The sequence below is a fragment of the Streptopelia decaocto genome (assembly GCF_964273445.1).
Source record: "Streptopelia decaocto genome assembly, chromosome: 15".
NCBI lineage: Eukaryota > Metazoa > Chordata > Aves > Columbiformes > Columbidae > Streptopelia > Streptopelia decaocto.
Window position 1 is genome coordinate 8172089 of NC_138670.1, and position 143855 is coordinate 8315943.

The 143855-nt window shown below is 44.4% G+C and overlaps 4 protein-coding genes across 11 annotated transcripts in view; 2 read left to right on the plus strand and 2 right to left on the minus strand.

The window, feature by feature from the left end:
* Nucleotides 1-10788: 10788 nt before the first annotated feature.
* SDF2L1 (stromal cell derived factor 2 like 1) lies at nt 10789-13470 on the minus strand. The gene is made up of 3 exons (XM_082066437.1): nt 13240-13470; nt 12171-12367; nt 10789-11471 (listed from the first exon to the last, which is right to left on the minus strand). Exons 1-3 carry the CDS (start codon nt 13406-13408, stop codon nt 11193-11195), a joined length of 645 nt encoding a protein of 214 aa, XP_081922563.1. The 5' UTR covers nt 13409-13470; the 3' UTR covers nt 10789-11192.
* A 6348-nt stretch (nt 13471-19818) lies between these two features.
* Nucleotides 19819-35009, plus strand: YDJC (YdjC chitooligosaccharide deacetylase homolog). 2 transcript variants are annotated; one of them, XM_082066110.1, is made up of 6 exons: nt 19819-20043; nt 20684-20856; nt 29418-29577; nt 30276-30375; nt 31773-31950; nt 33942-35009. In XM_082066110.1, the coding sequence occupies exons 2-6, from the start codon at nt 20699-20701 to the stop codon at nt 34270-34272; spliced, it is 927 nt and encodes a 308-aa protein (XP_081922236.1). In that variant the 5' UTR covers nt 19819-20043; nt 20684-20698; the 3' UTR covers nt 34273-35009. The 2 variants fall into 2 exon arrangements, with proteins under 2 accessions (XP_081922236.1, XP_081922237.1); XM_082066111.1 differs by lacking the exon at nt 19819-20043 and having other exon boundaries at nt 20230-20856.
* A 1608-nt stretch (nt 35010-36617) lies between these two features.
* Nucleotides 36618-54710, minus strand: UBE2L3 (ubiquitin conjugating enzyme E2 L3). Its single transcript, XM_082066112.1, has 4 exons — nt 54640-54710; nt 46123-46218; nt 42065-42251; nt 36618-38693 (listed from the first exon to the last, which is right to left on the minus strand). The coding sequence occupies exons 1-4, from the start codon at nt 54664-54666 to the stop codon at nt 38539-38541; spliced, it is 465 nt and encodes a 154-aa protein (XP_081922238.1). The 5' UTR covers nt 54667-54710; the 3' UTR covers nt 36618-38538.
* Nucleotides 54711-99006: 44296 nt separating this feature from the next.
* The window catches only part of HIC2 (HIC ZBTB transcriptional repressor 2), a 75655-nt gene continuing 30806 nt past the window's right edge, over nt 99007-143855 (plus strand). For 3 of the 7 annotated variants that reach the window (XM_082066211.1, XM_082066212.1, XM_082066213.1), the window contains exon 1: nt 99007-99182. The gene's annotated coding sequence lies outside the window, so the exon portion shown is untranslated. Of the gene's footprint in view, nt 99183-100154; nt 101010-140533; nt 140604-143855 lie in introns of those variants that run through there. The other 4 variants (XM_082066214.1, XM_082066209.1, XM_082066207.1 and 1 more) reach the window with 4 other exon arrangements.

Sequence of the window (143855 nt, forward strand, 5' to 3'; positions counted from 1 at the left end):
GTGGGTGGCTAATTGAGAATGGAAGTTCTTTGGGGCAAACCAAAATAGTCTCTGTAGCACTGCACAGAACTAGGTATGCTGCCTGGGCTTAGCATCAAACACTGACTCAGTAAAAATCCTGCTTACTCACCTGGGAGGCAAGTGAGCCCTTGTCTTGTAAACCTCCTTAGACACACAGAGTAATCAGGTGACAACGATAAGCTGTGGTGCGTAGTGCAAACTCAAATATACCATTTTGCATGAGTGTAACAAGTCGGATATTTTAAAGTGTCACCCTGCTACTACTACAACAAATGGCAGGCCCCTGCCTCCCTCAAACACTGATCTGCTGAGAAGCAACCCCATTGCCAGGAGCTGCTACCACTTCACGAGCAGTTCACGCAATTAAAATCAAAGGGAGTTAAACCAATTACGAAAGCCACCATCACATAGCACTAGGAGACAAACTGGTTTGTTCCTCCACTATGAATCCCCCTCATATTTCAGAACAAGTTCATGGTGACAGCAATCTAGTTTTACACAGCCCACTAGCAGAAAGTTCTGTTGTTTAGTTTTCCATTTACAGTGGCTACACTTTTGACACACCTCTAAATTATTATGAAAAATTCAAATAAAAGGGAGGCTCTGCTCTGACAGAAGCAGAAAATGAAAGACTTCCTGATCTGAAGGAAAAGGGGACCTCTCAACAGCCCTGTAGAAATATAGAGGCCACCTTCACATGCAAGCAGTTACGAACACCATACCAGCAAAGCTAAGGTTTTCTCACTGCCTACCCCCAAACACCAAGGGATTAATTTAGGGCATTTATAGAAGCGTTTGGAGTAAGTAAAAGTTTTGGTGTTCCCCTGTTGAATTTCTGGCCAAATTATCTGATCAGAATAAATCCCTTATTCCCCTCCTTTCCCTCTTTTGGCACAGACATCCCTACTGAAAGGTAAATGTTTACAAGAGAAACACACCAAAACCAACCACTCATCGACCCCCCAAAAGAACACCTCACACATACACAAAGAAATTAAATAGAGGTGGAGGGAATCAGGATAATATTTAAATCGGGAAAAGTGAAGCCGAACTGTTTTTCATTTGTACCATGTCTAAGGGAGACAGTGGGGTAATGGGTCGTCTTTAAAGCCTCAAGCAGCTGAATGACTCTTGACACTACAGGAGAAAAACCCTTCGCAGGTGGGTTAAAGCGAACAGCCCGCCTGCCTACCTCCCTCGTCTGGCACAAGAAATAAGACGGTGCCTCTCCAGGGCAGCCGCGCTCCCCAGGGCCGGAGCGGCTCCCCGGAGGGAGACTCTCCCGGGTTCCGTGCGCTCCCGGTGCCCCGACGGCACCGGCGGCATCCGAGCGGCTGGCGGGCCGGACGGGCAGCGCGGAGCCGCCGGCACTGGGAAAGGGTCTCGGTGCCAGGGACTCATCTCCGGTGCTTAGCGAGGGCCAGTGCACCACAGTCGGCCGAGCCCGACAGCTGCTGCCGGGTGAAACCGAGCTCCGCAAGCGGATTGCACGGGGATTTCGGAGGGTCTCTGGCTCGTGGCTCTTGAAAGGCCCCCGCTGCCAGCCAGCCCCGCCGCTTTGTTCGCACGGTTCTGTCCAAAGGGAAGGCGTCCAAGCCGAGGAGCTTCCCTCGCCGAGCTGGAGGGATGCAGAGGGTGGCCGCCCTTCCGTCGGGGGGGAAGGTGTGCTCAAAACCACCGCCTTTCCCTCCGTGGAAGGCTGACGGGAAGAAAAAGAAAAAAATATCATGTCCACCACCCCTAGAAAGATGGGGAGGGGAGGCTCAGGGCAGCGCAAAGGGGACAGCGACTAAAGCCATTTCTCGACATAGACATCTCGAACTATTTTTATTCGCTTGGGGGCACACAATAAGATAGAATGGGGGGTGTGGAGAGAGATATGCAGCAAGAGAGACTTCAATAAGTATTGCTCGGGCTATTCACTCACACGTTTCCGACTATTTCTACCTAAAATAGCCCCGAAATCCAAGCACATCCTTCCCTGGCTGTTCTCTATTGAACTGTAAACCCATTGATAAACATAAATGCCCCGAGGGACCAGCCTGGAAGGAGACCGCTGCTGCTCCGCCGGTGCCGCCGGGAGCGCCCCGCCGGGGCTGCCCGCGGAGCAGAGCCGCGGGGCTCCACACGCAGCCGGCCGGTTCTGGAAGCGGAAAGGCGGAAAGCACCGGGCGGGGAAGGGCTGAGGGGAGCGGGGAACCCGTCACTCCGCAGTGCCAAGCAGGGACCAGAGCAGCCCCGGGAGGGCGGATGACTCCTGGCAGGGCACCCAGCCTCCCTCCGGCCGGGCTGCAGCGGCCGTGCCCTCGGCTCCCTCCTGCGCCCGGTCTCCCCGAAGCCCCTGGGCGGGCGGGCAGGGCCGCACAAAAGCTGCTGCCTTCGAGGAACAGGGTGGCCGTCGCCATTTTAACCTGCTCCGAATAGGCCCATAGGACGGAGGCAGCGGGTGATCTTCCGCCGCGCAGGAAGGACACCGGGGAGGGCAGGGGTTCATCTGCACACCCGGGGCAGGTCACCCAGCCTTCCTGCTGGCTGCTCGGACACCGGCCCCGCGCACTGATCCCAAACAAGGCAAAGAAAACACACCATTTTCTCTTCCAGGTGGGACAACGAGGTAGTGACACATTGCTTGGGATCAATCGATTCTGCAGCTAGGAACGGAGTCCTGGTCATCACTCCCAGTCCAGTCCCTTAAGCATAGCTCCACCTATTCCTATCAAAAGATCCCTCAGCTTTAGCTAACACTTTATTAGAATGGATCGTTTTCTAGGTTAAGTATTAAGCCATCCATTCAATATGAACCACAGTGTCTCAGAACGAACAACAGATAATAAATTTCCATCGGTCTCTTAAGGCAAGAGATTTGAGAAAATGTGATCTAGTGTCAAGGTGATTTTCTGGCAAGAACGGTCTAGACTGGCCAGCTTTCCTATGGAGAAGAGCGCAGAAAACAGCCTGGAAAGAGGAGCTGTTCTGCATTATTGTTTTTCCTCCAAAAACACCTTTTAATGTAGCATCCCACTCGGCATCAGCCTTCCCAGTGCCGCTCCGTGCAGCGTCCCTTCCCCGGCGAGGCCGATGCCGTGACACGCAGCCGGCAGGAGCTCCGCTGCCGGTGCTCGGCTAGGGGGTCCCAGCCAGCGGCTCGCCCAGAGTAGGGCAGAGGATGCTGAGGAACCCTGCTCCCGCCAGCTCTCATCGTCCGTCCCCTCCACGCCTGCGCCCTGCCCCACGCAGCCCCCTCCCACCGCCCCCCGCCCACAGGTCCGCGCCCCTGCCCTGCTGGGGACCGCCGGGCTCGGAAACCCTTGTTCTCTGTCACTGACACGCATGTTGACGTTGTTCTGATATTCTCCACATTTGGGACCCCCCTCCTCACTTCCCCGTTCCCGCAGAACACGAGCCGCCATCCCTTAGTGCTGCGGGGAAACACCGTCCAGCCGGCCTCGCCCTCTGGCAGGGCTTTCGGCTGGTGCCGGAGAGGAACCTATAAAAGTTGCATTGTGAAAGTTCCAGTCTCCGAAAGGTTTTCAAGGCTTTTCTCCACTACCCATCACAGCTCTCCCGGAGGAAGGTGTCCCTTCCACTCCAGCTGCCACTTCCAAAGTCACGATTACCTCTTCCTTTTTGGGTAGGAAGTCGTCCTCTTCTAGCTGAGAATTTACACCTTAAAAAGCAAATGAATCCATTCTGGCCGGTCCAATCACTCCCGCTTGCTGAGCAGCACCGCCTTCCCCCCGCCCTCCAGCGCCCGGCTTTAGCCCCACGAAAGGCACCTGTCCTAAGGGGCGACACGAAGGAACTTTACCCCCAGAACCAAGACCGGGGGCTCTGAGGCTGCTCTCGAGTCACCTTTTAATCAAGGTTTCAGTTAATCACTCACGGTAAACAGCCGCTCATCTCACCAGGGCTATATAGGGGGGCAGACAAAGATTTTAACACCTTAAGTTATTTTGTCCCCGGAAACTGAAGTCTCTAAGCTCTACTGAAAGGCACCCTCAGCACCGTGAGTTTGTATTGCTGAGGAAATGCAGCACAACATAAACGTGTTTTGCTTGCAGCTTTATAGGAAATTGCCTCCAGCTCGCAGTAATCATCTCCACACCCGCATCCAGCAAAGGAAGAGGTAATGCATGCAAAAGTATAATATTTGCAAGAGAGACAGCCAGATAGTGCTCCCTTGGGTGCAATTTCAGGAGAAGCCTCGCATTCTGTACTTTCCAATGTCTATTTTAGCCGCACAGGCTTAATGTTATAACAGCCCCTTTTTTTGGTGCTGGAGTCACAAGCACACACAACACAATCCTGGTATAAATGCTGCTGGGCACGAATCATGAGTCTTTTCATTTTGAACAAGTGGACATGATACGAGTGAAGTTGCCCGGTGACTGAGCAAGTGTCTATGCAATTATTTTATCACACCACACTCCGTGTGCCCATCGAAGTCAGTCACCGAGCTAGATCGGTTTGTAGTAGGATGGGAACTGCTGGAGGTGCACTGAGGCGTGTTCCCTCACAGTGTCAGCAGCGGGACAGGGCTAGAAACCCTCTCACGAGCTCTACAGGAACACAAAGTCTCCACAAGCACGGAGACCTCTACACGTCCTAGATGAGGGACAAGCACTGAGGGCATCCGGGAGTGCCCATGAGCCCCTCGGCTCCCTCTCCCGGGCAGGTACGGGCGCGCTGCTGTGTTTTCTCGGCACAAAGAGGCACCGCTCTCCTGTAATTCCGCAGCCCAGAGCTCCTGTTTGCAGCCTTTCGGGCTCTTGAGCTACTGGGCTTTAAACTTCCCACCTGGCCAGAGGAAGTCGGATGGAGACAGCGGAGGAACCGAGAAGGGACCCCCCCACCCCTCCGCCGGTGCACAGGGCACAGGGGGGCGGCGCTGCCCAGCGTAGCCCCGTTCCCGGGGTTCAGCCCTGCGGCAAAGCACCGCCGCGCCCAGCCAGCGACAAGCTCCCCCACGGGTGCCGTGTCGTGCAGCGCTCGTCCTCCCCAGGGCTCCTGCCAGGAGCCGCGCTCTACCCACTGTCGGGGGCTCCGGTGATAAGCTGACAGCGACGCCGACACACGGGGCTGCGAACATGAGGTAGGACCTCCCCGCTCCCCTCCGCGCCCCGCTGCGGCAGGCGAGGCTGAATAAAGAGATGACGACCGTGCTCGGTGGAGAGGAGAGAGGTGGGAGGGACGAGGGGAGGGGGCAGAATGCGGTGAGGACAGTTTCGGCCACGGGAAAGGGGGTTTAGGAGGAAGCCTTCTGCTGTCACCCGAGGACCGCCGTTAACAAGAGACTGGCTCGCAAATAGTGGTACCCGGGATCGCAGAAAGCGCTTGTTCGAGATCATCTTTCCGCTGGACATGAGGAATATCGGCAGGCAGCTGATGCTGAGAAACAGAAGTTGCAATGCCGGGCGGATTTGCAGAAGAATCTATGTCCACCTGGCGAATTAACGAAATCCTCAGCAATGACTGCGCCGGCAGGGAGGGGACCTGGATCCGCCAGCCCGTGGTGCCCACTGAGGACGGCTGGCGCGGCGCGACGTGGGCGACCCACGCAGCCAGCGGGAGCTGCATCCCCGCAGGATGGCGGGGAGAAGCCGACGGGTGCAGCCACCCAGCTGCAGACCGACCACTGTCTCGGCAAGGGGTAGCAACTCGGCTTTCATCCTGACGCCAAAGAGAGTCCACGGCGGATGGCACAGGATCCGCTTCACGAAACAGCAGAGGAGAGTCGGGCTAGTTACACCGGTGACAAAATGTGTTCATGTAAGTATTACCATGGCGCACAACGTGTCTTACACGGGCGAGAAACAGATCGTTTGATTTTAGCTTTTGCTTTCGAGATCCCGCAAAATACAACGGGATCGTTGGAGATGACGGGAAGAGAAAAGAACTCCCCGTTTAAAGATCCTCTTGTCTTTCCTCCCCCACTGAGCGGAAACGGGTATTTAATTTTAGGATGCAGTTAATTACCTTTAATGTCAACTGTAAGCAAACATACTTCAGCCTTGGCCGCACTTTATCGATCCTACAGAAAGATAGTGAACAGAAACGCCTACAGCATCGCTTTATAGCCTACGTTAATGTTTTAAACCTCCCCTTCAAATAACGGAGCAGTACATGACTTGGCAGAGCGCACTTACGCGAGACGCGGCCGCACAGGAGGTCTTACAGCAGTTGATCGCCTTAGCAGTGTAATGCGGGGGAAGCGGATGTTATTTGTTTCCCCCTGAAGAGTATAAATTTGCAGGCGATCAAAGCTACGCTGCTGAAACCTTGCTGTGCTGCCAAAGGCGCTCGATTCCCCGGGAGCGGCAGGCGGAGGAGCAGCGCTCACTAGCGGCCGCCCGCCCGCTGCCCCGCAACGCTCCGGGCTCAGAGACGGAGATGAGGAGCGAGACGCGCCCGTCCCTTCCTCCTCACAGCGTACCTGCTCGCATCTACGCTACTCAATTTTGGTTTTTACACAGAGCATCTAAAGGGCCGTTTCCCAGGCAGGAAAGAGCGGTCGCCTGGATTTAAGCGAGGAGGAAACCAAGCCGAGTGGAGGGCTCTCTGTGAGGCACATGCAAAGCCAGAGAGCAGCGGGAAGGCAGTTGCAGTCAGCCCGACCCTTCCAGCCGCCAGTGGCCGGGCAGGCAGAGAAGGGGCCAAGAAGGCATCAGCAGAAAAAAAACCCAACAACATCGGGTGCCTATTTTGTTGTATATTTTGCTGTGGTTTGAGTTATACCACATTCATCCCCAAATGCTTCCATTTTCAGCTCAGCACACACCTCCACTACTCATCAGTACTCTCAGAAAATGAAACTTAGGTGAATGAATATATGACCACCATGAAGATAAAGAGCCTTAGATGCAAGTCCAAGCTCAACGGTCTCCAGCCATGCAGAGCTAGCAGCTCCACACTATTTTTATAGTTTGTTTGTTTGTTTTAAAAAAGAAGCATAGAGAAACTAATTAGCTAGCTTTATAGCATCCATACCTTCTGATTAATTAGTAATGTGTTTCATGAGGGTTCGGTACCCTTGAGATATCACACAGCTTCTAATACTTGTAACCATAATGAAGCAAGATACCATTTTCCCCAGGGATTGAAGACATTGTATCCCTCATAGAACAGCAGCTTGAATCAACATCAGAGCTGTCATAGGAGGATTCCACTGTGAACTTTATGCTAATTTAGAATTAGTACAATACAAAATATAGTAAAAGGCTTTTATAATCAGTTTAATTTGCTGCAATTTAAAGAAAAAAACTACATTGAACTGCGTAACTGCTGGAGTCTACTTTAAAGGTGCTCACTATATTCCCTCCCAAAGTAATTCAGTACTATACTCAAATTGGTTGACCATCTCCCAATCAATTCCCACACATCATTGAAAGTGTTGCAAACTGATTAAGCAAACAGATTAGAAGGAGGTAACCCTTCCACTCAGTCTTTTACAGAGTAAAAATAAGTTATTAGGTATAAATCCACTGAAGTTTTCATAAATATGGGAGCACTGAGATACTTGGAATGTTGGCGGGAGGAGAGGAGAAAGTATGAAATATTTATTCCTCTAAGTATTTAAAAATAACTTTAGGACCCTAAAGTTTATTGCAGTTTGTGACTTTAAGACAGAATAAACGCTATATAAGCTAAGGTAAGTTTGAATTGCCTTGTGGTTCCAATGCAAGGCCAGGTTGGTAAGGCTGAACATTTTATTCCTTCTTGAGGAAGCAAACCACCCCCTGTGCTTCCTACCCCGCAGAACAGAACTAAGGAGACTAAGGAAAAAAGCACTTCATTAGCTCTGAGTATTTCTGCTTAAGGGTAACTTGTTTGTTTGTTTCCTATAGAAGCTTAATGACAACTGCAAATGCAGGTGTTCCTGAAAGGCAGCTGATGATGCAGTCAGGTGTGTTTGCAGACATACACACTTGCCCCCAGAATCAATACGTCTAAGGAACTCTTTGTCATTTCACAGTGAGCTAGATATATGTATGTATAAAATGCAGTGTTTGACAGCTTTTTTCAAAGCGAAGAGTTTAAAGTAAGTAGATTGTCTTTAGTAACTATTCCCACTGAGAACTATAAATAAGGATCCCTCTAATTCTTTTCCCAGAAGCCTTTATAGTTTTTTAAAGGAAGAGTAATAATACTGGTGCATCTTTTCAAAGAGTGCTTGTGGTAGTACTGAGTAATAAGTTGGAAAGCACCTGTCAGTTATTTGAAATAATTATTTTCTGCTAGCATGAGAAACCAAAATAAATAGTTTTCACTTAACCTAGAAGTGTATAGAGGACTTTGACAAGAGGTATTACAAAATTTTGTTTATCACCTTGAAATAAAGGGAAAGAAAGAAGCAAAACAGTGTTCTCAACTTTCAGATTTACATTTCTCAGTATTTCATGTTTTACCCATTTTAGGCAGACAAGTCATATGGAAAACAAAAAACAACATAAAAACTGGGATTCTCCAAGTCTCAAGTCCTCAGCTGTGGGGAGAGGACTGAAAAGTTGATTTGCAAGCAAAGTAAATAAAATCACCTGAATCAGTCTCTGAAATCTCAGTACTTCAGTTTAAAGCATAAAATACATCATTAAACAGATACTGATGCAAGTATCATAAGTCTAGAAGTTATAAAGAAAGGAAAGCACATTCACACAAGCTATCATTTTTCACAGCTTTTGCACTTCCTACATTAACTTATGACTCACGTAGTCTGCATTTAGCATGCTATAAGTACCAATAGTTATTTTAGTACTATATTAGACCTTTCCAAAGTAAGATGTACTTTAACTGACCCTAAAGAGTCCTTCAGTACTACTTTTATAGTGATAAAAATTGGAAAAAAAAAATCTACTGTGACACATGCACAAGTGAAATATTAAAGCCAAGTGACTTTTACACTTTGGTCAGAAAAGTGAAGGACACTCGGGCCACAGGAATGTTGTTGAATATGTCTCTAAATAAGGCATTCACTGATACATGTGTGTGGGGAAGCTTAGTTCTTTAGGAACAGGAGGTACAAATATTTTAAAAACTGAGATCATATTAGAAAATAAGCAATAAGAACTACAAGTCAGTTCTTTCTCAGCCTCACCAAACCAATTTGGTTCAAAACCAGAAAAGAAAGAGGAAGGTCCAGTGACATCCTGTTCAAGCATAATAGATAAGACTCTCCCTTTGCTAGGGACAGAAACATCCAGGCTGAGATAAACATTGAGTGGGACAGTACCTGGCACACAGACAGGGATAAGCCGCACAGCTCTACCCCTTCTTACCCAACTCAGTATTCCACAGGTGCGCAAATACTAAGCCCATATGGTTTAGGCATAAAACATTAAGCTTTTCTTGACAGAGATCTCATCGCCCAATATATTTATTCCTTCTGCCAACTGCTACCACTCTTTTTGCGTTTACTTGTATACCAACTTCAAAAAAAAGCCCTCCTTTTTAATAAAGGAAAGGTCAGCTTGTTTATACAGATGGTTTGGTTTGTTTTTAAATAGTTACTCTTTATAGCTACAATTTCAATACCAATTAGTCAGGAATATCAGTGAACCTGAAACATTTACCACACAAAAGTTTACTTCTAATACAAAACAGCAAAAGCTAGTCTACTTACTCTCCAAAATGTCTGTAACCCTTAAATAACCACAGGCAACTAAAATCAATAGAAAAACAGTCTTACCTTTTTCTTCAAAGAAAAATAATCAAGTACGCAAAACAACTGTTACAGAGGTCCCTTGTTCCACTGGTGTGAAGGATCTTCACTAGTAGTAAACCCTTAAATAAAACCTGATACCAGCCTGTATAGCACAACTGCACGAGGCGTCGCAGGGTAGGAAGCACACAGCAGCAGGTATATTTATAAAGCTTTGCTGCAACTGCCTGTTGTAACTTCTCAAGACACCCCTCTCTCGTACAACAGCACGTGACTGGTGCTGTAAAAGCAGCAAATTAGTTTCCTGCTTCTTTAACTGATTGACTAATTAAGACCATAATCAGTAAACTATTTACACATGGAGACAAGAACATCTGAATTTTCTGACCTTTCATACTCCTTTTGTGAGCTTTTCTGTTTAAAGCAAATAGAAAATGTATGATACTTTGAATTTTTATCAGTATTTTCAGCAACACTGTGTAACAAATTCATTCAAGAATTAGGTTTATTCCCTCGTTTTGCAGCAAAAGAGGAACACAGATTCATAACTTGTTAAATAAAGATTCCTTGCTAGCACTCCAGAGCATACCATTCTGTCAAACCATTGTCTAAGGTTCTTTTTTCTCTTCTTCCAGATTCATACAAAAAACCACCACGAGTATTTGCCCCACTATTTACTCATCTGGATTTTCATACTGATCTTGCAGAGTGACACACAAGTACAACGTAAGTCAAATTCAACTGTTCTTTCACACCACATGGAATTTTATAAAATTCTAATATTAATTAAACAAACAGTAGCTTTCTGCAACAGTTCATAGAGCAGAGTAGTCTTACCTTTTGACAATTAGCAGTATCATCATTACCAGAAAATCTGAACTTCTTGTAGAAACTGAATAAATTCAGACTTTCTCTTCTTATTCCAACACACCAAATACTTTCAATTCTTCCAACACAGCACATAATGAAACTCATAGAGGACATTGGAAGCAATTTTCAAAAGGCTGTATAGCTGACTTCAAGCCATTCAAAAGACATCATATTTGAGAAACTATTTTTCCCTATCTAGATTTACTCAGTCTCCTTATTAATAATATGCTCTCACTAAGAAGTAGAAATCAGCTTCCGAATTTTTAATTATAACTGGAAAAAGATTTCAAAATACAAAGTTTTATTTTATTGTACTTGGAACTACAGAAATTTATTACTTCAGTTTTTTCATTTCCTTCAAATTAAAGAAAAAGAAGCAAAACAAATGACAACAAAACCTAACAGATGTTTCAACTAGTTTCACCAATTAAGCTTGAAAATTCAGAAAGAATTTTGCTAAATAAATTTCAATGGCTGAACCTGGCAGACGCCATTCCCCACAGAAGTGCTGCATTCCTAGAATGAACTAATGCCCTTCAGTAACACAGAAAGTCAGTCACTTAGGCAAGGCAGGACTTATAAGAGACCAAGGATTAGCATCTCCGAACACTGGAGTAAGCTGAAGCATTTTGGATCGTCTGTCAATTCAGAGCTCATCATGTTTTGCAGGGTCCACACCGGGTTTGATGAAGACTCCCTCCATTGCTTTCCAATAGTTGTGATGATTAGCAGTAGGCATACCATGAACTTCCCGCTGGCCTCTAATGGGGTGGCCATACTGTTCCCCGGTTATTGAAAGGAACACCTCAGTCCCCACGTGCTTGAAGCGCACTGCGTCCTCCCGCTCCCAGTAAGTCCCACTGCATTGCACAATCCATATATCGAGGTCATCTCCTTCGCCATCATCACCAAAGGCACTTACTTCCTGTTAGAGACACAAACTTCTTGAAGTGAAAATGTAAGCAAACACCTCCAAATACACACAAAAATATCAACCATAAAGTCAGCAGAGTTTAAAGGCAAGGAAAAGAAAGAAAAAGCATTGTTGCACTGCTTTGCCAACAGTTATCAAATCCAGAAGCAGTAACTTTCCACCACTACAATCTGAACAAAGTGTCAAAACCCAACACGTAATCCGAGCAAAAAGTGCCCACAAACCCCAATACACACTACAAATGAAATGAAAGAGGACTTGAGCACAGAGATCAGAACCAACCTTCTGAGAAAAAATTCAAAAGAAACAACACTAATGCTGATGCAGATTTTCTCCACTCAAGAAAGTTTGTAACTCTAGGCATTAGTTTTGTAGTATGACCATCTAAACATTTCAGAACAGTCTTCCCAGTAGCAATGGTGCAGAATTAAAAAAAAGAAAAAAGCAGCAGCAGATTTGTTAAAACTACTGTGAAACACCAATACTGGCACATATTAAATTTTACCTCTGTCAAGAACTGAAACACATTATCCCAAAGTGCAGAAAAGCATATACTTTAACTCTGGATATGCATAGACATACTGTTTCTGGCAGCTGGTAACCTGATTCTTCAAAAACATGAGGAACTGAAACACTACCGTGAATAGCATGCACTATTTATACAAAAGCTTAAGATTTAAAACAACTTACCTGGTTATTGGAGAGTGGTGATGGGAAGTGATGAGTATGTAAATTTTTTCCTGTGTTAACATGAGTAAGTCGTATAGCTTGCCCACATTTCACTGGTGTCCCGCGCTGGCAGCTGCCATCACTCCTCCCTCGAATCCGCCAGTAACTGTTTGCATCATCTGAAGCTTCAACTCCTGTCACTGACTGTTGTCCGCTTCCTGTTTGAATAGAATTAAATGGAAGGAGACTTAACCCACTTCCCCAGTTCAAAAAGTTCTGAAAGAACTAAATAAATTTGCTTTAATGTTCTCATGCCTTCATATTCAAAAGACGCTTAAGCCTCACAGTCCACTTACTTATTGCAATGGGAATGCAGGTAGCAAATAACCTTTCAGATTCAAGAAGTTAAACATATTAGTATGATGCAAACCGTCAAAGTTCACGGTGAACACGAGAAGAAAATCTGATCCATGACAGATACTATTCACTCCATCCCACCCTTCTCAGAAATACTACCAAGTTCTTTGTGTCCCCAGACAAACCAGCACCCTTGTTGTCAGAATAGATATTGGGAAGGGGCTGCTAAGGCCCTAGATACAGAACAGGGGTCACCTCAGGGATGAGAGGAAATCATCCCTGTCACATCCCCGCTCCAGGAGCTGCAGGGCACAGCTGCCATGTCCTCCTGTGCCCCAGGCCTCAGCATCCTCCTCTGCCTGCCCAGCTGCCAGGTCTCCAGTGTACCCCACGACCCCATCCCTGGCCTGCTAGTCCCTCCGCATCAGGGACAAGAACCCTGGGCACCTCCTCCTTCCCTACCACCTCCCGCTGCCGCCCCCCGCCGTTTCTCTGCCATCCCGCCAGCTCCCTGCTCCCCTCATCGCCTGTCCCCCGCCGCTACTTCCCCCCCACAGCCCCTTCCCTGCCTCCCCTCACAGCCTGGCCCCCGCCATTTTCCCGCCTCTCTCACTGCCTGTCCCCTCAGCGCTTCCCAGCTCCCGTCATTTTTCAGCCCCGCTCAGAACTCCCCGCCCGCCATTTCTCAGCCCCCGGCCTCTCAGCGCGGCGCCCCCGGCCCGGCCCTGCTCACCGGAGCCGTACTTGACCTCATGCGAGTGGAGCCGCACGTTGTGGCGGGTGTTGAGCAGCTTCAGCACCGAGCCGCAGGTAACAGCGCCCGGCGCCGGCTCCCTGCCGTGGCACAGCCCGCGCAGCAGCGCCAGGAGCAGGAGCGGGAACAGGCGGCAGCCGTCCCGCATCGCGCCGCAACCCGGCCGGCACCGCCGCCCTCAGCGGAGGCCGCTTCCGCACACCCTCCGTGGGCCCAGCCAATCATCCCGCGCCAGCGCCTCAGCCGGCCAATCCCCGCCCGCCCTCGGCTGGGCCTCGCTCATGCATTGGGTCACCACTTAATGACCTCACCACCAGGAGCCCTCCAGCAGGAGGAGCTCATTGGGCAGAGGGAAAAAAGTGACCAATCAGAGCAAGCGGCGTGGCCGCGAAGGAGGATCGCGGTGCGTTTACCTCAGCGACGCCGCGGGCGGATCCGCGGGCTGGGCTCGCGCACCCCCCAGTGCCTCCGTAGCCAAGCCCGGCGCACCGCCACTGCCGGGCGCTCAGCGGCAGGAGCTCTGAGCACCCCGGGGCAGCACTGACAGGAATCCTCCTGCTTCTCTCACTGGGAGTTTGCTCTTGCAGAGAACTGGTTTATGTCGCAGGCCAGGTTGGTTGCTATAGCCCTCTTGTCTAATGTGTAGCCTGTGCCACAGGAAAAATAGCAGCAGCGTCACTGACTGATTATTAAGGGCCTTGGGAGGAAACGCTGTAAGTAGGACTGGTCGATTAACTATAATCAGAGCCAGGGAGGAAAAAAGTATCTTCACAGTGAGTGCGCTGTCAGATATAAACCAGCTCCAAGGTTACTAGCCCAGGTACGAGTCAGATAACAGTCTAGATACAGCCTTGGGGAGCCAGAATTGGCACAAATAGGTCAATGGGCCTGTGCTGTTGTGTTCAGGCCACTTCTAGCTCAGAGCTGGCAGGTGACACATTTAGGTCCCACCCTCCCTGTAGTTCTGGCTCTTACAGTTGTGTAAATATGTACCCGTTTGGGGGACTTACAGGCAAATGGTAGTGAGCTGTCTTGCATGGTAATACACCACTGGTTCAGGAATTTCTGGATTACGTTAGAGCTTCTGATGATAGGGCATAAATACTGTACAAAGAAGGACTAACAATGCTTGCTGTATCATCAAGCTGTAGTGATCACACTGTTGCTTTTGGATCTGGAAGTTTGCCTTCTGTGATTCAGTCTCTTTTCAGTTCTTCTAACAAAAAGATATTAAGCTCCATTCTGTATAAAAGCTGTATAAATTATCATACATACTGTCCTTCATTGCACAGTTTTGCAGATTGAATAAATCTCCCCCCTCAAAAAAAAAATCCTTTATCAATAGGAAGCAACCACGGACAAAGGACACATAGTCCATTAGCTTTTGCCTCTTGAAACTACTCATGGGATTGGCCCATATATCACATCACAGCCAGTCTGGTGTGAGGCTGGTGTAACACTCCCAGGAATACAAAGTAATTTAACAGAGCAAAAGGTTTTGAACTTCTTAGCAGCAAGGAAACAGGCAGAAGGGCACACGCCTTGAGATGTGTTTGTAACAATACTGTTCTGCCTGTGCAACAGCAAAGAACTGCAACACTGCACTTGCACTTTCTATTATAGGATGATTTAGAAAGCATGTTAGTCTTGCTGGGTAGCAGAAACATTGTAAAATGCTCAGCCCACTCTCTCACCAGTCAGCAGTACTGGATTTGCCAGGCTTTTTACTACCCATGTGGTATCACTCAACTGAATGGTTCGTTTTCTTTATGCTGGCTTTGGCCCATTTTATATACCTATACCTACATCTAAGAAAAATCTCTGACTTAAACATCAGGCTTGCATTTAAAACAAGTCCGAGTACTAAACTCAGTCACATGCACACTCATGTACACACGCAGACTCAGTATGTTTTTCAGAGGACTAAAAACTCATTTTCTAGTGCTGAAAGAGTAAATGTTTGCTCATAGAAAAGCAAAAGATCACTCCCTGATATTCAAATGCCATAGTTCTGTGTCTTTCTAAGAAGCCTTGCTGTTCTAAGAAAGACAACGGTTCACGTTTGCTGCTGTTGTTATAAATGGGGCAAAACCAGATGTCTGTGGTTGCCATTTTAGCCGTGGAAAATCAATCATATGGGGCTTTAGCTGGCACCTGTCTGTCTTTCTGGGAGGTCGCTCAGTCTTGGTGCATTTAGTACCATTTACATGGTGCTCCCTACAATGCTTTTCAGTCCTACTTTAGAAATATAATTGGGTTAGAACGGTTGCCAACAAAGAACCCCATCAATGCCAAACACCCATGGCAATTAACAGCCACCTCATTGCTACAGGGCCTACTATTGTTTCTAGTATACTGCTGTAAGCTACAGGTAAAATTGTCTCAGAAATTACGTGACAGTGCACATTGGTAATAGAAAAATCAGCTTTTTTGATAGGAATCTCATTATGATTCTTGTTTATGCACACAAACAAAATAATTCAACAGTGCTGTAAAAGAAGAAAATGTAAAATGTAACTAGAATGCTTTCTGCCCTCAATCACTGAACCCTGTGGTCCTTGTGCACACTCGATTTTCAAGGATTTTGAAAACACCTACCATTTCCACTCAGGTGCACCTGTAGGTATAACCTGGCCCACCCTGAAAAACAAGGTTTAGTAGATTGGGCAGTGCCAAATGCTTTTATCATACAGGAATCGGAAATCTATGGCACAAGAACATTTCAGAGGGCATATGCTGTCCAAAAGCAATCCATTATAGAAAAGGATTTTCCATCTTGTTATTTTGGCCTTTGCTAAACATGCGCTAAGCTTGCTGTTTGCTTTGCCTGACAAAAGCAGTGCCTGACAACTAAGGTATATACCTATCAACAGGGATGAGCTGTACTGAAATCAAGGGAGTAACAGCAGAGAATCAGGCCTGTAAACAAGTTGTGGTTCTTTCTGTCTCCTCCTTTCACCCCACATTGATGAACTAGTGGTTATAAACCTCACTTCAGATCAAACATTTGTATCCTTCATCATGTCTTAAACAGAGCTCTTCTAACTGTGACCCCTAAGCATAATGCAAATAGCAAACAGTAGTAATAACAATCAAATGCTGTCACCCAAGGAGAAATCAAAATGACTAAAAAAAGATGACTTGCCAAAAATTTATAGAATTACAGTGTCTTATCACTCAGCCCATGTTAAGGACTACAGACCCAAAATCAGCTATTCAGATTTTTGCATTCAGTAGATTTAAACATAAAGTAGGAATAAGCAGAGTAAGTAAATAAGCAGAAGACACCTGACAGAAATTAAAAAGTGTAAACATATACATACTTAAGTTGAATAATTTTTCATCTGGGGGAAGAGTTGATGAAATTTTTATTGCTGTCTTCTGTTTCTAGTGTTTGAGGAAGGGAGGACATCCTGGAACTAGAGTCCTGGTGATCTGTGTCCAGTAATACTGCCAGCATCTCTCAGCTACCCCAACTGATGCTTAGTCCTTCAAGAAGATGGGATTTCCCTTCAGAGCTCCAAAAGGACTATTATCCATTTCCATTCAATCAGCTGAGATATTCCAGGTGCCCCCAGTGATGCTGGGAGACAATAATTGCTGTAAGTGATCTGCCAGATTAATTTACATGTGTAGTAACATTGCTGAGGAGTTCCCAATGTTATAATCGGTAACACGAGCTCTTTTGTAGAAGGGACGCTGAAGGAAATGCAGCAGAGAGAAAACAGCTCTCTGAAAAAGGTGGATTAAAGTTCACTATCAATGAGCAATACATCATCTCACTGAAGACCAAAGGCCTGCTGGCTGCATCAGGGAGGATTTGAGTTTGGTACTTCAACAGTATGCCATAATTTGAGCGAGTGTCAAGTTAGTAACAAAGTCATGAGGGCAAATTTTGCCTCCCATGTTCAGCCACCTCGCTCCCACCAGGTACCTTGTCAGGTGTTGACACTATTTTGTGCTGGTGTAAATTCAGACGATTCCAGAAAAAGGAAGGTGACAGGTATGGCACCCAGCTGGCCTTATGTGTTGTGCAGGGAAGTCTCTTGACTCGTAGCAGGGAGAGGAGCACCGCGCGGGACTCCCCTTGCGCCCTCCCACAAAATGGCGCCCACGTGCCCGGCTGCGCCTGCCCGCGCCGCCGCGCGCCAACCGCCTGGGCGGACACTGCGCAAGCGCAACGGCCTCCGCCGCGCGGCACGCTGGGAGTTGTAGTGCGGGGAGCGCACCTGGGCAGCGCGGGCACGCACCGGCGGGACGGGTCCCACAGCGGGTCTGCCCCCCCACCCGGTGTGCTCATCCCTACCCCGGCTCCACACAGCACCGAAGGTTCCTGAAAGACTGAGGGTGCCTTTCTGTCTCACCCAGGGCTGGTGACATCTGTGAATTTCAGAAAAGGTGAGCACCTGCAGTCCAGTTCTCCTCGTAGTTACATTTCTTCACTTCTATTCAGGTTCACTCAACTCAGATGCTGAAAATACAGCTGATGAACACATGTTCCTACAGCACTCTTACATGTAATCTACCTCAACTTCTACAAAAGCCCATTAATTTTCTTTTCCTTTCTGCACTATGCCTCACCACAGTGCTCTCCATCTCCTGCCCCGGCTGACTGACCAGGCAGTTTTGCACCTAGGCTATAGATTATCTTGGGGACTGCAACAATTTTTTATGTCAACAGATGGCTTGTTGGAAGCATTAATTGTGAGGAACTGGTTTTGTGAAATACAGGAAACCTCTAAATCTGCCACTGAATAACTCAGAGTTAAGGGAAAGAAATTTAAGCTCCATACCAGTGAAGCATTTGAGGATGGAGAGGACTCCTGCTGACTTATGTGACAAAGATATGGTAGGGCTGTGTTTTATTTCAATTAAGCTGGAAGATGCAAACTGTGCTTAGCACATCTTGGCTTACGCAGCTCCACCAGACACTCTGGCCAATATTCTCATTCGTGTGTTCATTGAAGAGGAGAGACCAGTCAGAGGAAGCCTGCCCTGCCTTTCAGCTCCAGGTTGAATTTGTGAGAGACTTTCCAGCAGACTGTGTGAGGGGTTGGCTGCAAGGGCTATTTTGGCAGCCAGCTGGGGTATGCAGCCCGCAAAGGAAACATTGTGCTGGGATCCGAGTGGGATGTGGCACAGTGGCAAGATTTGCGTGCTGGGGAAATTTTGCTTCCAGTCACAGGAAGGAGAGCTGGATAAACAGGAATGAAATTGGAAAAGAAAAGCCTCCAGGAACTGCATTCAATATTTAAGAAGGATGTTACTGTTAATAGCATTAAATGTGTACTACGGTTAAGAAGGCTGAGAAGCCAAGCTTTGGCTAAGATTCTTATGTAGTGCTTCTCACCTGTGCAGAGGCAAGCAGCAGTGGCAGTACTAGAAAGAAGAGAAAACCCCAGTTTGCATTGGCAAAGACAGGAGGTACTTGTTTTTCCTTCATGATATTACTTCAGAGTTGTGCTGTCTTCATCTGTTACAGTAATAGTCCTCATCAGTAAGCGGAGCCCTGGGGGAATGTGGGCAGGCTGAGATTCATCTCCCAGAAGGGGAAGCAAGTAGCAGTTGCACAAATATCCACTCTGAAATGCCAAGGGCACTGCAAACCCTTATGGAGCATCACAACTTTTTCTGTAACAGAGACATACAACTATGAAATGATGGAAATGCTCACAGGAATTGCTCGAATGATCATTTAGCAAGTTCTCTCCCTGCCCCAAGCATCAGTTTGTTGTTTCTCCTACAACAGTAGGAGTGCGTGAGTATTTGGGCATAACACTATAGACCAAGAAGACTTGTGTTGTACTTTGATAGAACTTCATCTCCTTCCACAGGTGAAAATCACAGGCTGATAATACCACCCGTTCAATATTTCTAACTTACTCAGTGCTTTCACTTTCATTCTGGTAGATTGAGAATAGCTTTTCTACAGTAAGAAAAAGCAGCAGTTCAATGCCAAGACAAACAGGATTGTACATATAACCTGATGGAGAACTGGCTTACATCCAGCACTGAACAAGAGCACCTTAGAGGTTGCCCTTCCTGGAGCTCTCATCCGTTCTCCCTGCCCTTTCCCAGCACAGCATCAGGAGCTGTGGAGACTTCCTGACCCGGGTTCACTGAACTGCGTCTCTGAACACACACCAGGTTCACACTGCCAGCAAGGCGAGGGAAAAACAAGCAAGTGGCTGCTACGGAGGTAATGGATTGAGGAATTATATATTCATGACGTTGTTGGGATGATTAATTTTGCACTGCAGGAACCAATGAGCTTATCCCACCTGCAGCTACAGGAGCAAGTCTCACCTCAGGGCTTGAGCAGAAAATCTCCATCTTGCGCTGCTGAGAGCAGCGAACGCGGCGAGCCGGCGGTACAGCAAAGCGCCCGCCCCGCGGCCCTTCCCGGGCTCGGCGCCGGAGCGCCCTGGCCGCGAACCGCCCGCCCGCGCCCGGGTCCTGCCGGCGGCCCGACCGCAGCCGGACGGGCCGGGCTGCGCTTCCAGCCGCGGCCGCCAGGGGCCGCCGGCAGGACAGAGCGGCCGCCCCGGTTCCCGCAGCACTGCGGAGGCGCCGCCGCTCGCCGCGGGTGAGCTGCCGGCTGGGGCTGCTCGGCAGCACCGGGGGAGAGGGGGATGCGCGGCGGGGCGGCGAGGGCAGAGCTCCGCCGCCGGGGTCAGCATCCCCCCCGGGCCGGCGGCGACCGGGATCGCTGCGCGAGCGGCGGCGGCCGGAGCCGCCCACACCTGGCGGCAGCCCCGGGCACGGGAGCGGGCAGGAGCGGAGGTACGGACTGCCCCGGGGGGGCCTGGCGGGGCCTCCTCTGTCCCTGCAGCAGCGGGAGGGCAGGGCCCAAGCTGCGCCACCGGAGGCCGCTCCTTTCCGGTTCTCCCCGGGGCCGCGGGGCCGCCGCGGTACGGCCCGCACCCCCATCCGGCCGCGCTGGATGGGGCCGGGGATCGGGGCCAGAGAGGCGGCACGGCTGCGGGATTCCTCCGGTTCTTCACACTGGTGCCATTACACCGGTGCCATTGCACCGGGCACCGCAGGCGTGCAGCGGGGAAAGGATTTTGAACCCCGGGCGCACCCTGAGTCGATTAAATCAGCCCACGAAGTCCCCGACCTTTCTGCACACTCCTCATCGACAGCACTAGGAAGTGCAGGCAGGCTTTTGCTCCGCAAACAAAGGAAGGTTGCGGTGCCCTCACTGCAGGAGCAGGCAGGTACGGCGTGAGCCAGGCAGCCGCACGCCAATCGGCTGCTGGGCAAACTGCGAGACAGCGGCGGGCTGAGGTGGCGCAGGAGGAGTTAGTCGGGGGCTGAGTCACGGTTGGGTTCGCCCCCATTGAGCCTGTATTTTCCTGTTTGTGATCTGCAGACTGCTGACTGTTCCGATTTTCTCTCCGTTCTTTTTTTTTTTCCCTAGGGATGACCTCTAAGGATGCTTCAGGTGAAGCTCATAGTAACTGGAGATGACTTTGGCTATTGTCCTCGGAGAAACCAAGGCATCGTGGACTGTTTCCTGGCTGGTGCGGTATCTAATGTGTCCCTTCTAGTCAACGGAAGTGCTGCAGCAGATGCAGCCAAGCTGGCAAGGAGGTAAGCTGCTTTCTTTACCTCCTTTGTGGGCAGCCTCCCCAGGCTACCCACAGAAAGCCAAGCCTGTAAAATTAGTATTTTGTAGCCCCAATATAAACAGTATCATAGCCCAGGCTGATATAAGAAAACATATTTACTAAGACTCTTCATAGTAAAACCAGTGACCTGCCAACCATATCCATAATGGCTCTTTCTTTACTATTAGCCACTGCACTACACCTTTTTTAACTCGAGGCAGAAAGCCTCTTGCACAACCTGACTAATAGAGTTTGTGTTTGTTGGACTTTCTTTTCCCAAACTTCTAAAAGACACACCATTAGAAGAAAAGTCCATGCTATATACCCAGACCAAGCTGCTACACCTAAAACTATGAGAGCATAAAAGCAAAGGTCTTTAAATCTCATTTAATTTGATGCATTTCAGCCAGGCTGAACACAGGGTCAGCCAGGTTCATTGCAGAATCAGGGAAAGGTGCGATTCTGCGAGGGCTAAGTTATAAATCTGGGCAGTGGAAAACTTGATTTTTCCACCCCACAAACCTTTTGAAAAAGCACCTCAATGTTTCTATTAATTCTAGGCTTGATAAATCCATTTGTAAAAACTGCATACAGAAAAAGAGGGATGATACTTTGTACCTACCACCTTTGGTCCTTCATGAACTTTTCAGAGGTCGCTGGTAGAGTTGGCTCTGAAGCAAATCAAATGCTGTGTCGTTCTCATGGACTAGCCCAGCAAATCCTTTAATAGGAAGCATTACTTGTATTTAGAAGGTAAAACCCAGCTAATGCTTCAGTTCCAGTGTGGGCAGGCACTTGGAAGCAGGAGTATGTCCTGAAAAAGAGAGCAGCAGGGTTGAGAAACCATTCAGGAAAGCAGAAAAGGAAAGGAGCTGTAATAGTACTAGAAGAACTGAGACCTTATACTCCAAATACAGAGGCTGCAGGGGACAGTTTCTTGAGACTTGCACTGTCCTTGTTCTCCTTGAGCATCTCTCCCTAATTTGGCTGTGATTTTAGGGGTACTTGGAAATTGCTTCTAGCTTTTTAGGTGTTGGGCAGTGCAGGAAAGTCAGGGTGGGGTGTTAGTGGCAAACTGGTCTCCTGTTAAAAAGGTTAGAGATTACACAAACACTGAGAGATGAGCTGCCTCTGGGATGATAAGGGGAGAGGCAGAAGGACACACACTGTTGGAATGCCTAAAATCCTGTTAGTAAATGAAACAAATGATATGTAAAACATGGAGATAAAGCCATCACTTCTCTCAGACACAGAGGCACCCTGAAGCCTTTTAAGCCCCAATGCTGTGGTAATGTTGTCAGCTATTTTAGCTGTGGTCTTTAGCAGGCTTTTAAATATAGAATCCACCTGGCCTCATTTCCATAGCCAGAAAGTAGGCCATGTAATCAGAGGTTTAAAAACCATCTTTGAATCCAGGTCATGACATTTGTGCCAACAGCTGGTACTGGTGTGAAAAGCCAGGGTGGAGGGCAGGTGACAGCAGAAGCTGCAACCTCCTGCGACACCTTCATTTTGGGGGGTAGTTTTGAATTGTAAATGTGAATGAAATGGATTTAAATCTATTTCTGAGAATATAAGCAGGGTGACTTTGGGAACATCTGTTAGCACTGAAGATCAAACGCCCAGGTTCTGCAGTTCCCCGTTTGTGTAACTCTCTGCAGCTGTATTCAGCCCTGCCCAAATGTGGGGGAAACATTTGCAGGTTTGGGGGAAAGGGGCTGGTTGTGTTCTAATGCCAGTCCCACTTCAGGTGCTGCTAATACACATGCACTTAATTGGCACCTGTGCATGTAAATGAACTCCTGTGTCACCCCCAAGATATTTGTTCCTCTGTTGTAAAGGCTGATGCAAACCTTTTTTAGACACAGATGTCTAATAGGTCATACTTACCAGAAGTGTCACTGAATCTTCATCTTTTGTGAAAATGGGCAAGTATCACTGTTACTTGACTGTCTTTCCACTGTTACTCCTGCTTCCTCCTGGCTTGGTGTCATCTCCCACCTCACTGTGAATATTCAGGCTTTGCAACATTTTGTGTTTTATGGGGTGAAAGTCTACCCTGTTTTTTTAATCCCCACGTTTGTCTTCCCCTACAGACATCCAACTAAGCAGGTTCTATATACATACAATATATATACACACATGCATATGTGCTTAATTAGATAGCAGATATTTCAGCCTTGACCAGTGGTGTAAGCAGGGAGACTGGATCTATTATCAGCCGAGAGAAGAAGCCAGAAGCAAGTAGCTTGTTCTTTCCTGTGGTGTATTCCAGTGTTGTGGAATTTGGTCTTTTGCACACATGGTGCCAGGATTGTCAGAGTGCTGGGCTGTTTCTGTGGCTTGTGGAGATTATCTGGGTGTGTCTTGATTAACTGTCTATGACATGGTTGCTTGTCACTGCAGGTCTTGAGCTCTCTCTCCTCATCTGGTCTTCAGTTAATTGGACACAGGCAAAGCTAATTAGCAACAAGACGACTTTTCGTGCAGGATAGTCCTTCTTAAGTACCTCATGCTGCTCTGCAACGTTAGGACTCAGAATCCTTCAGAAAGGAACACAGTTCCTCTGGAATTTCATTCTTCCCTTCATTTTCACAATAGTTCTTTAGACTTCTGGGTATACCATCTGTTGTGCTGTGTTTTGATCAGAAGCCTTGGCAGAAATGTGATAATAGTCAGCAGATCTTTGTACCAGCTCTGACTCAAACTAATTGCAAACCAGCAGAACCAAGCAGTAAATAGTACACCTTCCCTAATTCTAGGCTCTGAATCCTGGGCTTTTCTCATTCACTGTCACAACTGGGCTAAAAGGAGGGACCACTCACTGCAGGCAAAAGAAAAGTTTCAGCAGAGGCCTAATTCACCACCAAACAACAAACCTATTGACAGCAACTGCTGGAGCAGTACAGAACCAGAACAGCAGGTGTGAGAACAGACTTCCATTGCATTGTATTTTTCAGTAACTCAAAACTTTTATCATTGTGAGGTATGGACTGACTGCAGCTTCCTGGTTATCTGTAAAATGTAACCTCAATTTTCTACTTATCAAGCCCACCTTGAAGTCAGCCCATCTTCCTGGTGCTTATTCCAGAGCCTTTCCCAGAGACTGGAATGGTTATTTTGTTACCTGAAGTGAACAGGTGCCTTTATTTTCCTCTAGCAATATGGAGATAGCAGAAATAGAGAGACCTTATGTTGCTGCCATATTTTCCCTCCCTCCCTCCCTCCCTTTTATCAACCAGCTCCATTGTGACTGAGTATTAGGACCAGATGATAATGTCCAAATACTGGATGAAGAGTGACATATTTTAGAACACAGCATCAGTCTTCCTGGGTTTATTTTCGGTTTAAATGCTGAATATCAGCTACACAAAAGCTGAAGCCCCCACAACATCTGGGTACACTTAACAGAAAACTCTAACAAAACCACATTTAATTGCTGTCTATGTTTTCACTTCCTTTCCCATCAACACTAATTGCAAAATGTGCGTGTAAATTGCGACTTAATTCTGACCCTCCCAGTCAACATCTGACTACTCTAGAAGTGTCTCATGCTTTCTCATCACTCTTTTATCTGACTGTGAATCACAAGACAGACGGTTCCACTGCTGAACTGTGTTTGGATTGTGGGTGGGGTCCAATCTGAAGAATCCCAGACCATATTAACTCTTCTGGCAGCAGCACTTTTTGCTGATGTAAGGTCATGGACACAGGAGCTTCAGTTGATACAAAAATATAATTAAAAAGAAAGTCACATCCCTAAGCTATGTGAAAGTACCAGTTCTTAACACTGCAGAGGCTTTGGAGTGTTTCTTCCAGCAGAAATAAGTCCTTAGCAGTAATGGAGCAAGACAAGATGCTGTTTGATGATGAAAGACAGACAGTTAGATCTGAGAGTTTTCTGAAGAGTGTAAGTGGGGGAAGAAAAGTATGCAAATGCCAACATGGAGAAACTAAGAGGTGCGCTTCTTCACACAAAGCACAGCCTTGCTTTGTCTGGCTTCAGACACTTGGATGTTTACTGAAGCAGGATGTCTAGATACAGATATTTACATGAGATGCTTAATTGCATCACACTCAGACAGAAACCCTATGAACCAGTAACTTCCTCAGATAAGGATATAAACAGGATGCTGAAGGTGGGATCTGTTTACCCATCAAGGAAAAGGGTAAGTGCCTTGCTTACCCCAGAGCACGCAGCCTTCAGCAAGACGATTGGGACTGGGCTCAGGGAATCACAAATGCTCCCACAGCCACTACAACTGCTCCCAGCATAGAGTCCATGCCATGGTCAGGCGGGACCCAGGGTGCTGTTACTCATCCACCCAGCTCAGAAATGTGCAAAGCTGGTGGGTATGTAGAGAGTGATTCTGTATAATAACAGTCTCCAGGGGCCCTTTACTGCTAAGGATATGAATTAACAGGGATTGCAACTGCACAAAAGCCCATTGCCTCAGCAGAGACATTAGAGACATTTGTTCAGAGCACTTGTGTGGCAAAACAAGCTACGTGAAAAGGAAGCAGTTTATCTGATTGTATTTCCTCTCTGTATTTTATAACTAGGCTGGGCTTGATGACTCAAAAATCTTTCCAGACGGAAATCCTTGTTGCCCTTGTAGCACTTGTTGTAAAGGTGTATATATGTATATATATTTTTTTTCCTTCTCCTCAACACATCTATGGGGTTGTTGAGCAAAGAACCACAGAGCCAGACTGGTTTTAACAGCCAACTTCTTCTCAGGGAAACAGCTCACTAATGGACTAACCTTAGTGGCTGCAGAAGCCACTGGCCTGAACCTCTTCTCAACAAGCTCACAGGCAGCCCACCCTAATGCTCCATAACGTACAGGAGCACACACTTGTAGACACTGTCCTCTGGCTTTATCAGGAGTGAACCAATTCTTGCTTTGTGTCTCTGCATTCTCCAGGGCAGTGGGACAGACTTGCAAACACCTAGACATGGGCCCTGGAGATTGTGGAACAGTCATTGCTGCTTAAAACATCCCCCAAAATGAGTTTAGAGAGATCAAGCAGATTCCTCAGTATCATTTCATGTTAGCAACATGCTGTTGCTGTGGTGCTTTTACTGCAGAAGCAAAACTGTTGCTTGAAGCTTAGTGCCAATCCTTTTACTTTTAATCTTAGGTGGAACAATTAGCAGTTAGAGTTGACTGGCAATGACTGGCAGGGCTCACCCTGTCCCGTCTATAAAGGATTTTGGCCTTATACCCAATCCTCTGCCTAACCCACAACAGCTGAGCTCTGTTCTCGCTGTGGCATCACATGCTATACAAGCTGCTTGAACTGCTGGTCTCCGCTTCCATATTTCAGCCAATAAAACAGCAGATACTTTACAGCCTTTGAAAAGATGTGGGCAACCCTGAAGTATGTTTGTGTAGCAGAAACAGTCATCTGCCCTCTGAAAAAAGGGGCCCTTCCAGAATATTCCCATAACTTGACTTTTTTCCCTGCTTTTCATTTTTTTACAACACACCATGCCTTGGCATTGTTCTTTGGTTGCAGAAGCTATGTTTCAGTGGTGAGGCAGGCAGGAGCTAGAGTGTGTGTAGTAGTTAGTGGGGAAAAAAGCCTGTTGGTTCAGTCTTGAAGCCCAAGTCTCTGGTCAGGACAGAGAGTGATTGAACCCATATCCCAAAGTACAGTCCAGCTAATTACTATAAGGCTTTAAGATTTGCTCATGTTTTCATCTCATTGCACTTCAGATACTCTTGGAGTGTCAGGACTGTTAGGAATGAACACCCAGCAGCAGAATATTTGGTGCTGGATAGGAGCATCATCTGGCTCATTGAGTCCAAAGGAAACACACATATTTAGGTACAGGAAAATGCTGGCTAGCAGCAGAACCTTGCTGTGCCCGCTCTTGTCGTCCTTCCTATATCCTTACAGCTCTCCCAGCATGCTTGCTTCTGTGCATGTCCCACAGATGAGTATTTCTGAACAAGTTTCTCATGTGCTGCATTTTGAGTTTTGGTTTCGGTCCCTGTATCCCAGAGCTGTTAAACAGTTCCTCTTTAGACGCCTTAGCATGGACAGTCTGTCAAATGAGTCAGGACAAACTCTAAGAGAAAACTATTAAGATATTCAGCTGGTGTTAGCCAAAGCTCCGAAACATGCTCTAACGTTACAGTCAGAGTCTCCCCTTACAGTGAGAACAAGGCCAGCTCTCTCTGCACTTCCACATTCTGCACATTCCTCAGCTCTGGGGCTGGTTTCAGCCCAGGCGGAGAAGCGGCTCCAATGTTACGCAGTGCAGCGCTTGGCTCCTTGGTGTCCCACACCTGTCAGAGAGGCTTGTCTTTTCCTGAAAATAGCTTCCCTCGCAGGATTTGAGGCATTGCACAATTGGAGTTCATTCGATGCTCCTGGGAGACAACACTGAGAGGCTCAGCTGTTCATTTTTTGCCCTCCCACAACACATGAGAAGGAGAGTGCTCAACAAAAGAAGTCTTCCATCTGCTGATTCATGGTAACACATGAATCCTTTTTCTTGCGAACAGCAGTGGCTGTGGTACAAATAATGCTATCAGCTGATGCTGTCAGAGTTTCCCAGAGACATGATAAAGAATCTGGGGTGGACTTCTTCAACAAAATCCAAAACCAAATGAACAAAGAAACACAAAACAAAACCACAGGCTCCCCCTCTGCCTTTGGGGTCACGCAGGGTACCCAACAGGTCACAGAACGGAGGGGAAGCCGTCCTGCCTCAGCACCCCTTGTGCACTGTAGCTGCCTCCTGCCCTGCCACCCTGCCTGCCGAAGGGCCCCCGCTCCCAGTGGCAGCATCTTTCTGTTCTTGTATTAGCAAGGAGTTCGTGTGCACGTGTCATGTGCTCAGGCCCCATGTATGAAAACCAGAGGAACATTTATCATCTATTATACAATCAGGCCCTGCTGCAGAGAAATTGCCAAACCAGAAAAGCCAGAGAGGACCTTTCTCTCCTCAAGCTGTTGTGCTCCGTTAAGCAAACATTCCAGCTCCCTAATCACACAGTGGACTGGAAAGACATGGACTCATTTTGTTTCACAGCGCTGTCTGTACAACTCGACTCATGCTCCTTTGAGAAGGAGCAGTATCTAGCAACAGACTACACCATCCACTTGGAGCACAAGACATCGAAGAGCCAGGAAAAAGGACTTTTCAGTCCTGAAAGGGCCAAAACCTGAGGACCTGAAGGAGCTAAATTACTCTGACTTGGTCCAATCCATCCTCAGTCCTTCTGTCTCCAGGAACTTGGCACTAGTGAGCTTCAGCACAGCGGACAGAAGGGGAAAATCTGTTTTTCACACATTTTGCCTAAATGGAGATTGTTTTTGTTTTCCTCCTTGTAGTACAAAGGTTGTAACAGGGACAAACCATGCCCAGTTTTAGCAGCTCCATGCAGAAGTTCCAGGAAGGATTTATAGCATCACAGACTTGTTGCCTTGAAGTTAACTCTGCACCATGACTCAGACTGGGCGGCAGAGATTCAACATTACAGTTCTGTCATTTGCTTAATGGGTCAGCCAGAGGCCAGGGGTTGTCTTGGAGAAAGTTTCAAAGCATCATTTTGGCCACTGATTCTAGAGGATTTCCAGAAGTGCTAACGAAACTTAGCACAAATCTGAGCACTCACAGGTCCTGTTTTTATTGTAGGGGAATCAACACCAGCACTGTGCAAGGCTGTGTGGCTGAGAGGAGCTCTGCAGATACACTAGCTCCGTAGTTTCTTGCAGAGTGCAACTAGTTACTGAATTGTACCCTTGTGATTCCTTAGCAAGGCTCTACACTTACACAGCCAGCCTCCCTGCCGTAATCCTTAATGTGGGCCAGAGCGATGCTGTTCTGTGCAGCCCAGCCCTGTCACTCAGTGATCATCTGCAGCAGTAGATAGAAACCTGGCTACTGCCAGCAATTTCAGCTGCAGCCTCTTGGACCAGGAAACCCTTAAACTCAGACAGTATTTACACTTGCAGCCTATGCTGTTGCCATAACAGCTGCCTTGGGCACTGTTCATATGTGACGGGATTCTACTTAAGGGCAGCTTTAGAAGTTATCAAGTAAAACTCAAATGTCTCATAAATGTACCATCTTTAATAGTGTGAACAACTCAAGGGAATACCTAGGAAGGGCTAATGAAGTGCTTTAGAAAAGGCTTGCAAGGCCCACATTTTTCTGTTAGTCGCTAGTGACTGCAGGGCAGTTACCAGCAGCGTGCAGTTACAGCATTTAGTGCAGTTATAGCATTTTAATGCAGTTACAGCATTTAGTTCAGTTATAGCATTTTAATGCAGTTACAGCTTTTAGCCTGAGAGTCTCGTGAACTGGCCCTTGGCAGACTGCACAGGTTGTTACCTGGAGATATTCTGCTCTGGTTAGTGTCGTTCTGCTTTCCTTTCTAGAAGAACAGAGATACAAAGATGTACTACAGCGAGTAGAGCACCACTTTTTAGATCAGTCTAGCTCTTCCACTGAAATATCCTGCTTGGATCACAGTAAGGGAGGTAGACGTGCAAAGCTTAACAGATACTTCATTCTTGTTACAGATACAACATCCCAATAGGCCTGCATGCCAACCTCTCCGAGGGCTCTCCTGTATGTGAGGTGCTCAAGACTAATTCTTCTCTGCTCAACCAAGATGGATTCTTCCACGGGAAAATGGGATTCAGAACAGCTCTATCAAAAGGTCTCCTGAATATGTCAGAGGTAGGAGAAAGCCACATAAAAATATGCAACTTGCTTTCCTGATAGAGATCAGCCTGCACTTGTCTCAGCACAGAACAGCTGAAGAGCTTTCCCAGGGCTCAGTTGTGACCTGGGCAGCTGGAGCTGGTTTTGAGTCCTGGGCCTAATTCTGCCAAAGGCTCTGCAGCCTTTGAGAACTCAGTCCTCCCTGCTTCAGTGCCTGCATCCACTAAGGTCCTGTTAACTATGTACTAGAGGGGGCAGAAGCAGCATTGGAACAGATATTTAGAAAGAACCTAGAGATCAGTAAAGGGAAAATGCCGGAGAAGTGCTAAGTAGGCAGTAGGCTTTTCATTGCCTTGTGAGAGGCTTTTGGTCTCTAGAGAAAAGACTGTTTTTGCCCCATGAGCAAGGATGAATGTGTCTAGGTGACCAAAACTGCATATAGGATATGAGCACCCATTTCTCCATTCATTTCAAAGGGAAATGAGTATTCAAATATCCTAAGTATTTTAGAAAATCCCAGTATCAGCACCATCCACATCACCAGTACCGTAAAGAGACCCATGCCTAGGGGAGGTTCTGGGCAACCCAGCAGCACCCCATGTCTGTTTATACATCACAGCACTTCATGCTGCCCAGCAAAGTCTGCAGCAGCCCTGGCCGCTCCCCTGCCCTCAGCCTGCTGACAGGTCTCGCTCTGACTCTCTGCTGTGCAGGTGAAGCAGGAGCTAAAGGCCCAAGTGGAGCTGTTCCACGAGCTGACAGGTCACCTACCTCCTCACATGGATGGACACCAGCACGTCCACGTCCTCCCAGGTAAGAGAGGCCTCCTCTTCTTCCCAGCCCCAAGCAGGCCAGCAGCTCAGAGTCAGCTCAGAGGGGACTTCCCTTGCCACGGGCTCCCTGTTTGGGCAATAACCTCACCCTAAGATACTTGCTCTGCAATTGCAGTTTGAATGTTCCCACCTGGGCCCTGGGGACACAGTCCTGCCCAGGCCCAAATTGGCTGCTTAGTGACCTAGGTCATCCCACAGCAGTACAAGGTACAAATGGCCCAGGTTACACCTTTTCCTCCAGGCATCCTAATTCCACGTTCCCAGCCACATGAAAGGAGGCAGACCAGGGCCAGCAGCAGGCTGGCCAGTTTAAACTGGAATGCTCAAGTTTGCAAATCTGGTAGCTCTTTCAGGTGCTACAAGAACTCCATCCTGTCAGCTGTGTTTCCACATCAATCTCTGTCTGCACATCTCAGCATGCTTTGGAGATATAAGCAAGTATCTTTTGTCCCTGTTATGCAAATAATGTCATTGTGGTACAGAGGTGGGAAACTGAGTGAGTGAAAAAATAGATCCAGATTTCCCCACTCCAGCACTCAGCTGCCTCTGGATGCCATTGCTCTTGGCAGTTGTCACCGTTTAATGCAGGGTGACAATAAAACATGGGAGATGCTCTCTGTTAACCCCCTCCCCACTAAGGAAAGGCAATAGGAGAGCAAAGAGAGGCAAAGAGAGAGAGGACTTGCAAGTTGGAAAAAGTTTAAAATGTTTTACTAATGCTACTAATGAAATAGAGAAAATAATACAAAATATACAAAACCAATCTTGAGTGCCCCGGCACAGCTCAGGCTGCTCCAGCAGCTGCAGGGCAGGCACCCGCAGGTCCTGGGTTGGACTCTGCAGCAAACCGGAACTGGATTCAAGGATGCAGGGTCTGTCACTAGGCCTCAGGTCACAGGGACAGCAGACAGGGTCCTCCCCAGATGCTGGCCATAGTTGAAGAAGAATGAGACCCTTGTGATCGCCCACTTTTATATGGTCTTATGACATGGATGGGATGGAATATTTAGTTGGTCAGTTTTAGTCACCTGTTCAGTTTGCCCCTCCTTGCTTACGGGACGTGCGTTCTTATCAGCGACCTTGCATACTATTGCTATGTCTACCAAAACATGTATCCAACTTCAGAAAAGTGCAGTTACTAAGAAGAACTTAGCTGAAAGGAGAATTCACTAGAAGAGAAACTGGTCTTGTTTTTATCAAAACCAGGACAGCAATTTACCCTCACAACAAATCTGAAAATAGTTTCAGCAGAAGACAAATGGGATTATATTTTCTTACATATGGAAAGGAAAAACATCTCTGTGCTAACAGCTTGCAGGAGACATGATGAGCTGGTTATCTGACTCCTGACTATAGTATCTCTGTTTTCACTTGCAGAGGTCAGGCACATATTTGCAGAGGTGTTAGAGGAATATGGGATTAAGTACACACGAGTCCCTATAGAGCCAGGCCTTCATAACTGTGACTGGATCCCTCCATCCCTGATGGACTTTTATCTGGGAGTAGAAGAAGATTCTTTTAATACAGTGGATGTGTTTACAAGACATGGAATAAGGTAAGACAGGCATTACTCATCCTTTTTGTAGTAAAGCTTTAAGATCTTATTGGCTCCTGATAGCATCTTTTAGAATGTAACACAACCTTTCTCCTTCCACTTTGGGGCTCACAGAAGGTTCAGGAGTACAAAAGTGCTGGGGGCACTGGGTCCTACTAAGAAGTTTTGTTTGAACAGGGATGACTCACTTCTCACCTGAAAGGGATTGTTCTTTTCTGGGTATGTTTCTCAGCCTTTCTAGAGGAGCAGCATTAGCCAGGCGGGAGGCTGAAGTGCTGTATCAACACTGGAATTCTAAAAGTATGATCTAGGGAAAGTTTTCAAGAAACAACACTTCATCTCCCAGGAGTAGTGGAGAAAGGGTTTTAGGTGGCAAGAAAGAGACTAATTAGAAACAAGTGTTTGTTATTAAGAGGAGAAGCTCAGAGAGCTTGCAGTGCCACAGCAGGGATCACTGCTCTAAGCAAACAGACTAGTCGGTGTCCTGCATCTCGGGGGCCAAACCCCAAAAGCTCAGCCCTCCCCCCCAGCAACACACTTTTCTTGAAAGTTTCAGACAGTGCTTTATGGATTAAAGTCATTTCATTTGAGACCCCTGCAGTCACCTGTCCTTTGGGACAGATTTAATTTCATTCTCAGTCTACTGTAAAAGTTATTTTCTTGGATTTTTTTCTTTGTATTGATTAATCTCAACGCTAGCAGCAGGAGGCTGGAATTCCGCGGTGTTCTTTCCTGCTGGAGCACACAGACCGTACCCCCATTTTTGAGTGAGAGAAGGGCACAACTCAGAGCAGTTCATCATCAGAGAGTGACCCTCCTTGTGCGGCAGGTTCAGGACAGGGACAGTGCAGGGCGTTCAGCTGAAAGCCCGCATGCCCCAGGGCTCCCCGCGGTGCCGGAGGGGCAGGGGTGCTGTGGATCTACCTCCAAGCAGCCGCTGTTCCCTCCTCCCATTGCTCTGGCTGCCGGGAGGAACCGGCAGGACCACCCCGGGACCTGCGCGTTTGTACCTGTGTGACCGTCCCCTCTGCGGGGCAGGCGAGGAGGGACCGACTCTTAGAGAAGAAACGTGTTACACAAGGAATCCCTGGAAAATGAGAAGAGCGGGGACAGCTGAAGTCACAGGGAAACCGATTCTGCTACTCAATTTCAGCATCTGTGTGAGGAGGTACTGAGTGCCCGGAGGTCAGTTCATGACACTGGGGAGCACAGGACTGCCCTTCCTGCGTAGTGACAAGGCATTAACAAGTCAGGTTACAGTTTAAAAAAGTTAAACTTCTTTTTTTTCCTAAGTCCTGCAAACTCTCCTCAAGAAGAGCTGAATGTTCAGCTGAGCTCTTCCTTAGTCCTGCAGGTAAAGACCCCAGTCTTGGTTTCTTAAAAAACCCATCTCATTCTGCCCTCACAGACACTTGCAGAGCCCTCCTGGGCCTGCACACACCATGCTAGAAGTCCTTTATTATGGTTCTTTGATACGTTCTAGCAGAATGATTTGTGGCAGAGTGGTTTCCATTTTATAGCATTTTTGTTTGTTTGTTTCCACTTAGTCGAGGGTTATGTGGAAAAGTTTATCATTCAGGTTTTAATTGGCCTAGCAATAGTAAGTTATGTTGCTAATGATGCATTTCTCAGTTTAGCTGTGCTCTTCCCTTTCTGCCAACTAAATGCACCTGTAGGATCACAGATGCCAAGCAACCCTTGTGCTTTGACACAGAATATGTAAATATAGTAATAAAATTGGTACGGGGGCTTTGTTGGGACTTTCTGTCAGACTGAAGAACTGCTGCTTTAATTAGTGTTCTAGTTTTGATAAGGAGAGAAAAAGCATTAGTGACTTGTGGTTCTGGTTTTATTTCTGTTTATAGTTAAGTTTTACATCCCCTCCTACCTAAAGTTGTAGGCACATTTTGATTCCTAATCCACGGGACATAACACACTCTTTTCTAAATACTCATCAGTATTAATATCAGTGTTCCCTCCTCCGGCTATAGGTGGCCAGACATTTACATAGGTTTGAGTACCATGGGCAAGAACATGTCTGTCAGTAACATCTGGAGCGCCATCGACGCTGCCATCGCGGATTTCACAGCCAAGGCGCCCTCACCCGCACACCCGCCACCGGAGAGCAGGACAGTTACCATTGAACTGATGGTGCATCCAGGGTACCCAAGCGTCCCGCCCGTCGGTGGCTGTGGGGAAGGACCAGACGATTTCTCGCAGTCCTGGGAGCGCCTCCACGAACTACAGACATTAATGAAGCCAGAGCTGCAGAGCCACTACAAAACCAGGAACATTCAGCTTTGTTCATTCAAAGATCTTTAAGTAAATAACTATACACGCATACATTTATTTGTACTCTGAAGATACGCAGTTGCTCACGTCCAGAGAAGCCAGACCACAAGTACCAGTGTAATACCTGCTGGTACAGCTGACAGGAGCTGGGAACGGCCTGGGAACGGCATTCTCTGCTCAGAGCAGCCAGATCGGGGGTTTAGCCCAGTGGTCTGTGCAGCCCTGTTGCACATGCAGCCTCTGCCAGAGTAATTACAGCTCTTCCGATTTACATTGGCTCTTGGCATTAAGCCACCATAGGAAAGTAACATCAGCCACAGCCCTTCCAGAGAGGCTTTTCTTACCCCCTTATATTTTTTTTTAATGACTTTGCAAGAACAGCAACTGTTGACCCATCTGCTGTTTCAGTAACTGCTGCATGCGAGCGCTCACCACCAACTGTTCCTGCGCTGCCTCCCACGGCCCCGCGGGGACGGCTGCGCACCAACTGTGAGCAGGTCCTTGATTTGTCCATTTTCATTTCAGTCATCAAAGCATTTGAACTTCAACAAGCCCTGGTAACACTGATACCTTTAACTGTGTTCTTAACTGTAGCCCTGTCACTCACGGATAATGTTTACATAGGAAAGAAGTAATTTAGATTGTTTATACTAATTTTCTGTGCAAAAGTGATCTATTTAACAATATTTTTTGGTTAACCTTTAATATTAAAAATGTCAATAAAATCATCATTCTTTAAATGAAAAATAAACTCAGGCCTTTTCTACTGTAATGCTCCAGGAGGCTTTTGAATTTAGTTATGGCAGGACAAACTAAACCCACTGACCTGTTGGCTCCTACTGCGACCGCCTGCGGGCCAGCTCCTGCTGTCACTAGTGGGAATTGTCTGAGCTTCCCTATAAAACATCTGAGGAAGTTTTTTGTTCTGTACAAATATGAAAAACATCATCAAGGATGCTTTAGGAAATATTTTTGCTGAAGCGTCACAGAGTGAATTTGATGGGTGCCAAGTTTGTTAACTAAAAATCACCCGCTGTACTGTGCAATTGCTACATCCCAGCGAGCTGGAGAAGAGCAGCAGCTCCTGCAGCGCTACGGGAGAGTGAAAACCAGCTGCAGCTGCAGAGCGGTCAGAGCCGGGAGCGCCATCTGGTGACTGGTGATCCTGGAGTCACAACACCGGTTATCTGAGAGCAGATCTCAGCCTTCCAGGTAATGGGACTGTGTTTTGATAGGTATTTTTAAATCTTATTTTTAGCATTTGAATCGCTCCACGTTCTAACCAATGAATTTTCTGAGCAGGACGTTACCGTTACGCACCTTTTGACAGCTGTGTGTGTTTTCTGGCAGCCAGACGCTGCAAGCACGACAGCAGTCTCACCTCAGTTCTCTATTGCAAACAAGCTAAAAAAATAATTTGCAAATTCCATATTTTTAAATGAACAGCATTAAAAAGCCAAATTTTCTTTTAAATTCAAAGTAGTTTTAAATGGAGAAATCAATAAAGAACTACTAAAAGACTTCTAAACAAGGAGCTTTTCAATTGCGTAAAATCTGCAGAGATAACGAAGAAAGTTTCTCAGTGGTTCTATGAAAGCTTTAAAGACAACACCGAGTTCAAATTGCAAACATGTTCAGACCACAGTGACCCAGGAATGTCTTTGTCGCAGGATAGTTAAAAGAATAAGTCTAAACCCCAAATCTCTGAAAATAAAACCATGCCACAAAGCCTTTGAGAGCAATTTTTATTAGGGTAGCAGAATGGAATTGCATAAAGCCTGTACCAGTACTCCCGGGTGTCAGTTCAGCAGTATGTTGTTTTTATTTTGGGTGTTAAACTGAATTCAGTGAGGCTTAGGGAACCAGAGAGAACAAGAGCTTGATTTCCTGAGTTAACATAGGACTTTTGTTCTTTGATTTTTTTCTCTCCTCAAACCTTAACCGTACAGTACAGGATTCGATCTCCGTCTTCTTTCAGCGGGCTGCCCGCAAACACGAGCCATCGCTTCAGTTACATCTCAGAGCTGAGAAACTGAACTCTGGAGAACACGCAAAGGGCTGACAGCAATATCTGTGGGACCCTTGCAGATGGGACTGGGACAGCTGGTGCAGCTGAGCTGCGCACGCGTGGGAGCTCCCGGATTACACGGCCCTTCCCCTTCCCTTCCAACAGCCCCCGCTCGCACCGAGGCAGAGAAACGCCGTCCGCGGCCCGAGAGGCTTACAACCAGGAACTACACCGGGTAGTAGTAATGAGGGATGCAAACTAGCGCTACAGTTTTGTTTTAAATAGAATTTGGAGAATGGCAAATTGCGTGCCAACACACATGATCAAAAGGTACAGTGACTCGTGCTGCGGAAGTTACACACCTCAGTTTGACAGGTAATTTGGCATTACTTTATTATGAATCCGAGTGAGCGTGAATGAAACAAAATCAGTACCAACTTTCTGCAAATGAAGACACAAAGATGTGAAAATCTGGTAATTGACAGTGCTCTCACAAGCCTGAAAACACTTAGGAAATGCAAGTTTCCGTAAATAAGGTGAATGTGGTTTAACTTTATTTACCTGCCAAAGAGTCTGTCTAAGAACACTTAAACATAAAATTTCTTAGCTCCCTAACTTATAAAAAATTTACTTTCAACAGAGGTGAGGTACTGGGCTGTCATTGTTTACGCTAAGTCGGAGATGAAAGCCGGATGAGAGGGATGAAAGAAGAAATAGCAAATATACAAGACATTAGAACCAAAAGAGACCTACCGCTTGACACACTAGCTCGGAAAGGTTGCAAAGGCAGAGGCTGCATTAGAATCGAATTCAGGAGTACAGACAACCAGCTGGGTGTGAGGGATTGTGTAACTCCCCACACATCAAAACGATATGTGCTCCCAGACACCTACGGGTTTCTGGAGATAAATCCATTTACTCAGTGACATAGCCAAGCCTGACGGGCGGGGAGAGTCGGCAGTTTGACTGTGTGGCAGTTTAAGTGCGGAGCTGCGGTCACGCTTTAGACTGGGGAAAAAGGCAGGCAGGAGAAAAGCAACAGACACAGTAAAGGCTGCTCGGTTCTGAACAGAAAGGGCTCTGCAGCACATGCAACGGGAAACAGCTCTGCCTCATCAAGTTAGAATGATACTTGCAGTGCTCATTAAATCATCTAACCTGTGCAGTTTTAAAACACAGGAACAGTAGCAGCGAAGTGTCCTCATTACAGGTTATTGCTTAATCCCGTTCTCATACCATTTGCAGTGAGAACTGTACAGCAGCTGGGCTGGGAAAGGGCACGAGCGCCATCCCATAAACCACAGATGCTTCACGTGCATTCTGATGAAAAAAGGTTCTAAGATTACTTGCAGCACTGTCAGATTTAGTACTTGAATTCAGAATTAGCATTTCCAAAATACCGATTTTTAACTCAAAAAACAGTTTATCACTTTGGTACCTCTTGGTCCCCAGTCTCCGCAACTCTTCTGACCTGCTGCAATGTTGTTCTGTGCACGTTTCCCGAGCTGCTCTGCATAGGTTATTAGGAATAGAAGTGAAAGAAGTTTGTCATCACATTCCAATACTCATTTGCTACAGACTTTTTTTTTCCAAAAGGACATAAGCCATATTTTAATTCAATGACGCAGACAAAAACTTGGGTTTCCCCGTTTAATAAACATTTTGTGGTAACATCAGCCAGATTTACATAAGACCTGGACATTATTTCTGATTGTTTTTGTGGGGTTTGTTTTTAATTATGTTACAAACTGAAGTTAAGGGGAACTTGCAACAAGTCCCACAAAGCACAGTGCAACATTTAAAAAGAAAACAAAACTGCCAAACACTCAATCATTTCCTGCCAGAACTGGGATATTGTTTCTAAGACATCGGTTTGGGGAGGGGGATAAAATTCAATGAAGAATTAAATGAACTTAAGATAGTGGGAACTGCAAGGAAAAATAAGAAATGACAGCCACAACCTTTTCAATTTAAGGGCAGAATATAAGTCTAAGATATTTCTGATAAATTCTGACGAGAAAAAGAAAACAGCATACTTTAAAGTATATTGAAGCAGTGATTTTTAAACAAAGAAAGCAGAACTAGAACATCTTAAATTTTAATCCTTTCTTTGCAGGTTACCTAGCCCACTTTTGATTAAGAAAACTGTAGAAAGTTAGTTAACAGCCACAAGTTAACACCGAAAGGTGGCACTTGTCAATTTTCCAGAGAGTCCTGCTTTACGGGGTGTCTCAAATGCACTGCTCCGATCTTCTAGCATACGTTGCTGACATCAATTGTGTCAGATTTTAGTCCACTGGTCGCTTTTCACCATATTTCTTTGTAAACTCTTCAGCGTTCTTACAGAATTTTTTACGGTCCTTAGAGTATTCTTCAGCTAGGTCAGCCCGCAGGGGGTGCTCGGGCTGTGGATCATTCACCAGCGCTATGAGGGACTGGATTACTGTCAAGAGAAGTATAAATACCGTCAGAGACCAAGATGGTTAGTTTTTAAACATCCAAACATAAGCAAAAGTCCCCAGTAAGTAAGAGCTTTAACTGCATTTAAATACATCCCCGTAAATCTAGGGTCTTGTCAAAAGCAGAGCATGAATAAGCTCTGTGAATGAACACCAGAAAACCATATTTGTAAACAAAATCAACGTAAATAGACTAAAATGCACTACGAATCATCTCCCACGTAACTGGCATCCTATCTGAAATATTCTCCTATGGCTCAGAAAGAAACTAAGTTTCACAGACAAGTTCATCTAAAAGGAATTGGGTAAAGATGGAATTTCCATCAGGAAACATTTTTTCCTAGCACCTGTGACAATGATGCAGTTGTAACTGTGCCTGCTTTTGGAAACTATTTTTTCAACTTATTTTTCTATGACTCTTACTCCCCTATAAGCAGCAGACAGTTCTTCCCTTTATTCTAAACCACCAAACACATCCTCTAGTAGCGACACACAGGGCAAACAAATGGATAAGAACTGCCAGGTGCTTTTCACTCCCCTGTTTACAGCCATTTCATCGATGTTCCCCTGTGACTTTCAAATGAAATGTCATTCCTAAAATAACTGAACCGTGCTTGACAATCACGCAGTGAACCTCGCACACTACAATGACATTTATTGCTGCATTTTCCTCACATGCTCACGACCATTTAAAGCCAGACAGGTCACAACAAGCAGTTCTCATATCCATCCCCTGAAAGGTAAAAGCAGAACTGGGCAAGTCTACAGAAGGCAGGAACACAGAAAAAGCACTTCACTGTAAAACAATATGAATAATATTCTGTTTGTGGTAAGTTTGGGCTACGCAGAGTAATACAAAGCAGCACCCCAAGAGTTTTAAAGCAAGTACAGCAAAACTCTGTTAACTTCACGTGTTGCACACTGGAACACACAGACAACACCTGACACCTCCAGCAGCGGGTGGCAGGGAGCTCACAGCCCAGCAGAGAGCCAGAGCCTGCCGTTTGTTCTGAAACTGCTGCTTAGCAGCTGAACTGGATTCTCCCTGATCTTGCAATGTAAGTTCTTACAACACTTATCGCTCCAGTAGATGGTACAAGAGCAGAGTGGCTTCTGTCAGCATCAGTGTGTCCATGCTCCCACTCACAGGAATGGGGAACGTTCCTCAAAACAAACACTCAAAATCCAGAGAAATCCGCCTGTCGCTATAATGCTAAACAGGAACGTTTCCTGCTACAAATCAGAGCTTAAGCTGCAACAAGCTATCTAAGGAATGCAGAATTGATACTAGTGTACTCCACAGTCACCTTCCTATGACAACAGCCATCATATGAATGACTACTTGTGAAACCAGCATCAATACTGCAAGTGACAATCCCTTTTTCCTCAGTAAAACATGCTAAAACGTTACAGAAAAAGTGTTACTGTGTTACTAAGGTTATTTAGCACACAAGCCAGAAAAAATTAGGATTGTCACAAAAGGAGTTGCCTCGATATCCACAGCATTTTAAAACTACCCTGTCACAACACTCTGTTGTAATATTAAGCATAAATTAATAAAAAGTACAGCAGTAAGATGCATGTCTAGTACATGAAAGGTGAGTTAATGATTTATGAGGAACCTAACCTCCCCACTTTCTTGACACCTGACTGATCAAACCTATCACTTTGATGCTGTACTAAAGCTGCATTATCTCCTTGAGAAAGGCACAAGTAGCAAACAGACTGAAATTTATTTTTCAGTGGAGAACAGTTCTGGAGAAAAAGGAATAGACACTGATGTAGGGTTGTGATTATCCTGTTGCAGGTTGACACAATGGTGCAGTAACAACAGAGGCTGACACTAAAATGCTGAGGAAAAAAAAGATGCAAGACCACAAAACAGAAGAAATGGAGATATTTGCAATTTTTTGGCATCCAGGGTTTGTTCCAAATTCTGATTTTAGCACAGTTTTGATTCACTCAGATAAAAAGGGAATTGCTGTGCCTCAGGGACACACTCTCTCCTGCATGCAAACAATCACTTCAATAGTTCCAACTGATGCCAACCTGCACTTCAAGCCAGGCAGAGACATGTTGTTCCTCTGCTTAACTAGAGACGGCTCATAAGATTAAGACAATTGCTACGGTGTCAACAGAAACCTTCCACACACCGTTTCCATTTTATCTCTCCCAAGGATCTTTGTCCTGTATAATCTGGGATAGATCAGTAATAATTCATAAGATCTTCACTAACCTGTTTGAGTTTCACAACTTCCTTTTGCTGCCACCTCTGCTCTCCCCACATTCAACTGCTTGATCTTTTCTCAAACAACTACAGGCCATTCTCCTATTTTGTCTTTGGGGCAAGATCACGCAAACTGTAAGTAGTGTTATTAGTGTACAGAAGTACACAGAAAAAAGAAATCTTAAGTACAGCATTGCTTACTATCAGGAGTGGAGTTCAACTGGAAACAACCCCCTTTAAAGAGGAGTCTGGAAAAAGGAAACACTTTCTACAGAGCGAGACACTTCAGTGTCACTGAAGCTCTTGCACTGGACTAAACTGCTGCTCATTTGAATTAATATTATTTAAAAATATGCAGTTTTTGCAAGCATGTTTGCTCCTTCTAGACATACAATAATAAATGCTTAATGCTTAATATCAAATTACCTGCCAGAAAAAGGAAATTCTCACCCCGACAACTAATGGAAGCAACAGCAAAATAAAAAACCTACTTAGATCACCATCTGCTACAGAACCCGATGGAACTTTTTTCCTTAAAATATCCAAATTATTATCCAAAGCCACTCTACACAGTGAGTGTCACAGCAGCGATGTTATAAGATCTAAGAGTTAATTCGTGTTACGATTTCATGTTTCGTTTATGACTCCCTAGATATATCAAACCATATGTTCAAATCACTGAACCGCATGGCAGAGATGATAAAATATACAGAGCCTTGAGGTTTCAGACCCTTTCTTTCCAACATCCAGGAAGGTACTGAACATGTTTAGCTTATAAAGTCACTGTTTACAATGAAAGAAAATAACACCCCCCACAAATTACCACCAGAATTTTAAAGCATGCCGAGGACACCACCTTAAGAAACTCTTCAGTTGGGAAGAGTTTTGTGGTTTCGCGGGCTGGAAATGCCACGTGTCAGTGTTGTTACTTTACCTTCCAATAACAAAATGAGATTCCAGAAGAGCTGCACACTGTGCTCACAACACGCGATTTGTGACACAAACCTTAGACAATGAACACACCGTAAGGGCAGTGACCAGCTGAGAAGCTGAAGCGCTATTAGCTTTAAATTGAAACACAATATGGAGTTTCTCGATATCCAGTTCTTTCTCCACACGGAGTCCTACCTTGGTCAGTTTTGGTTGCTGGCTTCCAGTTTTCAGCACTAATTACTGGCAGACAAACCTGCCCCTTTTCATCGATGTTAGGGTGATAGATCTTTGTTTTAAATGTAATCTTAGGAGGTTTGAATGGATATTCTGCTGGGAAGTTGATTTCGATTCTGAAGGCTCCTTTATCATATGGAGGATTGTCCTACAACAAGAAGGCAGAAAGTCAATAATCTGGCATATTCTTATGGATACAATTAAGAAAAAGCATGGTCCAGGCTTTGATCCATCAAATGACCTCTTTAAAGGCCCTTTCTTCCACCACATACTGCCACATCTGTGTGTCAGGAACAGCCAAACCTCTTGGGTAAGAGAGAGGCAACACAACCTCTACAACATTTGTATTCACCCTGGGAAAAGCAGATGACAGTTGTTCTGAAGCTGGCTGACATCTCTGCTGGTAAGAAAGCACCCAATCCCATTTACTGCAGCCTCAAGGTCCTATCTATTAAGTAGTTTTATTCCCAACTTTGTATTTCAAAAAACATTGTAAACCCTTTCTGAGATACAAGCAGGAAACCTGACAAGGAAAATGGGTTTCTCTAAACCTACTTATATTATGTGTCTCACAACACGGTGGTGTGAACAGCAAAGCAATTTGATTTGTCAGATCTCCCTATATGTTCCAAGAACATTTTTGTGCTGACTACACAAAAATCTGCTGAGCATTCATTGGTACTAAAGATAGACATTCACTGCGCCTGCTGCTGAGAACATTCTGAATTGGTAAGCAGTTCCAGCACCCACTCTTATCAGATCATTTCTGAAGGAGCATGATGAGAGAACCGTGAAGTAAGCAAGGTAGCTCTTCATGCTAAACCAAAACATGATGCCCAGAATCTCATTTGGAAAATCTGTTAAGGCTATTGATACTGCTTTGAATATTAACCGTAGAAGAAAGGCAGAAGAAAAATAAACCATTGCTACATTTAAAGCTTATGAAAATACCATTCTGCACTGAAAACAGTAACTATGGCATGAAGCCCTTCCAAACACTCCAGGAACAAGAATCAAAAGATGAGAGTTTCCAGTTGGTGTAAAGCACAATCACACACATTCATCAGCAACCAGACCATTCCCTGCAATCAAACCCACTCCAGAGGTCAAAAAAGGTTTACCAATATTTGGGTGTGGGGAGCATTCTATTAAAGTATTATTCAACAGAACACATTTAATTTTAGTTTCATCCATATGCAGAAGTCTGGTTGTGTGGTTCTAAGAAACACAGCACAATTCCCATAGTCAAGGGAAGAGGTAACTAGAGTGGTTTTAAAAATCACTTTTTATCCAAGCAGTCCTGAAAACTGTGGAAGTTTAACAAATAACTTTTGGTGGCGGTGACAATGTAAGCAGTGAGAGCCCCTTCCCCAGGGCTTGCTGGTTCTCGCCTCCCTCACACGCTGGAATTTGTGAGGACGTTCAGTCAACTGGAACTGACTTAAAAATGTCCAATTTCTGCTTGACTCTCAGCCAGAACACTATAAATCACCAATAAATTGAACCAGAAATGTATGTAAAGGGCTGCTCATGTTTTAAGCAGACAAAACACAGAATATTCAAACAATTAGTTTCCAATTATTTGTTATTTTGGCACTGACAGGGAGAAAAGCAGAATTATAAGTACTGGAACACAAGTGACAAACACGCCTCTCATTCACCTGGAGTATTTCTGCTCTGCAAAAGTTTGTCCATAGCAAGCACTTCTGACTGAGTGAAATGAAATTCATGGCACACCAACTCCACCTCTTACAAGAACGAGGAGCCCGGCATAGCTGGTCTCATTTGAGAGTTGAAATCAAACAAACAGCATACCCTTTCAACACTACGTACATAAACTACCTTATTCTACAATTTAGAAGAGGAAAATAAGTTGACAAGTTGTCTTCAATTTGCTTCAAGTGAGCAAACACCCTTAAAAACTAATACATGTTCCGAAGAACAAAATACGCTACATACAACAAAAATTTTTTAAGCAGTATCTTCCACAATAACTCTGTATGAACGCTCTTTAAAATATTAACCTTTGTATCTTTCACACCTTCATTAAGAAGCTGACCTAACTAATGGTTGGTTATAGAGTTTAATGACCAGTAACTGGTCAGTCCTATTAAAGTACGAGTAATATGTCTTTAAACTCTAAGCAAGGACATTTTCTAAAATGGAAGCAGCATGTAGAACTTCAAAAACTCAGCAAAAAAACTTGCGACCAGCTTGTACACCACTTCTTTAACTCATCATCTTCAGCACTGCAATAGCTAAAACAATTATGCTACTACTAAAGCATCTTCCACAGTGTATCCTCAAAACAATAAACTATACTGCTCTTTGAACATGTACACTTATTAATTACTATAGGAAGCATAATCTCATGACAAAATTCCCTCTTAACTATACCAGCAGTGAATTTGAGGCCATTTCCCTTGAAACGGGACACGTTATGACCCCAAAGGCAGGTACGAAGCACCGTGGTTCAGTGCCTCGGTGTTCAAACGTCTGTGAGGCTGCGTACCTCTGCAAAACAGACACTCGGCTCATACTCTGGTGAGCAGAAACCGTTAAAAATAGATGCTGCACACCACATACTGCTGTTATTAGCAGGAATAAACAAGTATTTTGATGTTTTGCTTTATTAGTCATATTTACCCACCTTACATTGCTTCAAAGTATTATGAAAGCAGTAAACCGCTACACACGAGCCACAAATATCAGAGTGGCTTATTAAAGCATATTCTTTCTCAGATCTGACAAATTTTAATGTCAAATCCTGCTTGCTTTATTTGCAAGAGCAGCCTCAACCACTCAAAGGAATTACTTGCAGGAACATAAGTAAACAGCGTAAACTAAATGTATTTAAAGTGCCTGCGTGATGTGAGTTGGGGAACGGCCTCCAAGTGCCAAGCAGAGGTGCTGCTGAAGAGATGTTTCCAAGGCTTTTTATTATAAGACAGGTTTACACTGGCCTGGGGACCCAAGGCAAAGCAGGACTGCTGGCTTGGTAGCGCAGCCCCTATTGCTGCAGACTTCAAAGCAGCTCATGTACTGCAGGGAGCAGGGGCCACGGCAGTGGAGAATGAAGGAGGTGAAAACCCGAGTGACGATAACCAAGGAATTCACTACGCTGTGTTTCCTGCTTTCCCTTCGTAACAATTCCCTTTCTATTTGAGTAATACAGTGGTTATCTACTTAAACATTTTCTTAAAAAGACTGTAGTGCTTTTAAAAAATAAAAGTGTGGGGTTTTGTTTTCTTTGCATTAGTTAATGCCTAAATACAGAGACTTTGTTTTAAAGAGCTCACTTGTGAAAATCCAAACCTTTTCCTTGCATCAAACTTTTTCCAATACTCAATTTTATCCTAGAAATAAATGTAGTCAATTAAAAAAAAAAATCTATTAAGGAGTAAACAAAATATTTTATACCTCGATTTTTTTTTTTCCTATGATGATGTAGATTTTGTACTTTAAGCTGAATGTAGCTACAAACTTCATTGGCTTCCCTGTTCCAACACCTCTCCCAGGTAACTCAGCACCACCTGAGCCCCCAGAGCACACACCCGGCAGGTATCGATCAGAGCAGTCTAGAACAACTCTCAATTACACACTGATTTCTCTTCAGATTAGTTATAAGAACCAGCTACTAACATTATCAGACTTCGATAAAACAAAACACAAGAGACACTCAAATAAAATGAGACAGAAAGGTTGAATTATTTGCCCAAGACTACACAAGATGTCTGAAGAGAGGCAAGAATTAAATCTGGGACCACACTTCACTGCCCAAAGTATGTTTAAGATGCTGCAATATGATCTATATAAGCTTACATTATATTATAAACAACTAGCTTCTGCACAAACCCACAACTCTGAAAGCCAGGTTTTATAATGAGGAAATATTTTTGTCAGGGTGCAAAATGTATCTAACAGTCACCAGCAGCACTACTACACTGTGGATTTGTGAGATATAAATGATCCTCATTTTATTTTAAAGCTTACTAGAATAAGGAGTAGTTTATACTCACAGGAACAATAAGCCCTTGCCAGGTCAATAAATTAGCTTCATCAACCTGGATATTACGGAAGTTTTTCATTCCACACTTGCGGATTTCTTCGAGCTCCTGAAAAGCAAACAAAGTGTAAGTTAATATCAGTATTAAGAAAGACGCTCATATTCATTTTTCAAAATGTTTAGAGGTCAACGTGGGTTTCTTTAATGTCAATGTTTGAGGTTTTAGTGGTGGCAACCCACACAAATAAGAAAGAAAACTTTGCACCTGTGAGAAGTAAAATTCTCTGAAACAAGGTATTAAAAAGCCTATTTTTTTGGATGTCAGGATAATAGAAAAATGCCTTGTTATTAAGGTCATTACAGACACAATGAAGTACAAGTATTAAAAACGTACATTTAAAAATGTTTCTATATCTTAAATGCAAATCCGTGCCTTTGGTAACAGACTATTGATAACTCTGTGAAGCACAAAACAAAGTACATCGTAGAACTTGTCTGAAGGAAAATAGTGATTTGGAAGAATGACTTCATCAGAGCTTTAAACACAGATATAGTCACTGAACAGACCAATTATTTCAACTGAAAAATAATGAATAATACCTGCACGACCAACTTAAATTGATGCTAACTCAGAAAAATATCAATCTAAGCCAAAGTAGCCTTATTTAGACCAATAACTTGAAAAGATGCAGCTTTGTCTGTGTTTTGTACCCCAAAGTTAACAGTACCTATTGCGATACCTCTATAGCTGGATCACTCTTGAACAAGGAATCTTTCTGCACCAGTCAAACAATTTTCGATGGTTAGTTAGTGATTCAGAACAAGTATTAGGCATTTTTATATTTAAAATTATGTATAAGCCCCTAGTATAGCAACTGTTTCCTGGAATATTTCATAAGACCTAAACCGAAACACCTCAAGGTTCCACTTTTTTTTCCCCTCTATAACAACTACAGCCCTTTGCTGTTGAATTCGGCAGTTTTATCTTTAAAGAGAACTTAAAAGAATTCAAATTCAAAAGTCATCCACAGTGAAATATAAAACTTCTCGGTGCTTTCAGAACTGAAGCACGTGCCTGCGTGTCTACATGGGTCAGGAAAAATGTTGCTTATCCAGCAGCAGCGCTGCAGTCGGCCAGCACACCGCTCTTTGCATTTGCAAAACTAGACTGCACATTATTATGATAAAAACACCAACTACAAGCAAAGGGACTATACACTGAAAAATGAAAAATATTAGTTTCCCTGGAACAAGTGCTATACTGTCCATTTTCGTTTTTTTTTCTAAAACAACTATATATTCATCTTAGATCAAACCTTTCTGCATCTGACTGGCAGAGATTTAATACGTGCAGTAATCTCTTGCATAAACCCAGCATCATGATAAAATGCAATCCCAAAGGGAAAACCAGATTTCCATATGCACGTGAAACTAAAATCACACGACAGCCACGCATCAGGAGATGAACATTTACATTCCCACCCACTGCACCTTGAAAGGCAAGAGAATGCTCAGAATACAGAAGTTTAACCTTGGAGCCTTGGATACTGAATTTATGCCCAACACGATTTTCATGACACTAAACCTGACTGTTTAGTCTAGACCTGTGGATTAATCCTCAAATTCCACTGATACTAGATTTATACAATATCACAGACAGTTTGGGCTTTTTTTTCCTAAAAAAAAAGGTAAGAGGATTATCCTGGTTTTTTTTAAGCAGGAAAACATATTCAAAACCGCACAAAAATAATCCCAAGAAGCACATTTATAGGGATACAGAATAACCCAAAATATTGAAAAGAAAATAAACTATAGCAGCATAAGAGATGCTTCCCAATGACTAGAACTGCAAATCCCTGCAGTGCCGTCCAGCCGAGCGCCCAGGACAGAGTCCGACCCACCCCAGCCCCGCAGCCGCTCGCTCCCCACACGTCCACCTGTGAGGCCCTGGCAAACCACGACGGAACGCATCAAACACCGGGAACAAATTAAGTTAATTAACCAGTAGATATTTAAGCATGAATAAACACGCATCACAAGCGCCTTCACTCTAAAACAAGGAAAGGACAATTTTCTAGTTCCCATATTAAAAACACTGTGCATATGGCAGAAATCCCCCCGACGTCCCAGAGGGAGCGCAGCTTCCCTGCAGAAGCTTTTAGCCCCGGTTCAGATGGCAGCATCACGCTGCTGCTGGCCCAGGGAACAAACACCCAGACACAGAAAAAGGGAGGACTATGACTTTATAATTCAGGTATGTTATTAAGCTAATAAAACAAATTAGAAAAGCATGGCTTCACATTGCTGGAAAATTAAACACCTACATTTTATAATTAAATTCAGGTTAAAAAAAATTGGATGCTGAATTAAGAAATGCAAGAACCCAGTACAGAGATCATTACAAAACTGTAAAACTTTGTATGAAAACAAAGGAAAGTTTAAAACAAATATGGAAATTGCTCCCCATTTTCCCTGAAGTCCATCACATGAGACAGGGAATAAACAGTCTAGAAGACAGTAAAGAACCAGCTGCAAACTTTCCAGGACATCCTTGTCTTTAAACTGACACATGAAGCCTTGGCAGGAATTAGCTTTCAAAACCCAAAGAATGGTAAATTCCTATAGTACATCAGGACTATATCCTGCGCTTCTCCTGCTGCTGCCTTGGGTCCTGCGGTAGCAACTGACAACCAAAAAAGAGGGTAAATGGGTATAAACCAGGCAATTCTTTTCCTCACACACAGGCAGGACTGCAAAGGTCCCAGAGAATCAAGGCTCCCTTAGCAGAGGACTTGCCTGAACTACCGGTTCCAACTTCTAAAAGAAATTACTTTTCTTATACCAGAAGCATTTAAGATTTCACATGCCACTCCAAATTAGTCAATTCCACGTTAGACTTATTTACAAATAGCTTTTTTCATACTAGTATCCCCACAAATACAGTGCAATACTATACTCACAAGTCACACCTTTAGGGTTTTGTGTCTGTGCCTCAGGAGTGGTAAGAGATTGGACAGTCACAGTTTTAAGGGTGGGAGGTTTATTTTTTCTTTCTGGCAACTGCCAAAACCCATAATAAAGACGAAAGTGCCTCAGAGCTACAGAAGCAGACACAACTGCAGTAGAAGTGTATTGTTAAAAAAAGTGAATGAGCTACTAAATACTTCCAAATAGCATAGACTTAAAGTTAATACTGCATTTAACACGGGCTTGAGCAACCCCAAAGGGACAAGAACTACTTTATGATGTAGAAGGATATAGTCCAGATATATGTTTCAAAATAATACTTAAGAGTCTAGGCAGACAGTAAATAGATTAATTCATTTTCTTGTCCTCCGCCCCTTAATTTTGTCAAGTAACATAATTAAAGGAGCACAGGAGGAGTGTAACTAAAGGTTAGAAGACTGCAGTAAGAATTTCAATCAGTCTTCATTCCCCACTCTACTACCAGCCTTGCGGGTGACCTTGCTGCATTGGTTTCCCCATTTGTAAATAGAAATGTCTTATTTCATGGGGCTCCGTTGAGACGCGATGTTTGCAGTTTGGGTATGATCAGAGAAAGTGTTCTACACGGCACACAAACTGGAGAAAACACTGTTTCAGAGGTGGTATCTGATCTCCAAGTATAATGCTGAGGGCAGCCATAAAAGTACATACAACCTCTCACATATCATCAACATGGAGTAAAAATACTGATTTTCAACATTGTGTAATCATTTAATTTTTGCTTTGAACAGCACAAATGTTTGAACTTCGAAAGAAAAGTGGCATCCGCTTAAAATGCATTATTTTAAAAACCCCAGAGCTGCTTTGCCCATGCGTGTTTCAAGTTCTTGGACCTCTCTAAAAAGCCAAGCCAGACAGGAACATGCAGTGAGGACAAACACTTGTAAGAGTTCAATCCGATAATACAGGAATAAGTGTCAGAGCTCATACTGACTTCAGTAAGTTCTGCATCAAGCCCAAAACGCTATTAAAAGCATAAAGAAAAACAAAAGTCTACTGAAATAACTCTAAACCATGTTTCTCCACTGTTTACAATTTCTGTACCTGTTTATAAAGAGGTTATCCAAGAGAAGTGTGACAAAGTCAAACAGGCTCCAAGCCACTGATAAGGAATGGCCCAGTTTTACTTTCTGAATCTTATATAGTACAGAGAAGTGTTACACCACCTTAAAAAGTACATTTAATTACAAAAAAAACCCAAAACAAACAAAAAGCACAAAAAACACAAATCCAACAAAAAAACAGATTCTATTATTATTCTATTATTAAGTTTTGACTGCAATATTACAACCCTGTATACTCACATGCCTTTTATTTACTGAGTAATGCTACTTATTGACAAACTATTTTCATTTGATTAAAAAAATCTGTCAATCCCCTGTTTCAAAAAGGGAAAATGAATCAGTATTCTCACTTCTGTATACAGACAATCACACACTGCTCAAAACCACATTTCCCTTGTTACCGATAACTGGTGTTTGGACCAATTTAGAATTGTTTTTTGTATACCAAAGTTCTCTAAAACCACTTTATTTGGAAGGGCGATGGTGTTTACAAGACCACAGCACACTGGAGATTGCAGGTACCTGGGTGTGCCCTTGCGTTTGTATCTTATCATGGAGTTCAACAGCTGCATAAATGTTTGACTACGCGCAATTATGGAAGCAGAGTAAAACCAGTAAGATTAAAATAATTGCCTATATATACCTCACTTCACATGAAGTGTTATTTATGCTTCAAATGTATTTTCAATTTTTAATACTAAAGATACTTTTGAGCATCTAAGAACCAGGAAAAAACATCACAGATCTGATAAATAGCTCAACTGTATGGCAGATCACCAGAGAAGGGAGCAGGTCCCCCCTGGGATGGGGCAGCCCCCCAAGCACGCCCCGACAGCCCTGCTGAAGGTGTGCTCAGCACACATCACTGCACTGCTCGGGAAGCATCATGACCCAAACAGCCTTCCCTGTGGCACCACGACCCAAACAGCTTCCCTTCCACCGCTGCTCCACAAAGAGCGGCCATCTCAATGGAGAACGGCTTGTTTTACACTGGTGGGTGGCAACTGTGAAAAATATCTTGTTGAAATCTCTGGCATGTCTCTTGGAGATCCATGTTCCACATCATACGTGTTTGCCAACAATTTGCTTTTTATGAGAAAGGGTCATGAAACAAAGTAGCTCCCTTAAAGAGAAGCCAGAGATCCTTTCCTAAACATAAATACTCCGTATCTGCCTGTTTTTACCCTGACAGATTGTCCATAATGACGTATCCTTGACAAAGTTGCTTTATTCCCACCTCTCACATTTCATGAGGAGTCAAGATCTGACAACTGGGACTCTTTGAGGAGGTGAACTGGTGGCTCACAGATCAAAACTCCACCTCAAATGTCACTGGATTATGATTCATTAGCTATGTTTATGTCACATTCTACTAACTGAGGTGTGCTCCTGGGAAGGGTTTCTGTAAATCAGTAGAGAAAACTTCAGTTAGACTATTTGATGATACAAAGCTCTGCAGAAGATAGGCCATAAATACTTTGGCCTATGAAATTTAATTTCCTCAGAGCCTGAGATAACAAGACGATCTTGTTCTTCCTGTAACTTGACTTAATGTTTAAAATTGAACTGTACAAGTACAATGGCACAATTTGTAATACTTCCTTCACAAGGAGGTTTTCAAACTGAAGATAGAAATGGCTTCCACAATCTGAGAAAGACATACATTTCTACCCAGACGGTGGAAACTATACTCATGCTCCCAGTTTTCTACAGACAGCACATTATTATGGACTTACTACATCCAGTCTCTGAGCCACTGTGATTAACATGAACGACTATGATGCATGACATGAGTCCAGAAAAAATGCAGTACTTCAAAATGTTGGCAAGACTTCAAGGAAATATGAATTGCTTTATTTTATGTGACCTATAAAAGGTTCAAAGTTTATTCTCACTTACCAAAGGCAAATCACATTTAGCTCAGATACAGTTAATGCTTATCCTAAATGATTTAAAACACAATTGAGTGACACACTGAAAAACTGTTTCCTTTAGTTATAACAACTCGTCATTCTGTGACCCCAAGAAAGACACAGCACAGACTCTTTGACATTACACAACTCCAATGGTGAAAGACTTGTTAAAATGGATCTGTGACTCTGGAACTTAAACAATGATATTAGGTTGATACACACGTGAGTTTGGCCCTTCAAACCATCCTGCTGCAGCAGCCCAGGTTACATCATCTGTCTGAGGGCTCTGCTTTGCTCCTACCTAGATGAACGGCAGGACTCAAAGCCCTTTGGGCTCACTCGACTCTCCAAAAGGCACCAAGGCAGCTGCTTATTTAATATCCTTTACAAGTCGTGTGGTACAGCATCTCACAGCTCCTGAACTAACACAACATGCACAACCCACAGACGTCAGGCAATAAAAATGAAAGTAAAAATGCAAGAGGGAAGTTATCAATGCCTCCTTCCTCCCTACACCACTCCCTCTCAAAAGTAACTGCCGCACCATCGTTCTAGAAAAGGAGGAGGTCACATCACCAAAAAACATTTTTATGGCATGTTAGTGAAAGATTAAAGTTTTGGAAGTATAGTGGAACCGGGGGGGGAGGGAGGGGGGGTGCGCTGAAAAGCAAGAGGCACTGCAGATATTAAGAACAATTTGTCTTGCCTTTCAGATTTTTATGCTATATTTTAAATTGAAAACAAAAAAAGAATTGGAAATATTTTTTCTCCATCAGACTATTAGTGATGTGCTTTTGAATAATAAATGGATTTTTTTTAATATCAGGCAGAAAAGCTGCCTTACAAAGAGATAAAATTAAATGGTTGTTTACTATCTGAAACGAAGGGGAACCTTATTTAGGTATAAAGCAAGACATATCGATTATCATGCTAAAGCTGTGGCAAAATATAACAGCTACCAAAAATGAAATAAAAATGAATGCCTTGTCATCAGGATCCTTGAGGACAATTAAAGGTTTATGCCTACTGATTTAATAGATGTGAATGACTCTGCACACAAGGTATTAACCATTTAATTTTTAATCGCTCCAAAGCACATGTAAAACAACAAAACCAGCTTTATGAAAGCAGTGCTGAGGGGCTGATTTCTGCAGAAATGACCAATTTATAACAGTTAATTATGTATTTTCACAATTAAGGAAATGCAATTTCAAAACCTGCCATCTACATGTCCTAGTCAAACCCCAGCCCTATGAAGGGTCCTTGTTCTTGAAACCAGTTGCAAATCCATTATTAAAAGACTAAGTTTAACAGAATCACCCATTTAGCTATTAAGTTCTAGTGCATGATTACATTGCATCCCACAGGGACAGGTTTTTTAATAAGGCTAAAACATCACCTGACGGTTACAGGGTCCTTCCCCTGTGTTTCACAGGACTCGCCTGTGAAGTTTATTGATTCATGTTACAGGCACTTTGCCTGCAAATACTGTAGGGTATTGCCATAGCATTTTACAAATGACTAAGTTTTATGCCACTATGTACGCACATCCTAAGCAAACCCCACTGTACACAGTTTGTAATGCTAATCGGCAATTACATACAACACATCAAATATACTTGTATGTTTTGGAAGCAATGGTTATAATTTTCTTTCTAAAAAGTACATTACTCCTTAAGCAAAAGGATAAGAAACATAGTCCCAGGCAATATTTTACACTAAACTATACGGGCTCTTGGTTAAAACCCAGCTGAGGCCGAGTTTACAATTACAAGCACTTCAGAGCAAATAGTGATGACAAGAACACCAGCACGTCTGCAGCGAACCAGGAAACTTCTGAACCCAGGTCCATATCTCAGTGTGATACACCTCCTACTCACACAAGGAAGAGCTAACTCTCCGAAACAACGAAAACGGAATTATTTCATCCCCGGGCGTCCGGGGAAGGTTCCTCAAGAAGGAAGGAGCGGCGAACCCCCACCCGCAGGCAGGCAGGGAGGGAGGCGAGGCCGCTTCCCCGCCGCCCGGCCGAGCCCTCCCCGCGGGCAGGGCCGGGGACCGCACCGCGGCTGCCGCAGCTCGGCCGGCGGGGCGACCCCTCCCGCCGCCCCGGACATCGCCCGCGCCCCGGACGGGGGCCCAGGCGGCCCGGTGCTGGCGTTTCCTTCCCCCCCGGCCCTTCCTCTTTGCTTAGTCACCGCAGGAGCCCCCCGGGGGAGGGGAACGGACAGGGACGGGGCGGCCCGAGGCGCCCGCCGAGCGCCCCCGCCCAGCCCCGGGTGGCGGCCGAGGACCGCGGGGCGCCGGCCGGGCCCGGGGCGGCGGCGGGGGAGCCGGCGAGGCCCCTCAGGGCCGCGGCCTAGGGACCGGCTGCTCCTGTTCCGGTCGCTCCAGCCCGGGGTGCCACCGAGGAGAGGAAAAGAGGCCGCTCAGGCCACAGCGCGGCGGGGGAGACGACCTCCCCGCACCCCGAGGGGCGCGGGGGCGGAGAGGGGTGCCCGCCGCCGCCCGCCTGCCGGCCCTTCCCGGCGCGGCGCTGCCTGTTACCTTCATCAGCCTCCTGCTGGCCGCCATCTTGGCTCTGCTGCTGCCGCCCCACAATGCATGGCGGCGGCGGGCAGGGCGCTAAGCGCTGCGCTTCCTAGGGCGGGCCGGGCTGGCGGGGCCGCGCTCGCTCCGCTCCCACCCCGGGCCCGCCCCGCCGGCCGGCAGCGCTGCTGGGGGCGCTGGGCAGCTGGCAGCGCTGCCCTTCGGAGCCGGCCCGGCAGCCCCCGCAGCCCCCGGGCGCAGCCGCTCCTCAGCTCCGGGCCGCGCTGCTCCCGCGGCGCTCGGAGCCCGGCCCGCTCGCAGCCCGGCCCGCGGGGAGCGCAGGCTGGACGGCCCGAGCTGCCGTGCGGGCACACGGGGCCCTGGGGGCTGAGGGCTCTGGAGCAGCCCCCTCCCAGGGCAGGCTCGCCGGCACTCGGGAATGGCTTTTGTCCGAGTGTGTTTTTTAATCATCGATCAATGCTTAAAAATTCTGGCGTGGCTCGGTTTATCTACTGCACATCACCCCCAATTCAGTATGATCTCCCAGGTGGCGAAAGAGACAACAGTGCGTAGTTACAGGTTTAACCGAGTAAGCCCACATTATGTTCAGAGCCCTCCACAACCTTTTATTTCTTAGCTTCTTAAAATATTCTGAAAAGGGAGATAGTTTCCAGAAGATGTACCTGCCCCTCAGAGTCCATCCCCAAACCACCTCAGCGCACCCCTGGCCTTACCTGAGGTGACGGGTGGCTGTGCCCTGCCACCCCCAGAGAAAGGAAAGCTGTGGAGGAGCAGATAATGTCACTGTCAGTACTAATCAAGACTCTAATTTGCCATGTGCTTTTCAGCTCTAGCAGAGCTCTAATTGTAACTGCTCTCCAGCCCTGATCCTGCCCAGCTGGCCTCCAGCAACCAGGGCAGCAGCAGTTCAGACGCTTAACCATAGGCATCCGGTGTCATTTCAGGTGCCCTTGGGTGTCCAAGACATGGGGCTCACAGATACAACATGGGATATAAGTTACTGTACTACATGACACCTAAAATGCCACCAGACATCTGTGCCCAGGCACCTGACTTGCTCCCCAAAACATTCTCTGTTGACCCAGTGTACTCGGGAATTACTCCAAGATCCTTTCTGCCAATGCGTGGCCTTATTTCTCCTTCCCCCTCCATCATGTCAGTTAATGCCCTCACCTGATCTTCACCTCACCTCACTTGTTCTATGGAAGTCACCTGAGAAGGTTCTAAGCTCTCAACTAAGCTTTACAGACTCAGACAACCTGAAAAAGCAAATGTGGTTGGTGTAAGAGGCTTTCAAAAACTCATAAAAATGCAACGAAAGTTGTTAATGATGAAACACAAGATGCTAGTACACAATTTAAAAATTGTTCCCTGAGCAGCTATTTGATAATATTTTGCATTAATACAGTGCTTATTGCTCCAAAACTCAATGAAGTAAGCCATATAGTACCTACAGGAACCAACTTACTCTTCACCTACTTCATACAGGTATTATTAAATTGTTTGTAAATAACTATATTATGATCTTCAAATATGTTTAATATTATGATAACTTTATCCTATTAGATATTCAAATATTATTGCATCCATTTTACTCCAGGAAAAGGGAGTCAGGGCAAGCTGAAAATGAAAGAGGCAAACTACCCTGGTGAAGTAGCAGAGAGACATAAAGCAAATGTGTGCTGAGGGGCTGGAGAAGTTAGCATGTACCTGCCTGGCACGTATGTGAAAAGAGAAGCTGCAGAGACTCTCCACGCATTCCTGAGGTGCTGCTGAAACGGGACACTGGTGGTGAACATTTAAAAGTGCTGACATCTGATAAAAGGGCTAGTTCAGGTTATATGCTTCTGAAATTCAGAAATACCTAAATCTGATACCATGGTAACTTGGAAGAGCAGTTCTTACAATTCGTTTTCCAGATGTCTACACATATGAGAACCGAGCAGCTTCAGATATTAACTCCATTTCTTTATTTGCCAAAACTCTATTCATATCTTATCTCCTCTTTGACTGCATAATTTTCCAAGACCACCGTATGTCTTTGAATTTTTCAGGCCCTCACCTATACCTGCCCTTAGACACATACCCACCACACACAAAAGGCAATGCTAGAAGCACCACAGGGAATTCTGAATTTACTATCTGTAATTTTAATCCATGAATTTATAGCTTGTAAGAGAGTGTCAGAAGCATCTGGGATAATTATAAGATAATCCGCATGTCCTTTGTCAAGAAAAAATACCACCCACACTATAACTAACAATAGCCCAGCCAGTTCTTAAGAAATCCTTGTTGAGTGCAGCTGTCCTCACAAATTGCCACTTAATGGTGAAATCCTTTATTACAGCAGGGTGTTTGAGAAGTTTACACAGAACTAGGCACATTTTACTACCTGCCGTCAGTATCCTGGATCCTTTCAGATCCAGAGCAGATCCTAGGATGTAAACGCTGCAACATACCTTGTTTATGACCATGGGCTGTGCAACAACACTCATTGCTGGATCTCACCTGGATGCCAGTTACCAGCAGTCATGACACTTGTATAATCTTGAAGAAGCAGCAGGAATTTCCTTTCAGACAGAATTTCAGTTATATCTCTTACTTTCCTGTTAGCAACAAGACCCAGGCCATTAGTTCTACTGAGTTCTGCAGAATGGTTCTGCATTTTTTAACCCGGTTTTGGTGTGGTTTCCAGGTTGCGTTCATTAGTTTACTTGACAATCAAGAGTGTCCAGAATACAGGTCTTAGTGCTTATCTTGCAATATCTTAAAGGGACTGGACACAACATTTATACCTGCCCACTTCCAAAGATAAAAGTAATCAAATTTCCGCTGTTTTAAGGAACATCAGAAAAAAATCTATTATTGCTTATTTACTGTTATGAAATGGGCAACTGAAAGAAAAGACAAAAGACTGATGAAAACTGAAGGGGAGAAGGAAAGAGTAGGAATTTTGTTGCTGTATGAAACCTCAGTACCCTCACATCTTGCTTACAAGAGGGACAGGTCTACAGACCTCAAGAAGAATACAACGGAATTAGGGGAGGTAAAGAGAAGGGCAGACAGTGATTAAGCAGCTGGAATAGTGCCATATTAAGAGAGACTAAAATGGCTGTGATGCTTCCACCTGCAGAGGAGAAGGCTGAGAAAAGACATGATTTTGTAAGCCTTGATCATAAAGGCAGTGTCTAAGGTGAACACAAAGTTGTTATTTATCAGATCTTAGAATACTAGAATGAAGGTGCACACAGTGAGACTAATTGGGCATTACTAACAGCCAAAAGACAGCACCTTTTTTCACAGCAGGTAATTAGCGTCTGGAACTCCCTCCCACAGGCTGTAGTAAAGGCAATAGTCAGCAGGTTCAAAAAGAAACTAGTCAAACTGGGTAACAGGTCTATAAACAGATAAAAAAGAGAATAGGCATGGAACCATTGTCTAACATCTCCAACTGATGACTGGTCATAATTATGGACACTTGGGAGTGTGCAATGAACAGACCGTGGGCTCGCATGCTGGTCCCTAAATAGAGTATCCCGGCTGCCGTGGACAGGGAGAGCAGTGGGCTGGATGGACCTCTGTTCTGCTCCAACAGGACACTCCTGACCTTCAGAGTTCCTTGGACATGCTGGTTTGCAGAACAGAGATAGAATTCAGATTTCAAACTGATCCTGACTCATTCAAAACACATTAAAGAGATCCACAAGAGCAAAGAAAAAAAAACAATCTGACAAGCAGCTGGATTGATTGGTGCTTTCTATCCTTTGAGACCTGGATGAGGATGGTTTCTGAGAGGAAGAGCTGACTGATGGCAGGGGAGGACAGGTCCCCTCTAGTGTGACAGAAGTCTCAAAGGATGACATGACGAAAGCTGTGTCTCCCGAGACAAGTGATTTCCTGCAGAATGCAGATCATGAAGTGAGTTTTTGCAGCAGAAGCATTAGCAATGGAGGAAAAAGGGATGGTTTTGACAAAGGCATCTGTGTCATTGTGTTGGCTGATAGACTAGGAGACGCAGAGATTCCTGTGAATCATGCAGCAGAACCTTATCCAAGAAATCTCACTCTAATCAAATAATTTGTAAGAAGTATTATTATTGGCCAGGAGCCTCCGCTTGTGCTACTGCGTGGGAGGAGGTGCAGAACTGTAACACTTATGCAGAAACCAAATGCAGTTTATACATCCAGAATGCAAGATTCAGCTCAGAGACCTAAGCAGTCATTGAACACTTAAAAAAATAAAGATAAAAATCAAAAATCAGACCCACCAAATTTTAGTTCAAAGTGTAACAGGAAAAGGAAATTCAAATAAGAAACAGCATATAATCATAGTAGCAAGACTTCCAAATAGCTCAAAAATGTTTGAAACTTCGCAGCATCATTCCTGTTTCAGCAGAGGATGCCGAGCAGCAGTTCTGTGCACGCTGTGTACCCCAGTGAAAGGGACTGTGGTGCAGCCAAGGCACGGCTCTACCAAGCTGCTTTGCAAAGCTTGCAACCCAACACTCAGCATGAAAAGTGAAAGCGTGGCTTAAAGGACATAAAATGGCACATTAACCAAGCAAAGCAGGAGCAAAATTCAGCAACAATGAGGTTTGTTACTCCACCTGCGCAACTATAACACCTCATGCTCCACTTGGTGTTCAGGAGGAGCCTGGGCCACCCCTGGATGTTCTGCTTCTCAGGTGACTGTCACTGACAGTCAAGGCTGGAGGAAGGAATACAGGTGCTGTGTATAGCAGTGCACAGAGAGCCAGATGTTGCATCTCCACACTGGAAGTACCCTGGTGGGTTATCCAAGAGTCTGGTATTATGGAAGACACTCCTTTCTTCAACCAAGAGAAAAAAAATCCCACACAGTTGTTCTCGCTAATTTTATCTTGAAGAAACCTAGCAAATGTGTGTTCTTTAATTTAAAAAACCCCAACAAAACAAAAATACCCCACACCTTTCTTTGACTTCAGCTGTCTACATACAAATGTCTCTCCTCCCATGAGATGTGTGTATAGTGTATATTTGTATTTAGAAAACAAAAAAAGTGAATGATATCTTCTTCCAATTGAGCCAAGTAGTTTTTTCATCAACTTCTGACGTGTAGGATTAATGCACCAATTCTTTTCTACCTCTAGATCTAAATACAGACATTTGTACCATAAATATTGATGTCTTAATTGATACTGCAGAGAGGAGTGGCTACCAAAAACATTTTTCTGCCAAGACACTAATTAAATACCTTTGTACACTACAAGGGCCACTTCTACTCAAAGTTTTCTTTAGTCCAGATTTTAAAAGGAAGAATTCTTCTCAGCTGGCACCAAGGTATCCAGTTTTGTAGCAATTCCACCCAGATGCGTAAGTTCTCCTGCATTGAGTTACATCTGGAATCAGAGTCCTCTTTTATGCACTTCATAATAAAAACACTTTTGTCTTCTCTCACTGATTAAAACATTTTCCCTGTATAGATTTGTTTGCTTGAAAGCTTACACTATTTTACTTGTTAACTTATATTTTTTTCATATATAAATACTTGCCTTATTTCTAGTTTATGATTGGGTCTGACTATAAATGCTGGAAAGGGCAGCTCACAGCTTAATTATATGTATTGTTACATAAGTGAATATTTAAACTTGAAGATTCTTTAAGATTATTATTTGTTTAGACCAGTGGAAGGTTTACTGTTCTTATAGTGTTGCTGGTTTCTCTGCATATTTCATTTTTTGTCTTAAGATTAAAGTTAGTTTAATTTTTGGTTTTGAAAACCTGGGTGCTTGACATTGTGTTATTTTAATAAAGCCTTACTTAAAACAATCTATTTCTTGTATTCTTTCAGCATTTGCTTTTAACACCACTGTTTAGTGAAGGACAAACTTGTAAAACTTTATTCAAGTTATTCTGCCCTTGCATTGTGTTTGGTTCCAGGGCTACCTCATAAATGAAACTCTTTGGTGAGAGGGGGATTTTGCAGATGTAACGTGACAGGTACTACCAACTTCTGTGGATAAATCAATTTTTACCTCCCAGATGCTGAGACAGCTGTGGGTCGATTATATCATATATATTAACACTGTCCCAGGAACTGTTCCAACTTCTGTCCTGTCTGCACAAGTATCTAAAGACACACTTGTAATTTAGAATATGCTTTTTAGAATATTTTCAATTTGTGAGCCACAGCTAATGTACAGGGAGGTACAGAGTACAGGAAACGTAAGCTCACCGCTGGTGTAAGGCTGCTTTTCTTTCTTAATTGCTGGAGGTCTTAGACATAGCCCATAACCCCGGCTCTAACATAATCAATCTGCTCTGCAATTAGAAGTAACAGCATTTCTTTCTAACATTCACCTTCTAGGCTTCTGTAATGGAAAAAAGAAGAAAAAAAGAAAAAAGAAATAAAAGACTTGCTATAAAAGCAGCACAGAAAGCAGCTATTCCAAGAGCCTGAGTGCAGAACTGGGGCTGAAACCATGAGATGGCAGCAGAGCCCAGGGAACGAGAACCCGAGCGGCAGCTGCCTCTGCCTTCAATCCCATTTCTGTCCCAAACGGTGCTGCCTGCAGCGCGTTTTACAGAGAACTCTCAGCAAAACCCTTGCTTGGCGTCTATGTACAACATTACTTGTTGTATTTCTCACAGCTGCAATGATCTGAACAGTAATCAGATCTATTTTACACCTCAATTCTGAGCCAAACGTGACATTCTAGTGTTCATTCATCTGACATGAGCCAGTTCAGGAATACTTCATTACAGAAATTCAATTGTTCTTAAAAGTGGTGGGTTTGTTTATTATTATGGGGGGAGCAGTTGGTTGGGGTTTTTTTTATTATTTTAGTGCCTACAATATTACAAAGAAAGATCTAAACTGCAACATAATGGAAGGGACCAAATTATAAGGCTGAAGGCACTTAAAAGTGAAAGTTAAGAAGCTCTTTTTACAGGAAATAACCCCAGATACATTGTTTCCAGTCCTTAAAACATTTTGATACTTCTCCCCCACTACAAAGTGTGCCTCATAGTGACCGAAAAAAGGTTTAAATCTCACCACCCTAATGGGGGAGGAAAAAAAAATGTAGAGACATCATCTTGTACCACAATAAACTTCACCAGAGGTAGCATGAGCTCAAGTGATACAGAAAGGGTTCAATGCAGTATGAAAAGGTTGTTTGTCTAGTTGTACAGCAAAAGGTTTGGGGAAAAAACAGATAAAGGAATAATTTAGTGGTCTAGAGCTCACATGGGTCCTGGAAAAGGGCTTGGTGAAGTCAGGGTGAAAAAAAAGGGCAGGAAGTATCAGGCCTGTGACAAGAAGACAGACCCCAAAAGGAGGATCCAGCCCTTGAGGCTGGTACGTTTAGAGCATGCTGGCTGACAAAAAGATTAATCTGTATTAGGTATGCACCTTCCTCTTGATGTTCTCCGGATATGTTGTCACCTGTCACTGCCCACAGGTAAAATATGACGAACATTGTTTGGCAGGGAAGGTTTAGAATGGGACCTCCTTATGATAAATCTCTAAAGAAAATCATTCCTTATATCACCTCATTCCCACACCGTATGACCAAAAGCACATCCCCAACCCAAAATCCTCCATAACTTCTGGTTATAAGCCAGGGGACAAATGCCTTCAGCCCATGTCTCCATGGGTGCCTGTCCAGTCACAGGAGATCCCATCCTTCCATGTATTAACAGAAGAGACAAACAGATATGACAGTTAAAGCACAAGTGGACTTTTGTCCACACAATGGAGACAGCAGTAGAGAGTGGGCCAGAGGAACTGTTCTGCCACCTTGGCTCTGCATGCTCCCTTTATGGAAAGGATCTCTTCTAGAGCACGTGGAATAGCAGTGCTTCCTACTCAGCCGGTGACTGTCCCTGCTGCATTCCCCAGTTTAGCTGCCCTTCAGAAAAACACAGAAGTGGCAGCAGCCTTGCTGGTGCAAGAGGTGACTGTCAACTGCTGCTGTCACTTCTTCTCATAATGCACAGAAGTTCAATTATTAAAAACTTAAGAAAACTCTCTATATTAGGTCACTGTCATTTCTGGTTCTTCATCAATAAATGTTGTCATAATTTTCCTTCAGATCATACTAGTAACCTAGTTCACAAAGCTCCATCACAACAGGGTTCATAACTGATCTGTGAAAAATTGAGGATAAAAAGCTGCCCTAGTCTTTTTTTTAACAATGCAACTCATCCCAAGATGAGAGCACACGAAGAAAGTTCTTAGTGCTTCGAATAATCAAGTCACAAAGTAGGAAACCCATCTGAGTTCTGAAACAAACTCACCACACATTACTGATGATCTCTGAAAGGGCTCCCAGGTGACGAGAAACATGGTAAAGACAAACATATTTTTTCAGCAACATTTACATTGTATCGTATGTTGCAAAATAGCCCTCCAAATTTTAACAGAAATAACTATTACTTACCTTACCCTAGTAAAGAAAGACAAAGAGCCCAGGGAGAACAAAGCTTCCACAGCTTATGGCTTTTAGAAATTACCTGCCAAGTGTGTAATTTTAAAGTGATTGTCTTCCATTAGGGCTACAATAAACAGCATGGTGGAAAATTCAATCTGATTAGCTTTTCTAATGAGCTGCAGGAGGTTGTGGAGGCCAGAGCAGAAGATTCTTAAACATTTCATCACTGATTACAAACCTGCCTCCGAATTAATCAGATAATGAAGTGCATAGATTTAATGAACCTAATGCTGATCAACAAATTATCAGTGATCCTTGTAGGTTTTTGGCAGGCTAAACACCTTCTTTTCTTAGATTTCCTAAAGCAGGAAGGTTATAAGAAGTATGTGTTCTATAGGTAGTTTTTATGCAATAACCAGTAGATGTAAACTTTATAATTTACACAATTATTTAATTTACTCACAATGTGTTCAAGTTCCTGTTGGGTCTCCAGGAGGGCTGTTGTTATCACAGAAGCAATTTAATTGAGACAGCGGCAATTAAAAAGATGAGTTAAACCTTGAGAACTTTTAACTACAATCTCACTGGAACAAATGTAGCTCTCTTCCTGGGAATGAGACCAGAAGAGGTTTTAGATATTGTCTATGTACTATGTTCAAGCCCAAATTCCTCAACCCAAACCATCCCTTTTGGCAGAACTACTGAGCACAGCGAGAACTCACACCGCGCCGCGCTGGCCTGCTGGGGTTGGCTCTGCATCCTGCCCTCCTCCCGCCGCCACTTTTCCCTCCGAGTTTCATTCATGTTGCATTTTGCAAAAGAAAAACTGGCCATAGTGCCCCAAAGCAGTCATATCTAGTTGGGCAAGAGAACAAAGCAAATAGATGCCAATGGTACACAACGCTATGTTAAGTTTTCGCTCCAGTGCTTCCTGTGGGGTGACACCTTTGCTGTGGCTGATCTGCCCGACATCTATTTCTTGTGCAACACTGACCTTGCGCTGGGTTTGAGGCACAGGAAGAAATGGTTTCACTTGCTGCTGCTTCTGAGTTTTGGAATACTCTGCTCTTGGGATTTCTCTTCATTTTCTGCTTAGTCACCAACTTAATACTCACTGAAAGATCAAAGCCGTGACCATTAAAATCTAATATAGTGCTCTTGGCTACTGCCGGAATCAGGGTATGGACTAGGTAGACCTTTGCTCTGATCCAGTATGGCAGGTCTTATGTTCTTATTATGACTTAAAATTTACTTTCCCCAAAGGGATGTGCCTGTAGAAGTCCATCTGTCAAGTGATTAATGAGAAGTGGACATAAAAGAGAACTGAATATGGCTAACTGAATACATTACAAAAATTAAACAAGTATTCCTGGTGAATGAATACTTGAAAGATCTTAAATAAAAACACAAAGAACTGGAATTTGGCACCTCTCTAGTATCTGTTTTGCATTTTAAATGGTTGCACCTTTGATGAAACATTTTTTAACATTATGTATTGCCCTTTTCTTATAAAAACATATGTGTCTTTTCCTTTCTATCTGAGTTGTTTTGGATTAAAGAAGAAGAGGCAATTACAGCAGTATCAAAGAAAGAGACAGAAGCAATTGCATGGATCAAATTATTATCTCATTGAAATCCAGGGGCCTCTTACTTGCAAGTTCAGTCAGACCAGGACTCATCCTCAGAGCCTGGAACAGTGGCAAATTTGTTTTAAATCCTCATGCATTACTCATCTGTGCCCAATATGATTTATCCTGCAATGTTAGATTTTTGGTATTTGAACAGCTTTTAATAAAGATAGCTCTGGCAACCAAAGGTACTCTCAATAAAAATGCTAAACTTCATTTGTAAAGCAAATTTTATAAGAAATTTCATTTTTATTTCAATTACTGACTTCAAATGTTGAGTCACTGTGAAAGTAGAGCTGATCCATGGTCTACTTTTTGCAAGTACTTTCTACAACAACATTTGTTATTGAGGAGTGGGAATAAGCTCAATTTTATGGCAATAATCATTTAATACATTATTCCCGACATCAGTGTGTATGCTTTCAAGTGGTGGTATGCATGTGTTGTATATATGGTATCTTTATGATTCTGATAGGGCACAATCAAATAGGTCAGCCAAGCCAACAGATATGTGACTGCATCTAGAGGTGCAATGGCATAACACTGACAGGCCTATAAAATAACCTAATTTTTCTGCCAGCTGCAGACAAAGCATTGCTCACTATGGTTTTGAGGATGACACGTGTCTCTAAAATGTCTTTTTCTAAGAACGATTTTGAGCATCAGCTGCCTCATAGCTCTGGGTTTTTGATGACAGATTTCATTCATTATGTTAGAAAATAGGATGCTGGAGCATCAGCAAGTGTTTCCAAACCCCTAAAAGAGCAGGAATTCTGCTGGATGCCAACTTAAGTGAAATGGAAAGATAGTGACATCAAAAATAAACAAAGATGAAAACTGCGAAGTGCTTCACATCCCACTCTCTGCTGGTGATGCTCAGCTTTCCTGGATTGCAAGCCCTACGCATGCAATAAATAGCCCAGAGAACCAAATAAATAAATCTGAGAGCCAAAAGGTAAGAATTAGTTTAACTATGTTATTCATGGTAGACCCAGATTATTACTATATGTTTACCAAAAATAAATTAACCTGCAACTCACCAGTTTCAGGAGGCAAAGGTATATACAGAAATAGGAGATTGTGTTTATCTTCTGCAAGTCATAGAAAGAGCAGTGTTTAAATTTGGGCTCAAGGCAGCAGTTTTGGTTTGTCTACTTGTTTTTGCTTTTTCTCTTCTTTCTTGAGAGGAAAAGCAATGGCAGCTATATGTATTCAATTTTTAGTCTCACTGAGCTTTTCCTTTAATTTTAGGGGCACTAGATGTGGTCAGGAAACTTCAGTCTTCCCAACAGTACAATTTAAATAACTATTTTAGAACTAAACAATCAGTGAATTTTCTGCAGACCTCTGTTGATTCTTCCAGGCATCCCACCCTGTGAATCGCAAGTACTTCTGTCTGGGCATTTTTCAAAGCCTTCCAAAAATGCAGGGCTGGATGGATCCTCGAGATACCACCGACCTGAGCTCTGTAAGCTGTGACCAGTGCTGATCCTTGAGACACAACAAGGGGTTTTCCATATCCCACCTACCTGTACAAACAGAGAAAGAGAGTGAGGGAAACAGGGTAATAAAAATTAGCTCCGACCTGGAAAATGACTGTTTGGTTTAGTCTAAAAATGTTCCCTCTCTGGGACTCCACATCCTCCCCTGGCTGTTATCGCCTGGTCACCGCTCCGTGTGCCACCCACACGCTCAGAAATGAAGCCCTACTGTTTAACCGAATACCCTTGCTGTGAATTAACATCTTATTCTGTGTTAGTGAACCTAACGAGTGACTGATTGCCCTTTTAAAATATAAAACAAAACCCACCATTTACATGTTTGGAGACCTGTAGCTTCCTTCACTACTTTTCTACATTTAATGAAGACAGTTCTTTCAACCTTTCCTCCCAGGTCATGTTTCCTAAATCTCTTATCACTTCACCTCTCCCTCTCTTTCTCTCCTCCCATCTCTCTCCCCAGTTTTGCTCTTTTCAAACTGCAGAGTCCAGAACTACTGTAGACACAGCAATCTGGATCAAGTCTCACAAGCACTAAACTGAGCAATTACCTTCTATTTCCATATGTACTTTTTGCAGACAGACAACTCTCCATGCCATCCAGCTACTTTCCTGCTACATTCCTGTGCATTTATCTCCTGGAGAACCAAAGCATTGCCACAAGTAAACAAGAGGAAAAACCGTTCTTGATTTTAAAGTTAATTAAATGGCTGAGAATTAGCAAATCTCCATGTGTCCCAACCCTGAGCAGGCGCAGCGTCATTCCAGCCGTGTGCTATTGTAAAGCGTAAGCAGGCAGTCCAGAGAATCTGTTTACTAGAGCATTAAGATGGGTCAAAGACAGTTCTTGGCGGGCTACATAAGCTCATGGGTCAGATGTTCTGCAGTCCTGTTTTATGTCTTGTCTTTTAAGTATGACATTCTTGGGAAGTTCTTCAATTACAAAACTTCTGTCGCTCTTCTGCATGTTGTTCCAAGGTCTGAAAATCTACAGACTGAAAATCTAGATGCATGCTTTTGTTTACAGGTTCTTGAATTCACACATTGGCTACTGAAACTTACTGCTAGTAATTCCAATTCATTTAACAAATCTAACACTTCCACATGGCTCCCAAACTCCTGCACCTGGATGGGAAGTCTGTAAATGATGCAGACCGATACTGCATTTATCTGTAAGGGTAAATCTTTGAACAACAGAAGATATGCAGCACACTAATGGATCAATGTATATTCTTCATATGAAGCTGAGAATGCAGGCAAGTCTATGAAGTTGTTTTTCTTTGTAATTTTCTAAATTTCTGCAGAACCCTGTAAAAAGCAACATCATAAACAGTGGTTTCTGACAGGAGAAAAGTCCCCTACCAAAGATTTAAACTGTGCAGGAGTAAGAATAACTTTCAGCTCACTAATGGATTTTAATGAAATATTTTTATAATATCCATATGCTTTGAAAGTTGTGAATTTTTTTTTTTTTTTAATTTGCAAGAAAATGAGAAGTTTTCATTTTCAAATAGAAAGCAGGTATCTCAGGTTAGAACAATGCAAGGTAAGGCCGACTGCAGCAGTCCTTGCTCAGTTCTTACTCGGTCAAAGCTTCCATTGGTCTCTGGTTGAGTATAAACTGGGCAATGACTCCAGGACATGGCTCAGATGGAGCCTCATCCAGACATTTCAAAACCAAACACACTTGTTAAGGTTGTTATAGAATTAATCTTTCAGTACAAATTCCCTTCATTAAAGGCCCAACAGTGTCCCTAATAAAATCACTGGAAATTTTCCCACTGTCTTCATAGAAAGCACTTTGAGGCATTCAATGGACATTCACAAGCAAAAGCTATTGCTACAAAAGTAGGTTTGGAACTTGAAAGAGGCTTTAAATTAAGTTAGAATAGAATAGAATAGAATAGAATAGAATAGAATAGAATAGAATAGAATAGAATAGAATAGAATAGAATAGAATAGAATAGAATAGAATAGAATAAACAGAAATAGAATAGAAAGAAGAAACAGAGATGCTCTTTGGATAATGTAAGAACAGTTTATAATAGTAATAACAATAAATACATGGAGAGGGGCAAATTTACCGCTGTCATCAGCTTGTCTGGCTCTTGATTTAAATGAATTTCTGTCCATACACTCTGACCTGACCAGATCTCCTGGCCAAATACTTTTGAAAGCTTCCAGAATATCTAGTCACCCAGCCGAGGAGATGCTGGATCAACTGCTTGTACAAATCTGAATGACCCGGCTGCCCCATGTTCACTAATCACCTGGGCCTGCCGGCACCCTGGACCTGTGGCTGCTTTTTCAGTTGTGCAGAACTGTGAAGGAAGCAACTCAAACACACTTTAGCTGAGCAAAGCGGCTTGTATGCCATTTTTCGAATATATAGCTCTATAAATCTCAGTATGGCCTTTTGAACTGTATATTACTATAGAGCTGTGGGAAACCCCTTTTGGGAGAGAAGTGGCACAGTTGATATTTATCACTACAAAGTCTATTGCAACACACTGTCTCTTTCCTTTGAAATAAAAGCTTTTGAATTACAGATGATCAAATATATTCACACCCCAAGCGAAACCATGATATTTCGGGCTTTTTGCCAGTATCGGCTTGGGTGTGAAATATTTGACATTTTGCATTAATTTTTTACAGTAATAAAAGCACTTTCTCAGCTAAAATCTCCTTTGCCATCCAGCAAGTGCCACTGGGTTGGAACTAGTTTAGACGCATACAAGCAAATCTATAGGTCCCATGACTGGAGAGAACAGCATTCCTGGGCATTGTGCTACAGGTCTGCTTATAGATACCACCGCTGTACAACCATCAACCGCATCTAGAATTCAGCAGATTAGCAACACACAATACTTTGGGATACATTTAATAAAGGTAATTGCATTAATCTATGCATGTGAGCAGTGAAACGAGCCTGCTGCTGTCCGTGTGCAATGCGGCTGAGTTAGCACTGACACAGGCACCTTACCTCAGCACTTCCAAAATCTCTAGCTCTGCAACCTGAATGTTGCATTAACTTATCTTCCTCTTTCATGTATTGACATTTCTTTCCTTTGGGGAAGGAGGCACAAGATTTGAACGAACTGAGAAACAAGATGTTAACCTTGTAAATGGGATCAGTCGCAGAGTGAGTTCTCGGTTCATCTCAAACACCCGCAGCCATTGCAGTATTGCTGCTAACAGGGTAACGATTCCTGTCTCCAGGAGATGAGGAGTCACCCCGTTAAACCCGCTCTTGTACCCTTGGGGGAACAGAGGCTGCAAATCCGCGAGGACCCACCGAGCAGAGGCTGAGAGATCGGAGCGCTGAGCTGCCCAGCCCTGGGGACACACATGGAGGGAGCAGACACAGTCTCTGCAGCACCTCGGAGACGTTCGCTTTCTCTTTGCTTCCTGAGAAAAACTGCCAGTCCTACTTCCAATGGCTCAGCCACATTGGCTTGGCTGTAATTAAACAGAAATAAATAGACAGGAAGAAGAGAAATTTCTCTTCCTGCTACAGCAGTGGCTTCTAGCATTTGATTCATCTCCGAACAGAGATGTGTCACTTGGAACTTCACGGGACAGAAAGGACGCTGCCACTTGTGGGTCTTCACTTTCAAAAGGGAACATTTCTAGGTATGAGGTCTAGACTCTCACTTCCGACTCATTTGAAGACAGCCACCCCGGGCCTGATTTACAAAGGTATCAAGGCCCCTCATGATGTAGACAGGAATCCAAGACTCTTGAGTCATTTAAGCCCCTAAAGCCATGATCTGAACAGGCGTGTTGTGCTTAAACTGCTTAGAAATTTTTTTAATCCCTTCTGGATTTCTATCCTCTTCCAATAGGTACTTAAATACCATTGTGAATCAGGAATGGTTTCTGCTGCGGTTTAACCCGGGCCAGCAATTCAAAACCACGACAGTCATTTGCTCACTGTCCCCCACCCCCAAACAGGGGAGAGACTTGAAAGGGAAGGGAGAAACTTTTGTATTGAGATAAACACAGTTTGATAAAATAACCAAAAGCTTTGCATTTGGAAGCTACCTAACTTCCATGTAACTCAGTTTTACAAACATATTTCTACCAAAAAAAAGGGGCTAGGGAAATCCTTATACTTTAAAAGTGTTTAATTATATGTGAATGGATCTACACAGGCATCTGCTGGCCAGCAGACATTCCTGCTCATTTATGATGCTGAGGGTTGGGATACGTGACCCACTGGGCAGGAAATTAGCCACACACAGGTTTCCCTCATTCTGCCTCACATAGAAATGGGATAAAGAAAACTTGAGGGGCAAGGGGAAGCAGCAAGGAGAGCGAGACACAAAGCGGTGACAGCTGTCCCTGCCACCTCTACCCAAGGATGGTTTGCATGGGCTGAGGATGCTGTGGGAGAGCTCTGGCCTGCGTGAACACCCGTGTGCATGGAACACACAACTGGGAACCAGAAGCACTGTATGTGCTCCACACTGCCTTGAGATGCTGAAAACCACTTTTAGGGGACAATTTACAGAAAAATAAAAAAGTTTACAAACTGCTTTATGAGACAGTTAAATGGTTCTTGAGGGGGGGTCTTTATAATTGAATTATAAGAACAAAAGAAATCTGAGGAGCAGGCAGAGGCCTTAAGGCCCAACATGCTTGACCTCATTTGGTTTAATTGCACTGCTGGCTCTCTCACTATAACCTTCACTTGGAGAACAGTCTCTGGAAATCATTTAAGCTCCTTGCTTCAGTTGCCTTTGTTAGCGATTTAGCCAATAATTTTATTACCTCTTTGGTAAGATAACTCTGAGTGCCCCTGTCCTTAATTAAAAGCCTCTTAGGTTTGAATCTTTTAGAAATATGAACATTATCTATCCAAGATCCTTATCAGAACCTTCTATAAGTTTTATAACTTCCTCCTAGTCATCTCGGAGATGGTGTTTCCACTGTGAACAAACCAGCTGCCTTTGCGGTGTCCATCCGTGAGGAGCGCGGCGGAGCCGACGGCGAGCTGAGCTCTGCAGAGCTTCTCGCCACCAGCGCGGTGGCAGCGGGACGGTGGCCAGGGCTGCGGGTGTCACTCGGCGGGGACATCGAAGAGGTGTCTGCAACCAGGGCCAGCAGAAGCACCGCAGCACTGGGGGATCAGGACTGGGTGCACCCCTGCCACCCTTCATAGCACAGCCCAGGACTAACAGCGGGGTTTGCCCTCCCGTGTGCTGCTAGTGGTTATTGCAACGTCAATGCCACAGTCCTCGAGACTTTTCCCTCTCTTTGTGTTATACATATCAAATGTTAAATCTTGAGCAAGCCCTTCCTGGGAACCTTAGCTTCAGACTGACTTTTTTTCTATATCCACCTAACTTCTTTATTTTTAATATTTAGGTTATTTCTCCTTAAATCGGTTCCTGTTTTTCAGGGCAGTTTATATTCAGCCGGTGATCTCTAGGAATCACAAATTCATTGCAACATTTTCAACTCCAAGCGATCCGAAATGAATGCTTGCAAAGCTGGAAACAGTCATTACCCATCTGGACACGGCTGTGGTGTTCAGTTTTCTGGGGTCAGAGCAAGGAGTAACAATGAAATGGGCACCACTAAACCACTAAAACTCCTGGTAACTTGATTCCATCAGGGCTCAGTCCTGCTGTGAGGGGGCTGTGGAGGATGGTCTCCTTGGGAGCATGTTTTGGAAACACTGGGTCTGATCCTGGCCTGTTTCATGCTCTGAATCCTTGTACAAAGTGGGTCCCACTGTGCTCCCCAAGCAGATCTGCTCACCCCGACTGTAAGGACAGAGTTAGGCGAAGAGACGAGCGGTGTTAAGTGGATCCATCTCACAAAGAAGCACCTGAGCATTGAGTCAGCTGTAACACTGTCCTCTATCCCCAGGCTAAGTCACAACCTTTCTGCCTCAGTTTCCCTTTTGGAAAACTTTGAGTAATTGTGCTGGACACCTCAAGGGGGAGGAGGGTCAGAGAAATTAATGAGCTCTTTGTAAAGTGCTTTGAATATGAATGCTGCTATGGATAGTAAGTGCTAACCATCAATTATTAAGTGGGAGTCAGGTTTCAGGAGCTTTATAACAGGGAAAGGTTAAGCAAGTGTAATAGCAGAAGACACATAATGAAGCTCAGTACTGCCCTGTAGCACTGGCTAGGAAAAGCCAGTATCCACAGTAAAAATTCCAGCTCTGTGGCCTATACAGAGTATTTTGCTCTGCTGCTATAATGATGACACTTAGAATTAGACCGACATAACCTAGAGAGCTCTGGGGACTCATCATCTCTGAGATTTCACTTAATTATTGGCAAACTCTGTCATTTAGTATCCCAAGCAGGCTGCACTATGTATAACCAACACATCTAATTTGATTTCATCTTGAATTGCTCCTATGAGTGGTCTTGAATGGAACCGCATCTGGTATCTTGGCAACGTCTCTTCTTCTCTTGGCGAGAGCTGTCCTTGAATCTATAAAATGGATCTCTTGCAGCGGGGGGTGTGTGAGTGTGCGTGTGTGCACGTGTTGCGGGGGATAAACCCCCTGGGAGCACACAAAGGGCGGCTTTGCTTACATACATGTTTGATGTGTTTAGGGTTTTAGTATTTTTTTCCAGACAAATTATATCCATGAATCTATGTGTAAATCTTTTCTCACAGGGCAATGGATTTAAGAAGCACTCAGTCTACTTCATCCTGAATTGGAGATTGTAAGAAGGAATTGGTTGCTCATCTGTATCGACAAAACATTGCTTTCCTCTTTTTGTAACATACAATTAGAAGGGAGGGTGGGGGGGATCAAATGTACATTTGAAGGAGAAGAAAATAGTAATTATAAAAATACAGTCAGAAACTGATCTTTCTGTCTAACTTGATGGAGTTCAGAATTTTGGCCCGTGGGATACAAGGATCCCTCGGCTTCCCACGAACTCAGCATTTCTCGGTCCGGCCTGCTCTTGCCCCTGGCAGCTGGTTTGTGGAGAGGAAAACTCCCCCAAACTGCCATGTACAGCATAGAAATGGGAGACCATTCACAACCCGCTACCTTCTTCGTGGCTTTGGATCTTGAACTTTACACGGGGATCAGCCCAGGTAAATTAATAAGTGGTTTCCACAATGAAGATGTGCCTTCCACTGCTCTTACGGGGGAACACAGGGCAAATGTGCAAATAGAGCGTATACATTCATGTGTGACATTATTTCAGTAACTTCTCTCAGCTTCTGTTAGTCCTTGATAAAATGTCATTTTCTGAATTACAGGAACTTCAGCTGCCACTTAAAACTTGTCCTCCCCTTTTGCTGTAACAGACTTAAATCACTGGAGTTATTCCAGATACTGCAGTATCCTACTTGTCAATAAGACTCAATCCTGCAAAGCTGAAAGCACACAGACTTTTTTCTATTTGTTTCCAGAGATGGAGTACCTTGTCTCATTTGTAATATAAACAGCTATAGAGAACCCTGTCCCTTTGCATCATAAATTGACCGTACTGAGGAATTACATTTTGGAAGAAGTACGGCTCTTTCGGCTATGAAAACAGAGGGAAGCTCGGGGTAAAAATGAAGTAGCAACTCAGGTTTATTTTTATGCTCTGTAACTCAGAAAGTATCTGACACTTTTTTTTAAGTCTTCTCTTGGTAATCCTCTGACTACCAAATTAAAGTTTTGGTGGGACTTTAGTGTAGATTAGAATCCTGAACAACTACTTGGTAACTTGATTAACTACTTATTTGACAAACTGATATTTGTAAAACTTTGTTTCCACAGAAGAAGCCAGTCATTTTCTATTCGAAAGAAAGCTGTAGTTATTTCTTGCTTTAAAGACAGATATTTCACCAGAATCTAGGATGGCACAAACTGCCTATGTGCAACAGATCTTGTCTATTTACCCCTTTACCTTCCTCAATTCCCTTAAGTGAAACCAGCGTAACGCGTGCATTTGTGAATACATTGTGTTGGAGCGGTCAGCGTACCTTCATCAGCTCTAATGAAATGCTCAGTGCTTCCTGGACGTACAGGATATGAATCGGTTAATGTGAAGAAGATGATCACATAGCATCCTCATTACAGAACTGTATTAGCGTTCTGCTGCCTGCGGAGCAGCTGTGGCGGCGTGTTCCTCTGCACATTTCAACAGGCTGAGCCAAAGAGAGGTAGATGAATGCAATCCTCTGCTCGGGCACAAAGGAGCTAATTAGGAAAAGGTGTGATCTTTGATTGATATTTTCTTCTGTAATTATATCCCTCACTTACAGGGCTTCTTTCTGACTGTTCCTCCCAATAACAGTATGCTTCTAAGCGCAGAGCGAGAATTGCTGTTGTTAGTTGCACTGCAGGTTTGGTCAGATGGAGAAACTTTGTATGACCTTGCAAATAAACAGAGAAAAAAATGCTGCTAGTATCATGCTATTTTGGGTGATTCAATAAGAGAAGTAATGTTTGGCATCAGGCTGGAGCTGGCGGCATTGCTGGGAGGTCTCGCAGTAACGCGCTCCAGCGCGGATCCTGCAGCCTGAGAGCGGCGCTGCCGGTGGCGCCTCCAGTTCACACCCCGATTCCCCCGCATTCCAACAAGGCTGCACTAACTAGCGAAGAAAATGTTTATAAGCATCTATGAAAATAACTGATGTCAGGATAAAACTAATCCAAACAAAGGGACACATGCCTGTTTTAAAGTATCAGTAGATCTGGCTTTAATCTTTGTGAAAACTTTTGCTCAACACAGGCCTTTCTTCAATTTAAAGTCTAAAACACAATTTTTGGTTGCTTTTAGATTCAAACTATTGTGCTCGCACTGTGTAATGAGACAGTTTTTAAAAAAAATCCAGGGCATCCTTTAGATTAAAAACAAATTATGACAGCCAGACTAGACAATCTCTCCAGGTCTCTGCCAGCCTTATGGCTCTATCATTTGTCACCAGTCTGGAAAAGTCTCTGCTCTCATTCCTATCCATGTAGTTGCACTGTCTTCATTTTATACAAAGAATCAAAAAAGGGATCTTTAGCGTTCCTTCGCCCTCCTTCCCGCTTCCCATCTCCCTCTTACTTCCATCTCTTCACATTCCCATTCACCTGCATGCCTTCCCAGGCCCTGTCACTGCTCCGTTCTCCAGGTCAGTGTTCCCGTCACTTCCTTCCTTGGTTTTTGGGGTCACAGAAGGAGTGAACATGTGCAGAGGTGGAGAGAAGAACCGGAGACAGCTCTGACGTGTGGGAAGAGAGAACAGCCTGAAGAGGGGGACCCAGGCTGTGCTGGCCTTACCATAAAGCGGAGCCTAAACTGAAGTTTGTGAAAAGTCTCATGGGAGTAATTTAACACAGGATTGCCGGGGAATGCCAAGAACGTTTCACACTCCCTCCTCCCTGCCATCAGCAGGTATAACATGCCAGCACATGACACACTCACAGCCACGAGACTGCAGAGTTCCCCTCCTTATTTTAATCAAACCTGCAATAACCCTTCAGTATTTGGTTTCCAAAGAAAATGAGGATCATGCAGTCATGCTGTCTGCCTGTTCCTTGTCCCAGTAATGTTTGAACTGGATGGCCAGTTTCAAGAAAAGCTCTTTCCAATATATTAATTTCCCACCTTTTTCATGAAAGTGAATGTCTGGACAGAACATGAAAGCTTTTAGCATAAGAAGTCCCTATGCCTTGTAGCAAAGATCTGGAAGAGGATCTGTGGTTGCCCATCCTGCTCTGAGTTAGACTCAAATGTATCTACATTTTCCTCGGTGAATGATTTTTGAATCTGAATCTGTTCTTGCAAACCTGTAGCACCCCCTGGCAAACCCAGGGCTGCCACCTGAGCCTCTGCCTTCCTCCACACAGTGCGGTGCAGAGGACAGTTTTAGAGAAAGGTAAATCAAGAAGCTTAAAAGGAAACAGAAAAAGGACATTACTTCTGAGTAACACCACCAGATATCAGCTCCGTATCCTGAGATAACTGTTTCAAAACACAGCAGCTGTTTACAGAGGCAGCCCCTTTCAAAATCTAAAAGACTATTTGGAGAAACCGGTCCCAATAGTCCCATAAGCATCGATCAAAACACAGCGGTGCTGGATGTTGCCAATTTGTTGGTGACAATGCTTTGTGTCACTACCCTCATCCAGGAACACAAGACGGAAAACACAGTCCTAATACCTACTTATCTCCAGTAGCCTCTGCTCCTTATGTCATTTCATTTTTGGTATAAATCTACTCTACATGCCATATTCCTTTGTGAGAGGCAGGGACCTGGGGCTAAATGTGTATAAATTTCACCAAGATGCCTCCCGTAGCCTTGAATCTAAGCGAGGAAGTATTGCTCCATTTTGAAGTGCATTGAGATGAGAACACACAGCCAAATGCCATCTCCATTAACGCTGTGAAAAGCGTAAGGGTGCACGGAGCACAAAGGCACTCGAGCCTGCAGCGCAGCAACCTCGTGAGCACTTCCAGCTCCGCAGCAGCTCAGCGTGCTGCTAACCTGCACCGCGGCTGCCAGCCCCAGGCTCATCTCGGGAACCCAGCACAGGACAATCCTCAACAAGCACCAGGGGAATGTGTCCTGGGCAGCTGGGATGAAGTGCGCCAGTTCACAATAAACCTTCCTGCTGCTTGCCAAGGAGCCAACCGCAAACATTGCGACAACAATGTATGAAAGACTTTGTTAAACATTTTGGGAAATGGGCAGCCATTTAGAAGTTGATCCCAAAGATGTGGGGATGCACGTACCATCTCTGTTCCACCTTGACGATTCTATGCCCGCAAGAAGAGCTGAGAAACTTCCCTTCCCCTCACCCATAGGAAAAGAAGAGACAGGTACGAAACAAACCACAGCTGACATTGGGCAAATAAAGGCACTGGAAATCAGCTCTACATACGCTCCCTTGGCTTCAGATTTCAGTTAAAATCACCTCTTTCTGTCAATAGGTTGGGTTCTCGTTTAAGTGACAGCGATGTCTATGGGGCCAGCAGCTCAGACTGTGGCTCAGCCTCGCTGCACAAAGCCTTGTCCATCTATTGCTGGGTGTTTAAGAGCTCAGGTTTTGAATTCTTGCAGGTCACTCAAGGAAATAAATCTGATTTTGTGACTTTTAAAAAAGTTTTGCTTGTAAGAGACAGATAGATTGCAAACAAAGGGCTGGCTCCTGCTCCTGTTGAAGGCACGGAGTTGAGGCACCACAGTTCATTCCTGACTGCTTTAGGTTTTCAGGGACAAAGAATGAAGTAAGAGCCAGCCGTAAGGCCAAAAGCGAGCACCGACTTGCTGTCAGACCCTCGTGATACCTCTGAGGGGAGAAACGCAGCTTGTAAAAAAAACTGTATGAGGATAACTGCACCTTCTCCTTCATGAAAATGAGCAAATTCCAGAGTGTTTCTTCTGCCTGCTATGCGATTTGTTTCAGCTTCATTTCACGTGCTGTCTCACACAATAGCCTCCGGGGATTCTCCGGCAAAAAAATCGAGCTGCCTCACCTTCTATGCCCAGCTTCTGCCTTCCTGCAAGAAAATTATTTGCTGCTTTCCTAAGAAACCAGCTTCACTTGTCACCGTAGTTAAGGTTATGTCAACACTTCTATTATAAACTCCTCTTGTCAGGAATTTACAAGTCGACTGTAAAAATTCCCTTTGCACTTAATTCTGGCATAGATGAAAAAGCCCCAGGAGCACATTAGAAAAAATCAACATTTACGTATTAGATTTTAACACTTTCCAAGAAATGAAAACTTCAATGTTAATGCAGACGCTGTATTGTCAGACAAAGACCTAAAGCAATGGCTCCAGTCAGTGAGTGAATCCTCTACTGAAATAAGTCACCTTGGAGTGCCCTGCACTCCAGTGTTGCAAATAGGAGAATGTCACTGAGTGCTGCCACCAGAATGAGAACAAAAGTCCCCTGAAAAAAACCTCATCGACTTCTATTGCAATAATTAAAATGCGAGCCATCCTGTTTATTGAGGGAAACATCCTGTTTCTCGGACCAAGGAGCTGAGTTTAATCTACAAAGGTTTCATAGGAGCTGAGGAAGGATTATTTTTATCTGTCTAAAATATTCATCTCACCTTCATCCTCATCTGAGCCCCTCATAATCACCAGCCCATTTAGCTTTTCTGGTGCATTACTGTCGTTTATTTTCATTTCAGAAACAGAACAGTGATATGGAGAGAGGTTAAATGATGTGCCCAAGGTCGCAGAGGACAAGCCTGTGCTGCAGGAAGGGACTCACGCCCCTGCCTGGGATCCACCCGGCAGATTCTCCATCCTCTCCTAAGGAGTAACGGCCATTTATCATCCTTAATGCAGCCCTGAGACTGCAGGTTCTTCTGTCTTCCCTGGGCTACTACTTGGCAGGATTGAACAGTCATAAGCTTCAGCCTCCCTCTTCACTTCCACCCTTGATTTTTGTAGGTTTAAAAGGAGCTTGAAAAGGTCTGGATTTGATCTGGGGAAGTTTGGAGAGTCCAGGTATGGGCTTCCCAAGTCCTCTGTGTATTGGAAATGTTGGTGCTCATATACTGAAACAGAGACAGGCCAGGATTTGCTGTGTTAGGCATACAGGTGTGCTTGTATATTTTGCCCACTGCAACTCAAGGAGTACATGGCACTAAGCTAAACTCTCTGTGTCTTGAGGAAAAAAAAAAGGGAGAAGGCCAAGAGAAGGAAAAATGAGATAGAAAACATGCGTAAGTGTTGTCAAGACAGTCTTAATTCATTTTCAAATGCTACAGGAAACAAACAACTGAAAGAAATTATAACTAATCCAGTCAGAACTAGTGCAGCTTCAATAAGACCACATTCTTTAAAGTATGATTCCAGCTCTGTAAACTCTTCCACATATTTAAAGCATGCAAATATGTACACCCATGTGCATTACCTACCTTTGCAAAGTTATGCTCGTGTTTGCAGCCCTGAAAGCAACATTTTAAACAAAGACTCAGATCTCTGTCTTTTGCCTTCCTTTCTCTGTACCAGGAGGCACACAAGGAACTCGGTTTACTCCAGTGACCGCTAAGGAGGGCAAGGAGTGACCCTGTGACAATCCAGGCCCAGTTTGGAGCAAATGATCGTGTAAGTCTGGAAAGAAAAGCACTGAATTCTCTGTAACAGAATCAGACCCAAGAAGTGAAAAAAGGAATTTACAAAGCAAGATTTTCTGTAATATGGTCCATTGGCTTTCGATAATAAAAACCACATTGTAAATGGCCAAGAAATTAATCTTTAAAAGGCAGCTGTAGCCCATGTGTATTAACTATTTTTTCAAAAACAATTCCTCTGGATTTTTTTAACCTTCTTTAATACATGCTTTCCAGCAAGCAGAGATGTTATGCTCTGTGGGCAAAATATCATGTGCATTTTAAAAACATTTATAAATATGTATACACCCTATGGATTCACCTGGCACTTTAGGAGCTGTGTTCTGCTCTGCCTTGAAATGAAAGCAGCCTTTAAAAACTAATTATAAATATACTAAGGTGTACGTCCAACACAATGCATGGGGATTTAGCCACACAGATTTCATTAGTGTTAATGAGAGGTGTGCAGCTAAAGCCCTGCATATCAAGACATCATGCATAAAGAAAAGCCTGTCTAATTATGTATTTACTTATTAAACTAGAGCAGCTCTGAAGGGCATGCATGTTTATCTATTTTTATTTATTCCTTTTTGAAAGAAATTAAATGCACGCATGCACACACATCTATATTGTGTAGAACACAGAATTTCTAAATTTTGATAAATTAATATATTGAAAAATCAATTAAAATTATTCTTCAGCTATTATTACGTTTTGCAACAGGCAAGATTAAAATGTCCCTTGAGATCACAAACCAGAAACATGCAAATAATGTGACTATGTGGCATGGCACGTTCGTGCTAGAATAAACAGATGTGATAATAAAGGCGTTGGTGGTATGTTTTAGTACAGTTGAGACTGTGACAGGCCGTACTCAGAGCTGGAAAATTCTCAGTTCACCTACCTCATTTTCTCAGCTCTCACTTTCGTCTTTATAAAACTTCCTTCCTTTTCTCAACAGCGGGGCACGCAGAGGGCACACAGTCCGTGTTAGGGAAAGCTTCGTGCTCAGTGCATGTACACGGGGCAGAAACAAGGTATTTTTCATCAGTTTTGTAAATTTCTGGAGAAGAACTGATTCATTTTATGCAATTGTTTATTTTCTTCTTTAGATTTCAAGTGGGTTCCTCTGCTGAACAGCTACAACATGCGTTTGCTGCCAAGTTCAGGGTCTGAAGATGTTTCTCCAATGTATCATTTGAACACTTCGATGCCATCTACTAGATCATTGTGTTATGGGGCCAAGTCAGGGCCAGCAGGGTAAAGGCAATTTATAACCCACATAGTGACATCAATCTAACCTAGCAACCTCCCTAGCAACACGGCCAAAGCATCACAATGTGGCCCCTATAGCTCAGATGATATGAAGATAGTGGCATTGTTAGGGTGGGAGGTTGCCACTTTGGCCTAGCAACAAATAACAGCCTGACCTTGGGATCTATTGAAAGCTGAGAAGCCAAGCAGAACAGAGGGAGAACCACCAAATGAAAACCCGCGGGTTCCTGCCTGTTTCTTTTATGTAACCTAAACAGATTCTTCAGAGAAAAATATGGCAATGCTTCCAGACATGCTGCATGCATGTATATTCAACACTGCTTTTCCACATGGCTGGTTAAGAGCTGTTTAGCTCTTACACTGTGGTTTGGAAATCATAAAATCTGAGTGCAGAAAATGGACAAATATAGAAATCACTACAGCCAACTCAGAGTGGTGACAAATAGGTTGCATGTTCCTACTAAAGTGCACTGATATGTGAGGGTCCACACTTGCAGGTATTGCGCATGGCGATCAGGGAGCTGCATGCACACCGGGGCCTGGGTTCACTTGAGAAATCCAGCTGTAGCCAGCTTAAATCCAGCATTTTGTCACTGAAAATAATGAAACGGACATAAATCACATTCCCCTTTCCCTTCTCTTTCTTCTTGTTACTCATTCAAACGAGACCCCTATACGTGCCATTGTGCCAGTTCTCCACGTGCAGCTGCCGAGCGAGGTAGGATTCCTCTCTCCCGTACATACATCAGTGTAGGGCACCCTCTAAAGACACCAGAGCTGTAAAGAGTTGGACCTGACCTGCTTCATGTTTCCAGTTTCTAACCGATGGTGCCATACTCGTGGTGTTTGCAATTGAATACCACTTACAGCATCCTGACAGCTATAGCGATTCAAAGACAACTGAGAGAAACAAATGGGAAGCATGGAAAAAGTGATGCATCTGTTTCTGTAGAGGTGGCCCTGAGTCAGTGCACAGTGCTGGAGGTTACCTGATGCTGAGCTTCCAGTCACCATCCGGTCTTAAAAAAACATGTAACAGTATTAGCCCAGCAGTTCCTATGTGAATCATAACACTTGTAATGTCAAAGCTACCCTGCACAGTGACCACAGTGGGGATAATTCACCTCCTGCTCCCTGTTTGCTGGCTCTAAGCTTCCAGCTGGCCAGTGCAGAGCAGCTCAACTTGCAGCTGCCTTCACCCTCTTTAGCATTCGAGATAAACAGCTGACTTTGGTTTGCAGCAACAAAATATTGCATATAGATTTTCAAAAATATTTTTTCTTTTGTTAAATGAAGCATGTTTGCACATATGTGTGGTTCTGCATGTGGGCGTGTGTATACACACACATTTACACATAATTACACATTTGAAAGGGGATTTTTAAGGTTTTTAATGCCTTCCATTTTGTGCCTTGTTTCCCCCTTGTATAACACTTGGTATCACTTTCCATTTACAACTTGTCTTGAGGGAGTAGCCACAAGGCACAAGTAGTCAATTGTCTACGTGCAGCAGACTTTAACAAAGGGACTGATAGAGCTGAACTGGAAATGGTATGTCTGTACTGCAGTCACTGCTGCAGGAACCACCACCGTCATTTTGGCAACGCAAAGTCGGGGCAGTATCTGTCCATTAGATCCATTTCTGTTTTCAGCTAAGACCATGACAAATCCAAAGACATTGCATGAAGTGTGTGAAAGTTCACTCTTTCGCATGTTTCTTAAATTACAAGCTTTAAGTGCACTGAAAAATAGTGAGGATTGGGAGAAACCTCTCAGGTGTTAGTGCCACTTCATCCATTCCATACTTTGTCAAACTGAAACTGGCCGCTGGATTTTTGTAATGTCTTGAATTTCCCACACAGCCCTTGCTGAAGATGTGTATCCAAACGGCAGAGCAGAAGGGCGCAGCGGTAACCAGAGCAGTATGCCTACGTGCCTACGATGCAGATCTGCTGGGATTTCCACAGACATGAAGCAAAATGAAGTTTCAGCTCCCCAAAGGGTTTTGTAGCCACTCTGCTCTGTCTCCTCCTGCCATCCATGCAGCAAGGTCTCCTCAGAGGGTAATTTTCAGATTGTGAAAAAAAAGGACGAGAATGGGAACATGGATGAATTGTTACAAACTGACCATATGACATTCTCCATTATTTCCCGCTAAGTATCTCGGTAAATGGTGATAATCTTTCTCTAACCCTAATGCTGGCCACAGCTTTCCCCTTGGGGAGCTGCTCCAGATCAGATCAGATCAGATCAGATCAGATCGCCCTCTTTTCCATCTCCTTTCCTTCCCTCTTTGAATCACATTTCCTGAAGGAGGGATTGGAGGGGTGTGGAAGTTTCTCCTCCAGGCAGGGCTGCTGGAGAATGAATGGTCACTACTGGCTGCGTGTCTTTTCCTTAGCACCATATTTTGCCAATCTGTGGCACATAATGTGCAAGATACACTTGCGAAAAATAAGTGAAGCAGCTCATTTCCTCCACCTTCCTCATCACTCAGCACCTCTAAAACTCCAGCCTGAGTTCTCACCAGTTCCAGCCATGGTGTTTGAAAGTTCCAGCTCCAGCTCTGACTGTCCTCTGTGCTCCCACTGCAAATCCAGCCCAGAGTAAGAGCTGGGTGTAATGAGTAACCTGTGGTTAATGCCAAGGTCAGCTCCGGCTGACACCCGTGCCTGAGGCTTTGAGGGGAGGGAGTGCTGTACTCTGCAGGGAAGCCACAAGATGTCAGGAGTCTGCTGTACTCCTGTGCTGCTGCTGTGCTGCTGCTGCTGTGCTGCTGCTGTGTTGCTGTGCTGCTGCTGTGCTGCTGTGCTGCTGCTGCTGCTGCTGTGCTGCTGCTGTGCTGCTGCTGTGCTGCTGTGCTGCTGCTGCTGTGCTGCTGCTGCGCTGCTGCTGCTGCTGCGCTGCTGCTGTGCTGCTGTGCTGCTGCTGTGCTGCTGCTGTGCTGCTGCTGTGCTGCTGCTGCTGTGCTGCTGTGCTGCTGCTGTGCTGCTGCTGCACATGGCACTCAGCACCAGGGCCTGGGAGCAGCCTGGAAGCTCCTGCCATCATTTTCCAGCCCAGCTCAGTTCTCCCCTGTGCTAACCTATCTCCTTCCCATGCCCCTCTGTTTCTTGGTGAAAAGGTGTGAGCAAGAAAAGGAAGCATTCTCTGCCTTTTGATAGCTTTTCCCAAGTCCCTGTTCTACAGCTTGCTAACTCACTCATCATATATCTACATGCAGCTTCCTCTATTTATATCTCATTTTTTCTGGTTAATTGTGTTCCTATTCTCGACAGGGTTCTTGTCAGTTTCAGCATACTGCGAGGTCACTGATTCACCTCCATGCTTTCAGAAACCAGTCTTACAGTCGCCCCATGTAAAACTGAAAACTAGTCATATGTGAGAAAACAGCAATTTGCAAGACACTCTTGATAAAAGACTAAAGAAGATCCTACACTGAACTGTGCCTGGGTTTGCATCCAAACACACTGTGTTACACCTTTACCAAAAAGGGATGTTCATAAGATGCATTTCATTCTCTCTGCGTGCACTTGCTCGTGAATGCTCTCATCAGCAGACACTGTGTGCTACGCCTGAATCCTGCAGGAACCTGCTGGTGGAATAAATACTCTTCCCATACTTAAAGTACACCCCTGTGCTAGTTTTTGCGTGTCAAGCACAGCTGTGCATGCTTCTAAAGCAGTGATGGCTGTTCCATGTGGTTCAGTTCCAGCAGGTGGTATTTGGGGTGTATATGGTCGCTGTGAAAATTGCACCTAATTACAATTTTTTAAAATATCCCTTCAGATCCAGTTTGGTCCGTAGCCAATATCTATTTGATGGATTGACGGAGTACTGTCCAAGTGACTCCCATTTAGTTGCTGCTGTCATATCAAAACCAGAATGGTGTTCCAAGGAAACCTGCTGCATCCCTCTCCCTCTCCCACCGACACACTGCCACTTACTTGCTTCTACTTGCAGAATGAAACTATTTTGTGAAGAAGTAATTTTTTCCAAGTGCAAAACTGGCATAAGCACAAGTATAAACGAACCCGTGAATTCTGGGGCCCGGTTCTTTACTCTGTTGTTACTTTCATACCCTTGCTTTGGCTATAAGCCATCACTGGTCTGCATCAATAACTCCGTGATCCCTCTCTGCTTGCAGGTGTAAATGGAAACACAAGCCACTTACCTGCAGGGAAGAGTCAGTCCCTTATTTTTCCACACTAGAAACTGTACCCCCCTGTATGGAAAGTGCTGCAAAAGCTTAACGGCTTTAAACAACTTCCATCTTAAGGTACTTTTCTAGTTTTTGGGTCCTTATGTGAAATGACATGAAAACCACCAAGTTTATGTTCACATAAAAATCCAAAACCAAAACCAAAAGCCAAGCACAGATGGTAGCGGGTCTTTCTGGCAGCATCAACAGGCTGAACAAGGATTAATCGGTAAGAAGGGTGAAATTCAGGCTCTGTGGACGCCACTTGTAGAGCTTCACTGCTAGAACTGATTTCAACATTATAATGACTCTTTCTGAACACAGAAACTGCCCCGTCCTGTCCCCTACACGCTCACTCTGTCAGGCCTGAAGCTCCTCAGTGCAGCAGCTGGGGGCACTTGCCTTGTCACTCTGCATGTGGCACCTTGTTACTGGAGAATTTCTGGTTTCAGCTCTGTTAACCTAGTGAGCAGCTGGCAAGTCAGTTATGAAAATGAGCTCTTTTGGAAATACCGTGTGGCGATGGGAGAGGGCAGGGAATTAATGAGCGATGAGCACTGAATTCAAGAGAGGAAGGAGGATGTTTACAGGTATGATCGCACAACCCTGTAAATCAAGTTCTCTGTTCAACTTGCTACTGCAACTGCGAATTCTGGGTTGAACACTGATGTGTGAGGAGGAGCACAAGCTCTGCTGGACAAGGCTGCAAATTCTGAGCTTCTGTGCAATGGCTCTTACCCTGCATTTGATATCATAATCAAATAATCATATTTTAATGAAGGAACAGAGCATGCAGATTATTTTTCTTGTGTTATTCTATACTGCTGCAAATTAAAGGAACATTGGGGAAGCAAGAATTACAGCCCTCTGTCTGTTTTAGGAATGGTGCACACTTGCTTAACATACAGCTTGACTGTTTCGCCACAGCCACTTCATTTGTATGATTTGCTACGTAGCCCATGGCTCATAACAAAAAAATGGATGGCATTGGTTTCATCATAGTGACTCCAGACTGGTGAGGAAAACAGTAATGCATTTGGCATTTTAGAGTGCGTGTGCATCAGAACATTATAGGACTCCCATTTTATCCTAACAGTGCGTTTCCCAGAACTATATGGAGAGAAGCTGCTACAGACCAACTCACAGTCTCTTGTATTTTAAAAAGATTTGGCAGAAAGTAAAAATAATGCTAAGAAGAGTTGCTAGGTACAGTTCTGGAGCACAATCTAATGTGAATTTGTTTTCCATTATAAATGAAGTATTTGATTCTGTAAATACTGAGCCCCATTTCACCATGTCTACTGTCTATATTCTGGGATACATTTTAGCTTCTTCCAACAAACACTGCTTGCAGCTTGGTCAATGAATAGTTTTTTACGGAGTCAAGGAAGAAATATTAAGTCGTAATAATCCTGACAATTAACTAAATCTTTGTATTATAACTAAGACCTTCCTTCCACTGGCACATCTCAGGCACCGCAGTCCCTTGTCGTCAGGACTGGCTTTTGCTCACAGAGCTCTTAAAAATGGATTTCAGCTTGAAGTGAAATTTCTGGTGAGCAGTAACTACATGGAGATGGTATCTTGTCTGAGCTGAAAACTGCGGGCTGACTACTTGCAGGGCTTCAAGCAGGTAAAAACCGACAACTATTTCAGTGAAGTTTATATCTCTGTTCAGGATAAGACAAGGGAGAGAGACAACAGATTTGAACACAACTTCCCTACAAATATTTGCAATTATTTTCAAGAAAAATATTCCCATCCAGTAATAGCTTGCTCTCATATATGACACTAAACATTAGAATGAGTGAATTTTTGCATGGGGTAGAATGATGTAGCACTTTCTTAATTTCTGGGACGGTTTTTTAGCCAAACCAGCAGACCAGGCTGAGTACTGGCATGATGGATCTTTTTAGAAAGAAATGTTAAAGGAACCTGTGTTCCGCACGTCCAGCCCTTCCATGGGGGAACAAGGACAGCAATGTGTGAGGAATGCTGCCTGCTGTCGTGTGGTTTTGTGCCTCACGTTGGCGGAAAAAACAAGTCGGGGAATTGATAGTCTCGCGGTGCTAACGGGGGATGGAGGGAATCAGGTGTTTGACTGCAGCAGCGGCCAGACAAGGACAGCCAGCAAACTGAAGTGAACAGCAAAGAAAATACTTCATTTCTTGCTCTAAATTAGCAACACTGAAGTTTGGATTTAGACTTCAAAGGCTTACATAGACACCAAAGCAGTATGTTGCTCCGTGGTCAGTTTACATTAAAAAAACCAATCAAACAAAAAGCAACAATGTTAGATTGAAAAGAAAACAAAAAGGCAGAGAATGTGCTCTTGCACGGAAAAGAGCACAAGCTGTGGGAGCGTTTGCCACCGCGCCGTGTGAGCCGCCCTCCCTGCCCGTGGCTGTGGATTAGCGGCAGAGCTGGTGGCACACGCACGTGACCTCACAAAAATGTGCACCAGCAAAAATAGACTTTTTCTCAAGCCAAAAAGGGAACAAAATTTTTTCATAAGAGAGACCTAAGCCCTGCTCTTGTGCTACTGATTGGATTAGGTAATGACTAATTAGATGAGGTCATCACTTTCTATGTCATATATATATATACAGTATTTATGGAGAATTTGCTCATTCTAATTAACAGAGTAGAAATAGTTTTTTGACAAACTTCATTTTCCTGAAACTAAGAGCCTTGAATTTGTTCCACTTTTGATCTTTCTTCGGTGGCTATGTTTGCTTTACATTAAAATAACTTCGAACATTCCCATTAAGGATAATCCCTCCAGCAGCCACAGTATGACATTTCTATATTAATCTTTTAAGCATTTTAGAAAAGCAAGGTTTCATGTTTTAATAATCACTGTGTTTTTCTCCAAGGAGTTGTAAAAATTTATGGGGCCTTTCTATCCTATTTGACTTCTGCATCTTTAGAGTTTGGTGCTAATGGCCCATTCAGCCTCCTTACTCTTTGACTCCTTTTTTATTTCTTTTTCATCTTCTTACAAAAGAAAAATTGCTTCCATGCCTTACGCTGTTGCAAACGCTATTCAAGTGGCAAGTCATTTCAACCCAACTAGCTGAAAAAAACCCACGGTTTACTCTCATCTCCGAATCACTTGGGGTCTGCACTGCACACGTGCTTACAAACCCTTTAATTCTTAATTAAGAACAAAATATAGCCACTTGTTTAAAGCAGGAAAAGCAGCAACGATAACATACACACATGCATTTTTACCAGGATATCAGTCCATTTAAAAAAATACTTCTATTTTAATATTTTATCCCATTCTTGCTTTTTTACCAGAAAAATAAAAGGAATAGATTAACTACTTATCTTTAGTATAATTTTAAGATGGCCCTAAAAGTGGCTCTCCAGTGCCCCGGAAACATTCTTGTGCTGTACTGTCACACTCTGCTCTATGCAGAGCCAGGAAAGCCATTGCGACTAATAAAAATCCAGCCAAGCAATCACAGTAACAAAACAAGCATGTTCCGGGCTCTGTCGCCGAGACCGCTCACACTGCTCACGGTTTCACTCTCTGAGAGCCAACAAATCGCAGCCCTTTTGGACAAAGTAATTTCCGAAGTGGGGAGAAAACAATAAGGCCACTCTAAGTCAAGATTGCCTCTGTTGATTTCTGTTGCTGAAATCCCTGCAGAAAGGGAGACACGGCGTCTCAATTAGGCAAGTCTCAAAGCATTTGTGGTTACGGACTAAAAACCCAATATTCTCAGTTCCAATGCAAGTGGAAGACACTTAGTGGGATCAATTTCTTGTGAGATGCTTCACTCAAGAAATAGATTGATGTGATTCACACAAACAGAATTACTGTCAGAAATGGGGTCTTATCCCCTACCGAAGCCACCACAAGTAAAGTCTCACCTGACTGCCCTGTAGAGAACCAAGGGAATCAAAAAGTTTGTCCTATATAGCAACGATAAGCTGTTTCTTGATACAATCAGCTACTGTGGGCCTGCAAAGAGACTGGGACAGAGAGGGTAAAGAACAGACCAGTCAGCAGCACTTCAGAATAACTTTGGTAATGAAGGAGATGGGAGTTTCAGGGGCTGGGAACACTCACCAAGGAAACTGCAGTAACTATAAAGGAGTGGGAAAATGTAGTTTCTATTGCATATTCAGGACTGTAATCAAAGAGATAAGTGCCAAGAAGATCTGCAGTATCCAGAAATTGTCAGTGTTGTCTTGCCACAGCTCACTGATCTTATCCTAAGTGTTTCATAACAGATTGAATGATAGCTAGAATGCACGCTTAAAAACAGACAAGGAAGAAACAACCCTTTTCTGCACCAGAAGGCTCCATGCCCTACTTGAAAATAAAGCAAGAGCGTGGTGGCAACTCAGTCACCACCACCAGAGTCAGCGCTGCCTCAATGCCCCCAGCAGGCAGACGGGTCTGCCCTCACTGCAGCCTCTGTGATTTACTGCGTGCACGTAAAGCCTGAGTAGCGTGAGTGCCTCCTGTATGATTTACAGAGGCGTGGGCTGCTCATCTAAGCAGAGGAGTGGGATGCAGAAATGCTTGTACTCTAACCAGTTTCTGACATGGACTCCTGCGGCCAAAGGCACGTCATGTTGTTTCTCAGCCTCTGGGCAAGTTTTCAATTCTTAAAGCAAATCCTGAGCCTTTTTTGATGTGCTGTTAACGATTCCAGGAGAATGGGAAGAGCTTGCAGAGGTGTCTGGCTGTTCCACTCCAGTCCCCTTCATCCTGTGTATCGAGCTCTCATCTCATTCAGCAAGTACTGATGAGCCACTTGATATGCAAGAAGGTGCAATGATTTTCTTCGGGAGCCATCCCTTGCCTTCTGTCTCTGGGAGAGCAAGTGCAGAGTATCTGTTACACTGGATGAAAAGGGCAGTGGTGTTCATCTGTTTCACAACCACATACTTCTAGTCCTTCACTCCAGAATTTTCCTCTGGCCCTTGTTTGCCTGAGCACTTGGAAGGAAGATTTGTCTGTTTCTCTATTTGTGCAATTATGAGTACAAATTTGATTGCTCTGTATCCTTCTCCAGTGTTCGTAAAGCAACTGAAAAATGCAATGTCCTAAATGCCGCTTTTTTATCGACAAGCTACTTTTCAGCAACTATTGTTGATGATATATATTGTTTTGCTCTCTGCACCAAGCTCAATCTTTAGTGCACATTTCGGATAAGTAGACTATTACCTTATTACCTGGTAACACGTCACACAGTCTGCAAACACTACACCAAGGAGTGGAGCCACCATCACAACTTACAACATGGAATTTGTCACCAGAAGTTAAGCAAAAGTTGCAAATGTTTTGCTCTGACTCAGCCCAGAGTTCTGCTGGGCTCCTCACCCTGTGAACACCATGTGGGTGATGCCAGGGGGCCACCAAGGTGTCTTTGGTGTTCCAAGTCAATGATACCTGTAGTTCCCTGTCCCTGCACCCCCCTGTCACCACCGTTGGTTAGAGCAGGCTAAAAGCTGCTGTAAATGACACTCGGCCCAGGGGCAACAGAACAGCACCAGGAATCTCATTTTTTTCTCAGTCATGTTGCTTTTTGCATACATTGTCCTTAGGCTAAGACAGTGTGAGAACATTGCCAGAGATTTTGTGCCTCCAGAGAAGCAGCAGGAAAAAACCACAATGCAAGTATTAAAAGGAGGAAGGAGAAGCGAAGGGTCTGTGTTCCCATGCATAAGCCCTGAACTGGTACTGCTTGTGGCCATCTGCAAGCAAGCACCACTCAGCCCTCGCTGCCGATGTCGAAAACAATGAAACTAAATCGCTCCAAACATTCATAACCAGTCTTCTGTCTGCTCCTGAAAAAAACCCATCTCTTGTTCTTTGTCCGCTGAACTATAGTCACCTTGCATTACACGGTATGAAATGACTAGCCAGGCTTCCCATTGTCATCAGCGCTAATCACAGAAGATTAATATGAACTGACCAATGGTGCTTATAAACTTGTTTAACAATGTCGTGCACTGGGCTGGAGTCTCCTCTCCCTTTCACCCATACCATCCCAGTGGCTCCAGTGCAGTTATTCTGGGTTTACACCAGCACCAGTGAAGACAGACTCAAACAGAAAAGCACTTTCAGGTAGAAAAATCCAACACTTTTGAAAAATAAGAAGAATGAAAAGTATCAGAACCCAGTGAATTTCTTTGTGTCGCAGCTCAGGTGCACACAAAAGCCACTTTCCATGAAAACAGCAAAGCATACACTAGAGCAAGGAGGCTGGCCTCTGCAGCAGATACCTGCCAGCATAAAGCAAAACATGTTTCACGCCCATATATTTCCACTAGCACATGAAAAATCCAGTAAATACAGTCCATGTTGGTACCAAACAAGAAAATATCTCTCTGGTGGTAGAGAAACTTTTATCTTAGATCACCAGTGCCCTGCTGGCATTGGAACGTATTTATTTTTTAGCATTCAGTGACCTTTGATACCAGTAAGTACAGAGAGCTGCCCGTGGGCTCTTCCATGCCAGTCTTTATCTTTGCACACTGGGCAGCTTGAAACTGAACTCTGCTTGTTTGTGAAGAGGTAGGCAGGACAGGGAGCAAACCACACAGGAGCTGTGCCCTGAGTGTGTGAGCGTGTGTATGTGTCTGTGTGTGTGACACGGATTCTGAGGCCATGGATACCCAGTTAACTCACACGTACCTATGTGTGCATGTAATCAAGGGAACTGTAGTTTCTTTCTCTTATACAATATAAAAAGTGGTATTTGCAGGGCCATTGGCTTTAAAGGGCAGTTTTCAGCTGGGCTACAACATACCTAATATTCTGGTGTCCACTTTGTACGGAAATAAGTCTTTTTGTTCCCTTTGTATCTTGTGATCATCTTCTCTACCACATTAATTAAAAGCGCTGCTGTGACCTGCTCAAAACTGGAGCACTCCCTGGGTCTGTCCCTCACCCTGGGCAGTGCCAGCTTTGGGGAGTTTGCACCGGCCGGTTGCCTTACAACATACAACACTCCCGTTTTTCAGCTGAGTTCCCAGCTGGAGGGGCACATGCTGCCCTGAGCCGGCTGCCCCAGCAACAACAGCGCATGGCTCGTGTTCACCTAGACGTAACTAACGCCAAAATGCCAAGTTAGGGAGGAAGGGAAAGGTGGCTTTTAGTTAGACCTCCACCAACTAAATCAAGCTAAAATTACCTATGCCCTTTGCTTAACTGCCACTGCTTGAGAAGCAATCTCATTACGTGTGGTAAACACGTCAGCTTGAAAGCATTCAGCTAAAACCAATCCTTCTGCTGTCCCTGGTCACCAACTGGCAACAAAGCTCCACATTGACACCAATCTGGCAACCTGCAGAGTTTGCCCTCTATTGCATTTTGCTTCTATAAGCAAGAGCTATTATTGGAACTGCTTACTTGACCATATTGTATGCTTTACCTCCATCTGACAATAATTCATTCTTCCAGCTTGCAACATTAATTACTTATGCACACTGTACATACTGCCACTCAAAGTACCTACACACAGAGAAAGCAAAAAGATGTTATGTACAGCTGAATTTGGTGGGGTTTTTTTTCTTATTATTTTTATCTAATGTAAGGACAGGAATATATTTTTAGGTTACTTATAACTTCAAAAGTCAACACCAGGAATACTCAGAAAAGTAGCACATTAACAAATACTGGACGGTTCTGTGGGTTATTACAGACAATACAAAACACAGCTTAGTATTTCTATGCCACCCAATAAGCAACATGAGCAAAACTTCACTTAAATATATATTTATGGATGGATGTGTGTGTGTATACACACATATATGTACTTATAAGTAAACATAAAAAAATAAAACCAGGACCAAACAAAGCTAGTCAAAGTATACACATGCTTTTGATGACCAACACCTTCCTATCTGTAACGTTAGAAACACAAGACTGGAAGAGATCCTGGCACCTCGGACATTCCCAGCCTCCACCAGCAACACACCGCACATCTCTCATACCCACAATCAGCATTTGTCCGGAAAGCAGGTGCATTTTTCACCTCCCTGCTCTTGTTGGAAAGCTTGTGGCCCTTACGATGCCCATGGACATCCTGATAGACTAAAATCTGTCCCAATACCTGTGATGAGATCCTACACAACAGCAGACATGATGGTCCAGCGGTGCCTTGTGTAATGTCAGCGGTGCCTTCCTATTGCTACTGGAAGAACCTTGTCTAGGATCACATTTGTGATCCTAGTACTGGTTCACAGTCATCCACTGACAAACTAATGCATTCATTTTTTTCCCTTTTTTTTTTTTTAAAGTCAGTTTTCTTCCTTCGAGACAACCTATTTTTCTTCATCCTTCTGCACAGGGTTCTATATAGTCAATAGAGAGACAGACACATTGACTTTCCTTTTATCCTAAATCAAGAAGCCAAGAGGCAGGACAGACCTCCACTCTCGAGCTGTTGTCCTTCCTGCCTGCAGATGAAGCCCTGATGACCAGCTTGAAGATGCTGCCTAATTCTTGCTGGCTGAAGGTGTGCATCCCAAATGGACACTGTTTTTGCACAGAACTGCATCCAATTTCCACTGCTGACGGTTTTCACTGCCTTCCAGCCCACCAGCCCTGACCCTCTGCTCCCGTCGCTCACGGTGCCTCTTGGCTGTTTCATCACAAAACCTCTTCAGCATATTCCAGCTTAAATGGCAATAGATCATTATAGTGAATATTAAACAAGTTCAGTCTTGAATCACTGGTAATCTCTCTATCCCAATGGTAATCTATTGGCATCTCTCCTTCAGACAATTCCTTATGCATTTTACTGTTCTTGTACTAATCCCCATCTTCTCCATCTTAATTAATAACTTCCCATGTGGCATTATATCAAATGCTTGACTAAAATCCATATAGATTAGATCTACTACGTTTCCCCTTGCTTAGAAAACCAGTTATCTCAGCAAATAAATAGTTCAGGATACTCGACAAAATCAGCACTGGGGTATCATTTCATCCTGTTTATCTTCTCTTTGGCTAGTTTTCTTTTTCTTGTTAATTATATTTTTCTTCAAAACTCTTCTGAAAGCCTGAAATGGTCTTGAAGTCAATGACTTCAGTGGCTACTTAGGTAACTTTCTAATAATTTTAAAAATAAAAATATTTCTAATCCTTGCTACCAATCTGGTATTTGTTCCTTTGGAATTCTAGGATGGAAAATGCCTGGTTTCCCTCACTTGAAAATGTTGAGCTCTTTTAGATTTGCTTTCACCTTTACTGTGATAACTTCCATTTTCATGCTCTCATTCCAACCAGTCATGCTGGTTTTGCTCCCTTCTTGAACTTCACTGTTTCTCTTAAAAACTATGGCAAAGCTTTCACTCAGATTTTGGGTACAAAAGTATTCTTCTTTTCCTCATCCACACACTTCATAGTTGTACAAGTTCTATATCTTTTTCTTTTAATTTCCTTCTGACATCTATTTCAGAGTTATTTTCAGCAAATCTCACTTTATTCTCAACACACACAGGTAGTAGTTTTGTTCATCAGTTGTTTTCCTTACTTTTTATTGCTCTGCCATAGTCTAGTGAAATTATGCATCGCACAGACTATATTCACTAACAGGGTAGACATAGTTAAATACAGATGTTTTGTAGATAGGTACCAGAGTGAACATATTAGCAATGAAATTCACAGGCCAACAGAAATCAAAGATCTTGTTATAATGGAAGCAATGTTTTTATCTGATTAGAGCCGCAAAACCCCTTGCATCAGCCCTGCGTATGCCAGAACGCCTAGCAAGAGGCTTCAGCTTGTAGCAATAAAAATACTGTATGTTTCTTCTCTTCCAAGGAAATTAAAACTTTCTATCACTGAGAATGCAACAGAAGCAGAAGTGTACAAAATAGTACCTTGTACAAACACTAAATGACTAGCCTAATTTTTCAAACTGTTACCTTCTGTTTATTTTTTTAAACTGGGTTTCTAACCCCATGATTTTGAACAGAACCCTTGAAATGCAAACCAGTGCAGAGCCAAGTGGATCTGTGAGCCACTGCAGCAGAAAGCTAGCTCCCAACTGGGGACCTTTGTGGCTATTTCTGATACTAAGGATTCAGATCACATTTACAGTCTATGATCCTCCTTGATTACATATGGTTTTCCTAAACCACTGTATTTGGATTTTCAGTAAAAAGAGGGACAGATATAAGAAATTAAGATAAAGTAACACAAAGGTCAAAATGAGATGTTCTTTGTGTCCATCTACCAACTGCAGTCAAAAGACCATAGGTAGCAGAGGGGGAACCAACTAATCCAGCTAATTATAAAGAGGCTTTACCAAGGACAGCGTATTCATTCAGAGCATTTGCAACTAGGAGACAAAAGATCTTCAAAACCCATCGTAGCATAAAATTGGAGTCTCCTCCATGGACACTTTGGCAACTGTTGGAAAAGACCTTCCAGACACACGTGTGAGTGTGGAGGTGGACTTCTACTGAGAGGACAACAAAATAACTTCATTTCATGAGCTATCACTCACTGTTGTGTTACTATTCCACACAGTTTTCCTGGGTCACTACGATGCCTCAGAGGTTGCCTGTTTCAGCTCCAATCTGATGTTCTGGTCCTCAGCATTTTTAGTGGCACTGTCAGGACTATGCCACTGGAGAGATAACAACTGCACACCTCTGCTAAGAAACTTTACTTTTATAGCTAAATTAATTTTATTCCTGATCAGCAGCCCTCGCCTTCACTTTGATACACAGGAACTCTCTGCCCTGTATGTTTCACTTTGTTCTTTGAATTATAGTTTCTCCCTTTTTGTTTCAACTTTCCCTCCCAGCTTCACCCATCAGTTCAGCACTGTAAGCAACTGTTCTGCCTGCTAGATGGCACTGGCCATCCACCGGCGCTGGGACCGAAGGCAGGTGGCACTGAAGAGCCGTAAGGGCACATGGCCACCCTTTGGTCATTATTCTATTTACTTTCTGCAATGGCATTTTCTTTGCTCAGATTACTTCATTCCTCACCCACAGCACTCGTTTGCCACTATAACAATTCTACCGATGTCCTCTTCCGTTTTTATGATGAGTTTAAACTTGCTATTAGCAGAGCTACGAAGGACTGGAACTGCTTCTGAACCCACCAGTTGGTTGAAAATCACTAAAAACAAACTAAAGCCCTGAAATTCTTCTGGGTTTCAGCCACTGACCTGATTTGAGTCTAAGTATTTTGTAAACACTAAGTTATTTGGGGGCGGGGGGGGGGGGTACAGTTAATTAACCTTATTTGTCTGAAAGTAGCATTACAGAGCAATTGTGAATAGATACTGAGGGCTAATATATAAGAATGGAGTGAAATTCTGGATTCTGTTCTGAACTATTTGTGTACTGTCAGGACAAAAATCTGTTCATCATAGCTGCCTTGGATGCCTTGTATTCAACAGATTCATTAACACACTGAGGAGGAAGTTGCTGCTTTCATTGTGTCTGCAGAGCACCCGGCACAACCCGCTGCTGCCATCCTGACTGTGCTCTTTTCAAAATAAATGTTAAAAAGCCCAGTCAGACAAAATTTGAAAACAAAGTTAATCACAAGTATCTGGCTGGAAATAGAGGAGCCTCTTCCTTCAAAGTATCCACCAGCCCAAACCATCCTTCAGAACACGCTCGTTGCGCCATGGCATTTGTAACCAGAGTGCCACCGCTACCCTTCCAGTCCGGCCTTTCCCCCGACGCTGTTCTCTGCACCTCAGTAACGCGTTTGCTTTTCACGTACACGGGCACACGTTTCACCCGGTGCCAGATGTGCCCACACTGGGTGTGATTTCTTGGAACTTGAGGGTGTACCCTCTGTTTGGACGGCAAGTTCTCTGGCTGTGGTTGCTTGGAGACATTACAGGTATCATGGTATCTGCCTTGCATGCCTGTAGATGTTTGCCAGGTAGGTGTGGTCACACTTCTACTCAGCTCATCAGATTCTCCACAGATGTCCGTGGTCCTAGTGACAGCGCCAGGTCTGGCTTTCTCATTAATTCTTTTTCAACCTTATAATTATCATGTAAATATGAAGCTGGATGCAGTGCTGCATCCTACCATATCATTTCTAGGTGCCAGACACGTAATTTTTGTCTTTTTTTTTGTCTCCTCTCCACTGAGAATGTGTCTATCTTTTCATTTCCCTAGGGATGCTCAGACCCGATTGTCCCTAAACCTAGAGAAGATTAAAATACAACTAAACCTTTCTGCAGACTAAATCTTGCGGTGGCATTTTAGGATGTTTCTCCCCTTCTTTCCAACTTTCACTCCCAAAAGTTATCACCTGCCTAACAAAGTTGGCAGACAGACTGAAATGCTTGTGCCTCAAGCCATTCATGTGCAAAGCCTTGGCACCTTTGTTCAAACCTCTGATGAAAGCGGGTTTGAACTCAGATGTTGGTCTGTGAACTGGCAGGGGCACACGGACTGTTCCGCTGTTTCTGGGGTGGTAAGATTCAGCGGAAGGAAGGAAGGAAGGAAGGAAGGCTGAGGGCAGACGGTGGCATTGAGGTCTTGAGATGCCACACAGATTCACGAAGCAGGTCTTTCTAAACCAAGATGTCTAAACCCGCCTGAAATAACTCCAGGATGCATTTTTCCCCTGTTTAGAAACATAGCACAAGGACTTCTGTGTATTTGCCTACTAATTCCTCTGGCACAGCGTGAAGCAAATGGCTACCTACACCTCCCTGGCTATTTGCAAGGCCACTTAGCTTTAAAATACAGCTAAGAGCAGCACCACCAATCTTAAATTAACTTTCCCGGTGGGGGAAGAGTCTTGAATTGATTCTTATCTACTTCACTGGGTCTTGTGCTGACAGTCAGGTTTGCTGTTCTCACCACTGTTAAAGTGTTCTGCTCTTTACTGAGTGTACTGTGAACAAACCACCAGTCCAGACCTTTCTGATATGGCTGTTGTGATTTGCCTTATCTTTATTTGCTCCTCAAGCCACTTCGGTAGAGCTGAAGAAACCATCTCCTGCAAAAACTTTGAACTCTGGATGAGCAACTAGAAAATATCTTTATTACCAGGGAAGGAGAGCTCAGGCTGGGACCCAGCTGAGGTGCAGGAGAACTGCAGGGACCTGCACAGGAAGCGCCAGAGAGAGTTGCTGGCGTTGAGGCTACTAGGGAATTCCTAGAGATGTGTTAAATGGTAGGCTCAGCTTTGCTAATGAATCACCTTGCTCAGGCTACAGAAAGTTTTGGTTATGGGTGGCTCTGAGGGCACAGAAGAAAATGTCACCTCACATTTGCAGCTCATGCAGTGATTCCTACATGGGAAAGTGGAAGAACTCCTGTGCATGATCACAATGAAGATGTTTATATGCATTGCTCCTGTTATTACAGATTAATTAGCTACTGAAGGAAGAAAGTGCTACAAAGGTATAATTTAGATTTCTGCAGAGTTGTACTTTGTGGCAATGGTCAGTAAAATGAAGGTAATATCAGTTCACTTAACATTTTACAAAATAATAGTTTGAGCTTGCAGGCTGTGTACATGCTTAGTGTAAGCATCTGAATAGCCCCTGCTTGCTCAGTGTGATTACTGATGTGCTTAAAGTTAAGCATGCATGAAAGTCTTTGCAGGACCAGGGATGCAAAACACAAATAACTTTTCCCCTCGATATAATTCCTATCAGCAAATACTAAAAAAAAAAGCACAAAACTTCAGATTTCTATGGATTCTAGGGGTATAAAGGCCGTGTCTTCATCTATGTCTTGGATGGTGCAAAACGCACTGTCAGTCCTTAACAAATAGACAGGAGTGATAAAAGGCTAATATGCAAATGGTGTTATAGATGAGGATTTTTTTTTTTCATTTGTGTATAAAGCTTATTTCAGCTTCCAATACATGGACAAGCTATAATCTATATAATTCCCCTTAACAAACACTTGAGACCTCATCAGTGATGGGAGAAATAATCTTAATAAATGCCTTTTTCATTGCTCAAAACCTGTGAGGGAGCAGCAGCATTCGGGCTGCCGGGGGGCAGTGGTCGGGCTGGGTTTCGGGGTGTGGGTGGCAGGGAAGGGGGGGGCGGTTCGGGCTGGGGGAAGCCCTGGTCCCCCGCTGGGAATTACCCAGCTCTCCGTCCCTCTCCCAGCCCCGCCGCGGCAACATTTATTGCAAAAGCAGGAAATTGCTTATTACTAAAGTAGCTGGCAAGGGAGCGGGAGCCGATGCTGTTCCACACTGGCACAGCACTTGCTTAGTTGCAGCTTTCCCTGCCTCTCCTTGTTCCGCTTTCTTCTTCCCCCTCTTTCTCTCCTCTCTCCCTCTCTCTCTCCTCTTCTTTTTTTCATTTTGGCTTCTATTCAAATGTGGGTCAGGGGTGAGCGGCTCCCAACGTCACAAGCTTGCAAGATGGCGCTGGGAGGAAGGCTGTGAGATGAGGAACAGGCTGGTATAAACCGAGAGGACAGGAGAGGGAGAGGAGGAGGAGGAGGAGAGGGGAAGGGGAAGAAAAGCTGCTGCTCCAGATGCAATAAGAAGGTAACGCGGAGCGGGGCGCGGGCGGGGGCGCGGGGCCGCGCGTCCCGCTCGGGCGGCCGGGCGGGCGCTGCCGGGCTCCGGGTGCAGCCCAGCCCCGCTCCCCCGCTCTTTATTTGCAACCCCGGTTATTTGCCCATCTGCATGGGTCCACCCGGGAGAGTGGCCGGGGTGGCGGGGGTGTCCCCTTGTTCCCTGCCCTGAAGCAGCCGTGCCCGGCACCAGCGGTAGTTCCATTGAAAAAAATACAGATCATTTTCTTGTCCCCCTTGCCCCCTGTCTCCATGCCCCGGGCCCCCTCCCCTCGCCCGCCCGGCGCGCTGCCCCGTTGCTTTGGGGGCCGGGGCGAGCATACGGTGTATTCGCCACCGCGCCTGTCTGCGGGTTGCAAATGTTGGCTATTTGGTTAAAGCGGCTGGAAACTTTCCCCCTCTTCCCGTGCCATTTGTGTGTGTGTGTGTGTGCGCACGGGTGTGCGCTGCCCCTTCCCCGGCGGCGGTGGGCTCGGGCCGGGGGGCCGCAGCTGCTGCCCGCCGAGGCCGGCGTGGGGGTGACCGGCGGGGCGGGCAAGCAGCCCCGGAGCTGCAGCCTTCTCCCCATACCCACTTGCCCACTGCAACTGAGCCGTATATTATTTTTCTTTCCCCGAAAGGAGGGAGCGGAGCCTCGGGGTGCCGGGGGGCGTGTTTGTGCCGGGGATCCGGCCGCATTGTGGAGGAGAGGGCAGGGAAGGGGCTCCCGGGACTCGCATCGCTTCCTTCCCCCCGCAGTCCATCCGCGGGGCTGCAAGGCGACGAGCCAGGCCGGCATCCCCCAGCCCCAGCGCCGGCCTCTGCCCCACCGGGCACCCCCTGCCCTACCGGGACCGCGGTGAACTTTTGCCCCGGCTCCCCCCTTCCCCGCCGCTCCCCTCGGCCGTTCGGGATCGCGGAGGGAAGGACCCGCCGGCTCCTCTCGCCCTGCCCGTCGCTGCGGGTCTCTGGCTTTTGTTACGGCACCGTCTCGGATGCAATGGACGGAGCGCAGGATCGCGCACCCTCCCGCGGCCGGGGGCTCGCAGGACCCTGCCCGCCCGGCTTTGTGCCCCCGGAGGAAACGCGCGCGTCCCCGGCCCCGCCAGCCAGGAGCAGAGCTGTCCACCCGGTTGAAAAAAAAATCATTAAATTGTACGTCCAGGCTGGCAATATTGTTGCCGAGGGGCGTAACACTGTAATTCCGGGAGCCGGGAGGGCTGATCGCTGCCCGCGGCTGCCCGGTCCCGGGTGAACGGCGCCGCGGAGCCGGGCCGGGCCCTACATCCCCGGGCTCGCCGGTGCCGGTGCCAGCTGGGCGGCGGGGGGAGCCGGGCTTTTTTGTTTTTCTGATTGCATTTAAAAGCAAAGCAGAGCCGGCGGGGAAGTGGGGGTGGGGGGAGGCTGTATGCGCGGCCCCCTGCGCGGTGCGCGCCCCGGGGGAGCCCCGCGGGTGCGCAGGGCGGCCGCGGTGCCCGCAGCGCCCAGCCCGCTCCCCGCCCGCTCCCGTTTGTACGGGGCGAGAGCCGGCGGGCGAAGTCAATTATTGACTTGTGGCTGGACCGGCCCCAGGTGGCAGTGGGCACCGCGGCGAGCGGGCGGCTCTCGGTGCGGCCCCCGCGCTCCCCGTTATCGCGGCCGCCAGGCGCGCTCCGCCCGGCGCCCCGCGGCCGCTGGACACCGCGCCCGGCCCCGCCGCGCTGCTCCCGCCGCTCGGCTGAGCGCCTGTTTACACACGGGGATTTGGTGACTCGAAACTTTCTGCTGCGAAATCCGCAGCCTTTGAAAACTCGGGCCGGCTCGGCGCTTCGAGAGGCGGGTAACTTGGCGTTCAGTCTCTGCGAGCGGGGCGGGTGTATACCTTTACATCAAATAATGAATTATAGATGAAACCAAGGGTTCTAGCAGACGGTTACCGAAATCATCCTAGATGCTACTGAGCTGTTAGAATAAATCTGAGAGAGCAGCCAGAAAACAGTTAAGAGGAGCATCAAAATGACATTCCGCTAATAAACTGTCCTTTGACCAAAACTGGTTTAAATTTATTGCGGAATGCTGTTTATATTTGAATGGCTCCCATGTTTTTCCACAAATTAAAGGGGAAAACAATATGCAATAGTCACTTTCATTGGAAAATGTCAGAACTATGAGCAGATGTTTGCTGTGCTTGATAAATACAGTGTATAAACAACGAGTATTTCAAGATGACTTATTACTCTTTTTTATGACTCAGAACTATTGTATATACTTCAGCAGCTCTGGAGAGAAAGCTGTAAATGACTCCTTAGGATTTCACAGCAAATCTACATGGAGAAAATGACATATGGAAAGAAAATTGACTTATTTCCACAACTGCAAGTGGCCTCCTTTTTGCGCCTTTTCATTAGCAATCTAATCCTAAAAGCATTAGGAGCAATTATTTGCAGTGGTGCCTGACATTCTAGGTCTAATTATTTAAATCAGTTTAACTTTTGATGGTTGACCCATTAGGTCAAATCTGTGTGCCCTTTGTTATATTTATTAAAAAAAAAAAAGAGAGAGAGGGGAGGGGGGTCTTCAAACTTGCCACCTGCTACTGACATATCATTTTAGCTCTGGAGGAGATCAGCATTAAGAATAAGCAACCTCTTACATTTGTTACTTTCCATTCTATCACGGGTAAGGAAACCCCGCATTAGTGCCTTGTTCTTTTGCGTCTAAAATCCATCGCTTAATCTCAGTAGACTTGCGTGGCCACAAGGGTGTGAGCAGGAGGAATGGGAGAACCCGAGGATATAGCAGGTTTTTCTTATGTCATGCTTCCTCATCTACGTGAAATGCAGACAAGATCCACATATATGGAAGAGATGATTTTTCAGTGTACGGGGGAAAAGCTTCTTCCAAGAATCCGAGAGAGCTCTAAATCTTTAATGCATAAAGAAGGAGCTCACGTTAGTATTCACATACGTTGCTGGGCGGAATGACTTATGGATGTGTAGATAGTAATAAGTATGGCAAGATGCTCGAAGCACTTGGTCTCACGTGATGCGCTGTGGTGTCAGTGCTGAATTGTTTGGCAGAAGCCAGTGTGTGACAAGGGGTGGGGGGAGAGAGGAGAGAAAGAGAAGGTGAGAGGCCTTATTCCAGGAGGGTATGTGTTCAATTCATTTTGATTAGTTGTTTAAAACAACTAGAGCACAACCTAATGCTTATCAGTATGGCTGTGTAATGGGTTGAAACTCCCTAAAATAGCCACCACAGCCCAAAACTGGTGGTCACAGCATGAAATTTGAAGTTGTGAACAGCAGATCTTGCAATGGGAGTTCTTGTTTCGTAGCATCTTTACAGCCTATAGTAATTAAGAACTGTCAAACATAAACTGTACGTTATGCATTCCTTTGAGTTTCTATAGAAAATAGTGCATGGCTATTCTTTGAGCTCCTGCTGCCTTCTTTGATGATAGATGTAGGGAAATAGGATAATGTTTGAAAACTGAGGTGCGTTTGTCCTCATATCAGAACTCCTGTTTGTGCTGACTGCAGCTTTTAACGCTCTCATCCAGTCTGATGAACACATCGTAGTTTGACAGGCAGAGGTACTAGCATGGTGAGGTCGTCATGTTTTCTCTACAGAAAACCCAAGTTTTCCATCCTCTAACCAAATCTGACTGCTAAAGTGTACGAACAACACCGCAGTTTCTGACAACATCCAGGGAAGAACGTTGCCACAAAACGGCATTTCAGTGCAGCAGCGAATGTGGTCTTGGAGCAGGAGAAAGCAGAATCCCGTTTGTGACATTGCCATTATATTGGCTGTATTGTGACAGGCAAAGCTCAACGGGAAGGAGGACCATTTCAGCATCAGCAGACCTGCCCACCCTGCTGGGCTCGGAGAAAAATTAACAGGGCTCAGCTGTGGGATTGCAATAACAGAGTGTTGACCCAACCATAAGCAGGAGAACATATTTTTAAAAGTAAAGATGACTTCTCCTTTGATTTGGTGTGGATTGAACATCAGAGATTAAACCACCAGGGCTGCTTAAATTGGTTTTTATCTTGAGGTAGTATTGGGAGCAAGAACAATGCATTGCAATGGAGATCTCTGCTGTGCAGCAGCTCATTGGCAAAGCAATCGCATTTGTTTGTTTAGGTCTCTTTTAATCAGCAGTGACAGTGTGCTTACTTCTCTCAAAAGCGGCAGAAACAATGTAAAAAAACCCAAGTGTTCCTGAGAGTTGTATTTTCTTGTTCAGTTAGCATCTCCAGGTTCCAACAGGACGCCAGTTTTAAGCTGCGTTTCTTTCCTTGAAGTGTACGCGTATTACAAGCTAGCTGTCCAAACTTGTAACTTACTCACGCTTCTTGCTTGTAATTCCTGGAAAGAAAATTCACCCTCCAGTGCTGGCTCCCACAAAACAAGGAAGAAATGAAACAGTGAGGTCAATCCGGAATTTTAAGCTGATATAAAAGGGGTTGTTACAATAGCTGTAAGGGGAAGACTACAACAGTGCAATAGCTGTACCTGCTGGAAGTGACAGGTGGGAGGAATTTTGTTCTTTTTCATCTGTGTTTGGATGACGGCCCAGTGCTGGCCACAAACTGCAATCCAGGATTAATCCTCACACAGTGTTTTCTTTCTATATATCAGATTTCTCATTTTCTTAATAAGCACAGCCTAGCATGCACTTCAAGTCAGCTGTTCTGGAGTGGAAGCAACAGGGTTTTGCATTATTGAAATGACGGCTCTGGAGCTCGTATTGTTTGACCAGGGCAGGGCGGAGGGTGATCCTTGTAATCACAAATCCTAAACAGGGATTCTAGTTACTGATTTTACTTAATGGAAAGGGGTGGGGAATCTAGTTTATCCAGGATTACACATGTACTGTATCACATTTTCTGATGTGCACACTGCAGATTTGAAGGAGCTAAAGAGTGATCTTTGAAACCCTCAAGCAGGCGTTTGGAAATGGACCTATTGTGGGAAACTTCCTTCAGCGCTGGTTCTCTTGCTAATGTAGAAAAGGCAAACTGCTCTGGAGTCTCCTGCAGAAAGCGTCAGAAGACACATACACTGACAGCCAAGCTGGGAGAGGAAGGGTCCTCGTCTTCAGCCAGCAGTAAGAGAAGTTTAGAGAAGGGCAGGGAGTTCTGTGCTCAAAACTGTCATCAGGGCTGCTCTCCCACCAAAAACGACCCTGAAAACAGAGTGTACTTGTTGCTTCTGTTGCTAAATGTCCTGAAAGATCTATGCAGGAACCAGGAACAACTCCCTCTTGCTCTTCCAGCTTTAGATACTGGATGGAAAAACTTGCCGATGTTGTGGTCGCCCAGGTTCTGGACGGGAGGTCGAGAGCCCTCCGCGTCAGCCTGCTGGCCCGAGGCACTCGCTGTCCTTCAGTCCCTTGGGTAGTGGGGGTGGCTTTCATTAATATATCAGTTTGCCTTGTCTGCTCCCTTCCCCCGCTGAACCAAACACGATGCAAGATGAAATTGTCTTCAAATCAGTCTTTTGCCCTGAGTTTTGAAAGAGATACACAATGGACTGACCAGGGAAGAGGCATCGTATGGTAAACGACCTTCCTCTGCTCGTCATGCTGGGCTGGTCCCACGCGTTCCTGGCCTGGCTGGAGGTGACAGGGGTGTATGGCAGATTCCCTCCCCTAAACATGGGCTCATTTCCCATTGGATAAAGAACCATTCAGTGCGTGGATTCAGTTTTCCACGAGTCACATAAAGACACTGCCACGCAGGACTCCACTTACTGCATTTCCATCTGCTGTCGGGATGCCACCAGCCGGTTTGACAGTTTGGAAATCTTTTCTCTTGTCTGATAAAGAGCAGAATAGAGTAATTTGCATTGCCAATTTTAACTGAGAATTGAAATCAGCCCACAAGAAACCTGATTTTAAAGCTTGCTTGTTTGTCTATGGGGTAGTTACTCTCCAGTGGAAAGACTGGATCTCACTGGTTCGTACCTAATAACACATGTTGATGTGCAACTAAAAATAACTTTAAAGTAAATTTGGTATTGTTTTATGTTAAGCAGGAGGATGGGGTTTAACACATTCAAGCTATGATTTAATATGCAAATCAGAAACAAAATTAATGTACTATGTTATTGTTTCTGACAAATGTATCAAGCAACTTCTTATATAGCATTAAATTCAATGAAATACTAAACCAGAGTATTTTGAAGTGTTAAATAAAAATATTTGGAAAATATTTTCTCATCAAAATACTTTCTGATGGCCTCCTGAGGTTCCCTCCTATGTGACTTAATCTGTGATCTTACTCAGCCCCATTTTAAATGCAAAGCAAAGGAAATGTTCTTGCAGCAAAAAGGAATGGATTATTTTCTAGTTATGCTGCTCTTTTATGAGTTTAGAACTAGATACTAGTCTCCAACACCTAGTTTTGATTCGGAGGGCAGTAAGCTTTCCAGCCCTTCTGCCCCTCCTCAAATCTCAGTTGCTTTCTCCAGCCTGAAAGAACGAGTTATTGAACTAGAACTGAAAAAAACCATCCTCTCTGTCCCTTTACAAAAGGATCCTGATGCAAAAGGTTAACTGCCCAGGACTGGATGAAACTATTAATAAAGTAGTGGCTTTCTCTCTTTAGGGATTGACTTTCCTCAAAACTTCACTAGCAAACGCTTACAATTGAAGACTGACTTCTTTTTTTAAACAAGACCTATTTAAAAGAAGGTTTGAAATTATGCCAATGTAGAGTGAGATTTGAACTTGTGCTGCTTGTATTTAATGTGCTTTGTTATTCCTAGTTTCTGTTTACCCTTATAAAGTATTCAGAATGGTCCTCATGTGGAGCTTTTTGCATCACGCTTCTCAAGTCCTTGAAAAAGGCTCTTTGTTCATTTTCTAAGCAGTTCAAATATTCTTTGATAATGTGATATTAGTGACATGATTATGTCCAGTCTTCAAAGAAAAATGTGGATGTTCCAGGAACTTCTACGAAAAATATCTACCAAAGTTGTAGATGGCAGGGAACCCACTAAAAATATAAATGTGCATGCACATCTATGAAGTGTACATACCCAGAAATGTAGCACCAAAAGGCACAATAAATAGAGTTGTCTTGTAATTCTTCAGATGTCGGCAGACTGATGTTTGGCTGAACATGTTTTAAAAGCAATGTAACTTACGACTTGAAAAGTTTTACCCAGAAAACTTGGTTATAAGTACTTGAATTGGTGCAGTAGTTGAATGTATGCACAGATTTCATTCTTCTGGGTGGGCGTGTGGTCTAGGGAACTCTGGGCTCAGTTTCTATCACTGATTTAAATTTTCCATGCTATTGTCATGAAGAAAGTTAAGCAACTTAAGTTTTCTTCATCTTTAAAGTATGGAGAATACAATGTCCTTGGTTTGTCTTGTATATTTATCTTATAAATGCTCATCATGTTTAAAAGTTTGCACAATGGGACCCTGACCTTAGCAAGGGCCTGTAAATGCTGTCATCATGCACATAATTCTAATAAAGCTTCAAATTGCTAAAGTTGCCAAAGGACTAACACTTCAGTATTACGCAAAACCCACAGTGGGGAAGGAACAATAGAGACAATTGCCCTCCAGTCCTTCAAAAATGCTACGTTTCTTAGTCTCTACTGCGCTTTCTCAAACACGGCTTTCAGAATGGTAATGAACATTGAAATATGCCAGCTATAAAAATTACTCACTTTTTGCTACAGCATTGAAAATATTAATGAGACTAGATCCCCCTGCAGTGAACACTGGGTTTTTTTGGAAGGTCTGTTTTGCACTGCCAGTCTCTTCCCGGGAATAACTAAATGGCTCTAAATAGTGGCTGTCAGGATGCGCAGAGCAGCAGCCTGTGTTTTGCGTGGTGCGGTGCCAGCGTGCCGCATGACGCAACAGCCTGGGAGATTCTTGGAAAAGCGCTTCCGTTTGCTCCAGGTAAAAATTGTGTTGGCAGCAAAACTGCCTCTGCTGGCAGCATTCTTAAGTGAACTCCAAGAAAAGCAGTTTAATATATGCGGTTCTGCATATCCATCCAAGATGCAGAGGTGTTTGAGACTGTTGGGCTGTTATTATGGGTGGTGCCTCTGGAGAAGGAATGTCTTGAGTATTCCCCAAGCGTGGACCTCTTTTAGTAGCTGGAGTCAGCTGGCTTATCCCAGTCATGCTGGGTCTCCCAGTTTCTGGTTGCTACTTGTAAGTGATGGGTTTAATTGCCGTAGTGATATTCCTCAGCTTCCGAGTAAGGGAAAAGTGATCTGAGTGCGGAGAGAGGACTATAAGTCATTATCTTTGTTCTGACAATCTCTATTTTTGTGGCTAAAACAGAGATTTAGTTGAGTATGAGAATTTGTCGGTGATTTGTTGTTTGACTCTGGAAAAACAATTTAATCTGTCTGTACCTCTCTATCTCTGTGTAAGGGCGTGATATTTTGAAGATGGGCTGAATATCCAAGAGCATTTAATGAACAGTAAATACCAGTAGTAGCTGCTACTGTCTAATATTTCACCCTGTTAATTGTGCAAGAGGATTTCAAGCTGAATGCTGTACTGATAATTCATTGTCTTATAAGTGGAACCAAATGCAGAGAAAACGAGTACATTTGATAGTGCTGTAGTACTAGAAATCATGCTGTTATTTAAAAGCTCCATGGAGGTGTAACAAACAACAGAGGACAGTCATGGAAGTAAAAGATATTTTAAGAGTCCTGTTGGAACAGTGATCACTGGAATATGGAATTAAAATATTTGCCTATCCAGCAAAGAGATCCTTTCTACCCCAAGGATCTTAAATTGCCTTCATAATTAGTAATCTGTGACTTATAGCTGCGTCTGGCATCTTCATGTAACCTTTTTTGAGATGTTTATATGACTTTCTGAAAGCTGCACAAGGGTTCTTCCCTAACAGAACAGAAGCCATGGCCACAGCCAGCCAAACCAGCTTCCACTCCCAGCAGACGCGAATGACTGATTAAGCACCACAGTTTCAAATAAAGAAAATCTCCCTCTCCCCTCCAAATTTTGAGAGTCCAAATGAAATGGGACCTGGGCTACCTGACACCAGCTGCACCTTTTCGAAAGACTTATCAGTAGTTTTCTACCTAATACCCAGAGCATCTAATACCTTATGCCAGGGGTTTGGGATGTTCCCCATCCATGAACTGGTTGGACAAGGCAGAGGGAAAGGAGTCCAGGTGAGTCCAAGCAATTTCCCATTTGCATCCACTTTAACATTATTCTGAATATTTGCCTATTTGTGCTCACTTCCTCTGCGGTTACACACGGGCCCATGCTACCTCTGTGTTTATTTACAACAGCTTGGCTTGTACCCTCACTAAAAAGTAAAAAAAGACAGCAAACCCAAAGCAGCCCCCCCAAACCTTCTTGGAGCAAAGCAAAGCACATCCCCTTTTGAGGTGGAGGGGAAGCTGCTTCATCACAATGGCTTTGACCATCAGAAGTGGTGAGTGTGAGGGCGTCTGACAGCGTTGGCTCTGGATTGACTGGCTGGGGTCACGTTTTTGTAAGTGAGAAGGTAGCAGCTGTCCTTTGTGGCATGCAGGACGCAGCATTTCAGGGGAACTTGCCGATTTTTTTCCATCGGAGCTGCGGCACGCTGTGCCACGCTGCCGCCCAGCCCTCCCTCTGCCGCGCCTGGGGAGGGGAAAGGGGCCGGTGCCCACGGGGAATGATGGCAGGGGAAAGCCAGGCTGCCTCTGCTGAACTTACACGCTACTGGGGACTAATCAGTCAAGTTTGTTGCTTTAATTTTGTTTTTGGTTCCCGGTTTTTAAAACCTTCACAGGATAAAAGGATGGCAGCATCTCCAGTCAAGTCACTGTAATGCCAGGGTGTAGCACTTCCGTAATTCAGTGCCTGTCTTACTATTTTTTTAACAAAATGCTTGAAATTAAAGAAGCAGAGAGGTAGTATGAACATGGTAGTTTTGCAATAACATAAAGAAATGAACAGTGCCAACTGGTTGTTGGTCAGATCGCAGTCTTAAGGGGAAACTGTCTCTAATAGAAGTCATTGTAAGGGTAATGCTGCACTTGGCACCAAAAATTAGATATAATGCCATAAATGGAGATAAAGCACGTTGCAGCTGACAATATGCGTCCAGACCATATCCCTGGCTAAAAAGCTTGCAATGCAAGGCACAAATAGGTGCAGTATAGATAACTGACTGGGGGGGTCAGATTCTGCAAATGCTTACTCAGGCACTTTGCTTGAACTCAGTGTGACTGCTGGAGTAAGAGCTTGCACAATCCAGCCTGAGGAGTGGGGCTGGAGCCCTATAGCTGTTGGGTAAAACAGAACTGCTCGGGGGTTTTATTTATTTTCCAAGTGCCTGGTGAGGAGGGCTTTAAGCAAAAGACTGCTTCCGACCCTGACTTGCATGCCTGTTTATTTGCTGTAATCACCTGTAACCTAGAATTGCAAAACTCCTGCGGATATACTAATGATGCCTTTGTAAAGTTTCCCTAGCAAAAATTCAACTGGATTTTAAAAGCACATGCTTCTTTCAAAATGCTTAGCTATAAAGTTCAGTCCTGCCAACCTGGTGGGCTGAGAACACTGTAGAAAAAGTCAGAGCGCCACATCAAATACTGTGGGTCCAATTTCCCAAGCTGATTTGTTGCCTGGACTCTTTGAAGAGAGCAAAGCACCTGCAAATCCCCTTCTGGGGATTCCCTTAAAATGTGGGGAAGCCTCCAACAGGTGTGTGGAGCTGGCATGGCCCTGGCCCAAGGTGGGGAGAGGTGTGGCTGGGAGACGTCTGAACCTGCACTGGGGCTGGAGCGAGGAATGGCAGAGGCTGGAAGCGGCGGCTGCTCTCAGCTCCTCTCGCTCCCCAGCGCAGGGACGGGATGCTGCCCTTGGCCAGGCAGAGCTCAGTGAGCTGCTCTCCGCTCTCTGCAGCCCGGTGGGAGGCAGCGGGCAGGGGGGCTGCAGCTGCTTGGCCCCCCTCTGAGAGGCAGCGGGTTGGCTGCCGGGGCAGATGCTGACTAATTGTATCAGGAGAGAAGTGGGAGGCGATAGAGCTGATTCAGATCCCTGGTTTAAAAATCCTGAGCCCGGCGGAGTGAGCGTCTGATTAATGTATTTTCTTCTCAGATGCATTTGCTTTGAGGTCACAGTTCAGAGGCTCAAGGGAAAACGGGCAGGACATTAGGAGTCTTGCTGGATGTGTCACACACAGGGTGCCCAGGTGCTGTCCCTGTAAGAAGCTTTACCAGAGCGAAGTCCCAGGCAGACTCTGGTTCCAGAGAAGGCTCTGGCTGGGATGTCGGCTTGGGAGGGGGGTTGAATCTTTCTCAGGAGGCAGCTCGTTGTCTGGCATTCAGAAGTTATTCCTTCTGATGGGTCATTGGATCCTCTTCATAAGACCTTTCTGGCTTATTTGAAAAACTCAGAGTTTAAGGGATAAACAAAGCATTTCTTTTGCTTTAATTGCAAAGAGTGTAAGCATTCATATTCATGTGAAGTCTGTCTTTACAGTGAATGACTGAACAAAAAAAGTCCAATTGCAAGAATACATAAATTCTACTGAGGGCAACAGACTTTTTCATTCTGTTCATCCCCAGAAGTCTTAGAGAAAAATATGTTTTCTCTCTCCTGCTTCTTGTCAGAGGATTCGGCAGAAAGAAATCTACCTCGTTCCCAATCTAGGTTTTATAATGTATTTGCTCTTTAAGAACAAGTCAGCACAGTAATCCTGTTTCATGTTAACCACTATGAAATATGGTGTTAACTTTTTAGCCCTGTAGTGGCAGGAAATGGGATTTAAGATTTTTTTTGTTGAGTATAGAAGGGGCAGGATTAAAAAAAAAACAAAAATCCTTACAATCCTTTCTCTATTTCCATAGGCTAATCTTTCAATTCATCTCATTTGTCTGTTACGCAGTTTGCTGTATGATTTAACCATGATAGTCTTTAAATGCAAGTTGACATTTCGGATCCCTGTGCTGGCTTCAACTCTTAGGCCCCAGCGTCTGCTTATTTCTATTTATGATTTGGTTGTCTAACCTGCTGGGTTCTTTGCTTCCTCCAGAATCCTCAATTGTATACACACTTGCTTTTTCCAACCATTTCTACATATCTGCCATATCACTGTAACCTCTTCATTCTCTGGGCTGTGCCTATTCCCCTCTGTTTTCTCTGTCTCCACACAAACTTAGCACCATGTTTTGGGCTGTGTTTCATAAACGTAACAGTAATTTCTTCACTGTAACTACTCCACAACTTCAGAGTCACCAAACAGTCTAGGGTTACGCCCATGTACGTGTTGGTGTAGCATCTGTTTGTGCATGAAGATGCTCTTTAGAATAAGATCTGTGTTTCAAAACTCTCTGCAAACATCCTTCCTATTATAATACCTGAAGGCCACTTGCCACAAATCTTTTTTTTCCTGATTTGTATGAAACTGATATCCCAGTAAATAAGAAAGAATCATTGCAGAAGCTTTTAGGGACAGGGAAAATGAGGAACATTTCCTGTGTCTTGCAGGAAAAACTTCTGCCTGTTCTACCAATGATGTCCTCCCACTTCCCTTCTGCTTGTGACAGCTGGAGGCTGTCATGGGCACAGTGACCATGACATTCTAGAGTTTCTGATTCCTGGAGAAGGAGGGGGCTCAGCAGAACTGCCACCTTGGAGGGCAGACTTTGGCCTGTTCAGGAGACTGGTTGACAGTCCCTGGGAGGCAGCTCTGAAGGGCAAAGGAGTCCAGAAAGGCTGGTTGCTCTTCAAGAAGTAAATCTTCAAGGCGCGGGAACAGGCTGTCCCCATGTGGCGAAAGGTGAGCTGGTGAGGAAGAAGAGCGGCCTGGCCGAACAGAGAGCTTTGGCTGGAACTCAGGAATAAAAGGAGAATTTATGACCTTTGGAAGAAGGGGCAGGCAACTCAGGAAGACTACAAGGATGCTGTGAAGTTATGCAGGGAGAAAATTAAAATGGCCAAACCCCAACTAGAACTTAATCTGGCTACTGCTATAGAAGACAATAAAAAATGGAGAAGAGCAGCTGGAAAGCTGCCCAGCGGAAAAGGATCCGGACATGTTGGTCATGTTGGGTTTATGGTTGGACTTGATGATCTTAAAGGTCTTTTTCAACCTAAATGGTTCTACAACTCTATGATTCTAATGTTCAATTGATTCTTCTGGAGCACAAGAGTCATATGATAAAGTTCTAAGGAATATTCCAAAAGAGGCAAACTTGAATGTGTTGCTGCTTTGTCTTGCTAGATACCAGTGGTTAGATTGAAGCCTCTGGTTGTACAATTCCCGCTTATTCTTGACCTCAAACCTCCAGCCTAAGTCAAAGTCTTGCTTCCCAGAACTGCATGCCGTTATGTCTAGGGCAAACTTGTGACCGATGCAAGTTTTGATATCAAATCCTCTCAAGTCCTATTGAAATCAGTAGGCTGAGGGTGCTCATTGCAAAGATTGGGCCCAACAGCTAAGATGCAATTTGCAGAGCAGATCCCTCGTGCAGTTGGGTCACAGAGTCTTGGAGAGAAGCAGGACATAGTCTCATTCCCTGCCATGGACAGTCTTGAACCTTCTAATTAAATTGATCATTATTTATTATACACATACACATATGCACTCTTTCTCTAATTTAAATATATGTGAATAATACCAGATATGAGTGTTCCTGTGTGGAATAACTGAACTCAGTTATGCTTGGTGTTCAATTACAACAGGAAAAAATAGGGTTTGGTACTTAGTGCTGAATAGCAGAGGCCAACTCACTGAGTTTTCCCATTGCAAAAATGCTATGTCTGAATTTCTTAAATAGTGTTTGTCTATAATAGGCCCCGAGACATGACAGCACATGTGGAGCACATGAAGGGGAAGACACAGGACACGAATTTTTCTGCAGGTTTTAACAAAGCCAGAATCTTCTGTGCCCTCTCTGCTCTGCCACACAGACCAAAAGCCCCAGGGGGTTTGCTTCTGAAGTCATCTGAGAGCTGCCAGCACAAAATGAAAGCCCCAAGGGTTTCTCCAGTCACTGAAGGGGCATCCACAGCCTATAAATGTGAAAATGCAACTGAGCTGCACTTTGAAAGTGAGAGGGCAGTGGCTTGGCACAGTCACTGGGGAGTCACTGAACAGTCAAGGCTGACACAACGTGGAAATCATGAACTTGTTCTTAAACAAGGTTTTGTTTAACCAGTATGTGACTTACTGCATGCTGGTGGCTGCCGGGCCCCATATCACGAATCTTCCTCTACCGCCTTCCCCGTGTCTGTGCATAAGTCAGCTCCCCTTTGCGAGGGAAGGACACTTGATGTGGCACAAAGCCTGCTGGAAAATCCCAGAGTCGTGCTTCATTTGAGAGCTGGGCATGGGGGACGCCTGGCTCTAACCAGTAACACGGGCTTTCCTCTGCAGCCCTTTCAGAGGGACCGGACGCTGGGGTCTGCGTGGCCTCTGTGAGAGGCAGCATGGGTCTGCTCCCACTTTTGGCTCCATCACACAGATAAGCAAACCATGGAAGTGCGTGACGCTGTTGCTTTCCCCGGAGGCCTCAGCGCACAGCTCAGCCAGGGCGAGCGGGGCAGAAGCTCTGCAGGGGCAGCCCGAGGGGCAATGGGGGTTCTTGCTCCAGCCCTTGTCCGGCCAAGGCCCCGCAGGCAGAGCTGCTGCACGGCCACCGTCACGGCCACCGTCACGGCCAGTTGCACCCGACGTGTGGGAGTTACTTGGCACCTTGTGGATGTAGTTCCCCATTGATTTTTGGTGGAATTGATTTATAGAGCTATTTAATGGAATTGATTCTTTTTACAACTTTTTTTCCCCTCTTAAAGACCAATTGTTTTTCTTGAGTGATGGCTACAGGTTTGTGTTTATGTATTAATATGCTCATGCACCCGCACCCCCAACTGTTCTTTCTACTCACACTGCAAAAGAAATCCTCAATCTCAAATGCCATCTTAAATTTTAATATTATATTTGATGTATGACCTGGAATAAATTAAATGTGCCAGAACTTGCAAGATGAAATCCTAGTGGTGGGTATAACCACAAAGCAGTGTTCTATTAAGCCAAGGACTGTCGAGAATGTCTGTTGTGGTTGTGTCTGGGTTATGAGTGGCTCCCTTTGGTTTAGTGTAGGTGGATATTTTTATTCTGCCTGGCTCACGAACAAGGGGATGAAAATTCAGAATGTACCTATGAGAAGTGTAAGACACTGCTGAGTTTTCCTTTACAAGCCCATAGGTAGGAACCACATTTTTATCCTAAACCAAATATTTTTATTGTACTTAATGTCTTTCATTGATTGTCACTCCGAAGTGGCTTGTATTAAGAAAATACAATATTCTGTACCTGGAGGAATAATATGAGAAACTGTGAATATCAAAATTCTCTGTTATTGTTTTGCACTTTGCAGGTCTGTTCTGTCACTAAGTTTAACTTGGAAATCAGTGTTGTAGCTTTGGGCTTCTTTCTTTTCCTTCCTTTCTGTCTTTCTTCTTTCAAGAAGCACCAAAATAAATTTGGGCAGGATCCCAGCTCTGGGTGGGACAAATGAGCAGATATTCTGCTACCAAAATTTCCAGATCAGAGACGTAAACGTGTGTTGAGGGCTTACGACCCAGCTAACAACTGCCTCTCAGGAATCAGTGAAATAAATAACGTCTGAGACAGCCAGCACCCAAATCACACAACGTATCAGTAATCCAAAGGGACCTCCCTGAACGGCAATGTGCAACCAACAGGACACCAACCATCCCAGTTATTCTGAGTGATCCCTGTTTGAAACTCAGCTAAGCAATTTGCAGCTGTATGTAGTGCTAACTGGAGCTTCCAAGCAGTGGGCTGATGTTGCAGCCCTAAGCATGGGACATTTGGGTAATCTAGTTATCACCAGAGCAGTGACACAGATAGAGCCAGCACTAGTCAACATCCTATTTGAATAGAAAAGCTCTCAACTTCATGACTGCTTATCAAAACTTCCACCCTTGGCCAGCCGTAATCTGTAGCCACCTAAAAACTGTTGAGAATCCAGCAGGGCCCCCTACTGTGCATTTAACTTATATTGTGAGTTTAACAGGATGGCCAAGAATAATATCATTAGTATGCTGAATGCGCAACTGCTGAAGAAGTGGGTTGTACATGTGAACAAAGCTTAGCAGGAAAACTGTAGATGGTACGTGCGTGATGCGAAGCAGATAACAGCAGTTTATCCGGTTGTCTTGTATCTACAACTCTAAATCCCACATAGCATTAATTTTGGAAAAGGACTCCAAATGTAAGCAAATTGCCCTGACCCAGATTTTAAACTGGTAAAGGAACTTGGATTCACATGCAAGACAATATGGGCCCTTTTGCAAAACATGGTATTAAAATGTGGCTTGATTAGAGAGGCTTCCAACAACAATCAACCTTTACTATGTGTCCCAGAAGACAGCAAAGACTTTATTCAACAGCTCAGTGATCCTACATGGCAGTCTTTCAGAGGGAAAACTATATCATTACTTTGTAAATTAAACCTGCAGCAGCTGAATTATACTGCAGTTTTACAGAGGTGTTTTATATACCACAGCCACATTGTAAACTAGATTTTGTTTGCTTGGAATTATACTAGTGATTTGTAGCCTGTCTCTGACAGATGTGTATGTGTCTCTCTCTAACCATCACATGCCCTAAGCAATTATGCGGAGTTAACAAAACCTAGAGAAGGCAACTGCTCTTATCTGTCTTGCCCCATGCCAAGTCTTTGCCTTCCAGTCTCTGCTGGGAAATAGTAGAAATTCCAGGCATTCTTTGGAAGGGAGAGGGTTAAGTTTAAAGAGAAGGGTATCTTGTCTTTCACCACTACTGGGGTGGAAAGATTTTAACTGTGCTGGTTCCCTAGAGATGTTTCATTAGGGGTGTGATGATATGGCCTTGGCATGTCCTTGTGGGATTGGTTGGACATTAAGGATCTGTGCTGCCAAGGCTCTTCCTTGTCATGTGGTCGGATTTTGGCATTGTGAATCTCAGGACATCAGCAAAAGCGTTTACATGAGAACATGAGATTTCATAGTTGGTGTTATGTAAATTGGTCTATAGCAAAGTCTTTATAAAAACCATTGTTTGGCTGAGGGACTGCAGAGCCCTCGGGCTGTCACTGGGTGCTGTACAAGCACAATCTCTTCCCTGAAGAATGTCACAGTCTAAATGGACAGTATAGGCAAAAGGTAAGAAAGGCAGCAGAGGCATGAAAAGATGCATTATTCAGCCAAAGTGGTGTGACTGATGGAGACGACTAGAAGAACCTAAACTCCTTCAGCTCCACATTGCTTTGTTACCAGAAAAGACTACTGTTATTATAAGGACTCTTTTTTGCATCCTTACTCTTCCAACTAAATTAACTTTCCTTGCCTCAAGGACTGACACAGTCCCTGTACAGTCTTCTGGTGTATTTTAGCTATTCCAGAGAACTGGAACAACAAGCACACAAACGAGTTACTGCACACTGACTGATCATTGCTTACTCTCTGTATGTGAGGCTTTAGCTCATGGCAGTGAAAGGTAACCAGATGAAACGGCTTTGTGCCCATAACAAAGCCAGCCACACAAGTAGAAGTTGCTTCTGGATGTGCACAGCTACACGTAAGTCTTGCCAGTTCTGGAGAAGCCTACCTTCTGTTCCACCTCTGGTTCCTGGTGCTGCGCACAGACGGGTGCAGGTTCGGCAGGGCTGACGCCGCATCGCTGCCCGCGCTCCATTTCGAGCGCGCACGTGCGTCCTACCTGGACTGTGTCTGAGCTGCAGCCAGCCCTCCCTGTAAGTCATAAGGGTGTAAGTTGCTCTTGACTGTGTAACTCAAGAAGAGCAATATCTTAGACCAGACTAACTCTGACCTCTGGCCACCTACCCTCCGAACACAAAATGGACGTCTTTTTATGAGTCTCGAGACAAAGCGGCAGTAAGAGGAAATAAATGCAGCTTCTTACCACCCTGTACTCTGCCTTGGCTCCACAGGATGGTTTTATCAGAAAGCTCCAGTGGTTGCCCACTCTAATATTGCCAGCGTTTTAAATTCCTTGCCAAACTCCTGCCTTACTAAGAGTTCGAGACATTGCATTTCTGCGGTGCTTGGACTTGGAAAGCTACGAGATGGAAACAAATATTCCTGCTCCAGAATGGAGACGGTAAACAGGACCAAACAGTTACTTACTCTTTGTGAGTTGCCTTGGTAAATTTAAAGACTTCCATGTATTAAATGATGCAATAGCAAATTCCATACGAAAAATAAAATGCCTGTAATCAGATAATGGTTGCTCTGGTGCTAGTGGTAACATGGCATTGAATATCTCTTGGTTTGGCTTTCACAGTTCAGGGGTGAGGGGAACTGGAATGGTGTTTACTGAGCCAATAAACTTCTCACTAAACATAATTCATGAGCTCTAGCTGGCTAATAACCAGGGCCTCAATGCTCTAACAGTTGGCCCCATACATTTTAAAACAAAGGTTTATTTGAAGTGAAAACTTTAAGAAAAATAAACGTTAGGTTTTAGTGGCCTCTAATATTATCCACCTCCACAGGCCATGAGAGATCTCATAACCAGAGAGTGCATTTTAAAATATTTCTATTGCCGTCTCTTTGACCAATGCTAAAAGCCTGCTTGCTCCAGAGATTGCCTCAGCATCATTTTTTGTTTGTTGTTTTCAGGCTTACAGGAATCCATACAATCTTTTAAAATAGGACTGTGCAGGGATTTTTCTCCCTTTTTATGTTTAAAAGGAGTTTCTGCTGACCATGTGAGTCCTCTAGGCAGTCAGCAATTCTTCAGTTATAAGAATAAGGTGAAGAGCTGAAACAAGGTTTACTTGCTTTAACCTTTCTTAGAGTGCTAGTTTTTCTCTGGAGAGGAGAGATCTTCATCTGAACAGGTTTATTTAAACACTTGCTAGATTATGCAGCGGGATTTCCCTTCCTCTCCTCATGAATGAAGACCTGTGCTTCTGCAGGTTCATTCAAGGAGCACTCCTCCTCGGAGCACTACAGAACGTCAGATTTGGATTGCTTTCAGATAATTTCCCTGTGTGTAGAAGAGTATTCTTGTGCTCCGTGTTTGTTTAGTTTCTCATGAATGAAATTTAAATTCTTAAAGAATCCTTAGCAATTCTCAGAGGGGTGTGGGTGAGGTGTGGTTCTGCTCTCTGGTGCATGTGTAATTTGTATTGGGAGCAAAGTAGTTCATTTTTAAGGACTCAGAATCAGTTAATTTAGATTTTTGTAATCATTTTACCTTCTCTAGGAGACTTTGCCACTTTGTGCTTCAGCTTTTTCCTTGGATGGATGGAGAAACAATGCCTGCCTGCCTCCTGTCAGATGCTTTGAAGTCTGTAGATGAAAGATACCATATGAATGCAAAGTACTCGCCAGTTAATGTCACCAAGTCATTTTGCTTGTACCTTGACGGAAAAAGCTTTATTGTAGGCTTACAATGAATGGATCTGCATATGCACCAGTAGTTCTTTCCCTTTTACTTAAGTCTTTTGGAGAATATATATTGACTACCTCTCAGAAAGATGTAGAGGTTAAATAACAAGCAATAAAAGATTATCAGAGGAAATTTCTTGTCATGCGATACCTTAAAGATAGTAATATTTTGAAAAGGAAGGAAAATAACAACTCTGCACCCAGTCACAAGGGGTTCTTGTTAAATACTATCTCATTCTCTATCTTTGAGGGATTATTTTCTGATGCAGAGCTAAGCTTAGTTCCATCAATGCATGAAGAAGTTCTATTATTATACACTGATTTGATAACATAATTAGTGTCTTGGTCCATTGATGCAGACCTCTACTGTCCAAAACCAACATTAGGTTATTAAATCAATTCTTGTGTTTGTTACAGTAATAAGTTAAAATAGCGTTATTTAGATACCGCTTGTCTAAACTTAGGTAAGTCATTCAAGTGTATGCGCTTGCTTATCCACATTCTTCTGTTTTTAAAAAGCAGCACGAATTACTAGGTAGGTGTAGGCTTCAGATTTCCTGGCTTTTATTGTTTGGTGTGGCAAGGTCTTCCCTGCCAGTCATTTGTGTCTCGCGTGTGTGGCTCTGCCTCCCCTGCAGCAGATGGGCAGTGGAAATGAGGGCTGCAGTGGATAAATGCAGCAGCAGCCGCAGCAGCTGCTTTCAGGAAGGGTATCCGTGCAGCAGGTCACAAGCGAGATAGTGTCTGGGCAGCTAAACTGGACAGATATCTTCTTGCAATTTCTGCTGACACTCAGATTGGGAGACCTGGAATTGAAGGCTAAACTGGCAGAGAGCCAAAGTCAACAGAGAGAAGGATTTTTAAGTAGAAAGGCAGGTCTAAGTTTCCCTAGATTACAGTTGTCTTGGGGAGCTTAGGAGCACTCTGGCTCCAGCCAAGGAAGAAAGAGGCCTTGCCAAATGCCCATTTCAAGGCTAAATGCTGCCCCAAGCCCCTGGTTCATAGGCTGGTACAGGTATTTACTATTCTGCTGAAGTGGGTTGACTTACTCCAAGGTTGCAGAGAATTGGTTTTTTAGGTAAACTTTGATTTTTTTTTTAGCCATAGAAGCACAGATCCTATAGGACAATGACTGATTTAGCCTGATGCTGATGGACCACTGTGTCTAGTGAGATCTGTTTTTTTTCTAAATATTGCAGGTCTGCAGACCACAATTCCAGTCTGTCCCCTGGTTTTGTAACACATTTACTGAATGCGAATATCCTGCTTCTTGCATGGGTGAGGACTTCCAGGGCGAGAGCCGAGCCCTGCTCAGCTTTGTTCCCAAATTCTGCAGTGGAACACAGGACTCTGAGAATGCAAAGGGCCAAGCTGTGCTGCCGTGTGCTCCTGGCATGACTGCACAGGGCCCAATGGACAGGGAAGGCTATTTAGCAGGGCCATGTGTTATTGGAACTTGCCATCTAACATTCCACGCTTTCCCCAGTGTGTTCTCCCCCTTCCAGGGTGGAATGCAGTAATTGCCATACCAGAAAGAAGCCATGATCTGTCTGTCTAGTCTGGCATCCTTTCTCCAGGAGAGGCAAACACCAGACGCTTGAGGGAAAGGTACAAGAACTCCTAAAACAAACAACTATGGAATAACTTGCCCACAGAGGAAGTTAGTGGTTGGCTTATGCCTTAAGGCGAGAGAGTTTCTAGCCTTTACACGGGTGTTCGGTGTAGCTGGGTGTTCTGCACCATATACAACATACTTACACGTAAGCCATTCTTGCTGGCTCCCTGACTCTTTGAATTGGGGGCCAAAGAAGCCCACAGGTCAGCTCCACCACTGTGCACTGGGTTGGAGTGGTCCCCAGTCTCAAACTTCTGGAGGGACAGGGACAGCAAGGTGTGATATTGCTCCCTGGTGCATTGCTGATATCGTTGCCTGTAGAGCAGCGATCACTCTGGGCAGCTGTTGTTCCATCTCCCGTTTATTTTGTTTGCTAATTTTGATTGTCTGCTGGCTTTTTTTGATTTCCTGTTGTCAGCAGCCTGTCCCTTGTGCTAAAGGCATAAACTGTGTTGCCTGTGTGCGCCGTGCTCAATTTTGCGTATCTCATCTTCTGTTCTTAGTCCCTTCTACCTCTGCCTGTACAGGATCTGCCTGTACATGACTTTGTGATGTGTCTCACGTCTTCCCTGTGTGTTAGCCCTGATGAATATACTCGATGTTCCTGGTCTTTCAGTAGCTCTTCCTGGAGAAGATCCTGAAAGACTGTGTTCTGGGCAGTATTACCAAATGACAGGATTTACTCTGTCCTCTAAAGTGTGATCTGAGCTCTTCCCTATTCCTGCCTTCTAAACACAAGAGCAGGAGGGTTGGCTCCATGGGTGTGCAATCAAGGCCACCAGCAGGGAACCACTGAACCTCTATTGCATGTCAAGATAAGAACTACTATCTAGTTCCCTCCCTCCTGGTGTTCTCCAGTGGCTGAATCTTTCATCACAAGCTGCACATATGAACAGCGTGTCCTGCTGCACAGGAACAGTGCTGGTAACTGGTGTGAAATAGCCTCCAGCAATCAAAAGCAAGGGAGAAAGAGGCCTGCCTAGAAATAAGAAAGACCTCAAGTGATAGCTTCATCCTCTGGTGCTGATGTAGAAGTCAATATTATGCAGGACCTGTGTTCACCTTGGGGATGAGGAAGGGCAGAGTGCTTTTTCAATTATGTATTGTTAATTTTTCCCAAGCAGCCAGCCTGGGATTTCCTTGCATTCTGAAGCAATGCTTTCATCTGTCTCCTGTTTAACAATCTTGACTTGCTTGAGAAGTTGGTTTTCCTTCTTGTGTAAGATTGCACTGGAGCCAGAATGATGTTTATATATATATATATAGATAGATAGATAGATAGATAGATAGATAGATAGATAATAAAAATTCTTTATTGTTTTTTCCCTTCCTTTCCTACTCAAAAAGGGGTGGCCTGGAAAGCAGCATGTATTCTGGGGGGGAAGACCTTTTGGATTCAGTCAGTTTAATGACCACAGTCACCAGACAGCTCTCACTTCAAGCAGCTGGTGGGTCTCCCTTGTGCTGACTGGACTTATACAGTCAGTGGTTCCGATTTGCCACAAGCCCTCCCAGCAGCCCTAGGCAAACTTAAGTGTAGAGCTTAAATCTCTTTTCCTAAACGACAGTTAGAAGTTTACCATTACCGAATGATTTTTGATGAGCCTTCTGATGAAAAAATGTTGTGTCCAAGCAACTGGCTGAATTGCAGTGTTGTATGGCCCTTGAAGATGCTGGAAGGGGTCTGTGCTGCTCAGGTACGCTGGGAATACACCCAGTTGCTTACAAACAGCACAATCTTGATTCTAAAAGCTGAGCACTGTCCTCTCTGGTAGGTGGTCGGATTGGTAGCTCATAGAAATGGTGGAGGCCAAATCTTGATCCAGGTCCACAAGCAGACTGTTGTACAGATGTGGCTGGGATCTGGTGTCTGGCTTTTCTGTGTGTGCAGTAACACCACAAATGCCTCATGTGCTGTTGGCTTTTCCCATTTTTAATGATATCAATGTCCTTTTTCCTTCTGATATTTTCACTCTTAAAGAACACATATCCTCTGATTGAAACAAAATGTGAATGCAGAGACAGAGGTAGGGGTTTTTTTAAGGCAGCTTGAGATTTATAGGCATGGATAATTAGAATAATTGAATTTATAATTTTAGTTATTTTTAAGTGGGGGGTAAATGAGCATTCTTCAGCATGAAAGTGGGGAGCCCTCCTATGCCACATTGAACTCCAGCATAGCATGTAACTTCATCCTTTGTTCAACCCACTAATCCCTGCATGGGCTCTCTTAGAATTAAAACGCTTTTAATTCAGTAAAATGAGATAAACCAAATTACACTTCCTTTTAATACTGAATGGGTGTGTCTGTACAAAGATATAATGTGGTTTAGCTAATTCACTTTAAATTCACTACTTTAGTTCATCTGAATTAAGTTTCCCCAGTCCTGCGTGTAAAGAACTCTTTATTTAGAGAAAGTTGCTCTTGTGGAAAGAGCAATGGACTCAGCCCTGTCCTGGGGCATTCTGCCATGCAGCTGGCTCTTCTAGAGAGAGAGTTTTTGGGCATTAGCAAATTGTCTACCACATCCTTTTCTTCTCCTCCCAGAACGCCTCTGTGCCACCTCCTAATATTGAGGTTTCTAAGCCATTACTGGGAGTCCTTGCTCTGCTTTTAATTGCTGTGCAGTTGAGGAAACAATGTTTCAGCAACTTGCATCATTTTAGAACAAGGAAAGTCAAACTCATCCTAAATCCAGCCCTGAACACACCCTTTGGTTGGAAAGGCCTGTCCAGTGGATATTCACTGCCCTGGCCAGATATGGACCAGGAGGCACAATATGGGATCTCTCTACAATAACTAAGTTTTGTGCAATAAAACCTGACTTGTATTGCATTTAGCTGGGAAAGCCAAACCATTAGCACAACTAGCTTTTGGGGTCGGAACTTGAGCTCAGAGATTTGCTTCTGGAAATATGTGCTTTTCTGCTTGGAAATGATCTTGTGGTCATGTTATACTTTTCTTATGAAAGGAGAAACTGGTCACATGGGTCAAGTATAACCATTTAGAACAAACATGGCTTGATGAAACTCGCTGCTCTGCAGATGCAAGCAGTGCTGGACCGTGTGAACTTTGACTGCAAGTTTCACGCAGTTCTGTTTATTGGACTGTTTTCCGACTCTTGCCCTAATGGGAAATCGTTCATAGAATCGTTGTGTTGTCTCATGGGCTGCTGGATTTGCCGAAAGATCAGCTGGGGAGGTTCCGTTGGCATCCTCTGAAATGTTTCAGTTGGAATTTCCACGATGTTGATCACGGATGTGATGAATAATGGGTAGGAGATAAATGAGTAAAAATTATTGTCTTTCACTCCAGTTTGAGTTGGAGTACAGGAGCTGACAAACACAAGGGACGTGGTTTTCTATGGATGAGTTGATGAATTAATGTTTCTTCCACCTGGCAAAGTCATGCCTGACATGCTGAAGTCTCCAGAAGCCCTGAGAGCATCATGCACTGTGCGTGTGTACTATAAATAAACTTTTAAAAACATAATTTAAAAACACCTCTGGCAAAGCACATGCTTAACTGAAACTTGCCTGGTGAAGGTTGACTCAGGGGTGTAGGAAGGAGATGGGGAAAGAGCAAGTGGGAGGAAATAAATGGAACCTGCTGTCAGAGAAAAGCCACTTAGATGTAATTTTCAGGCTGTCCAAGCTCTTGGCATGTCAGCTTTGGGAGGTCCCCAGTGACTTTCTGGATATTTGCCCTTGGCATGCATGCGTGTGTGTCAACTGAGAATTCAAGTGCACGAGCAGGTTTAGTCAACCTACTAGAAAAGGATCGGATGTTTTCGAATTATGGTTGATTCTCCAGTTCTAGGAATCCAAATAGCTCCTGCTGACAGTCTCCAATCACTTGGAATCATTTCAGCAAGTTGTCTTAATGAATTTCCATGTGTTGAACCTGTAGTTTAGATAGCTGCATCCCTTTATTTTAAATGGACAATACTTGTGATCTGCACAGAACCAGAGGCTGTTTGGGGAGATGGAGCTCTCTCAGGGTAAATTCCCCCGCCTATATCTGTGCAGGTATATAATCTGCACCACTGCTGTCTCAAAGCAGGGTTGCCTCACTTGCTTTCTTGTTTTTTAAAAACGTATGAAAACATGATGCATCTTCTAGCAGGAAAAAGAAGTCTTCTACACCAAGGCCTTTTTTATGGGCTGCTAAAGGGTTAAACACATTGACCAGTTCTGAGGAAGCTGTTCCAAGGAAGGCATTGACTGGAATAAGGTTTTGCTGCAGACACACACGCTGATGTGCTTGCAGCAAAGATTGCAGGCTTATCAGTAAAGATAAACATGCAAAGGCTTCCAAAACCATGTGTCTCTGGCACTTGTTTGGGCTCCTTTTTCAGAGACCAAGAGAAAATACAAGATCTTCTCCAAGATAGATGCTACTTCGAGGAGGGCAGCCAGCAGACTTTGTAGAAACAGAGCTCATGTATTACTGTGTGGTTTGGAACAGGTACAGGAGATATTAGTTTACCTGATTCAAAATAGTACTCGAGCCCTTGCAGTATCATGTGGGGTTGGCTCTTTCCCCTCAATCCTTTTGCTGAGTGTCCAAACGTTGGACAATGCTGGGTTTTGTTGTCCTCGCTTAGTTACTTGCCATAGCTGATTTCTGCATGTGGCTTTCTGCTGCCATGCAATCTCCAGGCTTTACTAGCCATTTGTTTGCCATTTCCCACAAATACTTTGAATGTTATTTTATTTTAATCCTGGTGCTGAGTGGAGAGGAATGGAGATAATGTTTCTTTAAAAGAATGGGATAAAAATGCACAGGATCAGCTACAGAATATCTGGGCACAGAACAGACCTCTTGAGTTGTCTGCAAAAACATGATAACATTAAGTTTAATTTTGATGCAGCCTTATAAATAATACATTTCTCTTTATTTTTCTCTCTTCCTGCTTCTGTCACCAAACACTGAAAAGCAGGAGATACAGAATCAAGCACTGGCTTCTTAAGGTCAAATTTCAAAAGTCTGCCTTGAAAAATGCAGAAATTATTCCAGATGAGTGAGGACTGGCACTTTCTTTCTGTCCAGGAAAGTCTGTGCCATTCTGAAATCTCAGCCTGGGTCCCTCTGCTTTGCCACCGAGTCTGATTGACACCTACATGTGTGTGGCCCTTTTATACAGGGGTGGACTTAAGTTTGAAAATCCAGACATTTTTGGACTGTGACAACAGTTGGTATGGTGTTCCAATCTGTATTTTAGTTTTTAAAAATTAAATAGATTATTTAAAAAGGGAGTGTAGCAACTTATTGCAAAAATCAGAGAGGAGAAGAGTTTATAAAACCAATTTAAAAGCTTCTCTCAGTGGAGTGAGTCTTTGAATTTGGAAAGAAGGACTCATACCATTTAAAAAATTCCCTTGAACTTGCAATATGATAGATAAAGCTAGTTCTGAGAATGTGAAAATGTGGGCTCCATGTGCTAAAGCTATTTGAAAAGAGGTGTGAGTGAAGGGGCTGAGGTTGGTGTGAACGTCAGACTTCCTGCCTTCTGCACTCTCTGTGTCGCAGCTGCAGCACGTTCCTAGTGTGGCACTTCTTTCCAAAGGGACTCTGAAGGAACCCAGCCTTTCAGGAGAAGACTGGCTGCAGCCAGAAATTCTGGCCCATCGCAGGATGACAAGAGGAAGAGCTTTGTTACCAGCTTGGGTTTGATCTTAGCTGCTTTTTCTTCTGCTCTCAGTAGCATGCTAATGATACCTGTGGGAGGTGAAAAATGAGTGAATTCCTGCTAGGGTGCGGACAAGTTCGCAGTTTAGTTCTTGTCCTCTTCTTCCCCTCTGGTAAAAATTTTGGGGGCTGTCCCAGATACATAAAAAGGAACTTTTTCATAGAATAATTTTCTGTCTTACATCTGCTAAGGACTCTGAATCAGAAAGGCAGTAATCAGTTGACTCAGTTTGTTTTGTCTCCTCTCCCCCTTTCTTATATTTAAAATTATGAGTATTTATGGGAAATGACTGGCTTGAAAGTCTAGGACAAGTCTGAGCTGCCCATAAGCCATTCCTTTGCTACAGCTGAGTTTTGCCTTGCTTGTTTCAAAGTTTAAAGTTGAAATGCCAAGTACATCTTGAATTTCCATCCTCTTTCAAATGCCAGAGTTGCCAGTTTTCCATTTCTTAGATGTGATTCTCTACATATTACCCCACTCTTGGTATCAGCGAGTCCAGCAAGGGCGGGTAAGCTGAACCCCGTGTCAGAAGAACAGGGTGATGGTGAAACAGAAGGGTGCCCAACCTGCAGGCAAACGTGCCCCGGCTTCTGCTGCTGCCCGGGGAGAGGGTCTGCAAGTCTGCGATAAGGAATGGGAAGAGACCAGAAGGGATGGGTGGGCCCCCAAAGGCAGCGATCTGGATGCCAAAATATCTTGCTCCGGCTTTGCAAGGAGCAGCATGCAAGTGCTTCAGATGGAGGGCTAGCTGTGGTTTGTGGTTTAGAGAGCTGACACAAATAGTCTCTGGACCCTTTTGTACAGGCCCTCCTTGGTGTAGTCCTGTCTTGCTTAGCAGGTTTGAGGCTGTGCTCAGAGCACGCAGTCACGGATGTCTGTCAGAAAGGTTCCTAGCTTAAGAAGTAGAGTTTAGCATCCTACATCGTTTACGCTATGCTAGAGTTGGATTAGGATGGACACGTCTGTAATTAAACACTTGGGTTTGGGTTTCTGTTTTTAAACTACTGTTGTAAACCAGCAGTAAGTACCGTGGCAGGCAACACGTGACACTGTTTCTGTGCTCAAGAACTGTATGGGCTAGGCTATTTTTTTCTTCTCTCAGTAAATGAACTGTGTAACTTTTTTGTGGACAGAAAATACAGAACAGTATGTTGACCTTCACTGCTGATCAAACTTCAGTTTCACCCAGATATAAATGATAGCAGGTCTTACCTGGATTTACTTTCTCCCAATGCATGTAGCTGGTCACATGGAGGGGAAGTGAAATACTTCAATACTATATGTGACACAAATGCCTGGATGGAATAAGAAGAAACAAAGTGTGTCGGAGAGGAAAATGCACTGCAAATCTCTCAAATTCAATAAGAAAACGTTTCCATAGTTCAAATATTTCACTTTGCATGAAAGGCTGATGCTGAACCTGATAAAAGTCATCCTGATGGAGCGAGATTGCTACCTGGTACTAAACGACCAGTATTTTTGTTGACCAGTACAGTGCTCTGCATACCTAGCAAAGCACTGGTTACGCTAATCTCCCAGTCTGCTTCCCTTCCAATTAAGAGTTCTTCTATAGGGATGACCAGAGGGAATCTTAGTGATACTACAAAGACGCCTGTTTGCTTAAGAGGGCATATGTACATCTTTTAAAGATCTGGTTGTGTATGTCCTTTGTGGGAGGATCCCTGACCTTACACAGACAGGGACAAGTGCTAATTAACTTAACTCTGGGAACAGGTGGTATGACCTTTTCCAAAGTGATTCTTTTGGGCCAGAGTTTAGAGAGAGGTATTTGTTAGGACTGATGCCTGTTTTTGTTATAAAAACATTATTCATAGACAGATGTAAAATTCCCTGGTGTGGCCAGGGGAAGAAATGAACCTCCCATTCCTCTGTTTTGGGTTCATGCTTTCTTGCCTAAAAATTGTTGGCACTGTAGCCAGAATTATGTTATTTAGTATCAAAACACAGTTATGTTTTCTGTCTTTTAGCACTGAACACAGCAAGTAGATCTAAGTTATTAGACCATTGTTTTAGCCACCACTCACCGTATGTTGTGAACATCCTGTTTTTTACTGGCACCCCAGGAGGAAATTAATTTCTGGGGCTTTTTATTTTTTTTTTCTAGCTGTCAAGATGTTGTCTGTCCTGAGCATCTTCCACATTTCTCCCTTTTTTTCCAAAGAAGAGGTAAGGATTCTTAAAGCCATCTCTGCTGTACTCCCTCCAAGCAGCTCAGGGACACAATTACAACCACCCTGAATGTGCCCATGCCATTTCATTTTTGTTCTTACTACCAGCACTAAGCAATCAATCCCACTTGCCCCAGTGTAGACAAAACTGGAGGCAGCTGCAGCACTGCCTTAGCAGCAAGTGCAGAAAGCAGAGCCCACGGGATGTGCCCGAGGTGAGCGGGACAGACGGCCATGGGTCTGAGTCTGCTGAGGAAACAACACAGTCCCGCCAAGGGGCCAGGTCACTGCAGGCTCCCCGGCTGGCCGCGTGTCAGGCTCACAAAGCAGCTAGGAAGCCCTGGATGCTGGCAGAAACCTGGCCACGGGTGTTACAGATTGTGAGAGGTAAGGAGGCAGCTGATGATACCGAGTTTTCCTCAGGGAAAGAAAAATCTTCAGGCCCTGCTCCCTCTTGTCTTCTAACATAAAAAAAAAAAACCCTACCAGAGCAAACCTTCCTCCTTCCCCACCACCACCCCCAACAACAAAAAAGCTCAGGGTTGCTGGACCCTAAGAGAAACAAATGCAAGCAGCTCTTTGGAAAACACTCCCGAGGCCTGCGGCCATCCCGCATTCCTGAGGAGGCCGCGCAGCCTCCTGCCCAGCACACGCCGGGGGCAGCCGGGGCTCCACGGGCAGCCGGGGCTCCATGGGGAGCTGGAGCCCCATGGGGAGCTGGGGCTCCACGGGCAGCCGGGGCTCCATGGGGAGCTGGAGCCCCATGGGGAGCCGGGGCTCCACGGGCAGCCGGGGCTCCACGGGCAGCCAGGGCTCTGCAGCTCCGGGCTGTGATGCCGCACTCTCGCTGCACCAGCACACCCACCCAGAGCGCCGCTGGGAGCCCCGGCCTATCGAGCCTGTCCAGAGCCAGGTTTTGTGCTGCCCATGCTCAGGAGATGACTGTTCAGGAAAACAGAAGCAGCATCATTACCATGTGGCGTTTTGTGCTGTATTTATTCAAAGGACAGAAGATGGGTCTGTGTCTGAAGCGATGCCAGGCTGATCTGGCCTGTGAACGCTGCAGAGCAAACAGCTGCCACCTCCTCATACCATGTCTTGCCACCCCATCCCCAGTACAGCAGGAAGTTGTTTGGTAACATAATTAGGTAAGGAGTATTTATTTAGATGAGAATGAGGTGAAAATCCCTATTTCCCAGTTGGTTTGACCCCTATTTAGAAAGACAGGACAGCATGCGTGTAGAAGAAAGATCTACATGAGTGAAAATGTGCCTGGCTAATATGAAAAGGTACACTGTGGAATTTCGCCTAAGGAGAAAATGTAATTTTAATTGAAAGCTGCTGTAACTTGATAGGGAATATCCACAACAGTCTTGAGGATCTACTTTAAAATATAGTTAAACACAGAGCCAACTCCCACCACTCTGTCTCTTAGAGCTACATGCTCTCTTTGATCCATCCATGGTGCTTATGATTCCTAAGAGACACGCATACTGCCAGTAGTCAGAGCTCATTAATATTTATATGACAATTTCCATCTGAAGATGTGTGCTTTCCAATTATCAGTTAAAACAATTTCACAAAACCCTAAAATTTAGCTCCATTTCATAGCTTAAAAAACTGAGACCTAGAAAGTTTGTGAATCCTTGCATGAGACAGAATCAGATCAGGAATGTGGAAGCTTGCAGGCACGGACTCCTGTTACACTGTATTTCTTCACCTTCCCTTCAGCAGTAACTTCTGAAAAGGCAGCACAGGTTTCCTGTGGCAATAGGATGCACCATGAGTCTGTACTACCCAGGCAATACTGAGAAGATGAGTGAAGGGAACGTGCTCTTTCACTGTGGTTCTCCACACAGCATTTGCTTGCTTTTTCTTAGAAAGCCTCTTTAAAAATACAACCTGGAAAGGGCTTGTCAGCCCTGCAGAAAAGACCCTGAATGTGCCTTTACCTGGACATGTTAACCCCTTCTCTACCACGCTGTATTTCAGCTCCCATGTGGGAGCAGAAGGAAGCGATGGTGGGTTATAATCATGCCAGACGTGGGCTGTATCCTCTTGGCCCCTCCTGGTGCGTATGGAATGAAGGAGATTGACTCAGTGTGAGACTGATAGCGGGAGGGAGGGCTTGCCATGCGATTCGACCAGTTCACTGTAAACACCCAAGTTGCACAAGTGGCTCAAACTTTGATCTTTTTGTTGTGGAAAAGAAATGTGAGACTGTGAAACCTGCCCTCAGTCACAAACAAGGAGGTGGACATTACTCAAACCCAACTGTGGAAATGTAAACACAGATAAATGTGATCAAAATGGAAAAAGCACTTCTGTCATCCCCATCCCTTGCTCTCTGGCACACAGAGGCTGCTTTTACCAGGGGCTGCTATTGGGACTTGCCTGGCTCTGTTTGTGAGCACAGGCCCCAGTCCCACAGCTGAAACGCCCAAATCCAAATGCTCCCAAGTGCTGTCTGGGAGAAGGTTTAAGCCACAGGTGCAATTAAGCTTTTAAGTGGTAAGCCTATTTGGTTAGGGGCACACCTAGAGCCTGCAACAAGCTGAGGGAAAAGTGATCGGTCTTTCAAAGTGACAGGCGGTTCCTGAAATACTGCTGGAAGGGTTAAGAAGAAGCTACAACATTCGTAATTCTCCTGGTATTTATCGTAACAACTCTCTGAACAAGTTCTCTGTGGATGCATCTGGCTGCCCTAGTGAGGTGGGACTTGATTTTAATTACAAATCTGCTAATGGATTACCAAAATGATGATGTTGCTAAGGCTCTGGGCACACTTTTCTCAGTACCCTCTTCTTTTTCACCACCTCCTCTTTCCCAAGTCTGCCCAAGCAAATACTGGAGCAAAAGGAGAAGTTTCACAAGAGTGTAGGCTGTTAGCCTGTGGTCTCTTTTCCTATTGGCATTTCGTGCTTTGATTAGATTTTTAGAGGAAAAATGTCACAGCAGGTTGTCCACTAAAATGTTGGTGAATATTTTAAGATGCAAGTGTTCATAGGCATTCAATGAGCATATGAAAAATACTGGATGTGAAGCTTCAGTGGTTCCGTGACATTCTGGTTTCTTTGTACTGTGCTGTAGCTTTGCTTTTTTCATCGTTAGGACAACATCAGAGACCTTTGCTTTGCATAGCCTTGAGTTCTTGGGAAAGGATTTAAAAGTGGAACATTAAGACATCTTAGTGAACATGTCCTAATTAGTCTCTACCTTGGCTACCACATGCTCAGAGGCCAAAAGCCTTACCTACACTATGCCTCTCAAATGCCTTCAACAATATTTTATCCTCGTCTAGACAAAGTCTTAAGGGTTACATTGTCTAGTCAACTAGTCACTCCTTTTAGTGGGGAAACTGCTTTCCTTCAGGATTGTTTCTCTGCCTGCTTCTTCCTCCTTGTTGTCTCCTTTCTCCTTCTTCCCTCTGCATACTTTCCCTGCAGCAACTCCTGTTCCATCTGCTGTAATGTAAGCATTAACTATTTAACTGCTGATTAGGAAAATCTTATCACGTGGGCTTTGGAACAATACTGGAGTGGGAATAGAGGAGTGGGAGGCAGAGGAAGGAGATGTGCGAGTTCCCAGCTCCCTATCCCAGGCTGACCTGGGTGAGCATTAGTCATTCTTGACGCCATAAGGGTGTTTAATTTATCTTCAATCTAATGGGTAGAATGGTTGAATGGGATTTGGATGTAACCAAGTCCTAGTCATCTTTTGCTGCTGAACTTGCTATTTGACCTTGAGTGAGGCCTGGCCTTTCATCCCTTAGGCGTGTAGAGGGCAAGTACTGTAGCTACGTGCTTTGAGATTCTCAGATGCAGAAAAGATGCTCATGCAAAGGACTAGTGGCTTTTCCTGTATAAGAAAATACTGTGGGGTTTTAGAAAATTTTCGTCATGTTTCTGCACCAAGTTGCAGGGAGCGAAATGAGAAGCTGGAGGAGATCTGCAGTTCTCCAAGCAGTGAAAGCCCTTTTAGCTCCGTGTTCCCAAGCAGCCATCTGGGGCTTTTACCCAACTGATTGACTCCTTGTGTGATGCAACTTCAGCTGGTGGCCCCTTCTTTCTCCCTGGCACCAGCTATTCTGAGCATTCTCGTGTTATCAGCATTTCAGCTCCTCTTTGCACTTGCAGGACCTAGTTGCTACAGTCAGATGTAGTCTGTAGTATAATACTTGCGAAAATTCGGAAGACTCGTGGGGGACTGTGGGCGATGGGGAGAGAAGGAATGCAGGTGGGCACTGCAACCCATGTAATGGGTCTCTGCCCCAAGGACTTTCGTGGTTAGTCACAGTTGCCAGTTTCTCACTTGGTTTTGCAGGACTCTGAAAGTTGAGTTGGAGATGGGAATTGGACCTTTCCCTTTCTGTCATGAAAGAGAAAGGACTGAAATATTTTGATAATTGGAGAACTAAGGAAATCGCCACCATAAGACAAGAAAATGGTATTCTTAGCAATTAGCAAGGGAAAGCATTTTAGTCAGACTGAAACTATCTTCTCATTTGTATGGGGAGTTCATTGTTAGCAGATGTTCAATTTCCGTAAGCAATTAATATTTGGAAAGCTTAAGAATTATTTATACACATGTAAAAGCCCCTTGTATTTTACTTTAGTCAGGGAGTAAGTGCTCACACAACGTCTCCTCAAAGACCCCACAAAGACCAGAACTGGTGTTCTTGATACTTTCAAAGAACAGATGGGCCTACGTGGAGAAGAGCACAGAGGACAGGGTAAGTGTATATGTGGGCAGGGAAAGGAAATAAAGGAAAATATATCTTTGAAGAAAGGGACAAAACATGTTAATATACTTCTCATGCAGTCTGCCTTCATCACAAACAACCCCCATCTCCTCCCCCCCATCCCCACCTCAGGAAATAAAACCAATTCCATTTAGAAGACATCTCTGCAGATCACGTGGCAGCTGGCAAAGGCTGCTGGCCCTTCTGCCAAAGACAGCTTGGACTCCTGAAACAAAGCAAACTAGGTTGAAATTCTAGGCATTAAAAAACTAAAGCAGCTGCCTCCCTGACATCCTGGGTTGGACTCTGATTTCGGTTTCACTTCTGCTAGATTTGGGGTAATGTCATTGCTCCGGTGTAACTGAAATGAGACCTGGGTCTGCTAATCTTGACATTGGGTCACCCACTGGTAATCTGTTTGTTATCTCTGTTACATTTGTGGGAGCACACACACCCACTCCCTTTAGACTGCAGTAATTTATTTGGCCTATTTTATTTCTAATGGTCACTTGAAACTGTACCTCTTGCCTGTCAGCAGCTGTAGTTGTTTTGCTAAGTGACTATCTAAAGTGAGACTTCCTTGTGCAAATGTGTATTTTAGACACTGTCACCAGCAATCCAGGGGTTCTCCTCTCTCCCTATGCCTTCCGTCCCCCTCAGCTGTTTAAATTTCAGGACACATGGCTTAAACGAACGCATGCTTGGAGCTTGCAAAAATGGCTTGGATGACAGGAGAAATCGGATCACACAATGAGAGTTCAGAACGCAGCCACCAATTGGTACAACAGGAGCCTGCAACTCCCTTATGCTCGTTATTGTCTCGGCATAACATCCAGCAATGCGTGTTTCTCACATCCCCCTCTCAAAAATGGTAACGCAATTGAAACGAGCAGGCGGAGGAATGTCCCCACCTCCCGCTGCGCGGCCGGGCTGTCAGCTCTGCTGCCTGCGGTACCCCCGAGCGCTGCGGGTATCGGGGTGGAGAAGGGCCTGCACACCTTATTGTGCCTTCTTGCTTACGCTGGAGAATCTCCAGCTTATCCTGCCAGTGCAGTGACTGCATGTGGAGGAGGGGGAGAGGTTGTGTTGCAACCTCTGAGAAAATTAGTTGTCTCTATTTTATCTTTTGCAGCTGCAGCACTTTTTTTTTGCTCCCCCCTCATCACTCCCCCCGCCCCCCCATGTGAGTGGTATGTCTGAACCATATCCTTCAAAACCAGTTTTCTAAGCAGATTAGATGGGTAGCAGAGACAGCTATGCAATCAAGCAAAAATGTGCACTCAAGCCTTCATTTCGTGCAGTGGCCAGAGCAGTAAGTGTCTACCACCTGGATTCTCTTTTTTTTCTTCATTCTCTCCCTTTCCTGTTATTCTGCAGTGCTGCGGTCTGTTGCCATTGTAGCCTGAAATGGAATATTCACACTAGTCCTTAATTATATAAAAAATGGGGAGGGGAAGTCGGGTTCCATGTTAATGCTCATCAACGTGAAACATAAAGCATGCTTGCTGGCTGCCATGCTTCACCATGCAAAGTGACATTTGCTCCCTGTGAGCGTGCTGAAGGGTAATCTGGGGATTACCCTCAGGTCCTCTAATACCAGTCCTCTCCTGAGCGGTCTGGAAAACCAGTGTCTAAGTGTACTGCTCCTCTGAATTCAGTATGCTCTCCTGGACTGCCAGTGCCATGTGATTTTGGTCTCTTGCTGCCCCGTATCTTTCACTGCTCCCTATCAGCCTCGTTGCATGCTAGGAATCCGACAATAATGGTCTTCACCTGCTTTGAGATATCATGAGAACTCTTAAGCGTTGGTATTGGTTTCATGCCTGGTCTCTTACAGGACAACGAGCTGAATTTAGGATTAAGCTCTTTAAACAAGTTTGGAAGCCTTACAGCTCGTTCAGTGTGGGTGGAAAATGGGGATAGGTGGGTGGGCTGAGCGGCAGACCTGAGGAAGGGTACGCTTTGCATTGCTTCCAAGAGAGGAAACAGAGCAAAGTGTCCCAGGAGCCATTTGTCGCTGCTTTAAAGGAGAGGAAGGAACCCAGAGCAAGGCAATCCAGAAATGTTTTACTGTGAGTCTGGAGAAACATGGTGGATAAGAGAAAGAAGAAAAGAACTCGTGTGATAAAACTAGAGAAGTTGGGGAAGAAGAGGGAAAGAGAGAAAATAAACCCTTTATTTCCCATATAAGGCAAGGAGAAGGAAAGAAAAGAGAAACTAAACTGAAGACTTTTGTGTGCTTTATGGGGTAAGAAAGAAGCTACCAGAAGCCCAGGCATACAAAGTTAATATTTGAAATACTGATAGAAAACTGTGCTTTAACATGTTGGCATGATGCACTTGATCATCTTCTGCTGATCCCTCAAAAGTAAAGAATTACTTTGAGAAAAGGAAAAAATTGCACACAAAAGCAAGACTCAATCTTTCTGGCATAAAGGGGGTGAAAAAGTGGGTGGAAAGCTGGTTAGATGTGTCAACCACAAAAGCAGTGAGATACCATCACAGAGAATTCTGGTTTCAAGACACAAGGAAATCATGCAGAGATATTTTTCACACTGACTTGTAAACAGCATCTTTGGGTATGCAGAATTGCCAAATTTACCCGCGTTACAGGGGCAACTTACAGTAAGTTCCTACCGAAGGCATACGCCATCTGTTTGAATTACTTAGAGGAAAGGTTCGTCTCCTTGTTCCCTTTCTATTAGATGTGACAGATTAATGTCTTTGAGGGCAGATCACTGTTAAGCTAAATCTTTCTCTGGTTATGATTTCTTATAACTATAAAACAGTCACAAGGTTATGGGGTTTAAAAGGAGAGGTTTATTGCAGTTTCGAACACTGAAACTACAGGCTAAGTGTCTCTCCTTTTTCTTTTTTTCTTAAGTAAATCAAAACCATACATGCATTCTACCTTCTCTTAGATATATGGACCTAGAGGAAAGAACTCATATTACAAGAGAAGTACCATAGAGTTTGCAGGAAAACTATTAGAACAGTTGTCTGTGAATACATCCTAATGTTCCCACTGAGTTGTCTCCGCTTGTTTTAAGAGCTGTTTGTTGAGGATGAGTCAGTGGCACCCCTAAAATTTGGGGCAGAACTCGGAGCCTTCAGCAACTCCAGCAGCACTTGTTTCTGCTCAAGTGTCACAAAAGCCATGTCTGTGCCTCGGCTGGAAGCAGCACGGGATCGACCGTCCAGACATCTGTTGCAAAACCTCTTCAATACCCGTCAGACTCTCTAAATTAGTCGTTATACTGAGCTGATGAACTCGGACGTACAGTCCTGGGGTCCCAGCAGGAGCTGTGTAGGAGGCAGAGCGGTGCTGATATTGCTATAATTTAAGTTTCCTGCTGGGGGAATTTCTGTAAGAGTGATCCTCATTCACTGTATTATTTTTGAGATAGTTTGTAAGGATGGTGCTGTGGTCAGTAAGAGGCTGATCTGAGTTTTTCTTTGGAGCGGCTCTTTCAGGGGAAAATACAGTTTCTTTAAAATGGAAACTTTTTTTTTTTCCTAGAAAAGCCCAATTCTAAATTTCTGATTACCTGTAAAATTAATAAACCAGCTCTTTACTAGAAATACTACATTGACCTGTCTATACTACCTGAATGGGAATACCCCTTTGCTTTGCTTTTCTTTAACTGGTCTGGAATTGGTTCCAAACACTGTGTTCACTCAGAATTGGTTCAAACCCCTGTGTTGGATTCCGGGCAGTCCTGGGCTGCTCAGAGAGCTGCTGTCTGCTGTACCCGTCCTCTGCTGGGCTCCACGGGCCTTGGCTTCACATGTGGCGTTACAGCTCTCCTGGAGACTGTGCTATGCCATGGGACACCTCGGCGTGTGCGATGGGAACTGCCATCCAGCCAGGGAGTCCGGCCGAGAAGCGAGGCCGGCGTTATCAGGCTGCCAAACGGCAGCATCTGAGGCAATGCAACCTTGTGGGAATAAAAGCAGTTCAATGGTGAACTGACTCAGAACAGAATTTCTCAGGTCAGGTCACCAAACCAAAATGAACCAACTTTGGTTTCAGTAATGTAAAAATATTCCATTGCAAATGACACAAAATGCACTGGTGTTCACAAACGCTTTTTTTTTCCCCTAAACTTGTGAACTTCCGTTCTACAAAGAGTCTCTAATTTCAGTTTTTCTCCCGAATTGGGATGACAGCGAATGTTGAAATACTGGAATTTCTTCCTTTCTGGGGAGGAGGCAGCTCACAAGTATGAGCAACCAGTTTCAGGGTTAGGGCAGCTGACTATGAAGACCTGTCCAGAGGAGCAGAGCAGGTGACGGTGGGGAGGGGAACACACAGCAGAAGGAGGGAAGTAGAAGATGGGAAGGAGAAGCAGCAACAAGCGCTGGACCAGAAGAGCAAGGAGAGGAGCTGCTACATATTTGTGCTGTTGGCCGTGCCCAGCTCAGCACCGTCTGCTCTGCTGAGTGACGGGCGGACAGACAAGCTGGTGCTGCACTGAGAGCTGCTGCTGGAGAGACCTTGCAGCGCTTCGGAGAGGGCAGGGGCTGGGCGAGGTGGGGCTGGGGCTCACACCGGCGCACAACCCGGCGGTGCCGCGGGTTTCACTTCTGCTCACTGAGCGGTTGAGTCCTCGCGTGCTAATTGAATGGGGGTGAATGCAGGATGAAAAGTCGAGCATTTCTCAGTTCCCATCCAGGCTCTGAGCAGGATGCTGCTGCCCTCGCAAATTAAGAGAATCTCCCTGCCACTGTCTTTGTCTGCAAGGCAAAAGCAACAGGAATAATCTTTCCTGATGTGACTGGGAAAGAGCACTAGCAACTATTCCTAACACGCTGCAGAGTGTTCATTATGCTGATGCATTTCTTATTTAACAAGTTTCTTAACTTTTTAAAAATATACTGAATTGATACACTCCATCCATCAGCAATGCCCTCCAGGAATGAGTAGCTAATTAGAGAGCAGGACTTGTGAAAAGACAAACCTGGGTTATGCACAGAACAGGTTTCTCCAGTATTTATTGCCTACGTTACTGGCCAAGCTTCCTTGTAAGTAATAGTCAAATAATCGGCCTGGGTCCTTTTGTGCATGGTTTGAGTCTGTGTGGTCCTCCTTTGTTAGAGCAGCTCATGGTTTCTGAAAGCTTCTGCACCCCCTGTTCTGCACAGCAGAGCCTGGTGGCACCAGCTGCTTCTGCTGGAACGAGCATTTGCATGTGACATTATAAAAAAAGACAATTTCAAAATATATTTGCCTTCTCTTATCCCCTCCTTTTTCAGTCCTTCTTAAAACTCTGGAAATATTTAAAAGATGAATATATTTAGCTTTTGCTAAAAACATCTTTTAAACAAGTAAAGCCTGAAGAGGAAAGATTTCAGAAATAAACCAGCAGCCAGCGTTTGGAAATATTTTAACAATAGACCATATGGGAGTCCCAAACTATTAAGCTTTATTATTCAGAAGGCGGAAAATGTGGTTTGATATTCAATTGATATACAGCATAAATGAGAGCCGCAAACTCGTCTCCCTTGAGCTGGGATTCAGATGTTCTCTTGACTATAATAACTAACGCTTTGGCCTACTTCCACAGAATGCATCCAGCCTGCTGAGCACAAGCCAAGAAACTGTTGGCTTTTTTTTCCTCTTTCCCCTCTCCTCTCTTCTCCAAAGTACTTTCCTCTCCTGCCAGCGTGAGCTTTTGGCCTGCATATAAATCTCCTGATATTAGATGCATATAGAAAATGAGGAGGATGCTAATAGTGCACAGCAGTAGAGCTGCGTGTGTGTCCGTGTGTGTTTGTTTTTCTTCTGCTTTAATGATAAGGTTTTCCCTTCGTGATGCGCCGTCGGGATTATGTTGGTCATCCTAGGTGGGAGCCTCTTTGTTCCTGTTTCGCTGTTTGTTTCTCAGTGCTGTGGGAGCAGGTGAACATCTTTTGGGGTTACTGTGAAGTTGTGCCAGCAACCATGAGAGTGTGGAATTTGTTGGAGAGAGAGACTGGAAGTGGTTTCAGTTTCTTTTTTTTTCTGATTTGACTTGCATGTATTTATAATTACCTTTTCCCCTTTCTATCACATCTCTCTTTTTCTCCTATGGGGAAAAGAACCATAAAAGTTGCTTGTGAAATATCACACACATGGATTAAGATTCCCTACATGCAAAGGGAGACTGATGGTTACACAGATATTGCAATCAAGTAATGGCAGGCTGGATCACCTGCTATTTTTTGACACAGGATCCCTGATTCACTCTGTGTACAGGGCGGACCAGCTTTGTCGGTGTGAATGTGGGAGGTGTGGTATGAATAAAGAGCAGCAGGGACACAAGAAATGGTCTTGCAGGTCGGGCAGTTGAAACTCGCCCCAAAATACTGAGTTCTGTGCTGCCTATCTCAGAGAGCTCCTGTGGGACGCCAGTTCACCTTTGGAAACGCTCACTGAGGCTTTCTGCCCTGTGCCCCTTGCCACAAGTGCCTGGGCACAGACCTCAGGCATAGAAACCCTGCAGAAGGTGATGTTTAACAGGCAGGTGTATCAAACCATATTCTATAACACACGCAACATGAGATGGCTTTGTATGTATTTTAACTTGTAGGTGTCTGAGATTTCTCCCAGATTTTTGCGCTGCAGCACTTGGCAAGTGTCTCTAAGTAACTCCCCCAGGTTTTGTGACAGAGATCCTCAGCCATGTTGGGTCCAATCATTTTTCCAGCCTCTTGGAACGTGTAACCAACCCAAGACCCTTCTCTCTGCTCTGTGCTGTCCCTGGAGCGCGCTGGGCAGCTCCAGCATCAAGCTCTCTGGCATTTTTCTCCAGAAGTGTGATGAGCACAAGGAAAAGACTTTCACTTTACGTGTAAGTCCAGGAATGCCTGTAGTACAGAACACTGTAGAGAGTATAAATTATGCACTTTGAATGTGAAGTTCAGTTTTGGCTTCTGTCTTTCTTCCATTTCTCTTTTCAGTTGTTCGTGATAGCTGAAATTTTCCATGTTTTTGTCTCCACCCACACACAATTTTTTTCCTTTGGGGAAAACTGGAGCAAAATCAATTTTAGTGCAATTTTTCAAGCCTCTTTGACTTGCACCTACATCTGTTTGGTGTGGGGGAATGGAATTTTATCATAAAACGTTTGATTTATTTAATATATTCAATAAGCATCCAAGATGTGCCAGGTACTTTCTCAGCCACTTTTTGGATGAGAAATCTTGCAAACTAAGAACTTAATACACAAAGAACCCACAGAACTAAAAATTTCCCTGCTGTTAAGGTCTCCATATATCTAAGGAATAAACCAAGTTTGAACAAAGCAGATCCAGAGACTTGTGAAGTACAAAATGTGACACGCAGTACTGATGCAATCCAACATTATAGGAACAACTATCTTTTTACATATTCCTTGACCTCTGCTCAGCTTACAACAAACTCAGCTGAGATGTGTCCACGCACCAGCTCTACTTTCATTGCAACTATAAGTCTATTTTCACTGGTGAAGCCGTTGCTATGACTGTATGATGCTGTACTAAGGGCTCATCTAAACCGGTTCATTGATTCAGATCAAGGTAAGTTACAAATCTGAGCGGAAGAGCTATTCCCAGTTAACTTCATCATCCTAATTAAGAGGTGTCTGGCAATAGTTAATAAGGAATAGCTGTTCTGGAATAATCCTTTTTTAAGACAAACCCTTACTCTTTCTATAATTGCATTCTAGGGAGCTATTCTGTACTGACTCAGCATGGGATAGAGTGCCTAGAAGACGTTCAGACCAAGCACAGCTAGCGGTGAGTGGGCAACATACACCGGGATGCCCTAGTGCAACTATTATGAGTGAGCAGAATAGCAGAACTGGTTGCCTGTGCATCTCCGTAGACGGCAACTGAAAGTATTATATCAAAATCACAGTACAAAGGCCTCTCTCTCAGTAGCGATGAAGTATGAGCCGCCTGTTACTGTCTGAGCATTAACTCTGTTACGGACAGAATGCGTGTTTCAACTCGTAACTGATTACAATTTGATTAAATGTTGGGGTGTGGAAAGGACTTCTGTGCTTTTTTCCAGTGTGTATATTTACATTATTATGTGGGAGCAATCAATTTATCAAACTCATCTGATTATTCAATAGTGGAGAAAGACAACTGGTTGGAGGAAAACTTGTATTGAGGTTGACAGAAAAATAGTTTAAAAGAAACTTGCACAATCTTTTTTTTCGAGGAGAACCTACACTAACAAACTAATCACATAAAGGAAAAGCCAATAACTTATAATGCCATGAAAATTTTCCTGCAGCATAAAATGTTATGCGTGACCTTGCCAAGGAGGACTGCCTGGAGTAGAGATGATGTCCTTGTGCTTTAATGCATTGTAGTGGCATATAGTTGCTGTTAATTCGTAGTCCTCCCAACTTCTGGAATTTGCCCCTTTCCTTAGAAGGGAAGGTGGCAGCTTGGAGTGGAGAAGCTCCAACTGTAGCCCTTTGGATGTTAATCCACCCCGACTTTCTTAAGCCTCCTACTTAAATCATTATCTTAATGAATCACCATTGCTGCTATCTTCAGTGCTACACAGGAACGTGCAAATTTTAAGCAGCCTGGGGAAAGACCTTTTTGACTGTAAAGTGCTCTGATACTTGCATTTAGATGTTGCCATCATAAGTTCCTTGGATACCACTTTCTGCCTGATCCTATGGATAGACCATGGGCTATAGTGTCTCCCCAGTGGAGCATGTGAGGTGGCAGGTTGAGAGGAGATGGGTGTGATTCTGCTACTGAGCTTTAGCTCAAGCGGTTGAGGCCAGATCACCGCGCAGGTTTGTCATTCATCTCCCTGCCTGTTGGCTTTGCTTTTCCTTCAGCTGCAAAGGGACAAGAAGTTAAGGGAGTGACAGCAGGGGGTCCCCCTTCAGTTTCGCAGCTGCCCTTATGACTTTGGGGAAAGTTTCTTCACCTCTTCCCCTGAGCTTTTTTCCACAGCACAAAGAAATAGGCCAAGCAAATGCTAATATATCAACTAAATTTTCTCCCAAGTAGGTATCAAGAAAGTTGATACAGCAGGAAAATTACCAGCTTGCTAGAAAATCTTAAAACCATTTGTTTGAGGAAAAACTGAACATATTGAACCACTGCAAAGTATTTCCAAGAATCTGAGCATTGTGTTGTCCAAATTTTTCCTTGGAGAGTCAACTTGGCTGGGCATGGAGTTCTGCCCACTTCCACTCTCCCAGATGATCACTTGGAAAGTATTTACTTGCGGATGTGTACGGAGAGAGAGCCATGTATAGCTGTTTCTGATGGCAAATCTTCGTGGTTACTTGCAACATGCATTGAAGGATTTGATTCCTTTATTCATTAAACCAAGAGCTGAGGAAGCTGTTTCATGCAAATGTCCTAGATGATAAGAAATACTCCTCTCAAATTGCAGAGTAAATTCACCCATTGTTTTCTTTCTGGGGCTGGGAGGAAGAGTCCATTCCCTTCCTATGGGTAACCTGTCCTCACCAGCCATCGTTCTGCTTCTGGAACAATGGCAGGATAAGTGCAGAAGAGACCAGGTGAACAGAGATCCTCTGGTCTCAACTGGGAGAGGACCATATGAACAGAACTGAGTTTAAATGCATTTCTGCAATAACATTATCATTTGGCAAGTCCTGCTGGGAGAGTTCTACCCACAAGATGCCAGAACATCTATCTTGAAGAGGGCATATTCGTTCTTCTCAGCTAAATCTTCTCTGAAACAGTTGAGCTGGAACTAGATGTTTTTAGACTCTTATGCTGAAGCTAAGCACCATGTTCTCAGCTGGTTACCAAAGAAAGGGGATGTTATGTGCTGACTTTTTGCAGCTCAAGGCCTGGACAGGAGTCCAGTGTGAGGCAGGAGACACTACCTGCTCCATAGCTGTTTGCACACACCTTCCTGAAGAGCAGCAAGTAACTGGCCTGGTGACTCAGACTTGTTTTTCTGCCTGGTGTAGCTGTGAACGGACTGTTGCTTTTTGTAACAGTGTTTAAGACACTTTTTGTAAACTGCCTTGCAATGACAACTTTTCTGTTCGCTGTGAGCAGACTGCTGTGTTTTCTGTATTCAAGCTCCTAGTGGGTTCTGATCCCTCGTTGGATGGCGGCAGCGTTTTATAACATGGGGCATAAATTAACTGGCGAAGCCATCTGTTAGATCCAGCACTTCAAGAACAGTCAGAGTAGGGGTTTCAGAAGAAATACCAGAAGTGATTTATGTATGTGTGTGTATAAATACGTGTGTGTGTGTGTTGTGTGTATATTTCAAAAGAGAAAATTGAGGTGACTAACATTGGAGGCTGAGTGCAAAACTTAAACACAACTTCTCATTCCAGTTTTGGGAAGTAATGGTGCTGGCTGTGGGCAGGTCTCTGGTTGACTTTGACTTGCCTTTGTCAGAGCTCCAGTGTGAGATTTGGTGGAATTTCTCATCCTATTGAGTAAAAGTGATGTTCTATCCCACACTGGTTTTCTTAGGAACTTCTCTTGTGTTATTTTTGCAGGCATTGCACGCAAAATGTTCAGAAAATGAGATACCCAGAAGGAAGGTTTAGATTTCAATATGCTGAACTGGCTTGCGTTATTTGCCTAGCTTTTGCATGCTATCTTATGCTTGTGGGTAGTAGTAGAATTTTGTTGATGTACAAAGTTTGTTATTTTTACAGTTTGCTCATTCAAATTCAGAGGTTTGTAACTATGGAAGTAACACGTGTGCTATTATTTTGTTAAGCTGTCTTGAGCTACTTTTGTTAACTGCATGTTCATAGAGTCTGCGTTTGCTCAAATTACCTGCTCAGTTTTCCGGTCAGGTACGATGAGATGCAGTGTTTCAGCTCATAACTTTGTTTTGTGTTCTCTTCCTCATGGTGTGTTACAACCACCTCCCAGAAATCCTGAAATTGGGGTCAAAGAAACTGCTCTGTTTCTCCCAGCATTTGCTCATTTGGCAGTAGCTGAGCTGCTATTTAGAAGCTCAGAGAAGCTGCAGCTGAGCACTGACTGACGGTGCTATTATGAACAAGT

Bases quoted from the DNA above. Each gene is read 5' to 3' on its own strand.
- YDJC (XM_082066110.1), top strand. From the start codon at position 20,699: ATGCTTCAGGTGAAGCTCATAGTAACTGGAGATGACTTTGGCTATTGT. The intron at 20,857-29,417 runs GTAAGCTGCTTT...TTCTTGTTACAG, and splicing joins GCAGCCAAGCTGGCAAGGAG to ATACAACATCCCAATAGGCC. The intron at 29,578-30,275 runs GTAGGAGAAAGC...TCTGCTGTGCAG, and splicing joins GTCTCCTGAATATGTCAGAG to GTGAAGCAGGAGCTAAAGGC.
- SDF2L1 (XM_082066437.1), bottom strand. From the start codon at position 13,408: ATGCGGGACGGCTGCCGCCTGTTCCCGCTCCTGCTCCTGGCGCTGCTG. The intron at 12,368-13,239 runs GTGAGCAGGGCC...CTATTCAAACAG, and splicing joins TGAGGTCAAGTACGGCTCCG to GAAGCGGACAACAGTCAGTG. The intron at 11,472-12,170 runs GTAAGTTGTTTT...TGTCTCTAACAG, and splicing joins CACCACTCTCCAATAACCAG to GAAGTAAGTGCCTTTGGTGA.
- UBE2L3 (XM_082066112.1), bottom strand. From the start codon at position 54,666: ATGGCGGCCAGCAGGAGGCTGATGAAG. The intron at 46,219-54,639 runs GTAACAGGCAGC...TTTGCTTTTCAG, and splicing joins CCAGCAGGAGGCTGATGAAG to GAGCTCGAAGAAATCCGCAA. The intron at 38,694-42,064 runs GTAGGACTCCGT...TTCTCTTGACAG, and splicing joins AGCAACCAAAACTGACCAAG to TAATCCAGTCCCTCATAGCG.